General features: G+C 38.9%; 1 protein-coding gene across 1 annotated transcript; it reads right to left on the bottom strand.

The window, feature by feature from the left end:
- Positions 1–337: 337 nt before the first annotated feature.
- LOC120375107 (sodium channel protein type 2 subunit alpha-like) lies at positions 338–103,794 on the bottom strand. The gene is made up of 27 exons (XM_039495799.1): positions 103,610–103,794; positions 88,868–89,184; positions 81,771–81,889; positions 79,791–79,880; positions 78,040–78,168; positions 77,427–77,518; positions 76,092–76,364; positions 75,764–75,827; positions 72,994–73,135; positions 70,948–71,154; positions 67,177–67,476; positions 63,129–63,476; positions 60,674–60,806; positions 57,360–57,598; positions 53,292–53,465; positions 50,290–50,646; positions 47,030–47,515; positions 25,557–25,677; positions 24,411–24,565; positions 22,597–22,770; positions 14,499–14,621; positions 11,224–11,505; positions 9,411–9,464; positions 7,730–7,867; positions 4,799–4,903; positions 2,535–2,805; positions 338–1,542 (listed from the first exon to the last, which is right to left on the bottom strand). Exons 2-27 carry the CDS (start codon positions 89,132–89,134, stop codon positions 353–355), a joined length of 6,033 nt encoding a protein of 2,010 aa, XP_039351733.1. The 5' UTR covers positions 89,135–89,184; positions 103,610–103,794; the 3' UTR covers positions 338–352.
- Positions 103,795–121,896: the final 18,102 nt, after the last annotated feature.

Here is a 121,896-nt window from a genome sequence, read left to right as displayed (position 1 = left end):
AATATTTTGCAGTATGTTAAAACCCACAAAAATTATAGCTTTGCACACCTTTCATGGTCCCTACAGACTGTAGACACTGTATGTCTCCTCTTCAGCAGTGTCAGCTGTAATGAAAACAGTAACCTCTTGTCAAGGTTGTTACCCTGTTTTACAGAGTCACAGGTTGATAACGAGAGATCACTGTCTTGTTATAGGCACTGACCTTAAGTGTGTATATATATATATATATATATATATATATATAAGTAAAAACTGTCAGTTTGGCATAGACCTCCTTCAGGAGTCCTGTTGACACGAATACATCTTTTAAAGGCTGTAAACAATTTGTCACACAAACAGAATTCTTAGTTTTTTATTTTTTACTTTCCCTAACATTTTCACCTTTATAGTCTTTTTCTACTTTATCTTTTTCATATTTCTCTTTGTCTGGTTTTGTAACACTATCATAGGAAGGTGGGGAGGTTGTAGAGGAGCTCTCATATGTTTTCTCTGGAGTGGAATTTTCATTGAGTTTATCAATAATCATATCTTTGACAGGCAGGCCATCCCCTTGGGTTTTATCTTTGTTATACATACAGGAGACTTTTTTAACTTTTTGCTTTAAAATGTAACATCTGTAAGCACGCTGAATAACAGTAGCAGATACCTCCTCTTGTTTTCTTTTTAATGTAGTTGTAATTGGCTCATAGGAGACTTTAGACGGATTGGCTGCCATAAACCGGTCTTCCATCTGTATTCGAAGTGCATCCATCTCATCACTTTCCCCCAAAACACGCTTTGTAAAAGCAAACAAGATGTCAAGACAGTGAATTCTGTCACCACTTACCATGGGCAGATCCATTGCAATAAGCTGAACTTTGTTTGGTTTTGCTATAAGAAGAGGAGGATCCAGTGAAGCTGCAAAATCAGACAGTTTACTGTATTCTATGAACTGGGTTGCATCTGGATCAAACTTTTCCCAAACCTCATAGAACATCTCAAAGTCATCCTCACTCAAGGGCTCAGCACTTTCTTCTGTAGCAACACTGAAGTTCTCCAAAATAACAGCAATATACATGTTTACTACAACTAGAAATGAGATGATAATATAACTGACAAAAAAGAAAATCCCAACTGAAGGGTTACCACAGTCTCCTTTAACCAAGCTTCCGGGGTGATCTTTGTAAGGGTCACAGTCTGGTTCTCCACTGTTAAGAATTGGTGCTAACAAACCATCCCAACCAGCTGATGTGGTAATCTGAAATAGGCAGATCATGCTGTTGCCAAAAGTTTCAAAGTTGAACATGTCATCAATCCCAACTTCCCTCTTAACGTAGGCAAAGTTGGACATTCCAAATATAGCATAGATAAACATGACCAGGAAAAGCAGGAGACCAATGTTAAACAAAGCAGGAAGAGACATCATCAAAGCAAAAAGCAAAGTACGGATCCCTTTAGCACCCTTAATGAGACGTAGGATTCGGCCAATTCTGGCGAGTCGGATAACTCTGAACAAGGTGGGGGACACAAAATATTTTTCAATCACCTTAGCTAGAAACATACCTGTTAAAACAAAAAATTCACATTGTAAAGTAAATAATACAATAGCAGCTTTTAAAGTATATTAACTCATTGTTTGTGGAAATATTTATTGCTGTCTCAGAAAAAATTAGAACAGTAAGTTCTTTACTTTAAATGCTGAAAGTTAATATCAATCTTCACTGAAAAGAAGATAATAGCATTAGCATCACATGGACTGTTTTATTTAATTATGAAAATGTTACATTGGAGGTGTGACACTGTGGTTTCCTTCTGTATAGATTATACCAAGTAAAGATACCCACCAGGAAAAGGGAAATGAGTTAGAGAAAGAGAGTTGCTTACAGCAAAGGTAGCTCATTCCTATCTAAACTTTGCATCAACTCATAAGGAAGCCTAGAAACAGAAATTTCTCTGAGTGCATTAGTTCTTGCAACTCAGTCTCCTACAAGCCTTTTATACCAAATGGTAATAATTAGATGAAAAGTAGGGTGAGCTCATGCAAGTTGTTGGAATTTGTACCTCAGGCTCTGCAGAGCGCTCCACAAAGCCTCTATGGGTATGTCTACACTGCAATTAGACACCACTGCTGGCCCGTGCCAGCTGACTCAGGCTAAGGGGCTGTCTAATTGAGGTGTAGATGTTCGGCTCAGGCTGCAGCCCGGGCTCTAGGATTCTGTGAGATTCACTGCCTTTTAGCTAACTGAACTCTAAATATTTAGCCTACATGATGATTAAAAAAATCCCTCCCTGTTCACATACTCCTCAGTTTTGCTCATGAATACAGATTCTGACATTTCAAATTACAATAAACCAAATCAGATTGGTAAAAATGCTCTTGTATGCATCATTTTATGCACATTGTACTATAAACATGAAAACTGAAGAATTGCTATCTAAATTGAATTGCAGGCCATGACAAATGACAAAGCCATATATAGAGCATCATAAAATCATTAAAAGAAATGTTCACTTTCTGCTCACATAGCCCCTTCATGAAAGTGAACTGTTCTTACCCACAATGGAGAGAATGACAACCACAAAATCAAAAATGTTCCAGCCTATGGTGAAGTAGTAATAACGGAGTGAAATCAATTTCAGGACACATTCTCCAGTGAAAAGGACAATGAATACCAGGTTTATCCTGTGTAAAATAGTTTCCATCTCATCACTCTGGTCATCTGTTTCTATCATCATGGTGACCATGTTAAGGCAGATAAGAATCATGATGCTGATGTCAAATACTTGTTTTGTTACAAAATCAAAGACCATGCCTTGGAATTTGTTCTGCAAAAACAAAAACAAAAACTATTTATAGTTTGAAAATATGTTTTTCTTTACAAATTGCAAATTCAGGGAGAGCAATTCTCTGTAGCTTGACAGGAATTAGCTTTGTAGAACAGGAGTTGGTAAACTGATCCACCTTCACAACCCAGAGGGTAACTTTTATCCTTTTCCCCCCTTCTGACTTGTGGCTGAACAAGTTGTCAGAGGTGAGCAAGTAGGGAATCACTACTGGCTGGAGGGTTGATGACAATGCGGTGAGGAATAAAGATTAGTCAAGTCAAAGGCCACCTTTTTCACCAGTCTGTGCTCCAGGAACAGGAAATGTTATCTCCCAGCCTCTGTTCTGCATAACTGCCCTTCACTGACTGTGCTCACTGACTTAGTTGGATGGTTAAGGTTATATCCCTTACTTACTGGTTCCATCACCCTGTGTTATGCATTACTTAGTTTGACTACATACATCCTTCCAGTTTGACTATTATTTAATTTGCTGTAGTGGTTAGCTTCTGCAAGAAGTATTATTTTCCAAACTTGTAGGGGTTGAGTGGAACAGTTCATCAAACAATACAGTATCTGGTTCACCACATCAGGTAGCTCACACAAAGATTTAGCCTCATGGAAATTGAACCTCTATGAACACAGTTTCATCTCTTCCCACACTTCCTGACAGGCCCTCTTTAGTGGTCTTTGAGGTCGGGGGTAACTAGGGTCTGCTCCCCTCTGTCTTTGTTTTCAAAGCCCACCAAGTTGCCACTATCACTCTCCTTTATTGCAGGTCTTTATGGAACTCCCACTAAGGGCCAGTGCATCCCCATTTCCTGCAAAGGTCTTCTGGAGTGAGAAGACCAGGAAGTCAAGGTTAGGAAAGATTCCCTCTCCCTCCAGGTTAGCAAAAGCGATAAGCAGCCAGACTTGACTGCAGCTGCCCTGGGACTCAGCTAAATTATGTAGTGCATCATAGCACAGGTATCTAGGGAATCCCCCTAGAATCCCCCATTTCATATGTCCAATGTATATGTTCTTAAAGAAAATATGAGAACAGCCCTAATTATTCAAGTAAGCTAACTCTCAAAAAAATAGGGGCAAGGAGAAAATTCTACCCCTTTAATGAAAACAATAGAAAAAACTGGTTCCTTCTACCACATATATTTTGTACTTACAGCTGTAACCCCCATTTGGAGTTTGCCAGCTCCTGAGACATGTCCAGAGAGTAGACTAGCTTTAGTTTCAGTTTTGAGCTTGAGAGCTGCAAGACTCAGAGAGAGAAGCAGAACAGCTCTGAGTGACTGATTAACTCCCTCGCCCCACAAAGGGACTCTTTGAACTGCTGTGGGAAAGTTGCATGGATCAGGCCATTCATGCTCTATGGAAACCAGTGTCCAGAGTGGCAGTGGCACTGGCTACTGAGAGGCTTCCGACACCAGGAAGCCAGTGAGCCTGGTAGCAGCCAGGAGAAGACTCTGCCCCACCCAGGGGTGAAGTTTAAGCTGGCTAACATTCACAGCACTGCAGCACTCATCTGCGGACTCCTCCTCAGCATACCATCTACATGGGAAGTGCTAGGGAGGGAGCTGGAGGATGGGAAGAGTTGTGTGTGTTGCAAGGTAGGAAATTAGTTAATTTGTTAATGTTTAGTACTTACTAGTTAACCCTAATCCTTTCATCCCCCTTTGTTACTCTGTTATTTTTGGGTGCGTCATTCCTTTGCTGAACTTTGAGTTGTTATATATTGTTTCTTGTGCATTGGGTTTTATCCTCCTTGTCTGTTAGTAGCATTATTCATTTTCTCATGGGACTGCACCTCTTGTGTCTGAGACACAATGTGGCATCACTTTGGGTGGAGGCACTAGGTGTCAGAAAAAGAACCCAGGACCCAACCCATGTGAGGAGAAGAGAGAAGCCCTAAAAGAAGTAAGCATCAGGACGGAGGCTTGGTACACTACTTTCAAATGGGTATTTAATGCAGGAGGCATGAAAATAAAGGGACTCTTACCGCTGGCCTAGGTATAGGTTTTTGTGGTTTCTTGGACCCCAGTTTTTTCATTGCATTGTAATATTTCTTCTGTTCTTCTGTCATAAATATGTCTTGACCTCCAAAGTAAGGAAATGAAATCAAAACTGGTTACAACCATGTTTACAGACGTAACCTCTAACTATTGTATGTCACCATATAATTTAGTGATGGACATTTGAGTTTACATTTGATTTATATACTAAAAGGGCAATTTTCAGGTATCATACAAGTATTATTGCACAGCTCTGTCAGCACAAAGTATATCCCACTGATCGCTTCCACTGGTAGTCGGAGGATTTCTCCAGTGTTTGCAAAACCATCTCTCCCTACTCCCCAGTAACATAAGACCACCACAGCAGTTTCTGCTCTTACCTGTTTCCAGTCTCTGACACTGAGCATGTGTCTGCAGGAAAGGGTCATGGCTAGGGCATTTCTGTGCCCTCAGTCTCAGACTGCTGGAATGATTCTTCAGGTGACAGTGAGCCAGGTATAAATTAAGGCATCTCTGAGGTAGTTCTAATTTGTGCCAAGCAATAGCCCAGGGGTTCTGAAACTGGGGGTTACAACCCCTCAGGGGGTCACGAGGTTATTACATGGGGGGTTGTGAGCTGTCAGCCTCCACACCCAAGCCCCACTTCGCCTTCAGCATTTATAATAATGTTAAATATTTTTTAAAAATGTTTTTAATTTATAAAGGGGGTCTCACTCAGAGGCTTGCTGTGTGAAAGGGGTCACAAGTATGAAAGTTTGAGAACCACTGCACTAGCCTCTTCCTGGCTGGCTCCAGGACTGGGGAGCTTAATGGTGGCACAAAACCACCTTTGAACCATCCTCTGCCTCATTCCTGAACTGTTCCAAACATAGCGTGGATGCAGGTCACCACTGAGATCATAGTCTATACAGTTAGTTTAAGAAACAAGCAAAATGGAGTGATACTGAGGGGGATCACGATGGATTCTGTCATAGGAAGACATTAATTTAAAAAAATCCAAACAGACTGGAGCCCCTATCCAGTTTAAGGGTTTGTCTACACTAGGAGTGCTTTACTTGTACAAGAATACTGTAATCTATACCAGCAAAGTGCTTCTAGTGTGATGCACCTATACCAGTAAAGCTGTGCTTTATACTGGTATGGCAAAACTAGTGCCCTGACGTGAAACAAGTTACTCCAGTAAAAGTTCAGTTTTGCTGGTGTAACTGAGTCTGTACAAAGGACTTCTGCCAGCATAGCTTTGTTGGTTAGAGATCACCTTTTCACATCCTCGACTAGGGTGACCAGATATCCCAGTTTTATAGGGACAGTCCCAATATTTGGGGCTTTTTTCATATGGGCTCCTATCTCCCTGTCCCCCTGTCCCAATATTTCACACTTGCTATCTGGTCACCCCATCCGCGACTGACATAGCTACATTTGTAGAAGTCTGTAGTGTAGACAAAGCCTAAGCCTTTCAGGGCCTGTTATTTGTTTTTCACATTAGCCTCCATTTTGCAGGTACAAATGCTACCAGTCAAATATCTGACTATTTGATTTGTGATTGCTTTCAGCATTTGTGTTAGTTGATTATGGACACAATTAAATGGAAGTCCATCCAGTGATAAATTTAGGCTGTTAGTGTCTACTAAACTGGAAACTGAAGCCTCAAGTCATGGCATTTGCCCCTTGAAGCATCTGAAGAAGCTTCAGGTTGGTCTGCAGTTATTCTGAAGAGAAATGCTGACTATTTAAAGATGTTCATTCACAGCTGAGTTTTGCCTTAGACTCAGCTGGGAGTAAAATGGAAATGTTTTATCTCATTAATTGATTAGAGTGGCCACAGCTGAAGCCAAAGGATTTTCACAGCAAACACAGACATTTAAGGTGATACTCAGGCTCCTAGTTCCATCAGACACTTGAAGAATTACCATACTTAGGATCCTAGGGTTTCCAATTATTTTTAATTAAATTATTTTAAAATTACTTGAAAGATCAACAGAGTCAGAGAAAAAAATAAATTTCGCACTGTTTTCTTACCTTTTTTTCACCTTTCCAATGAACTACAAATTAAAGGAGGGTTAGATATGGTTTACAAGTTCCTCCCATTTCCTATAATTGAACAGGTCAGAATCATATGGGTCATTCCTACAGATCCTTAATAAGCTTTACTCCTATGATAAGTCCTGTTGGAATTGATGGGACTTATTCTTATAAAGGCTTGTAGAACTGGATTTGTATTTGCTTCCTTGTTTTTTCTATTTTATTTATGTTATATACACTCAGGGTATGTCTACATTGGAAGGTGTAATTTCCAGCCCAAGGAGACATACTCACGCTAGCTCTGCTAGAGCTATTTTAGCACACTAAAAATAGAAGCATAGCCCCAGTGGTGCAAGCACTGGGGACAGGTGCCAAGTACGTGCCTAGGATCATGTATGGGATTGTACTTGGGGCAGCTAGTCCCTCCCACCACTCGTGGCTATACTTCATTGAATAAGTATTTAAGTAGTATGCGCATCTGATTAATTTTAAAGAGGGACTTTTTCCAAGAGGATAACTTTCCTGCTAATCAGAGTGACAACACACATGTTCCTCTTTTGCTTATTTATTGCTTTGCAAATTTCTGTGAACATATTTATACAAAACAATATTTATATTATTGTTGCCTGCCTTCTCTTGTCTTTTTGCAGTGAAGTCAAAGTGCTGAAATTATGATGTTGCAGTCATATCCATGGCAGCAGATTTTTTCATTACAAAAATAGGACCAAGCAGAAGGTAAATTTATTTAGATAAATTGTGTGTTCATCATCTTTACACAGAATAAGTCATTGGTTCACTGTAAGGAATGTCTACAAAGGAAATCGGCTTGGGGATTCGTAGCTTTTATTATATCTTGTTCACTTTTAAAGCAGTAAATAAATACTTGAAATACTTATCTTCTTTTTTTGTTGATTGAAGTTGTCTATGATGACACCAATGAAAAGGTTCAAGGTGAAGAATGATCCAAAGATGATAAAGATGACAAAGTAAAGATACATGTACAGGTTGTCCTCATACTTAGGCTGATCTAATAGCTATAAAACATTATACATTGATATATTATCTGCATGAACACTGAGAATCAAAAATTTCATTTAATTCATAAAGCAGCAACTCATGGCAAGAGGAGATAAATAGATACAGATACCATAGTATAGGTTGATAGTATACTTTATATTAGCAATATATTTTATTTGCCTTGCAAATTTGCCACTCAAGTAGATGGAATTTCTCTCTGTCTCTTAGTCTCCATTTGTTGGGAGGGGGAATTGGGGACACCCAATTCCCAGCACAGGGGAAGAATGGGGGACCCTGGTACGTGGGGAGGAGGAAGTGGGGGCCGGCACACACATCAGATTTAACTAGAACTGTGATTGATGGCAACCATTAACAACTTCCAGTGTAACAACTGTCAAACGATCAAAAAAAGAATTGCAATTAATCATGAAATTAGAAAAAAAATAGTCTCAATTAATCGCAGTTTTAATTGCCCTGTTACACAATAGTAGAATACCAATTTAAATTTATTATTTAATAAATGTTTTTCTATATTTTCAAATATATTGATTTCAATTACAACATAGAATACAAAGTGCACAGTGCTCACTTTACATTATTTTTTATTACAAATATTTGCACTGTAAAAAAGATAAAATAGTATTTTTCAGTTCACCTCATACAAGTCCACTACTTTTTGTTCAGCCAATGGCTAAGACAAACAAGTCTGGTTACATTTACAAGAGATAATGCTGCCCGCTTCTAATTTACAATGTCACATGAAAGTGAGAACAGGCGTTCACCTGGCTGGTGTTGCAAGTTATTTACATGCCAGATATGCTAAATATTTGTATGCCCCTTCATGCTTCAACTTGTAGGCTCTAAAGTTTTACATTGTTTTGTTTTTGAGTGCAGTTATGTACAAATAAATTTTACATTTGTAAGTTGTACTTTCACAATACAGATTTCTTTACAGTATGTGTATGAGGTGAATTGAAAAATACTATTTCTGTCCCCCCTGGATACCTTCTTAGATGCTCCTCAACCCTGAAAAGTGATTTGCACCAAATAAGTTGGGCAACATACAGTGCCCAGCCTACATGAGCAATGAAGTGTGTGACCCTCTAATTATCAATTTTGAAACAAGATTGCATGTTCCTCTATATTCAATGTATGCATTTCCTGAATATCTTTTTTTTTTAACAACTCACACTGATGATTACCAAAAGCAGTGTTTAATCCATCACCATTTGGCATCTTTAAATTGAGGCTGGATGGTTTTCTAAAAAATAATCTAAACAGACTAATTCAACTACAAATTATCAGATTTAATAGAAATAAGGAAGATTAATTCCCTCGACTGCAAGAATTGCTTTGTGAAATTCTATAGCCTATGTTATGTACGAAATCTCATTAGTTGATTAAAATGGTTGTTTTGCCCTTATAATCAGTGAATCCATGTTGTTAGTGTTCAATATTTTGAATACAATTCAATATAGCTATTAAAATTTCATTACATATGCGGAATGTCAGAATATATTCAACAAATATAAATAGTCTTAAAACTTATATTCTACTTACATCTCGTGAATCAACAGCTGCATACATAATATCCATCCATCCTTTAAATGTAGCCTGGAAATGGAACACAAGTGTTTATTTACCTGTAAAAATCCAGGCCCTACAAACCCTGAAATGACTAGAGCACATCTCTTAATAATCTTTTTTTTAACAACACAAATTCATGCCAGCACAGTTAATACCACAATAAAAACACTCATATAATACAATTATATGTATTTAGTATTAGTTTCCTACACTTTTTCATAAATAGATATCAGCTATACTAAAATGTTCCAATCCTATGTATCCTACCACTCCATCCCTTCACCAGGCACCATATGTGATCCTTGATCTTTGCTAAGAAGCCTCAGTGATATCATTAGGAGTTTTTTTGTATGGAATAAGTGGCAATTATTGCCCATTTTAAGTAACAGTATTGGGTAAAATGAGTATAACCAGGCAGTATCATAAAATGTGATTTCTAATACTTCACTATTCATTTAATATACTGTATAGAGCTGTATTATAAATATTAATCCAATAGGAAAGTTATGAGTCTTTAGTACATTTGTCCTTCTTAAAACATTTTTAGAATGATCCTATTTACCTAATTAATGTTAGTGTGGTTTCCCTTGCATTAATTATTTGTAAATACAGATTTTTAGTGGCAACCACAGTTTGTCCCACCATGTAGGAAGAAAGACAAGGCACAAGGGATGTGGTTTAAGTAGGCCACACATTTATTATTGTAACTCATCTAGGGACTATCTGGCAATAACTTGTCCAGAGCAGGTCATTCTTCCTTCCATGATTTGTTCACCTAGTGGAGGTTAGGTGTCCACAACTGGTTCCTGCCTGGTGCTGGGATCTTACCACCCTCCATGTGTACAAGGATTAAGGGGCTACAGAAAAGTGGGTTCTCTTCTTGTTGAATGAGACATTAGGAGCTCCATCCCTATTCCCCAGCTTCTTTAGGGGAGGCCGTCCCCTAACTCCACTTCCAATTACTCTCTACCAGGGAACTTGACTCCCACCCCCATTGAATGAGTATCTGCACTGGACAACTGCCAAATTATCAGTTTGAACTGTATCTCCTAACCTAACCACAGCAGCTCAGGGATCTGGTGGGGAAGACTAAAACACCCGCCCTGCCCCTGCCAATCTGGCAGTGAGGGGAAAATTCCTTCCCTCTCCCAAACAGGTGACTAGCACGATGCCCACAGCTGACTCAGAAAACCCGTTCCTACTATAATCCCTGGGATGAGAGGGTGGGATTTGTTATTCTGGGCATATAATGGCACCCTGGCCAGGAGAAAGGGCACACGTTCCCTCCCCTTAGGTGCATGGGTGCCAGTGGGTTCTGGGGCACGCCTCCTCAGACCAGCCTGTCAGCTAGGATGCCTGCCCTCTTCTCAGCTCCATTTCCCCCCTCTCAAATCCACAAGGAACTGAACTCCCACAAGGAGTGGGGAGAGGGATGGGGAGGGAGGGGGACTGTTAAAGAAGCCACAGAGCCCTCTTTCTTGTGCCTGCCTAGACTAATTCCCACTCCTCAGGCTGCAGGGGGTGCAATTGTATTTTGCATCATCAAAACACTTAATTTTGCCTTTTTAACATTAGGGACTATCAGTGTAAGAAGGTATTCCCTATATTAGAATGGGGAATCCCTCTTGTACCATTAATATCTTAATTACAAGTAAAGTAATATGAGTCTTTTGAAGGGTGGGTACTGACTGTATATGAAGAAATTAACCTGCTTTTTTATGAAAGTTGCCCATTTTGCTTGTACTTTTTTCAAATACAGAAATATAAAATACAGAAATTCACTTACTACTTGAAGCAGTGCAAGATACCCAGCGCCTACATTATCGAAGTTTACTTTCACATTTTTCCATCGGGCACTTTCATTCTTTTTTATGAGGTCCTCGCACTGAGTATAATTGTCAACATCGCTGATATCAAACATCTCACCAGTTGTTGTGTTAACACAGTGGTAGAACTTGCCAGCAAACAGATTTACTCCCATGATGCTGAAGATTAGCCAAAATATCAGACAAACCAGTAGCACATTCATGATGGATGGAATTGCTCCTATCAGGGCATTAACAACCACCTAGCATACAAATTAAAGACAAAAAAGCCTCAGTGTATCTTTTATAATTAAAGAATCGCACAATGTTCTATTAATATTTCTATAAAACTAACACTTAGATTTTTTTTCTGCCTATGTTTTATAATGAAATATTTTAGCAAATATTGAAAGAAAATAATATCTTTAATGAAACTGAAAAAAGCAAGAACTAAAAACCTACATGGAAAGCCAGACAATGAAAAAGTATGAAAAGAAATTAAAGAAAACCTGGTAGTGGTTAGATGGAGCCTTAGAATTTGTGTGCTCTAGAAAAAAGAGAGAAAGAAATGTTAAATATTAAGAACATAAATCAAAATCTATAAACAGTGCAACAAAATATATTTTTTAAATAAATGTAAAGAATGACTGATGATGGAAGACTGAGCAAAAGAATTTTACACATAAAGTAGGCAGTACTGATGACTTGTTTCTCAGACTGAATTAAAACATTAGGAATTATACACATGATATTCTAATATTCACATAGAAAAGTTAGGCAACTCTGTACTATGCATTTAGTTTTGTCATCACATAATTAATTTTAAACCTTGGTCTAAAATAATTATATTCATTGGACTTTATGAGTGCAAATAAATTCACACTTCTGTTAATTTGTTTTTTCTTGGCTATGTTTAATTTATATACAATTAAGCAATTCTACAGGGAAAAGTGACTGCAAAAGATCAGACCAAGTGCAACTGAGCCAAAGGTTATTTGTAATATGTATAATGATTCTATTTTACTCTGAAAAGAAGATTCAGCAGCTGAGGAAACAGCAAATGATCTGTCTGCAGTGAAGGTTTTAGGTGGTTAATTTTGTATCCAAAAACCACTAAAATCACGAGGAGTCTTTCCATTTACTTCACGAGGCTTTTGTTTGGGGCCTATGGGGTGTGGGAAAAGAGCTAATATTTTATCTAGTTGCCAGGTACAAAGGAACTATTCACTGGCATCAGTTATTAAAAATGCATTCTTATTGTGTTGTATAGTATTGGTGTGATGGGGTGTATGAGCCCCACACTGGTACAGCACGGGTTAACCCATCTCTTTTAGCCGAGGAGGCCACACACCTCCGGCTCTGCTGGACATGCTCCAGCTGGAAGCAGGATATAAAAGCCAGCAGAGCAGCTCAGTCTGGGCTGACTGCGGAAGTGTGTCACCAGCTCCTGAGGGAGGACCGCCTGCACTCCAAGATGCAGAGGCCAGCCCCGTGGAGATGGATCCTGACACAGGACATTGTGGAGAGGGGAGAGACCGGAGAATCCCAGAGATGGAGGACTCCAGAGACTTGGGTAGGAAGTGACCCAGGGAGGTTTTGTGGGGAAATGGTAACAGAACTGGACCAAGGCGCGATGTGTTTCAGTCAGACCCCATCCTTGCCAGTAGTACTGGCTCTGGCTATTGTGCCACATTGCCCCGACAGCAGGGGCTATAGTTTTGCCCCTGGCCATTGGGCTGCGCTGCCCCAACAGAAGGGGCTGTAATATTGATTCTGGCCATTGCGCCGCACTGCTCTGCTATCAAGGGCTGCATTAAGGACTCAGGTCCCTGAGCCACGCAGCTCCAAGACCCCTTCAAACTTGATGTGATGCACCTCTCCCCTGCCCCCACAGGGTGACGGGGTGCATCAGCCCCACGACGATTGGAAAGAAACAATACTATTTGTATGTGAGCTTAAAGTATACAGATAGATTATAAAGGGAGTTTTGTAGAAGCTGAGTTTTCCAAGGTGAAGGTTAACATATGAATGTTATCCATTTTGTTACAAATCAGTTTTTTCAGGCATTAGCATCATCTGTCACTGCAACAGAGATAACTGCTATTATATTTAGGCAGATTGGCAAGATATGGAAATCTGAATAATTTCCTAAGCAGGAAAGAATTGGAAGGCTGTGTGGGAAGAGAGGCAACGTGGTGGAATCACACAGGCTCATCAAAATTGCCTTGATACACAATATAACTCAAGGTTGAGGGGCAGTAGCTAAAAGAACTCTGCTCCCATCTCTGTTTTCCATTTTCACCCCATCCTTCCCTCTACCATTTACTGAGTGAGCCCTCACTTCTTATCCTGTGTAGGTGCCTCTTAGAAATACAGAAATGTGTGTTTTCTCCCAAACCCCATTCCAGCCGGCAGGGAGTCTCATGCTTCTGACATACCTTACGTCCCATTGCTGCCAGCCTCTTCACCACCATGTTGCTTTGTGTCCCATGCCAGTTCTGACACATGAGGCAGGGGATGGAGGCTGGCAGCAGAAGTAGATGGAATAAGCATCCCAGGAAGAATGGAGAAGGAACTGGAGTTTCTCAGTTCTAAGGACAGTTTCTCCCCACTCAGGTCCCTAAATCCAATGGGAATTATAACAGCTCCATGACAGGAATAACTCACCTCTGTAGTCATGAGCAGAGTGGGTACAGTCTAAGTCTGACCTGCAAGAAGTAAACTACATGCGTGTAAATCCTGTGCAGATACCTTTCCCTCACACACTTTCATATACTCGGTCATAGGAGTTCTGTGTAGTAAGCCCCAGTATCATTATTTAAAACCTGATTGCCATACATAGTAGAAAGATAGCAACCACAGTTCTGCAAACAAAGTGGCCACAATTTTTTTAGACTTTTTTTTTCTTAGCAGGAGGGAAATATAGAAACTATGCTTCTTTCGCTCATCATCAGAAAATGTGATAGGAATTAACAATGCATTCATTGCATCCTGATAATTCCTTTACGTTTTACACAAAAACTCTGTAGTTAGCTAGGCAGTAAATAACCTAAAAATATGTGTGATTGCTTGTAAATGCTAATGCTTGCAAATGGATATAAGTTTTAGTTATGTAATAAAGCATCCTACTGTAGATACTGGTATGCAATAGAAAAGAGGATAGTGCAATATTTCTGCATGGATTTGTCATTCCTCATTTTGCAAGTATGGTTTCTGTTTATGCATGGATTATTTCAGGTTCTTTCATTTGTCTCACCCTCATCCCTTCAAATCGTGACAAGGCTCTTAGAGGTCTCAAAGCTCTTAGTGTCCTAAGCGATTTAATGGCACCAAGTTCGGAATAGCCCAAGGCATTGGCTATTAGACTAACCAACGACACCTACAGAAAAACAGAAAAACAATAATTATTAATTTCCGGAACCTGTTGATATTAGGATATAATATGTGTTATGTGGGTTTCTAAAGACTGGTTGGACCTCTTTCTACTGTATTCCTTTTTTAACCATAGGAAATATTTAAAAAAATTATTGAGGAAGGGAAAATACCTATAGGACACCTATTTATGGAACCTTTGTTGACATAAAAAAGTCCTTAAATTTTCACATATTTTGTTGGAGGGGCAAGGAACCATAATGGACCTAAAGAGGGCCTGCTTTTAAAAAAAGAGTATACATTAGTCTGTACTGCTTGCCAATTTGCCTTATCTTTATCTCTTCTTATCTGGTTAGAGTTCAATATCTGGACATAGCTCACTGTTCTCAAAGGATATAGTTTCCAAAAGCACCTATGTATCTTAGGGGCCTGAGTTCTACTGACTTTCAATAGGTTTTAGTCACTTTCAAAAATTATACCCATGATCTTTAATAAGAATACTTTGTACCTTTTTCTGAGGTTTTTAAGTACTTTACAGATGTGGCTAAGTATTATTTATTATCCTCATTTTACAAAGGCACAGAGAGGTTATGTAACTTGCCCAGGGTCAAGCAGCGACGAGTTAATAGAACAGCTAGGACTAGGATGTAGTTCTCCTAACTTCTGGTTCACTGCTCTAACCAGCACATCATGAGCCTTCCCTACAGACTTGATCATTTGGTCAGACTCAAAGGGCACGGATCCAGTCTTAGCTCCATGTCATACATGGAGCAACGCATGATAGCCATATAAAATCATAGTTCCTGTAAGCCACCATATCTACCTTAGAATCCAGGAACTAGTGGATAGAACACCTGGAGTGCAAAAATTTTTGGCAAAAAGTGGGCAGAAACCCCAGTAATTGGTGCAGATTCCACAACACTCTTCTTTATTCTTCCGCTTACCAACAAGTTTGGTAGGTTTCAGTGGCAGCAGTTCACCTGTGAAAGGCTGGTGATTGCTGTGATAACTGAGCATGGACATCTTTCCATGGCCTGTTGTCGGGAAAACTTCATGATCCTTAGATATTAATAATACAGTCGCTGTTCCACACCCAGACATAACAACATAGTGACTAATAGCTGTGAAATTAGTGTTGATGGAGCTGCCACATTCCTACTTTCTTGACTATCTTCTTCCAGAGGGGAGATTTGAGAAGGATGATTAACAACATCGCTAAGGTCCAAAAATGACATATTGAGCAAAAGCTGAACCACAACCCATTTAAAGGCACATTCTTGTACATTATAAGTGTTATGAAAGTAAAGATAGCAGGATTTGGACTATAGTGATTGCCATTTAAAAGGCATTGTTTACCAACAGACAAGCAGTTGAGGTTCCCAACTTATTTTCTGTTCTAAATACAGGAAAGTATGGTGCTACCTAAAATACTTGTGTGACAGCTGTTGGTGAATTTCAGCTTTTTATTGACCACGACTGTATATTTACAAAGACACACGGGCAATGAAATCATATTGGTATTATATCAGAGAAGATTGCTCAATGTAAATTACTCCACCTCGAGAGAGGATTAACTTTTATGTCTGAAATGAAGCTAATTTAAGCAGTCTTTAAGTGGAAGAATTTGCCACAGTTGTGTTTCTTTTGATTAAACTATACCTATACCATTCCACCACCAGAAGTATAGAAGACATGTATACCTGAATATACGCATATTTCTTTCCAGTACTTGAAAGAATCCTTAAGACCTTCACTTAATCCCACAGAATTTATAAAATAAGTAACTTTTCAGATATAAGTATTCACTGATATGACAATAAGGAATACCCCTTATGTGCTAAAATAGCACCCCGGTTTTATTTTATATATAAACAAAAATGACTTGAACCACAAATATGGGAGTATGCATCTAGAAATGACAATCTGAGAGCAGATAGTAATAAAAACAGCTGATTAATTCTATTTTGCTATATAGAGTAATCTGACAGAAAGTAATTTTGTAATTAATTCACTCAACATACCTTTCAACTGGATTATGTCTACGGAAGAATGCATTTTTTACCAAAGGAAAGGCTTATATTATTTTATTATTGCCATAATGGATAAGGTTGTAAAGGAATTAACTGTGCCTTAACACGGTATTAGCAAGAAAATCTTACTAATGACTGTTCAGTAGTAAGATAAAATATTATTTCTTTCCTTACAAGGCAGATTTAAAATAATCTATTTGCTTTCTAAATCTATAATGAAAAAGTACTTTTTTATACTGTGCCATTATTAATATATTCTAGAGGTGACAAAATGTGGAGTGCATTGTATTGTGAACAAAATATTTATAATTCATTCACGTCAACAAAAGATAACCAAGCCCAGATGAGGGAGAATACATAGTATTGAAAACACCACATTCTTTATATGGATTCAAGAATCAACTATAAAGTATAACAATATTAAACACATCCACAGGTAGGAGGACAAAACACCTCCTTTGAAACTGTTTACATACTAATAGCAGATTCATGAGCTACTCCTTTCCCACATTGGCCCCACTTTTAGGATGCTCTCAGCCCCCTGTCTCAATTAAACAGGACTCTTTGGGCAAAATCTTCAGCTTGTGTGAACAGATGCAGCTCCATTGAGTTCAGAAGAATTGTGCCAATTTACAACAGTGAGGTTGTGGCTGTTAAGGTCATTTCTCAACCCACTTTGTCTGCAAGGTACTTTGTGCTACTTGTAGAGTCCTCAGCCTCACTGTAGCACTCTTACTTTCATGCCTTATTAGTTTTTTCATAAAAAAATTGAACTTATTGTAAATTACAACTGTATGACTGAACTAGTCAGGAAAAGATAGACAAAGTGAGAGGACATAATTTGCTTGTAATCATTAGGATTAGTTTTATAGTATATGTAGTGTGAATACTTATTGTAATCCATACATTATACTGCTTCAGTATCCTTAGTTTCAATTTTGGCAGCAACTCCTTTACTGCTTAGGTAAGAAAATAACTTTTAATACTTTAGCAATCAGAAACTGTTGGGCTTTTTTAAAATTAATAAATCTATGTGTATAGATGCAGTAATGATAGTGGATTTTAACAATAAACTTTTAAATTCTTCCTAAAAATGTTAGCAGAAAAGGGAGGGTCAGGGATGTGTGACTGATCTCCCAATACAAGTCTAATATTTTGAAAAAGTTTTAAAAACTTTTTGGAGGGATTTAATGCCCCCAAGTAGCTCTTCTCAAGATGACCTTTTGCCTCCATGACTCCATTGCAGGTGAAGTCTGAGAGGAAACCTAGATCTCCCACACTAGAGCAGCAGGAGGGAAGGTGGAAGAAGGACCGGGAATACAGAGGAGGCATGTTTAACAACTTCCGCAGCCCAAAACTATCAGAGGGAAGAACTGCAGGAAGGGGCAGGCATGTCGGCAATAAGCAGCAGGGGAGAAGTGGTAAGAGGGAAGGGGAGGGAAACCTGCCCTGCTGAAAGGGAAGAGGAAAGAAGAGCTAGAGAGGGGGTAGCAGGCGGGACAGAACTGGTGGGAAGAAAAGGGAGTGTATTCTTCCAGCTCAGGCCAAAGAGAACCTGGGACCACAGCACAATCTGACCAACAGCTGTGATAATAATTCATTACGTTCATTAGTAGACGAATTTCACATCTGTCTATCTGCAAATTGTCCACAAATAGATTGTGATTTTCTCAAGTTTGTTTTTCTAAATAATTCACTCAGTACTTTTTGTGAATAATTACTGGTTTATAGATTGTTCCTTGCATGGATTCAGAATTTAATTTAATTAGACACATAATTCACAAAGTATATTTCTGTTCCCTGACTGGTTGAGCAAAACTCTTAGGATTAGGTTTACTGTGTAAAGAGTCATAATTATGAATCAGAAATTCACTTTCAGCAACTGTTTTGCAATAACTATCTTAAAATGGGCTCTACCATAGATTTCCTATGTGGGCACATCACTTAATCTTTCTCTACCACTAATTCCCAACTATAAATGGAGATAAAACTTCCTTTCTCTGGCCCTTTTTCTGTTTTGTCTATTTAGACTGTAAGCTCTTAAGGGCAGGGATTGTCTACTGCTCTGTGTACATATAGTACTAGACACTATTGTACTACAAATAATGATTAATAATACTTTTAGGGAACATTCCTACTGGGAAATTAAGTTTCATGGAAAGCTAAGAGTCGTATGTACAGTCAAAATAAATTAATTTAAATATTTGAACAAATAAGCATAGAACATTTTTAGGCACATTCACCCAGATATATTAAGTCAGCAATATGACCTATCTTTCTTATGGAGCATCTATTAAGCTTGGGTTTTTTTGCTTAATTTAATTGTTCTTTTGGAATTTCAACCTCTACGAGTCGTTGAGATGCTGCGATACAGGAAGGTCAAATCAGTGATTGTATCCCAATTAGCTATACTAGTGCCCAGTAGTATTCAGCAAATATGTTATTTGTTTAATATGATTATATCTTATTATATTCAGAATCTATATACTACAGTTTAAAAAATGAAGGAGTGTCCATACCCTGTTCTGGGCACACTCAACAAACTTCTAAAGATACATATAATAAAATCAACAGACTCCAGAAATTGCCCAAGATAACACTGCCCCAGCAGCAACTTAGATAAGCACAAATGTAATAGCTAACAAAATCATCCAACTGTTCCCCAATTTCACTCACCTTTTAGCTCACTATGGGCCAAGAAGAAGGTATGGGCCTGGCAGCATGCCCTAAAGGCTACAAATTCAGGCTGTTCTGGACCAAAGTGGGAGAACACATTTTGAAGGTTCGGGACCATCAGAGAGTCCTGCCAGACGTCCCTTTACTTTTATACCCATAAAGCTCTGGTTTGGGCACTTCCACTGATAGCAGTTGTGGCAGTTTTTCCCAGGGAGAGAGGCCATCTCCTACATAGGTTAAAACCTTTGAGGAATGTCCCTGTTCATCCTTAAAACAATTTAGCTGATAGTTGTTTAGGCAATCAAGCAATATTTATTAGGTGCAAACTTCAGTCTTTTACAATGGGAAAAGAGGTTGTAGGGAGAGAAGCATAAACCCCATAAATGGGAGAATGTAAACATAGCTTCTGTGTCACAGTCTGAATCTGTCTCTTAAAGAATCTATTACTTTCCCTCGTACTCTCAAGTGAGTTCATAAATTTCTTCTGGAAGGGCTGATTTGGAGTGCTCAAGAGGGAACTGCTGAATTAGCCGTAGGCACAGTAAAACATTTGTTAACTGCATTCCAGAACATGGAATATATTTTTTCTAGGAAGGTGGGATGTTCAGCTCTTGTCTGGTCATTCTTATTTTTATAAAATTAAGGAAAATGGGGAAATTTTCAATTAGATTGCAAAATATTTATCACTTCTGAGGACCTCATTCTGAGATTCTTTTCTTAGGCAATACTATTGCTGAAAAAGCACCAAAAACTCTACATTAAGTATGCTCTTTAAAAAAAAAATCAATTGGAGCCTTCATTATAAAAATAGAACAATTGAAACATGATCTATGGCTCATCTATAAAGGTGTGAGTAAGTTTCTTCATTAAAATTCCCAGATAGAAGCCCGGGAATTCTGCATTACCATCCTCTTATTGAAACCACACATTGGACTACCATATAATGGCCCTGGCTCTTTGCCATGGTGTAGCATACATTACCTCATCCAAGTAAAAATTATGTTTTTCTCCACTTCCTAGCTGAGTAGTAGACCAACTAAGCCAGTTTGTCCTGTGAAACTCCTGAACTTGACAAATTTCTAGAGCAGGGGTAGTCAATAGGCAGACCATGGGCCAAATCAGGACTTGCAGATGCTTTTGAATGGACCCAAAATCTTTTTATTTACTTATTATCATTATTGGGTTTTTTTGTTTTTTGTTTTTTTATTTTCTCTGAAGTCTGGACCTTGACTATACCTTGACTAAGAAATTTGGACGTTGACAAAAAATAATTGACTACCCCTGTTCTAGAGCATACTAACAGAAACATTACAACAAAGGGACCAGAATTTGGGCTGCCTAGTGAAGCAATACAATAATTTAGTGGCAACAGTCATAAGCACCTTTGCCTCCAAGATACTCATTTGAACACACACATCACTTTGGCTCACTAAAGAACTGAGTCAGATAATATGGGAAGGCAGGAGACCAAAATATTTTGGGAGCACTGATCCCTTAAGACAATTAACGTAAGAACATAAGAACAGCCATACTGGGTCAGACCAATCACCGCCCTGCACTTTAAGCAAGTGTGTGTGGGGGAGGCGGGGGGGGAGTTATCTGTCTGGCCAGGAGAAGAAGCTTTCTGGCTTGGAGGTAGGAGGGGAGACGTAAAACTGCTGGAAAAGCAGTCAGCATGGTGGATGATTCACCACCTATGAAAGAGAGGTTTAAAAAGGTCAGCCTGGGCCTGGACCCTGCCCTGATCACTTGGAGCAGGCCAGGCAGCACCCACCCTCCCTCTCTATTTAGGTCAGAAATATGCTGGGTTATTATATCTGCTGTGAGCATTACACTAGCCAACCCATTAAGGGGGACTGGGTAGGAATTTTTCCCTTACCACCATATTGGCCAGGTGCAGTTGGGGATTTTGGCCTGCCTCACAGCAGGTTCAGGTGGGCTCTGTTCATGCATAGCATGACGGTCAGTAGGCCATATGTCGCAACTCTTTATTTAAGTGTATAGCGGATTTTCAGTGCAGGTACTCCATAAACTAAGGCACAAAAGAACAAAAAAATGGCTTGGAAAAGGAATTAAGGAGAGGTGCTTGGTAATTGAGCAAGCCGGGGGCAGTTGGCGACTGCTATGATTGGTATATCAGGGAGCCAACCCCCCATCATTATAGTCCACCTTAACCCCTCCTACAAGGGGTGGTGGTCAGTAAGGTCCCGGTAAGGGAATTGCTGGAGGGACCTGGGTGAAAAGGGCAGGGAGCTGCTGGCAGGTCCCCCCTCCCTGGAATTGGTTGGAATTGGAGGGTCCCAGCAGTGCGTCTGCTGGAGGGACATGAATGGAAAGGGGGGTGTGTGTGTGTGTGTATCTGGGGGGGGGGGAAGGGGCTGAAAAAAAGCACTTACCCCGCCCCTCAGTGAATTGTGGGGGTTTTCACCTGTACTGCTCATTTTATCCGCCGGGTTAGTCCCAGACATCTAATAATAAAGTTGCGGCCTGATTAAACACATATCTCATGTCTCCTGTCATTCTTTCAGCATAGCCAGACAAAGGTCCATCTAGCCCAGTATCCTGTCTTTCTACAGTGGCCAATGCCAGGTGCCCCATAGGGAATGAACAGAACAGGTAATTATCAACTGATCCATCCCCTGCAAGGACTTTGTACAGATATATGCCAGGGCTGGGAAGGAAGCCAAGAAAGCTTCTCTCCTCTTCCATCATAAACCCTCCCAAATCATAGATGACTTATTTATTACAAATTGTCAAACAGCTAATAAACTCCAGCTACACTAACTACATTTCATACTTTAATGCCACTGCCTTTTTCACTACTTCACTGCAAACACTAGCAAAATAGAGGCTAATCTCTTGGGAATAAAGCTTTGACAGCATTTGGACCAAACATAATATCTTAGATGCAAAGTTTGGATGGCTGTAGAAAAATTCCATGATGATATAATGTATTATTTGACAAACAACATGTGATCATATAATAAGACTGTGTCATAATGTATATGCACAAATTGTGGAGTTTTGCATGGGACCTTAACTTTGGTAGGTCCTGCTTTTGTTTAGTATGTAATCTTCTGTTAGTTATAGTTTTTTCTTCTGAATATAAATGCACTTTTAGTAATACCAACAGATAACAATAGGCTATTAGTAAAATTTTCATAAATTTTTGCTAAAACTACTGTGTTAATTAGAAATCTACTTCACAATAGTGAGTTTTGTAACTTTGTTGATAGGAAAATCAGTCAAAAAAGACTTGAAGAATAAAGAACTTACATCAACAATCAAGAAGTCCAGCCAGCACCAGGCATTAGTGAAATACATTTGAAAACCATAGGCAACCCATTTCAAAAGCATTTCCAGAATGAAGATGTATGTGAAAACCTTGTCAGCATATTCCAGCATGGTCTTGATAGTCTTGCGCTGCTCTATATATATGTCTTCAAAAGCCTGTGAACACAAAGTTTGCAAGTATTCATACCACTTCCTGGTTCAGAAAGATCAATTAGATAAATGAAGAAAGCACAGGGATTTAAGTTTTTGCCTCTTCTTTGTGCACCCTTTTCAACTCTTATGTTACTTAGTTCCCATTTCACTACATCTGCTTCAATGGAATGCAACTTTGAGAGAGGCAGTCTTGTTTTATGCTTTCTCCAATAGAATATGGAGAATATGTTTTTAATATGAATCCTCTTCTTTCTTAAGCAAAAGTCTTGTCTCTATTATTTTGAGAAACAAGAAATATAGGGACTCCACATGTCATTCTGTGTACTTTTTGTGTGATTTTGGCTGTGATTGGCTGAGATTTTTTTTCACAATTGAGGTTTTACAAAATCAAAGTAAATAATTCCAGGCCAAATCCTGAGGCCCTTTCTCAGATATTTACTCAACCTTTAAATAAACCCTCACAGTTAGTGAGAAATTTGCCTGTGTAAGAATTATTGCCTGTAGAGACTTCAGGATTTGCAGTCCTATTTTATTGCTGAATCAAGAAATAAATACAAAGAATGATTTTCTGCCAATATTTTAATATGAGGCTTAACCCCAAAAATCCTCCTGTTCCAGATGCGTATATTCTCCCAGAAAGGAGTAGTGAGGAAGATTTTATTTACTTCCCCCATTTAAATAAAACCTTTTTCCTATCAGCATAAGCAAGAAAAATATATATTTAAGTGTATTTATGGAAATGTTTGTAACTCGTTTTTGGAAAGTGTACTGTGCCCATTGATAGGGTAGCAAGTGCAGAGCTTGTGTAATTTGAAATGGGATAGTGGTGAAGAGTGACGATCTTTTTGGAAACAACTGCCACTTAGTGAAATCTTATACATTCCAAAGATGACAAAAAATTAGAAAATAATAATAGTAAGACAACAATGAGCCAGGGAGGAGCATGAAGGGGATGATTTAAGTAGAATGCAAAGAGTTCCTGAGCTTCACCAGATAGTTCAAATGGCCCCTAAAGTAAAACAATTTGAAGCCATAAATGTGTACGTTTTCATGTCAAAACCATGATTTGCATATGATTTTGATGTGCACCCATACATCGGCTCAGGTCCTCTCAGAAGTAGAGATGGGCTCACAATTTAAAATTTTGGTCCAAATCCAAACAGTAACAAAAGTCAGTAGTATTCAAGTCCAAAACTCTGCAGTGAGTAACCACTATAAATTCTGGGTAACTCCACTGGATTTAATAAAGTTACTCCAGATTTACACCAGTCTAATTAAAAGCAGAGTTTAGCCCAGTGTTTTAGTTTTGGTCCATCTCTAATCAAAACATATGTGAATCTTAGCAAGCCTTCCAACCTTGGTCCACATTTCAAAACTATAATGAAACATGAAATGCAGGAAGTTTGAGTGATTTTGGGTTTCAGCATGAACATTTTGCACAGCTGCAATTAAAATACATCTATCAAGACTTCTTTATTTTGCACATTATAATGCGAGTGTTTGCTTCTGCTGATTCCCAAATATTTCTTAAACTGATTAGATTTTCATACTGATCAAAAGCTATCCTGTATGCAAACATACTTTTAATAAATCACCCTTCTAAAAACTTATTTTTCAGAATATGTCATAATTGTTTCACTCACCAGAGCGCCACTGCTCAGAAGAATCATGAAGACAATGAATGTCTCAAACCAGTTGTGTTCAACTATGCTGTAGCAGGTTTTCCGAAGATTCCACCAGATTTTGCCTTTGCCATCTTCTATACTTACTTGACAACATGTGAACTTCTGCACACAACCTGTGAACATATTAAATAACTAGAAATTGGAATAAAATAGCAACTTATTTTGAAGTAGTTAATCACTCTGGCATCCAAATTATTATAAAATTTCTTAGTTTGATAGCCACTCTCTTTATGAGATACTTTTAAAATCTGAAATTGGAATCCCCAACTTGCTATTACAAGGTTCTGAATATTTGAATAGTGATAGTAAATAGATTTAAACTACATCTAGGAGTGAAACCATGGAGAGAAATTGACAGTGATTTGCATTTACAACTAAGTATGAAATTGACTTAAAAATATCTGTCTATATTACACACAATCTATGAACTACAGTAGAACCTCAGAGTTACAAACACCTCGAATGGAGGTTATTCATAACTCTAAAATATTCATAACTCTGAACAAAACATTATGGTTGTTCTTTCAAAAGTTTACAACTGAACATTGACTTAATACAACTTTGAAACTTTACTATGCAGAAGAAAACTGCTCCTTTCCCTTTTATTTTTTTTAGTAGTTTACATTTAACATAGCACTGTACTGTATTTTTTTTTTCTCTGCAGCTGCCTGATTGCGTACTTCCAGTTCCAAATGAGGTGTATGGTTGACTGGTCAGTTCGTAACTCTGAGGTCCTACTGTATATCCAAAACACAGTAGTGTTTGTGGCTGTTGGCCCATGTCACTTCTTTTTCTCTCAGAAAAACAGAGTTACTCCACATTCTAAGGGCCTTCTCTAGTGACTACAAAACACAATTATAGGATTGGAAAAATTAATACTGCAAGTACCTTAATATTGAGATATGTTAGCGATTGAGTAGGGAGGAGAGTTAGCCACCTTCCAGAGAAATCTTACTTTGACATTTGATTGTTATCACTGAGAAGGGAGTAGCTTCTCTTGGCTAGTGAAACCAAGAAGGCCTATGGTGTTTCAAGAGCCAATTGTTGTAGAAACAAATTGCGTTTGCATTGATTCAATCTTTAGGCAATATTGTGTTTTGTTACCTTCTGTAAAACAGGCTATTGGTTCAAGAGCTTCTTCAGGTTCAATCTCAGCTTGTTCACCCTCTCCAGGAGGGGCAATATCAACTGTGCTGCCTTCAGATGAGCTGGGTGCATTTAGCTTCTGAAAATAAAATCCCACAGGAAAAATTTTTTCTCCTCACTAAGTATATATTATTCATAGAAGACATTGAAATATGCCAGTGCTCCATAACTTTTAAATAAGATTATCAGTAAATACATATTGATAATATGTATTACCATAAGTAAAATCATTGTATTAAAATCTATGTAGTGTGGTTTTGATTTCTAGAATATCTTCTTATAGGAAATTCTAAAAAACAATTTCTCCACTAACCTGATCCATGTGTAAGAATTCTGAAATTAAGGTTCAATAATATTAAAATTGGTCAATTTGCATATGCCATACTGTTAGTTATTTCACTCCCTATTATATTGGATTAAACTGTGAATGTCACTTAATCTTTCCAGCACAATGATCAAACCAATAGAAATCAGCATATCTTCATGTCTGCTACAAATGGTATTTTCTTTAAAATATACAGTGTGTGGATTGAAATATTGAAAATTAGATCTTTTTTCCAGTAGCAATCCTTATGACAGTACACATGACCTGTTGTTTAAGTATCTTTCTATAATGTCAGTTGAGAGGAGCAGCAAGTGAACTTTAGGACAAGCCACTATTTTGCATTATCTTCCATTATGCATGTATTATCTTTATATAAAGTCAAATCATGCAGTCCTTACTCAGGCAAAACTCCTAATGACTTCAATGGAAGTTTTGCTGAGGACTGAAGAGTGCATGATTCAGGGACTGACCCAAAGGCTCCTGAATTCAGTGGAAGCCTCTCCACTGACTTTAGTGGACTTTGAATCAGGCCACTGGTCTATTGGCAGCTGTATTTGCTTTTAAATTTGCAAGTAAAACTATTTTTAAATGCATTTATTTTTTAGCACAACTAAAGTGAAAACAAGTACTCATCAAAGAGTTTGTAACATGTTTTTAGCTGTTAATAGTTTGTTGATTTGTGTCTTGAATTACTTCAATCAGAAATACATTCTTATTCAGTTTTAAATAGGTAATGTAACCAAGTCTTCAGCCTTAAAGAAAGCAGCGTAGTGAAATACATCATTATAGACCATGCAGCCGTAGAAGTAATATGCTACATCACTGTAATTTAGATTATAGTATTGGTAAAAAACTGTTAGTGTTATTGCCATATAATTTATAATGTCAGGAATTGCTACATACTCTACAGTTAATTTTACAGATTTATGTAGGAATTCATGTAAGTACATCAAGTACACTACATACATGAGACATTAATACTAATAATTGGTTGCTGATTAGGAGCATTATTTAAAGATTGATCCTGTATTGTATTAGAATACAGAATAACTTAGAGGCATTACTTATTGAAAATTTGAGACTGATTCCTGATCATGAAATAATAATCCTATTCTAGGCTAAAGTACTTTGAGGCTGATGTGCCATATCCTGAGATGTTGTGTAAATCGGTGTAGCTCCATTGACTTCCAATCAAGGGGAGCATGACCTCTGTTAAGCTACACAAATTTACACCACCCTGAGGATCTAGCCTGACACCTTTATCGGCTCAGGATATGGATACTACTGAATCAATAGGCACTACTCTCAGGTAGTTACCTTGCTGAAATATCTAATGAACAAATATTTAATTGAATAAAATGATAAACAAAATGATTGATTAAATGTAGATATGAGATTCGGGAGTAGTCATGTTTGTGAACATATAGACATCAAATTCTGAGAATATCAATCAGAATGCTGAGACTTGCACGCTGTATGGAAAACTATAATGTGGTTGAAAGGCAGTGACTATACCTGAGCTCTGACTGGCTGCGACAGTCTGTTTCAGTATAAACCTTGATAAGATGTTACTTTATGATTTCTTTTGGCTTTTTTGGAATTTTGTGTAGCTTTTGTAAAGGAGATGAACAGTTCTGAAAACTACATTTTCTATTGATCTTTAGTTAAGGACTGATATTACATCCTTGCCTCAGGAGACAGCTTGCAGGATCAGGCCTTAAATTATTTGGAAACAAAGGACATGATCCATACATAACTGAAATTGATGTGACACTTTCCATTGACTGCACTGGGCTTTGGAGTAGGCCTAAAGAAATAAGGTTACTGTAGATCAGTAATCCATATCTAAATAATAAGTATGATATTCTGTAAATGTTATAATTTCTTCTTTGAGCAGCTCTGCAAATTTCCACTTATGGTATTGTGCTGCCTGGTGGTGCCTGATGTTAGAACCTTCTCCAAGCAGTGTCTGTTGGAGCACTTGCACAGCCCCTTTGCCTCTTCCCTCAGCATCTCCAGATGATGTAAGGGGTGGGGGCAGTGCCTTCTATCACCTCAGTTCCTTCCAACCACTGTGCCAGATGGAAGTGAAGCACTCCAGACCATTCGGATCTGTTTTTTTTTCTTCTAGTTCTTAGGCCTTGGCTACACTGGCGCTTTACAGCGCTGCAACTTTCTCGCTCAGGGGTGTGAAAAACACACCCCTGAGCACAGCAAGTTACAGCGCAGCAAAGCGCCAGTGTAAACACTGCCCCAGCGCCGGGACCGCGGCTCCCAGCGCTGTAAGCTAATCCCCACAGGGAGGTGGAGTACCTGCAGCGCTGGGAGAGCTCTCTCCCAGTGCTGGCGCTGTGACCACACTCGGACTTCAAAGCGCTGCTGTGGGAGCGCTCCCGCGGCAGCGCTGTATGGCTGCAAGTGTAGCCATACCCTCAGTGTCTTGGTAATTGTTTAGTATAGTTATAGTTAGTTAGTTAGGTAAGTCAGTTAGTAGCTTGGTGAAACTGAAGAAAAAGCAGAAGCTAAATGCAGAGAAGCTAAATGAATTCTTTGTCAGTCTTAACTGCAGAGGATGTGTGAGAGATTCCCATTCTTCTTCAATGACAAATCTGAGGAACTGTCCCAGACTGAGATGTCAATATTGGAGGTTTTGGAACAAATTAAGAAATTAAACAGTACTAAGGTGCCAGGACCAGACGGTATTCACCGAAGAGTTCAGAAGGAGCTCAAACGTGAAATTGCAGAACTACTAATTGTAGTATGTAAACTATCACTTAAATGAGCCTCTGTACCAAATGACTAGAGAATAGCTAATGTAATACTGAATTTTTTAAACAAAAGGCTCCAGAGGTGGTCCTGGCAATACCAGGCAAACTGATTGAAACTATAGTAAAGAACAGAATTATCAGACACATAGATACACACGATGCGTTGGTGAAGAGTCAACATGGCTTGTTGTTTCCTAGTGAAAGGAAATCATTCCTCACCAATCTGTTAGAATTCTTTGAAGGTATCAACAAGCATGTGGACAAGAGTGATCCAGTGGATATAGTTACTTAGACTTTCTGAAAGCCCTTGACAAGGTCCCACACCAAAAGCTCCTAAGCAAAGTAGCATGGGGTGAGAGGGTAGATCCTCTCCTGGATCAGTAACTGGTTAACAGATAGGAAACAAAGGGTAGGAATAAATGGTCAGTTTTCATAATGGAGAGAGGTAAGTAGTGGGGACCTCAAGGATCCGTACTGGGACATACTGTCACTTACTCCTGCAAGATGAAACACTTTAAAGGCTGGAGGAAATCAGAACCTTTGTTGGGTCTGTCTCCAGATCCTGTTGCTCAAGCAGCCAGGGCTTCAAAGGCACAGGTGATGACGAAGAGCAGACTGCCTGCTACAGAACCAAGAGCCACATTGTCAGCTCCAGCTGTGTTGGTTCCGAAGAAGCAGTCAAGGTTGAAGACAACCACTGTTAGCAGTGCCAGATCCCTCATTTCAGATTTGTCAGATCTATCTGATTCTGACAGGGCCTCTACAACTATGGCTCCAAAACTCAGGCTGGCTCTGGCTTCAACTTCAAGTACCAAGCGGGCAGATCTGTATATTTCACCAGATTCCATGCCATCTAGGTCTTTAGCTCCAACTTCAACCTCTGTCCAGTTCCAGCTCCATCTTCAGGTCCATAGAATATATTTACTTTGGCTGTTGTACACCATTTGGCTTCTGAGGGCTTCTTGGGTCTGAATGAGAGGAAGAGACAGGCTTCATCATTTCTGAATTCAGTGTTGATTCTCCTGAAAAAAGGAGAAGAGCAGAGGAGATTATTAGTCTTTCTCCTGGTCCGTCTACACTTTCTCCTACTAAGACTCCTATCATGTCCCCAAAAAGAGTTTTCTCTCCATTTATTTCTCTCCAATCTCTGGGTCCATTACTTTCTTCAGTGCAATCCATCACTGATCCAAGGCCAGATCCGTGTTTAGAGCATGACAGAGGAAGAATAAAGAGACTGTTTCTTCCTGCTTCTTCTTTTTGATCCTCCTCCTACAGGTATGTTCTCACATCACAGTTGTGGGGGAGACTGGCAGTCCTGGAGTCCATGGCCTTATTGGGTGCTGCCACAGGAATTTTTCAGTCATCCTCCTTATGGATGGAGAGGTGATATTTTATCTGTAAAGGATCCAGTGGTGGAGAAATCCTCAGATCCAGTTCCACCAGATCTGTCTGCGTCTCAGATAGTGGTACCTGATTGTCTGAAGAAGAAGATACAGAGATAACTTCTCTTTTTGAACAAGAGTAGGATGACATAGACTCCGATCCTGATTTGTCACCAGATGAGCATGTGGGAGCGGCTTCTGCCTCTTTTCCTTTTGAGGATGCTCCGCAGTGCCATGACCTGATGGATCACACAGTGTTCACATTGAAATTAACTTCAGTAGCTGTGGAGAAAACATCCCATCCAGTGTTCGACATTGTTTAAGCTACCTACAAGAGTAGGAAGTTTATCAATTCTTGATGGTCTACCGCAGCGAGCTACATCTGTTTGGTCCACTTTTACTTTTTGCCAGCCTATTTCCAAGAAGGCAGATAAATTATATCAGATACCCTCATAGCAGTTTTCATATTTTTACACACAACCTGTACCTAATTCATTAGGTTTTGGCTGCTACCAGTAGCATGTTGAGGTCTGGACAAGCACTGATAGAGAAGGGAAAATATTGATTCCTTGGGGAGAAAAGTATTCTCCTCTTCCCCTCTTGGTATTAGGGTGGAAAATTATCAAGCAACTATGATCCACTCTCAGTTCCACCTATTGAAAAAGATGGCATTGTTTGTGCAGGATTTGCCAGATAACAAAAGGAAATTATCAAATGTGATCCTAATGGAGCTCAAAATATGGCAAAGCATGCTTTTGGAGCTTCTTTAGACATCTTGAAATCTTCTGCTAGAGCATTGGCATATGCAGTTACCTGGAGTAGACAAACTTGGCTTTGTTACTCTTCTCTGGCTCAGGATATGAGAATTGAGGTAGGGGATGGTCTTTTAAGTGAAAAGGCGGATGAGTTGCTGGAAAAACTGAAGGAGAAAAGATCAAAAGCTGCTGTTTGGGCTTTGATTTCTTTTACCAGGAGGAAACCTTTGATTACTCATTTCCATTATCAGAAACACAGTCTTCCTTGACTTATTTCCCACTGAATCAAAGACATCAGTAACAACACCAACAGGCTATGTCTTTCCAGAGCCAAAACAAGAAGTCTTTCAAATCAAAGCCTAAATCTAAACAATCTGCTTCTTCCCTGTTGTCTTTGGTGAACAACCAAGCCTCAGATTTTCTGACAGGATCAAGAGTCCAGAATCAATCAGTGGGGATCCTTCCCTTCCTGTTTGGAGACAAGCTAGCATATTTTCTCATCAGATGGAGGACAGATAATACATTGGACAAATGGGTGCTAGAAATTATAGAAAAGGACTAGGTCATTCAATTTGAGAAACTGCCCCCTTTCAATTCCTTGTACCCTACCTTTTTCAGGGAACCTTCTCATGAGGCTATTTTACTTTCAGAAGTACAGAAATTACCTCCTCAACAGCTCTTATCAGAGGGATCTAAAACCGGAGAGTCTGGGTTTTATTCAAGAGACTTTTTGGTACAGAAAAAGTACAGTTTCATCTGATTTTTAGATTTAAGGAATCTGAACAAATACATACAAAAGTTTCAGTTATGTATGTTAGCTCTGGCATCCATAATCCCTTCACTTTCAGCTATAGATTGGTTTGTGATGCTTAAGTGAAAGGACACAATATTTTCATATTTCTGCCAATACAGTCATCAAATTATCTTTGTTTCAAGGTGTTGGGAGGCCATTTCCAATACAACATGATCCTATTTGGCCTGTTAACCACACCAATAGTGTTTACAAAGTGCCTTTCTGTAGTAGCGGCTCGTATGAGAAAGCAGGGTATTTTTGTTTACCCATAATTGAGTGATTGGCTGTTGAAGGCTGCTGTTCGCAAGGATCTAGCAAGCCATACTGCTATACAACCACCCTTTTTTCAGACTTGGAGATGCTTCTGAATGTCAAAAAGTTGAATTTCTGCCCAACCCAGAGAATTGTATTCACAGACTCCATATTGGACTTGGTGATAGGAAATATCTTTTTACCAGAGGACAATTTTTTAAAAATAGTGCTGTATGTTTTAAATTCTCAAATATGTCTAACACAGAAAGTAATTTTCTTCCTGGGTCTCATGGCAGCTAAGACTTACATGACTCTGTTTGCACATCTCAGAATGAGGCCAATGCAGCACTGGATGTCTCAGGTTTACAGGCCAAATCTGGAAAAACTTCAATTGTTAGTTAATATCCTTTGAGACATTTTGGACTCGCCTCTCTCTCCTTGGGATTTTATTTGTTTTTTATCTACATTTGTGAAGTCAGCTTTTGAACCCTTAGCTGAGTGTTTATGTATTAAAATGACATTCATTGTTGCCATAACGTCAGCCAGAAATTAAAGGAATTAAAGGCCTTGGGACTGATCCATCATACATCTTTTCATAAAGGAGGTTCTTAGACCTGATCTTAAGCTTATGCCAAAAGTCGTTTCTGAATTTCACATTAATTAGACAATTAATTTGCTGGTATTTGTTCCAAGACCACCTAGTAATAAAGGGGAATCAGTTTGAAATATTTTAGATAGAAGAACTGTTGCATATTATTTAAATAGAACTAAATTTTTTGGAAAATCATCTATATTATTCGTCTCTTCTTCTAAGAATCACATGGATCATACTGTGTCTCCCCAGATTTTTTCTAGATGGATAAAGGAATGTATTGTTGAATGTTACATGTTATCAGAAATTCCTGTACCTACAACAGTACCATCTCATTCCACCAGAGCTGTGGCAATGCCTTTTGCTTGTCCTGCGCAAGTCCCTGTTACTAAAATTTGCACTGCTTCAACCAGAAGTTCTGTGCACACTTTTTCTAAACGTTATGCTCTCAATTTGGCTTCAAGGGCTGAAAGGCAGGCCATTCATCTCATTTTAAGATAGACAGTCCTTGTTTTAAATGGTTTGTCCCGTCTGGTAGGGATGTGCCAGCAGGGGTGGGCCCACCACCATTCTGGGAAGTACCGGAATGCCTGGTATTCTGGGGGTTTGTGAGTAGCCATCCTAAGGGCTGATGCTAGATTTGATAGAGTGGTGACTCTGTTCCTTCATTGAGATTATTTTCAGTACTGCTTATTAAACTATTCCATAAGTGGGAATATGCAAAGCCACTCGAAGAAGAAATGAATGCTACTTGTAACCAGAGTTCTTGGAGGCGGCTCTGCATATATACACTTCCCACCCTCCTCCTCCACTTTCTCAGAGTCCTTTTATTTTTTTCTCTGAGTTGGCAGTGGAAGGAACTGAGGTGTTAAAGGGTTCTGTGCCCCTTTATAGAGCTTTGCCCTCAGAACATTCAGAGATACTGACGGGGTGGGGTGGGGAATAAAAAGGGTCCATCATTAGGCACCACTAGGCAGTGCAATACCCAGAAGCATGAATATACAGAGCCATCTCAAAGAACTCCAGTTGCAAGTAACTTTCATTTTATGCTCACGAGGATTCCCACTGAGTTCCCATTGACTTGAGTTGGATTGGGTCTCACATGCCTAAAATTACTCATGGGGTATGTTTTTACAGGACTGGGGCCTTAATTGGGCTACACATTCTAGGAGCTGACAGATACCATAGTTCTATTTCTTTAGACTTGGTGTTGTATGTTATGGTTATACGAAATGCAATACCACTCATCCTTATTTTGTTTTGATGTGAACGTCATATAAAATAATAATTTTGTTATTATAAAGGACACTCATTTGTTACAAGAAAATGTCACTGGACTCAAATACTGTTGCATGTTGTTAATCTCCTCTTGCTGGATACATGTAGTCACACAGTCAAGTACTTTACAAATAATATACATGAAGGCATTTACAGATAATTGGTTTTCAAAGTAGGAAATCCTGATCCTATTTTAGTAATTGTACTTCTGTTATCTTGAAAGACATCAATTTAAATGTTTCATCTGATAGATGTTGATGCAGCAGAATTTAAAATTTTCACTTGATAGTTGGTGATTGTAGCATTAATGGACATGATTTCTGATTGGAAGATCACATCTCTTTAGTGCTTTGACCTACAAGAGACCAGTTTGTCCACAAGTATTGCTTTTGAAAAGAACACTGGATAATGTATTTATTAGGTCCAACTAGTGGTTGATTTTGATTTTTGTTTTCTGGTACCTAAAAATCAGTCATTGAACAAACTACTTGACTCACACTGGAGTAAAACACAACTTTTAAAAGGGCTGTTTTCTTGTTCTCTCTCTCTCTCTCTTTTCTGATAAAGAATGCTGTAAAATAAAACAACTTATTTTTAATGTACTAAAAAGTGGTTAATAAAGAAAAAGATATTGGAAAATAAGGAAATGATTTGGTTTTATGGTAGATCACATGGACCAGGCAGATCTCTTAATCAGGTTTAGGTGAGCAATTTCTCTCTCCCCAGATAAGATGGATAGTTTTAAGCATTAGAAAATTGCAGGATTATGTTTTGGTATCCAGCCCTGCCCAAAGACACTGTTTCAGTGAATTAAAGTCACCTGTGCTACATAATGATTAGCTTAGCCACCTTTGATGTCACAGTTGTATTGCATAACTATGATTGTAATGAAATAAAAATCAAATTTATATATAGGATTTGTCCTGAAATAGAACAATCCAAAAAATTCCAAAAAGTTCTCTTGTAAAATATTGTGTGAGCCACCATATACATGAAACATACAGGCAAGGTGTGAGGAGGGTAAGATAATTATCTCAGGATTTGGATAACATTGCAAACTATTCTAGCTTTACTTGGCTATCAGGATATCATCACACCTCCCTCCTCATTCCCCCCATCCTGATGTGCATCCTTTTAGTTTACAGGAGGAATAACTAAGTATCAAGCATGTATGTATGTATATATTCTTAATTTGGCATAATTGAGCTCATTGTTTATTTTATATATCTATACTACATATGTATTATAAAACACAAAAAAGTACATGTATGTGGTGTAACATGTATATATAAGCTCTCACACACTTTCTTGTTTAATATTTTGCCATAAATCCAGTTTAACTCAGTTTTCATAATAGGCTTTAATAATAATATTAATTCAATGATTTCCAAAATTAAAATATGTTAAATAATTATGTGAGAATTGCCTCTAAATTGGTAACATTTATGAATAATTTAATTACTAATCTTTAATATCAGAACATGAGGAAGATCATAAGCATCAAAATATTGAAAGTAGATATATTTAAACCAAAGAAAGAATATGTTTTTGTAAATAAGTAGACAAAGACATTTAAAACAAAAACAAAAAAATAATGTGGATTATATTGACATATTTTAGGATTTTGCTTTCATCATTTCATTGTGGATATCATCTATGTAGCAAAGGAAGAAAAAATTGACAGTTACTAGCACATAACCTAAATGGAGGTACAGGGGAAAGAAAAGGGCGGGGTGTCCCTTTTAAAAAGGAAAAGTAAGATTTGGGAACTCATACTCTAATTATACATCTGTTTATTTACTAAGACATAATTATAAGACTGAATTTCTTCCTGACACTGGATTGTGAGCTGTTCCTTCTTTAAATGATGTAAAGCTGTACAGGGTGAGAATAATAATATGATATATTTTAACTAGGTAGAATAGAACTCACTTATGGCCTCATCCTTCACCACTGAAATCAGTAAGAGCTTAGTCACTGACATCAAGGGGCCATAGAATAAAGGCTGGTAACTATCCATCATTAATACTTCCAATGATTGTCAATGAAAAGTAAAGTCAGTTATTTAACTGTTCTTGCCCAACACAGGACTCTGTTGCCACTATTTCAGACATCACAATTGTTACATTTGTTAAACAGCAAATGAGAGTAGAGTAGTTTATTTTCATTAATATAACAAAGGGTGCAATTCCTTCGCATGCTCTTCATTTATTTTTCAGGTAATCTCAAGCAATCACAAGTGTCGAAAATCAAGTGAAGTAAATTATAAACCCCCCTAAAATTAAGAAAGATTGTTTGTAGTTTAGAAAAGGTTTTAATACTGATTTTTCTAATAGTAATACCAATAAAAATACCAAGAAAGTTCTCCTTTCATTTTATGTATAGGATTGTCAGCCCTTAGAATATCCCATTCACTGTAGATACTGATCAGTACCTGCAGAGAGGTGTCTTATTCTATACAGGGATACATTTGAAACTATTTGTTTATGATGCAGCATTCTCAAGGCCTGTATCAGCGAAACAACATGCTTAAATTAGAGCAGAACCTTCTCCCCACCCCCCATAGTATCAAGGAAATACTACTTCTATGAACTTAGTGTTGTTCTGAAAAAATATATACCTTTACACATTATTGTATAGAATCTGACAAATGGACATAAATAGTAATAGTTTAGTAACAACCAGAATATTTGAGTAACTCCATTCATTAGAGTGTATAGTGAGCCTATGTACTCTTCTTTTGAAAGTGGTACATTTTCTGATTTCAACACCTTAAATAATCAAAACAAACCTTGACCAACAGCATGTTGTTGGGCCCATTTCCATCAGAATGCATTCACTTAAGACCCATTCTTGCCCCCCATTTAATTTTGCTCTAGATTTCAATAGGAGCAGGAGCAGGCTGCTAACATTTTAAGCTTTACGAAGTGCTTCATGATTCAAAGTGACAATAATATAAATAAAGGGACTCAGCCATTACAAATTGCCTTTAATAATCCAGCTATTCATTTCAAACTTTGAGTTTTGACTGTTACAAATTGCTGTATGATTTGTTTGATAAAATATAATATAAATAAAGGAATTCCCTATTCAAAATTGCCTGGAACCAAACCATTAATCTCAAATATCATGAAGTTTGCATGTATACTGTGAAAATAACTTTGCTAACTACATCTCGTAGAGCTTTATTCTGGTATTTTGGATTAGCTGGAGCATATCTTGATTTATATCATGATGATATTTGCCCTGAGACTGAAACAGGGTGTATGCTACACAGTACTGTGAATTTGTATGAGCCCATAAGTTCCAGTAAGGGAGATTTTAGCTATTGCCCAGTTAAGATCAATTAAAATATAGATGTAAAATGTCTAAACCATACATAACTTTAACAGTGAAGGCTCAGTTATGTCTCCCATGAGGCAAAATCTTCTTATGAGAGGGTGCATGACCTGAATGGTGGCATTTTTCTTTTGAAAGACATATTGTGCCATAATGCCTCCTGGGTCTGTGGGGAGGACAGCACAGAGTTAATCTTGCTAAACCTTTAACAAGATGGATCAAATGCTCCCCCCAGCACAGCCATCTTGCTACATAGGAGGATGGAAGGCATCCCTGTGACTTCTTTTTTCTGTAGTCCACTCAAATTTTTGGTAGTAACCCTACAGTTGGATTCTTATCTGTGCAGATTCCCTTGGAAGTCAGTGAAGCTCCATGTGGGCACAACATTTTGTCCCTATGGGTCCAGTATCAGGATTGGAGCCTTAGTCCTGACAAGGTCCCTAAACTGCTGCAATCATGTCAAATTCTACTCAGAGCTACACTGATGTAAATCCACAGCAATCCCCTTAAAATCAGTAGAGTTGCTCCAGATTTACACTGGCATTAGAGCAAAAACAGGTGCATAACTTTTCTAAATGTTATAAACTTTTATAAAACTTGTATCAGTTTTTGTATCATATTTGCTTTTATCTGTCAGTGAAAGTTCTGTCAGTTATGCTGCAATGGAGAGTACATTTGGCTTTTATTAAAAACAAACAGTGGATAAATGTAACAGTGTAACTTTTTAAAAAGAAATGTTGATTTCTTAAATTACTCTGATTTACATTGAGTAATATGAGTCCCAGATATGAAACACAGACTCAGGTATCATAACACATGCATTCCAAAATAATTGTATTTGATGGAAGAATTTTATTATGCAAATATTTTTTAGTTTCTTTGGTTTTTGGAAGAGAATGTTTGTAAAGGCTTTTTTTTGCAGTTTTGTTCTCTCTTCTCTTCTATGAAGTGTTTTTTGTTTGTCTATTTGCCTCTGCTGAATATTACTTTTGGCATAAATTATGTGTCCTGTTCATATGCAGTTTATGAAAATTCAAGATATGTGGGTGCCCAAATGAATACAGAATATTGCTCTTAGTACCTAGCAAGTTTGCATTAAACATTTCAAAATATAAATAAATGTAAATATTTTTGTGAATGGGTAGATTCTGAAATGTTCCAATTCTATTCATTAAGGAATTTAAATGCGACAATAAGCAGTACATAAATCATCTAGAACTTCCTTTATTAAAACAATACATTTATAAGGGCTGAATCAAAAAGGGTTGTTTTTATATTTTTTAAAAACTATGCATGCTCCCTTTTTCTTTGTTCTTTTTAAAGTTGAACATTCCTTTAATGTTTTGATCCATATTACCAAACCTGAAGAGCATGCAGTTATTGTTAAAGTACTTCATAAAAAATATCTAGAAGAGTCATTAGCAGAGTCAAATGTATGTTGGGGTTGCCAGTCTTGCCTGATCATGCTGTGATGTGAGTCACATGACTCAGCAGAGAGCAGCTGTGCATATTTCTACTATCTTGCAATGGATGGGGAAGGAACATAGCTGAGTTGCATGCAGGCCAGTCAATATCCATTAAAAAAGTGATTATATACGTATAACTTGCTTAGGTAACCTGTGTAAAAGTGGTGATACGTTGCTCTACCTGGTTAAAAAGCACCAGAGCTGCATTCTTGATTGCTCCAGCTTGGTTTTACCCCTGTGAGAAGTAAGAATGGTAGGCAGTGAAGTTCAAGATTATAGTACCTCTACTTTTCTTCTCCTTGGAAACTCTAATTCAAACATGGCTTCAAAACAGTAAAAATATATTTACTAAATATTTTATCAGTTGGCAAAAAGGAGGATACATATTGGCTGACAAAAGAGTTCAACAAACATTCCTAAGGATCGACTGTAATTTTATATCTAGTATCATCAGATTAATATAAAATATAGGAGCTGAAGCTAATAACTGTTCTGCAAAATTGTGGTTCACAATTAAGAAACAAAAATGAACTAACTACATAATAATATGGCTAGCACAGATTTTAAAAGTATACTATAGCTTTAAAGATAAATCTTAAACATTATTTTAACTTTCGGCAGAATATTCTTCGAATTTTCACGCTTAAATTGTTTATTCTTCATTTAATTGACTGTGTGCATATTTTATCATTCTAAACTGAATGCATATAATGGTTTTCTTGTTGTATAGTTCCTGCTTCCATTCTTTTAACAATGATAGAATTTACATGTAGAAATACCTCACAAAACAGTTAATTCTCCTTGAATTTCAATCCAAATTAGATATTGTGAGGTACTATATTATGTAAAAAACTACTTTAACATTATTATTTTATGAATATTTGGCTTTCTAAAGTTTCTTGATCCACTTGGGAATGAATGGGTCAACTGGATGATTGGACTTGGCCCATCAGTGGCATTTGAGACAGTGGGCTGACACATTACAGATCCAACCTATCAGGCACTCTAAAGAAGCTGATACTTTGGATGGTGTAGTGCCATTTGGGAAGGAACTGGCCCTTTGAATTGGCCAGGTAGTAGGGCAGGAGAATTCAGGCTATTGGTCTGCAAAGCTGTGAACACACTGATCAAGTTATTCACAGCTGTAGGAAGGGGCAACACCTTCTCTTTTCCTACTATTTACTGATCTTGGGTGAAATCCTGGCCCCATCAAAGTCAATGAGAGGCCAGGATTTCAATCCTTGTTCTGAGGATTAGGGGGCATCGATGTTAAAGAATCATTTTTATGTTGCTAACCTGAACTATTTATTGCTGATTTCAGATATTAACTTGAGACTTATTCCTCCAATTTTATGATGATTCATATATGCAGTGAATTCTGCTTAATAGCAATCCATATATTAACAACTTCTGGTTAATAGCAACATTTTGGTGGGAACCAGTCCTGTCCAATTGACTTTAGTGTTAATGGGATTTGGATATTGGCAACAGCATGACGCTTATTAAGAAAGGCCCGAGGTGCAGGTTAGCAAGGCTGCAGCCAGGGCAGGAAGTGTTGGGATATGCTTTCTCTGGCTGCAGTCCCACAAACCTGCCTGCAGTGGGTGCTCAGCACATTCCAGTGCTTCCTTCTGGTGCTGCAGGGGCTGTGGGAAGGACAGTAGCAGGGAAGGAGGGTGCCAGCTGGAGCTGCACTGTCTCTCTCTCTGCACACTCCAGGCTGTGCCCTGCTGAGGCGCTGCACCCAAGGAAGGAAGCACTGGAACAGCTGAGCCCCAATCCCCTGAGAGCGTAAGGAGAGGTACTGTGCAGCTCCATGAGCCCCCAGTGCCTCCACTTCCTGTAGAAAGTCCTGGCATCTGGGCTGCTGCGCCCCTTCCTGCTGCTGCCCTGTGCACAGGCTGGTTTACAAGGCTGAAGCCAGGGAAGGCATGTCCCAGCACTTCCTTCCCTGGCTGCACCCTCACAAATTTGACTTCCACTTATTGGCAACTGCCAGATAATGGTAACTCTTTGCTGGCAATTGGGCAATTAGGGTTGCTAATAAGAAGAATCTTCAAACTAAGCCTCACCTGTGGTCAGGAATCTTGGAATTCTGATTGATTCAGGCCTTTTCTTCATATAGTCATGAATCTGCAGTTGCAAAGTCAGCTTTCCACTAACTGGAAAAATATCTAGAACTCAGTTCTTCTTCTCTGATGTACCAATACTAATTCTGACTTCTAATCTCCCAGATTGTTTACTGTAATAGTCTTCTTGCTGACATTTTAATCCACTTAATATTTGCTAACGGGTACAGACTACAATAGCTAGGATTCTGATGCATGCGAAGGTTAACCCACTCCATACATTGTATTGATCAGCCATATTTTATACTCCACAAAATGGCACTACGATAGTTCCACCTATGTTCAAGGTCTTCTATGTTCACATAGGGATTGGGGGAGGGCATTCCCAGTGTTATTGGAAAGTGATTTGTGATGTCTCAAGGCACTGTAAAAATTGTAGCTGCTTTCATTGTTGTAAACGAAACAATTTCGAACTAGGCAGTTTTATTTTTTAAATGAAGACCCGAAATTCACACGCAAAAATGTGTGTGCAGCTGCCCAGAGTGCATGTATAAGTATATATAGGGGTATTTTAGGGTCCACATGGGAAAGGTATGCCAGGTGCACTAAGTAGATGCTACCAGGGAATCTGTCAGAGATACAGATGGGTAGTGACAAAAGAACTGCTATATTTCCAAGTACATGTAAAAGAGAAACATATAGCTGTCTAAATGTTTCAGAGTAAGTAACGATCATATTCATTTAAAAGTACAAGTATATCTCCAATATGTCAGCTGTTGAGACTTTTCTTAGGAAGACTTGAAGAGCCTGTGGGAGACAGTCATGTACCAGCCAAGCTAGTATTATCTCCTCCTATGCACAATGTTTAATTTAATGTATGAAGAGTTAACCACACAAAAGGCCTCTTTTGAAGGTATCAACTGATAAAGAACTAGCAGACTTCTAAAAAAGTGGTATGTGGTATGACTTGGAGGAACTTAGATACTGTTTTGAAGTCAAATGGGACATGTCTCTGGAAGGTCTATGAGTGCAATATCATGACAGAGGTGAAACAGTTGTAAAATACAGTGACAATACAGAATAGACAACTTCATTTTTCCAAAGTCCATTGCCGATTGTACTGAATATTTAGACTACATCTAGCATAGCACTGAGTACTCTGATACTCCATCAATAAACTGTATTATGAAGAATATGGGACTCAGAAATAATAGGTATTTTTTGAAAGAATGTCAAATGATTTTGCCACATTTTATCTAAAACGCAAATTGTCCTAGAAATTTCTAATGAGATTTATTTGAATGATTTTGGTGAGATCTCTAAAGGACATAACCCTTTTAAGACAGGGAAAGGCACATTTGGGAAGTTCATTTATTCACTGACAAATTAGTCACACCTTTCTGTCTTTCTCTTTCTTTCTTCTTAAAGTAAGTCTCTAGCCTGTTTCCTGTGGAGACAGCCTTCAAAAAGAAAACTGATTGCTAGATGGTTTTTGCACTCTGATTTATTTGGGAGCAAAAACAGGAAAATTGAAGTCCATTCTCTCAACTACCAGCAGCTGTAATTTTCAACTCAATTACTTGCTCCTGGCATCTTTCTCAGCTCCCTCCACCCCACTTCTGTTATGTCTTGTCAATGGAAACAGGTAGTCAAATAAATGTTTCTAGTGCTCTCCCCTAAAGTATTTCTCTTAGAATCAGTGGCTATGCCACCCATGACAATGGAAAAAAATTGTTAATACTTTAGTACCTGAGCCAACATAGCTTCCCACAACTCCTTCCTGGTAAAATGAAGCTCTACTGAAGGAGGTGTCTTCTGAGGGCATTCTGATGTGCTAAGAGTACTCTAAGAACCCTGTGCGATGTTTGGGGGAAGGAAAATGCTGTCTCATCCCTTACCCCTGGTTCTGAGATACCAGACCATCTACCAGCAGGAGTTATGTTTTAATGGAATCCCTTGAGAGTGAAAGTGGAGCAGATGATATTGTGTGTCTCCAGAGGTCTAATTTTTAAACACTGGGACAGGAGGTATGTGTAATCTTCAGCCTCCTGTGTATGGAAGACAGCGAGTAGCAGAATCATCAATATGCATGGGTTAGGCTGGTGGCAACAGAATCTTCACAACTTGCTCATCAAGCATCAGAATTGTTTCTCACATACTCCCAGCAAAGGGCAGGCAGCAGCATTTCTACACATACAAAAGAGGTACAGATAGTGACATCTTCCCCCACAGTGAGAGACGGAGCTAATCCAGTAGGGAAGAATGGAAAGTAATGGGGCTTGAGATAAAAATAAACATGGAATTCCTAGCTACCATGGCATCATTCCTTAACTACCCAACACTCATTTATACACACAGTAAATGTGCATATTTGAATGTTAGGTAGCTAACCGCTGCCAGTAACAGTGCACGAGCAGACACCAGCACAAGCAGCTGGACTCCAATTTCTCTTGCTACTAGTGATTACTACAACCCTATGGAAATCAAATTTCCAGGGCCATCTTGTCCCCGATACAGTGTGCTTGCAGAACTCTTAAGCGCCACATGCTTGTGCTGATGAATTTTGCAGCCTTCACCAGCCAGCTTCCATCCAGCCAAAGTCATCTGACCACTTCTCTCTTAGGTTCTTTGTATTGACTCTTGTTTGCAGTGTCAAGTTTTCCTCCCTGAAGACTTAATGATTCATCTAAAGCCTGCATCAGGACCCTGGCTCATGTTGATATACTAAGGTTTTGGGGACTATAGAATAGCTGAAGGGAGAAAAGGCTTTGATGGAGAGATGGAATGAAGTTATGGAGCCTGAAGAAGCAAACAGAGGCTGGAGTGTATGGAGTAGCTAATGTGTAGAAGTCAACTGGGAAGTCAAAATCCATATAGAACTTCTAGGCAGCTTTACTCTGTCCCATTCCCTGACTCCAAGTGCCCTACAGAACTTATGAGCCTCCCTAGTTCCTAATGCATATCATAAACATTTTAAAAAAATTCTAAGGAATTTCTCAGAAAAATAACTTTGCTAGATTGGAGAAAAGCACATATCATTGTATTTATCAAACAGAACCATTAAAAAGGCAGAAAATTTAGAAGTAAGGTTCAACTTGAAAGTAATCCAAACATTTGAAAGTTTGAAAACATACAGACAATGTCACACAAACAATATTAAATGGTGGGGGGAAAAAGAGCTCTCAGGCGAACTTGTCCATTCATACCAAAAATGTTGACCACAAAAACCACAATGGCTTATTCTTAATCTTCAAATGGGTGTGCTGACAGGCCTTCTTTAAAATTATGTGTAATTCATAAATAAAGGCATACACTTCACATTCCTGATTAGACATATAGGATATTATGACTATGGGAATACCATCTTTCTATAAATCATATCTGATATTGGCTATTAAAATATATGGCATTCTTTGAAAATATGGGAGCTGTATGACTCACTGAGCGAAACTGGTCTATCGTTTAATATATAAGCAAGGGCATTCAGAGATTCTCTGCAGGCAATGGAAAGATTGTAATTTAGCCTGGAATACAGAGGTAGCTACATATTTAAGGACACATATCAGCAGGGGAGAAATTCTGAGTGTGTATATGCAAGTCCAAAGGAGCATTAGAAATAATGTATCTCAGAGACAGAAGTTGGTAAAGAAGGTAACATACAATATAGAATAAAATTGGAGCACAGAATGGACATCGTGCTAGAAGCCAAGTTAGTAACACAGATGCTGGACTTGATCAAACTTATGATCAATATGCTAATGAAAAAGATTACTTCAGGGCTAGAATTCTAATGCAGGTAGCTCACATCTTGACTTCAAAGACTCTCCAGGGTATAAGGAAAATGAAGGAAAGGAGGAGTGAGGTTCTAGAAAGAGAAACAAAGAAGTTCCTCTGAAAGACTCAAGGTCACAGAACCAGTGACTAGAACTTTGGCATGCCAGAGTGAGAAGAAAAAGGGCTTGAGAAACTAATTGACACAGCTTGCTAATGCTGTGAGCATCACAATTTCTTTAAACTGAAATGATTAGGCCTGCCTAGGTGAGCATATGGAAGCCTTAGATCTAAGTGTGTGTTTGATACCATTTAGATTTATTCTTCTCTCAGTTTTTTAGCACATTTTATTGTAGTTGACATTTTTGAATCTCAGACTGTTGAGAGGTCCTTCAGCTCCTGAAGGAAGTTAATGATAGGGGATTGTACCTAAACCCTACTTGGGTTCTTATTCAAAAGTACCAACCAAGGTGTTTTGATACTAAGGGTACGTCTTCACTACCCGCCATATCGGCGGGTAGCAATCGATTTCTCGGAGTTCGATATATCGCGTCTCATCTAGACGCGATATATCGAACTCCGAACGCGCTCCCGTCGACTCCGGAACTCCACCACCGTGAACGGCGGTGGCGGCGTCGACGGGGGAGCCGCGGACGTCGATCCTGCGCCGTGAGGACAGGTAAGTAATTCGAACTAAGGTACTTCGACTTCAGCTACACTATTCGCGTAGCTGAAGTTGCGTACCTTAGATCGAACCCCCCCCCCAGTGTAGACCAGGCCTAAGGCCTGGTCTACACTGTGGGGGGAAGTGGGGGGATCGATCTAAGTTACGTAACTTCAGCTACGTGAATAACATAGCTGACATCGACATACTTAGATCTACTTACTGCAGTGTCAACTGCTGACACTCCCCATTGACTCTGCCTACGCTTCTCACTCCAGTGGAGTACTGGAGTCAACAGGAGAGCTCTCAGTGGTCGATTTATCGCGTCTTCACTAGACACGATAAATCAACCCCCGCTGGATCGATCGCTCCAGAGGTAAGTATAGACATGCCCTAAGTATGCCATAAGGTACCGTTGGTTCTCTAGCTGTGGTGAGCCTGAACCATAGGAAGAGGCTGAATACCACAGACAAGAGACAAGTTTGAGGGGCCAAGGTGGCATAATAAAGAATTATTCCTCACAGGTCAGTACAGTTCCAGGTGCCATCTATTATATATGCATCATTAAACAAAAAATGATAACAGACTACCCCCCTATATGCTGTCATAAACGTGTAGCTCCTAGATAGAAAAAAGAAAACCTACTGTAATGCTGAAGCATCACACATATTGTATACTTTCTGCACTCCACCCACAAGCCATACAAGAACCAGGTCTAGACTAAATTGAGGATGTTTACAGCCATAGATTGTAGACATCTTAAAGCCCAAATTCCTGGATTTCTAATATTTTAAAAAATAATTATGTCCTTGAAAATTTGTTTTGAATTTACTTACCCTTAACTTATAATATGTACTCTGAGCCATAACTCCACTGTACAAAGTTTTCTTTGTCTAAGAATCAAGTATCAGAGGGGTAGCTGTATTAGTCTGTATCCACAAAAACAAGGAGTCTGGTGGCACCTTAAAGACTAACAGATTTATTTGGGCATAAGCTTTCGTGAGTAAAAACCCACTTCAGATGCATGGAAGAAGTGAGTTTTTTACCAATGAAAGCTTATGCCCAAATAAATCTGTTAGTCTTTAAAGTGCAACCAAACTCCTCGTTGTTTTTGTCTGAGAATATTAGCTATACCCATTAATCTCCAGGGCATCAGCCATGTCTATTTTGAGGAAGCTGTTGGTTTTTTGGGTTTTTTTGTTTGGTTAAAAAAAATCTTTTATCTGCTTTTGCACAATAATCAACACTTAGTTACAGTAATAATAGTATCATTTTTTTCATGTAAGCTACTGCTACAGTTCTATACAATATAATGGTTAGTCTGTACTTCTGCACAGTTTTTAAGGTACTTGTCTAAATGACACTTCAGCTGGCTATATTCTCTGAGCTCAAACTCTCCAGTAAGATTATTTACAAAAATTTTCAGCTGGTCTAAAAATCATTCATTGGTCTATTTATACTATGATGTCTTAGTATTCATCTTTAGAAATTGCCCACATATATATTTTTACTTTTCATATAATATAAAAATTAGATTAGATATGTGCAGAGAGATACCCTTGAGTTCTCAATTATAATACTCGTGGGCCTTCAACAATACTCAGATTTCACAAGCTCTGATCGTTGTTATAATTACTACTGAAATGATGTCTTATGAAATTTGCATCATGTCCTAAAACTTCATATAATAAAATCTGAAAGAAATGCTGTATTTATAAATCACACAACTGCCGTAATAAGTAAGCTAATAAGTAGACTATTACTTTTTCTTTTTTCCAGACTGACAGTAAAAATGCAGCATCTAAGGAATCCTGATGCATTAGGTAGATCAGTGCCAAATTATCATACACATTACTCTGAATGTATAGTATTTTTATACAATACAGTAAGAGATTTATTAAACAATATTGAAAATCAATTTAAATAATGAATAAATAAGTGCATAATTAATTATTTTTCATATATAAAAAGTCCTACCTCTTTGCTTTCTTCCATATCCGACTCACTGCTAAACTCTTCTGTGTTTAAATTTTCAAAATCTGATTCTCCAATAGCAATAGGTACTGTCACAGTAAGGCCCGGATTGTTTATGAATGACATATAATCATTTTCATCAATTATGTATTTTTCCACACTGCTGCCTGTTCCTACACCACTGGTAGTTCCATTCCCATCTCTAAGACAATTAAGATCTTTGCTTATTTCAACAACAGTATGGTTGGAAATGCAGCTGTCTTTCTTGTTGTTTAGATCTTCAAGTGCTTTGATTTCCTCTAGTGCTTTTTGCTTTCTAACAAAGGCTTTTTGGACGAATTCCCGTAATTTTTTTTTCACATAATCTATTCCCTTCTGAATCCTTGCAACGGCAATCTGGAGATTGTTCGTTTCATTATCATCATCTGTAGCAGCAAGGTTATCTGAACTAAATGAACTCAGTAGCAAGGCCAGAAACAGATTCAATACCTAAAAGATCAGAAAAAATAGCTGTATAATATATATGTGTATATAAGAAATTAGTATTTTTAAAAGACATTATCTAATTAAAAATTATACACACTATTTGTTTTTAAAAAGAAACTTATTTAATTTATTTTGGATAATCAAATAACAAACAATAATAAATATGAAAGTTTTATAAAAATGTCACTTGTTATTGTGTGCTGTTCATCTTTACCCACATAATGAAAATAAATCAGTTTAGCTTCCAAAATTCTCACATACTAACATACTGCTGCTGTTCTTGGATTCTAAACATCTCAAGATAATGTTTATTCATTTAAAAATAGCTTTAAAAAGTTCTGTGTGGCTGTATCAACCAGAGTGTTGAGAGAACACTGTCCAAGCCCTTTCGAAAGATCTGGTAGAATTTAACAAGGATAGGATAGGATTCTATAGAAATTATTGTAAAAAACTACATAATTTAATGGTAAAATTATGTCCTCCTTAGATTGTCTAACCACTCTTAAGACATTTATAGCAGGAATGTAATTTTCAGTTAAATTCGATAGGATGGTTTAACAACTATATAGAAAGGTTAACAATCTTTATTAAATCCTACAGTACTCCCATAAGGAGTATTTAAAAAAATATCTTTCAGTTTTGCTTATCTTTCCATTTAGCACACAATGATTTCTTCTGTTTTCTTCTGTTTTTTTCCCCAGAAACATTAATGAGGCTAGTATCAATACTGTAAGCTAGCAGACAGTACACAAAAGGACAAAACATTTTTATTTTTTTATTTTACCAAAGTCTTCCATAAGCTCAGGCTATTTTCATTTAAATGTTCATAGCAAAAGACAATTATATATCTATATGTATATATCTAGATAGATATATACAAGATTGATATATATCAAACAATCTGGTGTAAACTTCCTCACTAGAGTACTCTTTTTAAAGTAATCGTCTGGATAATTTAAAGGTCATGGGATATTTACACTTTCACATCTAGGTGTAGAAGCTGTCATCTGATGGCTGACTAGTTGTAATCTCAGTCAGTCTATTTCCCAATGAACAAGGGTCCACAAAAATTTAAGAAAAACACGGGGCTCTCAGTCAGAGTGTAAATCCAGGACAGACGTCAAACAAAAAAACCAAACCTAATCAATGTAATTTTGGTGTGATCAAACTTCCTACATGTGCAAATGTTCTACTAAAGGGCCAATTCTGCAGACCTTGCACATTCAAAACTTCACTGAAGTCACAGAAATATTTGGGCACAAAGAAATGCAGGATCAGGCTCAAATATTATGCCTGAGGAAAAAGAATAATGTTAAAATGCAAAGCAGTTTACTGCTGCATAGCAAGCAACCTAGAACTCTGCACATTTCTACTGACTTCACTGATGGCCTAATGATGAGGTTGCTAAGTCAGAAAAATGAATAGCAATAGCCATGTTGATTGCTGTAGAATCTCTCTCTCTCTAATATATGCAATAAAATACATGTCCAAAAGAGGATGAAAATATCAACAAAAAAGGACATTTTATTTTCAATCAACTCAAAGTATGTTACAAAAATGGACAATAAAAAAAACTTAACTAAAATAAAAAAAAACATTAGACTCTTATTTTAAACACTACTTCCCAGTTAGAAACATATTTTTTCAAAAGTTCTAAATTGGCCAATTTAATTTACATTGGGCACAAACTTGGCACTCTAGCTGTCAGCTTGGATGCAAATTCTGTTCTGAAAATACAGCTAATCATTATGTCATTCTTATTCTTCTAGTTTGTCATGAAAATAGTTTAAAGCAATTTTAGAGGACTCCACAAATGGTGTAATTTTAAAATAGAAGTTTTACAGGCACATGGTGGGTGCAAATGCATATTGCTCTGGAAGTTTGTTTTATAATATATATCTCCAAAAAGTAACAATAGCCAAACTTTGAAAACGTATACACCTACTTAGGTAGATAAAGTTAAGCATCTGGATCCAACATGTGCTACATAATTAAGCACAACTGAATGATTTATGAATCACAGTTGTTGTCCATTAAAGACCTTATACAATCCATGCAAGAGCCTTGTGTTTATAAGGACACTCCAGTGTTCCTTGGAGCATATATTTTCTAGTACAGGGACAAAAAGGGGATAACAGCTGACAGAATCACAGAGGGCTAGATTATGTCTTTATACTCAACTCTGAGCAAGGGGTAGTGCAGCATACACAGCACAAAACCAGATTAATAGATTCCAAGGCCAGAAGGAACCATAGTGATCATCTAGTCTGAACTCCTGTATAACACGGGCCATATAATCTCCCCCAAATTATTCCTAGAGCATATCTCTTAGAAAAACATCAAGTATTGATTTAAAAATGGCCAGTGAGAGAGAATACACCAAGACCCTGGGTAAATTACTCCAGTGGTTAATTACCCCACTGTTAAAAATGTACGCCTTATTACCGGTCTAAATTTGTCTAGCTTCTACTTTGTGGGAGACACTGTGACTCAGACAACATCTCTGAGTTACTTATTTGCTTCTCACTCACTCCATGCCTGGGAATAAGTGGATGTGCAGTACCTGCTTACCCCTGCACACCTGGACCCAAGCTTAGGGTACCCCACACTGCAGTGTAAGGGTCAGGTGCGGGGCTGTTCATCCCTCTCTCTCCTCTGGGTGGGAATGTAGTCCGAGCCATACAGAGGTTTTTACAAAGTAAGCATGGAAAACCTTTATTTGTTAAGTGTTATATATACTTTTTTGCCAGAAAATGAATATCTGAAAAATTACATACCACAAGGTTTCCAATGACCATGACCAGCATGAAAACAATAAGGCACATGGCTTGGCCGGCAACCTCCATACAGTCCCACATAGTCTCTATCCATTCTCCACACAACACTCGGAATACAATCAAGAAAGAGTGGAAAAAGTCATGCATGTGCCAGCGTGGAAGTACGCAGTCTGTAGCAATCTTGCAGACACAGTCTTTGTAACTTTTACCAAACAGCTGCATACCAACCACAGCGAAAATGAAGACAATGATAGCCAGCACCAATGTCAAATTTCCCAAAGCCCCCACTGAGTTACCAATAATCTTTATCAGCATATTCAGTGTTGGCCAAGATTTTGCCAACTTGAAAACTCGGAGCTGAAAAACAAGAGCAAAGGAGCATTTTAGTACTAATTACAATGAAGCTCTGAATGTGTGTCTTGCATCTCTAGCTATAAAAAGTTCTATATTGTAAAATATTTCATTTTATAAATTTAGATGCCATTTTCTGTGGATGCAGTTTAAACTATATTTGTAATGCAGAACCTGTAGGGCCTGTTCCCAATTAAAATTTAGAAAATATAAAAATGTCTTTTAAAATGAACTAAAGAAACTAGGATGTGAGAATATGGCTTGTAATAATACTGGTAAGAGAGCTATAAATGGATATTTTAAATGTGTAAATAACACATCAGCTGATAAATGTTGAGAGAGTTAAAATTTCACAAAGATTTAGGAAAGTCTAATGGATTATCTGGGGATTGAGAAAGACACGGGGCAGTGAATGGGGAGGAAAATTCCATATTTAATGTGAAAAAATTGAATTGGGGTTACATTTGGTTAGTTTACTGCAGTGTATTCTCAATGTGACTACTCATGAGAAGAACCCAGAAGCTTAAACTATTGTGTAACGCATTAGCTCATCTCTAATGGTGTCTGAGTTACTTTGAATTTACAGCACTGTTACTCTATGGACTACACTGGCAACCTTTTCCCCTTTGATGCCCTTCAAGGGATTGGTAAACCCTAAATGGACTTGGATCCACTACAGTACACTAGGTAACATTTCCTGTCTGATCATAGGCTTAAATAATCCAAGCCAAGCACCTAAAAATGTTCTTAGTAGAAGCTTCCCACCTCTGGAATCTGTTCTCCCTAGAGGTATTTGAGAGTGGGTTTTTGGTGAACTTCCATGCTGGGGGTGATCTTGAAACAATCATTCTGAGAGGTGTGACCTATGCTGTTCATTTTACTAAGGTGTCAGTTTAGAAACCCAATTATGCTAATTTAAAGGTTCACATTTAAACTATTCACTGCTCTTGAAAGCATGTGGAAAGATAGAGGAAGGATCATAATATTAAAATCTGTACAGTCTGTTGTGAGGGACAGCTCATTGTGGTACCAAGAGTTGGGAGTGGGGGTATGGCAGATAATCAGCACTTTCTCCTCTTCCTCAATCAACCCAAGGAGCCTAGCAGAGCCTTGCAAGGCATGTGAGCCCCACCAAGAGAAGTCAAATCAGTGAGAGCACACAATCCTATTTTTAATATCTGCACAAACTGCTGTGGGCAGCATCTCATTTTGGCAACTCACACAGGAGGATGGGTGGGACCTTTTGTGAGGGAGTGTGGAGTTGTTTTCCACTTGAATTCCTGAACAGAGGGGAATATGCTACACTCCTTAGAGGTGCATAGTAGTTTGCACTTCCCCACATCAGATGCAGTGCTCAACCTGTAGCAGCTCCACACTGTCCTGCGAGTTGGGTCTTAAAGGAACAATCTAGTCTTAATTAACAGTGGACAAATTTTAAAGCAATATTTTGATAGTGATAAAGTGATCTCCATTTAAAAAACAAAACAAAACATTTTCTGTCAGTAAACATAATAGATATTTGAAGTTGCTAGATGCCACAGCAATGGATGCCATAGAAAAACCTAAGCTAATTAGTTATTTCCTAGTCTTAGTATTGGGAAGTGTTACAGTTTTTCAGAAACTACACGTGGTAACAACTGATAAAAGTTGACTTTTTAATAGTGCCTATTGTGGCTCCAGGAACTATATGTACATTGGCCTGTAAAAACATGACGTTTGGATGTAGGGTGATAAAAAAGCAAACATTTACAATGATACCATATAAATATTTCACTGAAACATACATTCTTAATTTAGGTGATGCCATGGTAAAGTCAATACTTTGATATGGTACTGTGTTACCCCAATGGAAATCACTGTAATTATTGCTACATTTTGTCCTCTCTTGCTCCATCTTTTTCCTATTGAAGCAAATGTATTACAAATGGTGAATGGAGGTGAGGAAATAGAGAAAAGGCAAAATGTTTGGAAGGCCAGGGTCAGGTCAGGACTTAACTGATGATTTTGTGTATTTTTTTTTAATGGTTGTATTAGTAATCATGTGCTTGCACAACCTTAACTAGCTTTTAATAAATGTATTGGATTGGGGGAAGACAGATGGATAAGGTACATTAATAAACATATATGTATATATTGTATATATGTATATAAATATATAAGATATATGATACTGCCTTATAATTTACATGCCTATATCTTACATTCTGATCATCTCTCTAATAATATCTTTTATCACTCCATCATTTGCTCTATTGTTGATAAAAAGACTTGAAAAGTACCATGTTTTGCTCCCTCCCTTGATAAATTATATTGAATTATTGACAAAAATTGAAAGTATGTTAGTATATCTCATGCTTAATTTCATCAGCGTTATCCATCAGTGGATTAAAATGAGATTAAAATAAGGGGTTTGTAGATGTCACCTGAACCCTGTGGTAAAAAAACAGATTTATTACTATTAGACCTGATTTTAAAAATTAAGCATTCACAATCATTCTTCCACTAGTACTATTCCACATCACATTGTTCATGCAGTGACAATAGAAGTTTTCTGAATGTGCCATATAAACATACTGTGTCTGAATTATAAGTATATTTAGGGCTTGTAAATGAAAAAAAACCTGTGAAATGTTATTTATTAATATATTTACCAATCTGAATGATCGGAGAACTGATAATCCTTCAACATTTGCAAGACCAAGTTCCATTAAACTAAGGCTGACAATAATACCGTCAAAAATATTCCAGCCTTCTTGGAAATAATAATAAGGATCCATGGCAATTATCTTTAAAACCATTTCTGCTGTGAAGATCCCAGTAAATACCTAAATGCAAAATTTAATCAATTAGTCTATTTTACTGGAAGTTTGTTTATAAATGTATTTGAGCAAATTTCTACAATCCAGCTGTAGACTCATAGACTTTAAGGCCAGAAGGGACCATCACGATCATCTAGTCTGACCTCCTGCACATTGCAGGCCACAGAACCTCACCCACCCACTCCTGTAATAGACCCATAACCTCTGTCTGAGTTACTGAAGTCCTCAAATCATTATTTAAAAATTCAAGATACAGAGAACCCACCATTTACACTAGTTTAAACCTGCAAGTGACACGTGCCCAGTGCTGCAGAAGAAGGCAAAACCTTCCCAGGATCTCTGTCAGTCTCACTGAGAGTAAAATTCCTTCCAGACCCCAAATATGGCACTCAGGCCCTGAGCATGTGGGCAGGGCCCACCAGCCAGTCACCCATAGGCTATAACTGTTATATGTAACATCTTATTATATATCTACATAGTTCCTTAATATTTTCACACACTGATATTCAGTAATTAAAATCAGTGACTGAAAGACTTTACCTTCTAGCATTTATTTAGTAACTTATGTTTTATGAGTTGGTGCTTTCAGTCCAGTTCCTACAGGATACATCAAATAAAAATAACACAAGAATTGACAATAATTTGCATCCTTGCTGGCAGTCTCAGAAGAGAGAGAGTCTGAGCTAACTTCCCCCTAAAGGTGGTTCCTTCCGGTCAGAACTGAAGTATGGAGGTGGAATAGAAGTTTGCTCTGTCTGGGCTGTACCTGTTCTGTGGATAAAGAGAGAGTTCCATCCTTCTGTGCTGCCAATCTAGCACCTTCCGTGAGCTCCACATTCATATGGAAAAATGTGGTTCAAAATATTTGAAGGGACCAAGGCTTAAATGGCAAAACCCCCGTTGATTTTAGTGGGACCAGGGATTTCACCCCTAGATCTCTTCTGCACTACATACTGATAAGCAGCATGTAAAGCCCTACTGATTCTGAAGCAAATTATGTAGTGCCAGATACATCTGAGTGTTCTGCAATACCACAGAACTGTGTCCAGGATTTTCCTAGTTATCTGCTGAAGCAGGAATTGTGCATTCTGCCACCACACTGTGATTGTTCAGTTCCTTCATCGCACTTGCTCTCAGCCCCACAATAGTTAATTCTATGGCAGCAGGACTGTCTTTTTCAAACCGCTATGCAAATGTGATGCAGTGGGTGACTGGACCTAAATCTGGGAATTTCAGAATTGGGAGTACAGTACCTGAAACACCATTAAAACATTAATCACTGTCAAATGGTACATATCAATATTACTTTTCAGGAATAACAAAACTATACAGTTAGACAAGATTTAAGGGCGATTACACCATAATCAGAGGAAAAGGGAGACAATGCTGCAGAACAGTTACAATTGGGATCAAGGGATTTAGGTAGTAAATGAAAAACAAATTTTAAAAAGTCTTTCTTCCCAAACACACATACCCATCACCCACAAATAATTTTTCTTGAGCTTTTGCTGCACCATCAAAACCAATGGAAATAGAACATCTTAGCTGAAATTAATCTACCTTTTCTGATAATTACTGGTTGTTCTTAATCTGAAATGACTAATACATTGTGTAGAAAGTGAATCATTCAGTTTCATAACTATTTCTTCCTTCTCGTCACAATACTGCAAGAGCACAATCTTCTGTTTGCCATATCATAATCAATCCCCTAACAATAGAATATGATATCAACAAATAATAAAACATTCTTTGGATGCAAACCACCAAATGAGGAACTGAGGATTTAATTGAAACCAGTAGAGAGGACATTCTCTGCATGCACATACCCTTAATTAAAGTTAATGAATTATTAGAATGGATAGTGCAAAGCCTACTACTTGTTAACATGCAGAGAAAGGAAATCAGGAATTCAAAATGGGGGAGGGGAGAGAAGGTGGAAAGCAGGACCTTGAATTGGCAAATGGCTCGAGTGAGAGGGGCCTAAATTAATCTTTTCAGAGACAGACTATAATGTCTTGGGGAAGAATAATCTGGAATGTGTAACGAATACAAGGAACATATGAGTGATTTCAGTTGTTGCATGAGGAAGGAAACCCTATTTTATAGAAAAGCATCTCAGATTGTCATTTTAATTTTCTCTGTTTTTATATTTTATTAATGTACTGTTTTAAAGTGTCATTGCCAAAATGTAAAGGCTACAGAAAATGTATCTGTTCTTTAAAACATCTTCTTACAGAGATATATGTCAGACCTCCTAAATCGGTGTTCAAAATGAACAGAAGCTAGACTTCTCAACATCCAACAATGATAATCAGGGCACTTGGTTGATTTTGGTTCTCAGGCGTGCATATGATGAGTCTGTGTGTCTCATTCCATCCCTCTCCTATCCATACTTCCTGCAATCTTGTGCACTGGCAAGGGATTAAAAATGTATAAAAATCCTGTTCTCAGACAAAGAATTCTTGCAATTAAGCATGAAAATGGCAAATGGAGTGAATGAGAGAGTATATATATAGATATAGATATAGATAGATAGATATACAGAGAGAGAGTGTGTGTACACACACACACACACACACACACACACACACCAAAGTTGCCAGGTCTTACTATCCAGAAAGGCAAGTGTGCATAGCCCCAAGCCTATGGGTGAGGTTTTAACAGTGTGTGTAGGTAAATATGTAAAATTGACACAACACTTCTGCACACACAACTGTCAAATGTACTTAGCTATTCTTTAAAGTGGGATGTTCAATACAGTATTAGTATCAATGCTATAATACCATACCACATTTCATCTGGATTATAAAATGACAGCACTAGAACTCGTAGGAATTTTTTTTGATGGAAAATGCCATTTTTGTCTAAATCAGAACATTTAGGAAAATGTGTTTACTTTTATAAATATTTGCACATAAAGGCAGCTGTTCTTAGCACTGATTGGAGTGACCCTTTGATGTAGAAAAGATAAAATGTTTCATTAGTAGTAAGTAGAAGCTGCCCTAAATGATTTTGAAAATAAAAAAAATAGAATATTTCCATGATTATGTCATGTTATGACATCAGCACACGTTATGAAATAATGTAAAAATAATATAAAAATTGGAGAAGAGAGAATAAAATAACATTCTAAATAAAATTTCAGAATTTCAGAATGAAGATTTTCTGAAACTGATTTTTTTTTCTTGGAAATTCCAGTTCACAAAAAATTTAAAAAATATTTTTTTTTGTTCTGAAATTCCAAGTTTCAAATTCCAGCTTTAAATGGCACCCAGTTTTTCTAGTGATATTGTTGGTAAATTTACAAACACTTGAGCACTTTCTGATAAATATAACCTTCTAGTTTGGTAAGTATTTTTCCAGTTACCTAAAGTGGCACTGGCATGTTAGTAGCAAGAGGAATGCCATTCCAGTATTACTACTTTCATATAAAAGTAACTGAAGACAATTCAAAGAGCTATTCTGTTAGCAGAATATTTTATTAGATTTCTGACATTAAAAATATTTTCTATGCAAAGAGTGTCAGCACCAACGGGAGAGAATTAAATCATCATCTAGCAGCTAAAAAAGACAAAATCTAAGATAGGCTTCAAAGAATCTGTCAAGCAATTTACCTAAACTGCAGATTATGCTGTCAAACAATATTCAATGATTTCATTACAACTCAAGATTATGGGCCTGATCATGCTCCTGTAGAAATCAGGTGCAATGCTGGCCTCAGTGGAAGAGGCCATTCTGATCTGTGACAGTCCAATGTACACTTTCTAACCTGCTTATAAAAGGCTGTCTAGAATGAAGTTAAAACAGGTTTTTATCTATCTAATGAATGCTACCATTCATACACTTCCTTTTAGGAAAATTCATTTTTATCCACTACATGCTACATTAGAATACACTTACCAGGTTTCCCACAGTAAGCACACTGCTGAACTGTTCTGTCATTGGGTAGTGTTCCATGGCCATAAACAATGTGTTTAGAACAATGCAGATAGTAATAGCAAGATCAACAAATGGATCCATCACAACCAAATTGACTATATGTTTTACTTTTAACCATGGGCTCCAGCAGTCCCAGATCAAGAAAGTGTTTGCAAATCTGTACCAGCATGGTGGACATTTTTGTCTGGATTCTTCAAGTTCTGGAAAAAAAATGTTTAACATTAACTTATAAAACCAACAATTTTCCTAACAGAGCCAGTAGCAGTTCTTAGTTTAAAATTAAAAAAATATCCCAGAGGTTTATGTGCAGCTAAAATATACTATATGAAAGAATTAGTCATATGCAATTTGTACACTAAACACACACATTTCCAAATGAGCATTTATATCTTTTTAAGCATAATGATACTGCTGCTTTCACATTAGCTGTGTAGTACACAATTTTCTTGACTAAAAACTTGTTCATTATTACAATAAACAATACTGAACCACTACTTTCACATACTGCAATGTGAGGGATACTCTCATTCTTTACTCAAATCAGTAGCGGATTATGGTTTTGTGGGGCTCTGGACCAGAGCAAGTGGGGGCCTGTCCCCACCCCTTCTGCCTGCAGTCCCCTCCCCGGCAAGCCCCAATACCCCAACCCCAGTCCCTGGCAGGAGCATCAGGCAGGCAGAGTGGGGCAAGCCCCTGTGCCCCAATCCTGCTCCCCAGCAGGAGCACCAGACGGAGCAGGTTGGGGCACAGGGGCACCCTTTTTCTGGGGCCCCTCAATTGGCTGGGGCCCCTGGGCATGGGGCCCATTGGTCCAGTGGCTAATCCACCACTGTCTCAAATCACTGTCATTTTTTAAAAAAACTAAACATGCAGTATGTGGGTTAAGACAAACACAACCCTTCCCCCACTCAGTTTTAATAGGATAAGTTGTCTTCTCATATACTTACAATAAATCTATCAATTAAGAAGCAGATCTATTATGAAAGCCTGTGTACTCTGTTGGGAATATTTGATTCCTATTTTTCCTTACATTTGACATCATCATAAAGCTCAGATTTCCAGAAGCCAAATTGCCTCTAAATAATATTTGATTGCAAGGATGAACATCCAGTGTGAGGAATCAGATCTTAATGGGATGTTTGGGAACGGGGCAGAAGGAAGATGGAGATATTCTAGTTTAACTGAAAAGAAGTTAGCCTAGTGAAAAGTACCTCACTCCCCCTTTTCACTCCTTCCCCTCAAAAATGTCATGGCACTGTTTAGTAGAAGTTGAGTCTAAGTGTGTGCATTGCAAAGGTCATCAGTAGGTGGTGGGCAATTTCCAAAATTCTATATAAATATTAGTAGTGAAGATCTTCCTGCAGTAAGATAGAACAGGTTGGTTGGGTGGAATAACCAAATTTCTGAATGTTTAGCTAGTCAGAATGCTGATGGGGGAGGATTATTCTCACACTCTGCTCTGGTTGCTGACTTTGGCTCTGAACTTTGGTTCCATCTCCTGGCTCCTGACCCTTGGCTGTGGCCTCTTACTGACCCTGGGCTGCAATTCCTGGCTACTGATACCTACTCTAACCATTAGCCCCAAACGACCACATCTCGGTCACTGACAATGATCCTGAACTGGGATAGAAAATGAGTTTTCAGAGAGAATGATTGAGAGGACAAGGAAGACAGGGTTTTCCTAGCCATATTCCAGAGGCTGAAAAACCACAGCCTTTGAGGCTACAAAGGACCTACCAGGATGGCATAAGCTCAAATCTATCTGATGTTTCTGCCTGTTCTTGGTAGTAAAGAAAGAGGGAGAGAAAGGTAAACGGTGAGAATCTTCTTCGGCTGAAAGAAGAGGTGACAGAAGAGCTCCCATAGGTGAGAGCAGAACTTGCCCAGAATTTTGCATAATGGAAAGAAAACGGGCCCATCTACACATAGTGCTTCATTTAGAGACATTGGCAAATTTGTACTAACTTCTTGTATTAATCAGTCAAATTTGTATGGACTCAACTGACATCAAATCTAGTAGAAAGGAAGACTCTATTGTGATCTGAGATTTGTAAAAATGCATTGGAAGTATTTTTACGAGAGGATAGGTAATGTACACCTTCATCTCCGATTATAATTAAGCTTGGATTGATTTGAGTGCAATGAAAAAAAGTGACTTAGGGACTCATTTTAAAAAATGTGTTGAAATTTTGACTTTTCACAAATGAATTTGAAGAGTACTTTGTAAATTTTATTTATACATTTTCTTTAACTTTGAGGTAGAAGACACGTTGCAAAGGAAATTAAATAGGCTTTGTCTGACTTTTTAGAATTGCTGTTAAAAAATTTCCTACACATATTAATTAGTAACACTGTGCCAAAAGGTATCATGATAGATCTTTAGAGCAAGTCAAAATGTTATGTTATTTGAATGAAGTTCCAGTATATTCAGTTTTTATCATGTTTCTTTCTAGTTTTTGTGAATAAATATTTTATAGAAGGAACTTGCAATATATGAGGTTTTTATACTTTTGTATAAAATTTTATTTATATTTTTGTCTGCACCCCTCTAGTGTAAATCAAGAGAAGCAGTGGATGTATAGGGTTGGAGGGAGCCAATCTTATGGGTTTTTTTAATCAAAAGACATTGATTGTTGTTCACTTTCCACACTTGTCTGTCTGTCCTTGGACTTTAAAGTAAGGACTTTGGGTAAGGACCATGCATAGCACATCTCTGGGACTACCATAAACAAATTATTAATATGTAATGATAGTTTCTGTGAAGGTTTGCTTTAATCTCCTATTGACCTGATGTTTTAGAAAGAAATCTCGTTCTGCAGTATCAGCTATCTCTTTGGCCTCTACCAAGTCATCATAAATGCTACTATCATGGAATAGTCTTTCTCCTTTTACAGTTAAAAAAAAAAGACATAATTAGTCATCTGCCCTTGGATGGCTCTTACCCTTCAGACCTGATCTCCCTTTCAGTGGCTGCACTAAGAGAAATTATCTTTCTTTCTCCTAACAGTGTTTATTTTGTTTCTCCTACTCTGTTCTAGACTGGAGCTAATATATAAAAATATATAGATTAGGACTAATATCATAGAAGGTTTAGGGTAAATCAGGGTAAATGATTAAGAACATGTGCTGAAAATGTTCATTATATACTCCAATGCCATACAGACTTCACCTGTCCAATTATACAATTACAAGTGAAACTGTGTACATCTTGTCTTAAGTGCAGCAACTAACACAAATTCAGTGAAATGTGTATAAAAATGAAATTCGTCACATACCTTCCATTGTGTTTGTGAGTATGCTGGCTATACTCATTGCTCTTTGTCTTGCAGCAGAATCTTCCAACATTTCCATGGAAATTTGATAAGAACTCAATCTTCTTTTTCTTATTTCTGTTTCTGTAGTGGTGCCCTGCAAATGAAATGCTGGTGAATTAAACCATTTTCAGCAACTTATTAACAACACAATATACAAATCCTATCAAGACTTTCAAGGAAAGTCTGCTATGAACAGCTTCTTATCCAATATATTAGACTTTCCTTACATACTGCAAGTTTCTGTCTCCACTAGAATTATCTTGGCTGTTTCCTAGATGTCTGGTGGGAATTTCAAACTGCCCAATAAGCAGTGAGCTAATTGGAAGTGGGTATCACACAGTGTGATTAGCTAGAGGAGAAGGAGGATTTTAGGTTCTAGCAGCGATTCTGGTTCTCTCATTGAAGGGGTTGTTTGAGAAAGTACTTGCAAGATGACTCTCAATTTGGAGAGCAAATTGCCAAGCAGTGCTGGGAAGTTGGGGGCCAATGGTTAATTTAAATGAATGCTGTGAGTAAACTAAAATTTGCTGCCAGGAATCTTTTTGCTAAATGCTTATTAATCTCTTAAGAAATTAACCGCAGTTGTAGCCTATTACCCAAAGTTCCTCACAGAAGTGCATATTTGCCAGTCATAAGGTGGCAATGGCAAAGAAACTAGTATTTAAAAGGGTAATATTGGTGCATGAAATACAGTAGTAAGGAATTAATGATAATAGTGCTATTAAATGTTGCATTCCCATCCCGCTAAGAAATCTCACAATTTCTATAAAAGCATTTCTGATGATGGAAAAATCAAGCTATAATAATTGCTTTTTCATCCACCTTAATATCACTGTTTCAAAAGGGTTGCAATAAGTATGGAAGTCACCACATATTTTCCTAGTCCATTCAAGTTTTTAAATGTTTAGGATATATAATATGATGGCCTTCTGTTTTATATGATCTCAAGTTACCTTTATAAAGCAATAAATATTAAACTCTGATTTAAACATTCTTGAGCATGTGTATATTTTTTACAATTTTTTCTTCTCCTCTTGCTTGAGACATGATACAGTGGTCTAAACATAGGAGTGGGAGTCAGGAATTCGTAAATCCCAATTCCTGCTGTATCTCACCAAATCACTGTATGGCTTGGGCAAGTCACATAGTGCAGTGTATCATATGGAGTGTAAATTCTAAAGCACAGCAGCATGTTACACACTCACTAGCCAGTGTAGACCTTCCTGGCGGTTACTAAAAGTTCCCTAGTGTGTGTTAATGTAGTACTGGTTGAAATAGGATGACATTAACGTGCAGTAGGGAACTTTTAACGTGCATCAGCAGAGTCCACATGGGCCAGTTAGTGCACAATACGCTGGTGCACATGAGTATTTACCTCCTGTTCCCAATTGGTGCGGACTAATGTACTGTGTAGACAAGCCCTTACTGTCTCTGCCTTAGTTCTACCACCTGTAAAATGGGGATAACTACTCTTGCTTGCTTCACAAGGGGCTTGCAGTGATTAATTGGTTAATGTTAGTTTAGCATGAAGATAAAAAGCTCTGTACAAATGATGACAATTATCATTCCTGAAAAGGAGACTCGACATAAACAGGCTGAAACTCTTTTAGATGAAAAGATCTATCAAATATGCACAAGCACACATGTACCATCTGACAGTTTCCTAAGTTAATTTTTTGAATTTCTGGTCCAAAGACCTATGTCAAAATAGGAAATAAACATAGAAACAAAACAAGAAATATATGGTAGTAGTGAAATTTAAATACTGCACTGTAATGAAGATGGTTGTGATTAAATTCAGTACTATTAAAAGCTAGCCAGTGTCATTGACAATACATTTTGTATAATATTGTATATATCATCGATTTTTGTAAATATTTAAACATCTCATTTGGGATTCCAGAATTTTACAACATCAGTTGAAATTAATGCAATTGGATGGGTGTATAATAAACACATTTTCTCATTAATATTATGTACCTGGTCTTCCTCCCATTGAAGTTCTTGGCATTTTGCCATTGACTTTAATGGGAATAGGCTATCACCCCTTATCTTGTTAGTTCTATGTATTTGCAAGTACTGTACTTTTACTTAGTTGTGGACTGAAGGAAGTTGTATCTATTTCAATCTGTTTTGTTGGGGCAAAACTTAGATTCAGATGAAAACATTCAATTAAGATATTTTTCTCTCCCTATCCTATATGCAGATCTCCCATTGAAGACAGTGCATGTAGGATCAGCAGAATATTTCAGTTCAGTTCTTCCATATGTATCTGAAATTCCCCTGCCCCTTTATTGTGTTAAAAGAATTACAAGATATAGATGAATTTCCAGCTGTAGAAACACCTGCCTGAACTATTTCAAACTTGATTATATGACAGTGAAGTTACTATGATCAGTGGTTTGTCTATGATCACCTCTGGGAGAAGTTGTCCAGTAGGCGAATTGAGAGCTGAAGGTCCTCCAACCAAAGAAACCACCCCATTGCAATCTACAGTGCTGTGCATCTTCCCATTTGGTGGAAGCGCTGGTACCATCCTGGATGACGTACTGGCTTCACTAATGTTACTGTTGCGTCTTTCACCATGTCTGTTTGGACCAAAGAAAGACTCTCTTCTGCTCTCGTTGTCTTCAAGAGTGCTGTGCTCATCATCAGCGAAGTCATTTTCTGATCCTATATCTTTTGCTCGACCTCTGAAGCTGAAAATGCTCGTTCTGCTGTTGCGCCTTGGGGAAAACAGGGAGCCACGAATACTCAGCAAAGACTGTAGGAAACCCCACCCCCCCACAAAGAACAGCATTAGTAAATGAAACACTTTAAAATACAATATCTTGTTTTCTCGTGGTAAGTAGTTACCATGCTCTAGAGAGAGGCTATGTATTTGTTTTTAAGCACCAACAATGTGCTCACAGGGCCACGTTGTCTACTGGTGGGGGTGGGGGATTGTTTTTGAAGTGTTATGGAGGGTGTAGTCAGAAAGAGGGAGGAGAATGAAGTCCAGCCACTGGCATCAGAGTGTTTAGTTGTGCGGGGAGGGAAACAGGAAAGTTTAGCAGTTAGGAGCACTGGCAAGAAGAAAAGGGACTGAGGTGGTGTCCACCATTTTCTGGGTTCTGGGGAGAGGCATGCTTCCTACCTACACCCTGACTGTTTATGTGCTCTACTTTTTTCTGTCTCCCACAAGATTTTAGGGATGAGGGATCCTTGTACATTTTTCTTTCCATTCCTTGTGGGAAACAGGGACTCTAAATCACAAGGCTCATTACTCACCGCATCTCATGCTACTTTCCTGAGGGATGAGTGTTCTAATGATCAGTGCTAAAGTCACTCTGGATAAACCTAGGCTGTACACCAGTCTGTAGTCTTCACCAGCAGGTCCCATGTTGTGGGGGCCATGTAAGCAGCACTCTCAAACTACCACCCAGTGAAAAGTTTGGAGAAGACATGCTGGAAACTGTATTGGCACATGCCCAAGCTCACTGTGCAGAGCCCTCGTAGAAGTTCCCAGAAGGCTATCACTTATGCATTACAGTTCTAAAGGTGGGTTTTGCATATAGTTGAAATTACTTTTAATAAAATTCTAGGGCCAAGAGTTCTAATTCTGCCCTTAAATGGGAATGTGGGACTTGGAAGGAGCTTGCATGAGTGTCCCAGGCAGGATTTGACTCAAAGCAAGTACACAGAGATCAGCAGGGACCAGTTACCTGAAGATGACCTTTTACCACTGAGAAAAAGAAAATCAATCTTTGTTGGTAATTCTTCTGTTTATTTACAATACAAGAAACTGCTTCATAGAACCTTTGTCTTCCTTTCTGCATATTTCATTAGCAGCATTCATGAAAAAAAAAAACTACTAACAGTCCTAGAGAAAACAAACCCTGCGTTAAGCTTTCTTCAAGCTTCCCTTTTTACCGGTCTTCGTGTCTTGGTATATTAAGTCTCAATTCAGCCACTATTTTTTCAGGAAAAAATGAGTATTTACATGCATAAAATAATAGCATTTACATTCAGATTTTATTGTGAGTGCAAGAAAGAATATGAAAAGCAGAGGCTACTTTTTAAAAATATTTATCCCTACATCTGTACTAAGAACCTGAGCACAAAATACTGTTGGAAATATAAATATCTTATATGTGGGTCTGGTAGCACTGCCTTTTATTAAGGCTACCCAACACTTCCAGTTATAAGACTCAAACTTATAACTTTGCCAGACTTTAACCATTTGGGCTGAAAATTTCCATGCCAGCTATCTGCCTCAGTCTAAATGTTTTTGGAAAATTCCGATTAAAGTTGCAGAGCCATTTCTAAAAATGAGGCTAAGGAAATATGTTGTTTTGCCCATGTTAAAAAATTCTGAAAAGCTATAGTGTCACCCCCCCCCAACCCCTTGCCTCCGCTTTGGGGCATAGACTTAAACTTTGGCATGGGGGTGGTCTTCATTCCAAGGATGTTTCTTTTGCTATCCCCATGAAAATCTGCCCAAATTTGGTTACATTATAAGCCCTTGAAAAATCAGAGACTTTTTAGGTTTTTAGCAGCTAAATTCCCTGAAGATTCTGTCTACCTGGAGTATGTTCCAGCCTGGAGCTGAGCAGGACTTTCCCTGCAATGGAAGCTCTGGAAGCTGTGGGCTATGCTGGGTTCACTTGAACTGGCACTTGAATTGAGAGCAGGGAAGCTCTGTGCTGTGCTCTCAATGCTTTCCCTGCTGTGTTCAGGAGGAGGAAGCTGACATTCAAATGCGATGGAGACAAGAGCCAGACCTGCAGAGAACTTGGGAGAAATTGATTGGGACAAAGAGCCTGGGGTGGAAACTAGGAACAGAGGTTGATGGAGGTGGGATCTGGAAGGTGAGAAGAGGGTAAATGCAAATGGAAGTTGGAGTGGGCAGGAGACTGGGATTGGCTGGGTAAAATGATTGGGATTCAGTGCTGGGGAGGGAATGTTGAAGGCGGGGGAACTGGGAGCCCAGGGGTTGGGGAAATTACTGAGATTGTCTGAGGAGCCAGGTGGGGAGACTGCAACTATCTGGGAAAGAAGACTGGAACTGGGATAAGTAGTCTATAAGGGTGAGACTAGGACTGATCTGAGAAGCCCCTGCTGAATGACCCATGGTGTTTCAATATGGTACCAAATGATGGAATTTCTGTTTTTTCTGTTTGCTTTTTAAAAAAACAAGTAAATGACACACAAACTACATTAGAAGAACAATATTAAGGTTGTAAAGTCAAGCACTCAAAAGGTAGGAAATGTCAGAATTAAAGTTATCTGTATGACCTTCATTCAGCCCCCTTGAGTGTGTGCATTAAGATACAATTGTTACTTACACAATCATATTCTATTTTTTCACAGGACTTTATCATCATTCAGTGAATAGAATGGATGGTGCTCACTTAAGTGAGCAGCTATTTTGTTTTTTCCTCATTCAGAGTGTGGCTCCATGCATATTTACTGAACGCTATTCAAACCCTACCGTGAAGACAGAATTATTAATTTCCTCGTGGATTATTAATTTCCCTTTTCTGCGGCATTCATCACTGTAATATATCCAAGTACTACACAAATGGTTATGAATTTATTTCACAAAACTCCTGTGAGATGAGGGATTGAAATTATTCCCATTTTACAGATGAGGAATTGAAACACAGAGAGACTGAGGTCAAAATTGTCCACAAATTTTGGTGTCCAATTTGAGACTTCTAGGACCTGATTTTCAGAGTACTTATTATGTATAGTGCTTTATATGTTCAACACATATCTCCCATTCACTTCATTTGCAGCTGTGAGTGCTCAGTGCTTCTTCAAATGAGACCTGAAGGTCTCCAGTCAGACACCCAGAAAATTAGGAATGCACAGTTAGTGACAACCCATGAAAAGTTTGCTTTAAGTAACATAATGTATCCTTTATCACATAGCAACTCTGTGGCAAAGGCAGGGATAGAATCCAATTCCCCAGGGCAGCATTCAGCTGCCTACAGCAGGAGATCCTGCCTCATTCACTACACACCTTTCACCTCCTGCAACATATGAAGCACATATCCTACAGACAACAGTCTCCTTCACTACATAACCCTGAATCATGCCCAAAGAAGATCCATCCTGTGCATTGAATGAAGCAGGGGTCCTGTGGAAAAAACAGTATGTGGTCATGTAATTGTATCATAATGTAGTCTGTGTATGCAAGATATTTTATGGAAATACATTTTTAGAAGTGTTTTAACTAAGTTTTGGGTAAGTAAGACCATGTTAGATAATTTAACAGAAACATCCAGCTAACTGTTTAAAACACTGCTGACTATAATAATTACAAAAACTTAGTTTACACAGAAGCTCTTTTCCCCACGTTTTCCTTTTCTTCTCTCTTCATATAGTCATAGTCTTCTACCTGTAACATTGCTGGAATTTCCATGATAAACAGATCATGGTAGTAGAAGAACACAGATTATTTAGTAAGAGGACTTTACCTGGTGGGGGGAAGTGAACCTCTTTTCATATGTCAGTCGATTCGCTTCCATCGAGAATCGGAAACTTTTCCTTCTGATACTGTCCTCTGATTCAGATTTAGGGAACTTTTCAACATCTCCCTTGTCCTCTGCTTCAGACAGTTCCTTCTGTCTTCTTTTCTTCCTTCTGTTTCTCCTTTCTTTAGCACTCTTTGAGCTCAACTTTGATGCTTCTGAGGAACTTTCCAAGAGCTCCCCTAGTCCTCCTACTCCACTCAAATCTCTTGACGCAACAGACGCTGCTGCTACTGCTGCTGTTGCCTGTTGGTTTACAAGGTGTGGTATTTTTAGAATGTAGATAGCTAACAATTTTATATACTTGTACTGATTTTTATTATTTTATCAGTATAATCAGTTGCAATTTGTGAGCAACTTTTCCATCAGGCAAACATTCTCAAAAAAGTAAATTCAAGACAATTTTGTTTAGAGAAATATTTAGTTCTCTATTATATAGAGCATAAGACAACAAAAGAACTAATATAAGTAGTACCATAACAGCACATCTCCCCAAAGACAAAGGTACAGTACATTAGCTTAAAATCAAAGTAGCACAAGAAATCATGAGCATTGCATCCTCCATGCACTTCAGATCTATGTGCTTCTCCATCTCTCATGAGAAAGGCAATACATCCTACTCCAGAACAACTCAGCTGGTCCCCTCTGCCTGTTTACAGTGAGAACTACTGGTTGTTCTTTCTGTACAGAGATATGTAACTTGTACCATGTGACTTGATCCATTAGAATAGGTTGGGGGATTGATTGACTTAACCATCGGGGTAAAGAGACATTTAGGGCAGATCCAGGACCTTTTCCTGGGAGTGACTGTAAACTGTTCTGAAATGCTGCGGTGGAGGATATGTTGGGGAAGCTGCCAGGCCTCCACAGATTGACAAGGTCAGAAGATGTGTGACTCTAGAAATGACTAATTTTGTGTGTGAACAGGGGGATCAGTAATTACCCACCAAAATAACATCATATTTGGTACCACAGTTATTCAGGGAGATGTGGTGTACCTCTCTGACAGGGGAGTGGCTATATTTTTGGCTGGTGTTAGAGAGGGAATTGTTAAGCTATCTGAGAACCTGGCTTCAGGTGGGTGGGAGGCAGCCAAGCTGTTTGCTGGCTTTTCCTTGTGGCATGTCTTCAGTGTAAGTACTCATTTGATAGGGGAGCTGATTCCCTGATAAATTGGAATTAGAAGCAGACTTAAGGGAAGGCATCCCCAGAGAAGCTGGGGAATGGGGTTGTGGCTCCTAATGTACACCTAATGTAGCAAGGAGAAAATCCACTTTCCCAGCCCATTTACCTTCACACAAGAGAAGGGCTTTGGAGTCCTAGCCATGGGCTTGGATCAGATGCCGTGGTGTTGGGGGGACTGATGACATCCCTCAAACCATTGGAAAGGAGTGATGATCCATGCTATATGAGTTGTTGCTGGATAGTTCCCAATAACAATGTTAATAAAGTTGTGGCCTAAATAAACCATATCTGTTGCATCTTGTCTTTCTTCCTGTGTGTTTGGGACAAAAGTTCTACATCCTGCTCTGAAAGAACTCAGCTGGTTCTTTCTGGCTATTCATAGTGAGGATTAATTGTTGTTCTTTCTATATGGGGTTAGGAAACTCACAATATACAACCTGTTCCATTAGAATAGGTTAAAATTAACTAATTTATATCTTCATTAACATTTGCAGAGTATGTAATGTTAAAAATAATCTCAAGCAGATAGTTTATCGAGAAGAACGTAACAGCCAAAATGTTGTCACAAAGGTTTAAGATTATCCCACTCAATTGACTACAATAAGAATGTGGGGCCAGATTCTTGGTTCCCCATCTGGCTGCTTTTTTGCTCTTCAGGAAGTAGAACGTTTCACTAACAAGGCAGATGGGGATTCTCCTGACACAGGGAAATCCCCAGGTGGTATAAAGATGATATAAGGTTCTATGCCACTTGCTCTTATCCTCTTCCTCAACCTCAGAATAAAGAGGGGTCAGAGACAAGAAGGGGATGTGGCCAGAATCCCTTGAGCTTTGGTGATACCCAGGTGGTGCCTACCAGACCATTCTAGTTTTTCCAACATTGAACAAGCTGAGGGCTGCTTTAAGTTTTGTTTGGGGATGAATTAATCACTGAAGGAGTGAAAATGTGACTTTCTACCCTTTTCCACCTCCAGCCCTGCATTAATCACAACTCAGTTGGACCCAGTGACCTGCCCTGTAATGGGTGCAGCCTTCCCACTTTCTCATACACACAAAGAAACATGGCAACATCACTCCTATTCTCAGATTACTCCACTGACTCCTCATTTATTTAAACAATAATTTTGCATAGACTTTATCCAGCTTTTGTTTCTCTCTATTCCCCCCTCTCCTTGCTCATCTAGCATCAGTCTCTGTTGCTTCATGCAAATGCACAAGTACAGTGGCAGCTGTCTGGAATAGCCTCCAGATATCCTTCAATTTAATTAATCTCCGTCAGCTTTCAGATATTGCCTGAAACCTTATCTTATCCCCCTCCTTGCCTATAGAGCTTTGTTTTTAACGTTGTAACTGCATTTTTTAATATAATGTATGAAAAGTACTAGAGAAAGTAAAGTCTATATTAAATGTTAACACACATAATGGCTAAATTTTTGAACAATTCCATATCAATGACAATAAATATCAATACCAAATTTGAAAAAAGGATGTACCATTGCTAATATATATTTTTATTCTCCACAAATCTGCTCCCTTCTGAGTGATTTGAAGTGACAATGTTTAATGGCTAAAATATATATATTCTAATGCAGATAGTGAAGAAATCTTTCTTTTCAAGTTAAAGATAGAGGGGCCTGATTATCCATTGCCTTGCACCTTATAGAGTCATTTATACCTGGTCAAAGTATATGTAAAATAATACGCATGTAAATGACTAGAGGATTCTGATTTGCTAGCATTTTACACCCAATTTGTACTTACATAAATTACTAGACTAGGTGCAAGGCAGTGGAAATGCAAGCCCAGAAATTAGATGTTGGGTTCTCATGTATAAAACCTTCTCAGGCAATTTGTCTTTGGATAATAAACCCTCATACAACAGGTGTATATTAAAATTACATTTTCTTGTAACATTATTTACAATAAGTCTGCTTTTCCCAGTAAACAAGATTGTTATAAGAGATTATCCAAGAAGTAATTCCACCCATCAACCCTTTATTACTTAAAGGATTTATATCCTTTTCTAAGGCCCTAATAGACTTCAGTGTGGTAACAACTAGGTATGTGCTTAAATACTTTGCTGGAACGAAGTCTATGAGACTATCCTAGTACTAATACCTTTCCTTCAGTCTTTTTTTGTTCTGAATGTTTGAGAGGGATTATTAAATAGAGCAGCTCTGAACATTCTCTCGCAGACTGTAAACCAGAAGCAACTTCTTTTAATGCCACCCGACTTTTTCACAACTATTATGAGATCTGTAACCCCAGGATGTCATCAATATCATGCATTGTAATTCTCCATTATTTCTGTAACACTGTAATCACCAATACTTTACCTGTAGAGTCTTATGGTGAACTTAGGGCTTGTCTACATTACCCGCTAGATCGATGGGCAGTGATCGATCCAGCAAGGGTCGATTTATCACGTCTAGACTAGATAAATTGACCGCTGAGTGCTCTCCCGTCGACTTTTAGGCATAAGAATAAGGATGTGCAGAAACAGACAGAGTACATTTTCTTCACAAAAAATACCTGAGCTTCTTCTTGTTGTTTTTTTAGCTGTTCAAGCATCTGCTGAAATTCTGCCTCTTTCTGCTCTGCTTCTTCCAGTGTTGCTTGATTCTGTTCTTCATAGGCCATGGCAACCACAGCCAGGATCAAATTCACCAGATAGAAAGAGCCCAAAAAAATCACCAGAACAAAAAATATCATGTATGTTTTTCCAGCAGCTCGTAGCGTCTGGGGGAAAACAATTCCATATAAATGCGTCGTGTCACTGCTAGTCTGATAGTATGTTAGTGATGCAATTCATGCTCTGATAAGTAGTAGTTTGAAGGGTTTTGTCACAACTAGGGCTGTCAAGCAATTAAAAAAATTAATCACAATTAATTGCGCAATTAATCGTGCTGCTACACAATAATGGAATACCATTTATTTAATATTTTTGGATGTTTTCTACATTTTCAAACATATTGATTTCAATAACAACACAGAATACAAAGTGCACAGTGCTCACTTTATATTTATTTTTATTACAAATATTTGCACTGTAAAACAACAAAGAAATAGTATTTCTTAATTCACCTCATAGTAGTATAGTGCAATCTCTTTATCATAAAAGTTGAACTTACAAATATAGAATTTTATACAAAAAAACTGCATTCAAAAATAAAACAATGTAAAACTTTAGAGCCTACAAGTCCGCTCAGTCCTATTCAGCCAATTACCCAGACAAACAAAGTTTAGTTACAATTTACAGGAGATCATGCCTACTTCTTGTTTACAATGTCAACTGAAAGTGAGAACAGGTGTTCGCATGGCACCGTTGTAGCCGGCGTCACAAGATATTTTCATGCCAGATGTGCTAAAGATTCATATGTCCCTTCATGCGTCAACCACCATTTCAGATGATGTGTCCATGCTGATGACGGGTTCTGCTTGATAACTATCCAAAGCAGAGCAGACCAACGCATGTTCATTTTCATCATCTGAGTCAGATGCCACCAGAAGAAGGTTGAGTTTCTTTTTTGGTGTTTCAGGTTCTGTAGTTTCCACATTGGAGTGTTGCTCTTTTAAGACTTCTGAAAGCATGCTCACCACATCATCCCTTTCAGATTTTGGATGGCACTTCAGATTCTTAAACCTTGGGTCGAGTGCTCTATCTATCTTTAGAAATCTCACACTGGTACCTTCTTTGTGTTTTGTCAAATCTGCTGTGAAAGTGTTCTTAAAACAAATATGTGCTCGGTCATCATCCGAGACTGCTATAACATGAAATATATGGCAGAGTGCAGGTAAAACAGAACAGGAGACATACAATTCTCCCCCCAAGGAGTTCAGTCACAAATTTAATTAATGAATTATTTTTTTAACGAGCGTCATCAAGCATGTCCTCTGGTATGGTGGCCGAAGCATGAAGAGGCATATGAATATTTAGCATATCTAGCACGCAAATACTTTGCAACACTGGCTACAAAAGTGCCATGTGAATGCCTGTTCTCACTTTCAGGTGACATTGTAAATAAGAAGCTGGCAGCATCTCCTGTAAATGTAAACAAATTTGTTTGTCTTAGCTATTGGCTGAACAAGAAGTAGGACTGAGTGGACTTGTAGGCTCTAAAGTTTTACACTGTTTTGTTTTTGAGTGAAGTTATGTAAGAAAAAAAATCTGCATTTGTAAGTTACACTTTCATGATAAAGAGATTGCACTTCAGTACTTGTAGGAGGTGAATTGAAAAATACTATTTCTTTTGTTTATAATTTTTACAGTGCATATATTTGTAATCAAAATAATAATATAAAGTGAGCACTGTACACTTTGTATTCTGGGTTGTAGTAGAAATCAATATATTTGAAAATGTAGAAAAGCATCCAAAAATATTGAATACATTGCAATTGGTATTCTATTGTTTAACAGTGCAATTAATTGCAATTAAAAAATTAATCACAATTAATTTTTTTTAATCGCGTGAGTTAACTGCAATAAATCGACAGCCCTAGTCACAACTGAATACGTTCATTCATACAATTTTACCATATCAAATAATACTTAGCATTTGATTCACACAAGGTTCTTACCAACTGATAAAGATTTTCCCAGAAGTCCTGAGTCATCAGCCGAAAGAGTGACAAGAATGCCCAGCTGAATGTGTCAAAGCTCGTGTAGCCATAGTTGGGATTTCTACCAGCTTTCACACACATATATCCTTCTGGACATTGACTGTGTGAAGACAGAAAATTAGGTGTTATAATTAACTTTTAGTCCACTCTGACTCTGTGTTATGTTTCAGAACAAAATGCATTGTTTTCATTTGCCATATCATGTATTATTTTTGGACAGTTGTTCTTTAGGAAACTCTTGTCAATTAAAATGTTGTGTTTTAAGACCATTCCAGAAGGCTCCCAAAAACCTAGCTCAGATAAAAATAAATGAAAAATGCCCCTTTAGTTTGTATTTTGTTGCTAAGTAGCACTTGCTTGTTTTCCTTAATGAAAACCTGTCAAACTATTTAGTTCAGAATTTCAACAGCCACATTTTTCAACAATAATCTCCAATCCAAATTAGTAATTCCCAGACAAAAAATACTTGCTCAAATGGAGGTTGTAAATGAAGCCGGGTGAATAACTGATTTTTTGGTTCACTGGCAGATCTGGAAAAAAAACCTGGTTTGGGTCAAACCAAATCTAAAAACTGTAAATTAAAAAAAAACTGTTTCTGGTTGAATGAAACATGGGATTGGACACAGACATTTAGGCCGGTGGCACTCATGTGGGTTGTGAGAGACCCAAGTTGAATTCCCTGACCTGCCTGTTATGAAAAAGTAATTTGAACTTCAGTCTCCCACATCACAGGGAGAGTGCCTTAGCCCCTGTGCTATAGGTTGGTCTAAGGCAGGGCACTCTAAGTCTCTCTTGTTGGAGCTGTTCCATTTTTTATAAAGAATTAGGGATGTCAACTTTGTTTGGATGAATTCTTGGAGGTTTCATCACATGACATTACCTTTAATTAAAGATTAAATCTTTAATTCCTGGAGACTCCAGGACAATCCTGGAGGGCTGGTAACCCTATGAAGAATTCATTGGAGCAGCAGCTTGAACTTGGATCTCCCACATCATACGTGAATGTTCTAACCATCAGGCTATAGAGTCATTCTCATGGTCTTTCCAAGGCCTAATTATGAATGACTGAATTGCCACGATGAATGATAGTGTGTCAAGAAAAGAGAATAAGGATGCAATATGGGGGATGCAAATTCAAGTTCCTTTTTGCATCCCGGGCAAGTGCACTAACCACTGGGTAAAAGTTATAATGGCGGTCATAGCCTCAGCTTCCAGGCATAGGCCTTTATTATTTATTTATTTTGTTACTGTTATTATTGGCCAAAAATATTTGGCAAATTCACAAATAGTTTCAGGTTGACCAAAATGGCAATTTCCAGTGAATAAATTATTTGTCTGAAAATTTTCACTCAGCTCTAGTTGTAAATATCCAGTAATTTAGAACATTAGACAAATGTGGCTTTAAGTCAGGAAGTCCACAGCTAAGATTAAGAAACAAATGTTTTCTATAAATTGTTTCACTCTACACATTTAGTTTCTGGAGCTTACCTGGCAAAACGTCTGTTAGTCTATAAGGTGCCACAGGATTCTTTGCTGCTTCTACAGAACCAGACTAACACGGCTACCCCTCTGATACTGGCAAGTAAATCCCTTCAACTCTGCCAATTTGATTGGCAAAGTTGGCCACTCTGCAAGACCTATTTAGAAGCCTGTAAATTGCTGAGACCTTGTGGAGTTTTCAAAGGTTCAAATACTTGTATAAAACAAGTGTTGAATTAACCAGCCAGACTTCCAAAAAAGTATTAAACTGTTCTAGCTCATGGTCAGGAAAAAAATTACAACTTCTAGGCCAATCTGGACCAACCTAGTTTGACTCTTAAGATTCAGCTGGAGAGTGGAGTGCAATATATCTGTTCTCCCTGAGGCAAATGCACCAGGAAGAAACTGTGAGACACAGAGGGTGGAATAATTTACTACACCTTTTTTATGATGTAGCTATTACACCTGTGTGTTCAGCCCAATCTGCTGGCTGGTGCATGCAGGCACTTCTTTGTGAATGGTGAATAACAGGCAATCAACCTCTGCTGTCCCCTCAGTGCCTTGCTCCATAATCCAAAAAGGTCCTAGGTGACTGCTTAAGAGATAAGTTCTCCCCCTTATCTCCTTGTGCAGTCAAGCAGGATCAAGATGCAGCAGACCCCTAGATGATGAATCACAAACTTTGTACAGAACTTGTTTTTTGGTAGAAGTTCACACACAAAACCATTGCAGCAAAAATAATTTTGGGGAAAGTTAAGCAGGAGACAGAATCAGGGTTGAAATGGAAGTAAGGTACATCCTTGAACTATGCAGTCACCACTGTGCCTTAATTATATTAATAATTTTGTATTTTATCTTAATCATATTTTGTATTTTCTCCTTCTTGACTTTATTCTTCTCAGTTCACACCTTTCATTCAGTGTTACTTGTCTCTAAAAGGACTATACCAAAGTGAATATTTTTATTATGAATATAACATCGCTTTTCAAGCAGGCAGGAACAAACGTTGATAGTGAGTATTTCATATGACCAGAGATTAGACTACCTTGACCAGAGCCAGTTCCTCTGGTAACTTAAGTCCAAAATTAATCATCTAATGTTAAATTACTACAAAAACTTTTCCAATGTCACAAAATACGGAATAGTAAATGTTCTAATTAAGGTAGACACCTGATTTTATTTTGGGTTTCATCTCCAGTTACTGTATCCTGTTTAAAAGCACAACAGAGTATTTTTGAAAGTGTCTTACCCTGCATCAGAGCTATTACCACAAAGTAGGGCATCTCTTTGTCCTTCCAAAACGTAAAAATGAGCTGTTGAGAAATAATTTTTAAAAGTATCTGAATAAATAAAAAAGTATTAAGTCAAAGTACAAATAAATATAATGTATAATTAAGTCAAAACTGTTCAGATGCTGAGTGCTCCCCAGTTTATTTAGGAACTTTTTTATTTATCATATCTGAATTACTTTTGACCACTGTATGTCATACCATATCAGTATACATGAAAATATATCCCTTTCTGTATTTGCATCTGTTTTGTTGATCTTTTAGTCACAGTTTAATAGTAGTTCTTACTTTCATCCTCAATGTATTCCTTCCAGTTAAACGTGCTCACAGTTGTATTAACAAAGGTACCATTTACGTCCATTGTGCTATTCAAGTAGGAAGTAATGTTTACTTCAAAAGTGGAATTGTCTGGAGGCCACTGCAAGCATTTATGCCTCAAGTTGCCCATGAACAGCTGCAGCCCTATTAGTGCAAATACACTCAGACAAAACACAGTCAGGATCATTACATCTGAGAGCTTCTTCACAGACTGAATTAGGGCTCCTACAATAGTCTTCAAGCCTGCAAATGCAAAGGAATTCAAAGATGTATTAAAAAGTATCACATGTGCTACCTATACATTTAAGATTTCATGCAGATGCCCAAAATAATAATTTTCTTATTTGTAAAAAAGTAAAGCTTCATGAACAGCCTCATAGCTTGTGAAGATGAATGAACAGCAAAAAATTCTTGTTTATGTATATGCAGTGTACATATGTTCCAAATACACCTAATGCATTATTTTATTCACAAACAGGAAAGTTTATCAGTCGTGGGTTACCCAAATACATGAACAACATGTAAAGAAAAATCTTCCTTTTTTAAAAATTTTATTTTATTTATTTTTAATGTTCTACCATTGCCTCCATTCCAAACCATTATTAAATAGGAATCCATAGCAATATGTAAAACTAGAGTTGAGAGAATTCAAATTTCCAAAGGTAATTACTGTAATTCCCATATGCAGTGCCCATGCTAATTTTTTTACAAATCAAGCTCCCTTTTTCTCTGTTTGGCTATCAGTTTTTAAAACTGATTTCTTTTTTCAGTGATTGCAATAAATGGTAACATTCAAATCAATAAGAAAGCCACAGCACTAAACCTTTGACAATGTGAAAGAGAAAACTTGTCATAATAAAATGCAAAAGAAAAAAGTGTCCCAACAATCCACAGACTATATATTTTGTAGTTGTTTCATGCAAGAATTTGTTAAACTCAAAGGCTGATTTTGCAAAGAAAAAAGCTAATGTTAAAAAGGCAAAGAATCATATTGCTGTCTGATGATTCCTGACTTTTTAAATAATATGAGTGGTGAGTACAGAGGCTTATACTAAAAAGAAGTGAATTCAACTTCAATGGAACTAAAGTCAGCCTCAGTGTTTAACCTAGCTCTCACCTGGAATGACTGATATTGTTTTCAATGCTCGGAGAACTCTGAACGTTCTCAACGCTGAGACATTACCCAGGTCCACAAACTCTGTCACATATCTGTAATAGGGGAGTTCACACACAAACACAATGACAGCACACAGATAACAGTTGGTGATACAAGGGGCCTAACACCTTACACCAATTACTTCTTACCTGGGATTACAGAAATAGTTTTCAAAGCTCTCAATACTCTGAAAGTTCGAAGAGCTGAAACATTGCCTAGGTTTACAAATTCTGTTACATACCTGTAGGATTAAATCACAGTTATTCAGAATTTAGGCAGCGTTTTTGCTACTTACTTGGGTCTTTCATCAAGACCTCTTTGGTGATTTTAGCAAATAAATTAAGTCAGCAATTTACCTTTCTCTGTAGTTCATCTCGCTTTATTACACGCTTATTGTCATCAAGTACATTTAAATTTCATTGAAGTGAAACTCACTAATTTTATATTTGAAAAGCTAATAAAGCTAAATCAGTTTAGTGATAGTAGTACGATGGCATGAAGTCAAAGGGATGGCTTCCATTCTGGTGAGCAGAAAGAATGTAGGACATGAAATTAGTGTCCCTTAGTGACTGACATGCCATGCTGGCTCCTGCATTATTTTACATCAAACTATGAATGCTAAAATGAGTGATACATACAATAACTAAACATCACTAGCTGGAGGAATTCTATACATTTAAATCAGAGCATGCCTGATAATATGCTACTTGCTGCCACTAATTTCATGCCCTCATAAGCTTAAAAAATGGTTAAACCACTTACGCCATCAAAATGACACTGAAGTCAAGCCAATTCCATGGGTCACGAAGGAAAGTAAAACCTTCTAAACAGAAGCCCCTTGCAAGAATTTTTATAAGCGATTCAAAGGTATAAATTCCAGTGAATGTGTACCTGAGGAAAAGTATCGAAGCAAGAATTACAGACACATGGTCTTTGTATGTCTGTTGCTATATACAGTATCATTTTTGCAATAGGTTTATATTTTCTATAATGAAAAAAACAAGAACACTCTTTTGAACTGAATGGAGAAACCTATAAATTTCATGTGTCTACAAAGTTATATGAAGGCAATAATTGTAAAGTAAATGACATTAGACTTCAAAGTGTATATCTTGTGCTGATTTTCTACAGGCTTGATTCAGCCTCCAGTTTGTGCCCACATTTTTACACCTGCAAATAATTACAGGCACAAATATTTATAGGTACATTTCCTAGCACTTACATGGCTGGTTACCTGTTTGCCTTCACAAATCATGTAGGTAAATGTCTATGTGCTATAAAAAGTGCACAGAATTGTTTGTGGTTTCAAAATCAGAGCCCTCTTCTGAAAAACTGGTCCTGTAACTTACTATATTAATCACTATAGTATATATACATTTCATAAATAAGTAGAATTTTATCATAATAAAGAATGCCTAGATCTTTTATTGTTCAAGAACAGTCTGAGACCATGTTACCATAAAAGGGATGTGATTTAGTTCATGGATCTCCTGAGATATGCCAAGATCTTGAAGGAGACACAAGATCATGTATTGTGTGGAGGCCCTTCTGCTCTGTAGTCAGGCTCCAAACAGCCACAAAGACCATGGCTTCTGATGGATTTGTCCTTCTAGGGATCCCCTACTACATCTGTCTCTGGAAGTCCCCAAATGGGGATTCCACAGTGTGGTGAGGCCAGCCAACATGAGTCAATACAAAGATTAATGGGGAGTGAGGAAGGAACTGAAAGTGGTTAAAAACTTATTTAGAGTGTAATAATATATTTTAAAAGAATAATTCATAGCTGTATTTTTGTTAGCATAATTGGACTAAATTCTGTCTACACAACCATGAGCCTGTGCAGCACAGAGAAGCAGAGATGCTTCCTGGTATCTTCACTTCACTAGGAGTCCTGCTAGCACAGGGCAGCATTCCAGATGTCAGGTCAGAACAAAGTACTGAGTTGCTGCTCTTTGAAATCAGGAGCTCATTGCTTATTGTTTTGTGTCTGGTTTCTGGTTTTCCGCTTCTTATTGTTTTGGGGGAGAGAGGGAGTTCGCCTATTTTAATGGCAGTTTGTGTATTCATGAGGGTGAGAGTCAACCCATACACTTTTTGCCTGACAGCCATACCCTCTCAAGCCAGGGTGAATGTCCACATGCACTAAGATGCACTCTGGAGACATAATGACTGGCCTCTCAAATTAAGCACACAGGTGTTTCCATGCATGTTTGCGGCTATCTAGGCTTCCTTTCCTTCTTGCAAATCAGTGCCACTGAGGACAAGATTTAGTCTGTAATATCTCACAGGAAAGCTTCAGCTATTCATCAGACAGAAGGTTGAAGAACAAGGTACTATTTTTAAATCACTTACATAATTTAAGAGAAAAGGCCAGAAAGATATTGATGATCTCATGGAATCTAATCTCTTATGAGTGTAGATAAGCAAGTTTTCAAGTAAACCTTCTATTAGTGCTCCTTGAATGGATCTACATCAAACTAAAATTGTTGTTCCAATAAGTATGTTTAACTTACTCTACATTCTTTGTCCACTCCGGAGGGTTACTCATGGTCATAAATACACAGTTGGTCAAAATAGTGCACATAATAAGCATGCTGAACAATGTAGACTGAAGTCAAGGAATGTAAGCCATTCATATATTATATCATCCAAAAGACACAACAGTATTCTAATACCTGGATTAGGAAAATATGTAGTGTGTAAATATATATACAAGTAATATAACTTATACTAAATAAAACTTTAAAAGTTTGCATGTAATTTCATCTATCTTAATTAACACACCATCCAGCACAATGGTTCTGCATTGTGAAACAATGTATTTATCTTTCAATTCTATTAGGCTGTGGATTTAAATGAAATCTACAACATCCTTAGGTATGAAAAAATATGAAACAAGTATAGGTTTTTTTCTTGATCTGAACACAATACAGACTGGGACAGGATGTTATCTTTATCTTTCCATATGTTTGTATAGCACCTAAAACAATGTGGACTAATCCTGATTTAGACTTCAAATGCTAATGTAATATAAAATAACAACAACAAAAAATAACAGCCTACAATTTACTCACATGTGTAGTCCCGTCTAAAACCAGTAGGATTACTGATGAGGTCTACTCACATGAGTTAGGACTCACATGAAATTAGCTACTTGCATGTGCATTGGTTGTGTTTTCTTCAACATTTGCACTGTTGCTCAGTTGAAGTCACAGGTATCAATAGGGCTGCATGGAAGCCCATTGCAGGAGCATGAACTTTAATTGCATAAATATACTTAATATAATATTTCAGTGAATTGCACTTTCTTAACTGGATTAAAGTGAATTTGCAGTCATAAAAAAGAATTGATAATACTCTATGGACTATGGTTATTTTACACTCCCCTAATATTACAAGGCTCTGAGTAATCTGAGACATTTGTAAAATTGGGTTGTAAGTGTGCATGCTTTACTTGTATTTTACCATTCAATTTTCTGATGCTGACTATTTTCTTACAGTGTAAATGACCAATGACTGATGTCAGGTACTATAAACATACTGTAGCTGCAAACATGAACTTTGCATTTAGTTTATTGTTTAAAGCTGCAGTTCTGCATTAAGATACATTAATGTTGAGCCTTATGTGTGTGTGTGGAGCCAATGGGACTCTGCACAGGCCCAGGGGTCAAAGCTAGCAGATCATGATGCAGGAGGATGTGTAGGGCCTAAGTTGTTACTGTAATAATTGACAGATTTCAGAGTGGTAGCCATGTTAGTCTGTATCAGCAAAAACAACGAGGATTCCTTGTGGCACCTTAGAGACTAACAAATTTATTTGGGCATAAGCTTTCGTGGGCTAGAACCCACTTCATCCGATGCATGGAGTGGAAAATACAGGAGCAGGTATAAATACATTAAAAGATGTGAGTTGCCTTACCAAGTGTGAGGTCACCTGTATTTTCCACTCCATGCATCTGATGAAGTGGTCTAATAACTGAAAATATCTTCCTTTTCTCTGATTCTGATCACTTATGGAGCACCTTCTCACCTAATGAAAAAAACAATACCAATGTGCCCATACAAATAGCTCTTTACTTATGTAAGTAGTCCTCTAAAGTGAATTAGTGTCATCAGACTTAATGGGAGTATTTGCATGAGTAACAGGATCAGACTCAGCTATTTCTTATTAATGAAGTCACTGGGGCTCTGCATGGATGCAGGAGTCTTCCCACATAAAGCTCATTGAAGGAGAAAGGCCTAAATTTGTATCTAAAAACTAAATATTTAAAATCTGACAGTAGTGGGTGATTCAGTGAGGAATTCTGTGGTTTGGGATGAGCTGCATACTGCAGTTGTGACACTGATGCTTTTTAAGAGTGATTGGAGTATGTTCAGTGAATGTATGTACAGACACAAGGGCATTTATTTGTATATTTAAATGAAAAGTGTTATTTCAGTAATGATACTTTTTAAAACAGTCACATTTAAAATTAACCACTTGAAAAGGATATGAATGTACCAAAATCTTAATAGCAATTTTTCTAACGGGGTTGACAGGAGTTAAAATGTACAAGGCAGATGTGGCACTGAATCGGAAAATTGTCTTTCCTTTATTCAGTACTATGAATGTCTGGAAAAAAAGAATACACAATGAAAGTACAATGTACATAGCATTTTCAACTCTGGCACTTTGTCCCCCGCCCCCCCCCCTTTGGATTTCAATGACAGACAAGGGAACTGTCCACCTTGTAGGACTGAGTCTTTAGAAATGAAAGTCCTATTCTGTTCATCACCTGTGGCAAGTAAAGGTCGGATTTCTAAGGAAACAGCTGATTTAAGTTATCCACTGTTAATTTTCTAATGTTCTAAAATTTGTGTTATAGAAATTTTAATGGGATCGGTATTCAACGCATATAGTATCAATGGGAATTTTTGTCATCAGTGTTAATGGCAGCAAAATATGGCCTTTCATCACTAAAATAAACATGTATTTTTATTTCATTTATATTACACATTTTCAGACATATAAAGACAACTTATAACAATAAAATCAAGTATTTAAGTAAAATCAAGGTTACAAATGAAATCAAATACATTATATTGCACTCAGACATGAACAACATCTAAATCAGGGGTAGGTAACCTGTGGCATGCGTGCTGAAGGCGGCACGCGAGCTGATTTTCAGTGGCACTCACACTGCCTAGGTCCTGGCCACCAGTCCAGGGAGCTCTGCATTTTCATTTAATTTTAAATGAAGCTTCTTAAACATTTAAAAAACCTTATTTACTTTACATACAACAATAGTTTAGTTATATATAATAGACTTATAGAAAGAGACCTTCTAAAAATGTTAAAATGTATTGCTGCCATGTGAAACCTTACATTAGAGTGAATTAATAAAGACTCGGCACACCACTTCTGAAAGGTTGCCGACCCCTGATCTAAATGCTAAGGGCGAATTCTAATATACTAACTGTAGCTTAGCAGTATCATCCTCCACAAATGGGGCTACTTGTAAAGTACTGTATTCATTGTGACTAAAGGCATGAGACTCTGACCCTAAAGAATTTAAATATAATTAGAAAATCACCGTATTTTGAGTTTAGATAACAGTAGTATCAATTATATGAATTTCCTGAATTGGTATGTCCATAGGCAAATGAAGGGAAAAACAAAAATGCCAGCTGACATCAGTCCCATCAGCCTGAGACCATGAAAGAGATCCAAAAGCAGGGCCGGCTCAGGCTTTTTTGCTGCCCCAAGCAAAAAAAAAAAAAAAAAAAAGCGTGTCTGGAGTGGAAAAGCAGGGGAAAAAACAAAACAAAAAACCTGTGGCATGGCCAAAGCGGCAAAGCAGGGAAAAAAAACAAACAATAACACCGCATGGCTGGAGCAGCAAAGCAGGGGAAAAAAACAAAACAAAAAAACCCTACAGGGCGGCTGGAGCCAGGGTGCAGGGGGACTCCCTGTGCTGCAGAGTGCGCGCCCGGTCTAATGTGGGGGAGAGAGAGGGAGCGGGGGAAGGGGAGAGAGAAGGGGGGTGGCCAGGGCTTCAGCAGGGCACTCGCCCCGCAGCCCCAACCGCTGCGCCGCCTGCCGGGAGGGCTCTGCGCCACTCTAGCCGGCTGGGAGGGAAGGACGCGGGCTGCCCTGCTGAGTTTGCTGCAGGGTGCTCCCCTCCTCCGCCCCCTACAGGGCAGCCGGATCGGGGAACCAAAAAAAAAAAACAAAAAACCTTCCGTGCCGCCCTAGGATAGGGCGGAATGCTGCCCCGTAGAATCTGCCGCCCCAAGCACGAGCTTGCTTGGCTGGTACCTGGAGCCGGCCCTGTCCAAAAGGACAAACTCTGTTCTCAGTTATAGCAGTTATACTGACTTTGTCTGTGAACATTCAGTTTTGTGTATTTATTGTCATTTACATGTTGACTTAAAGGACACACAGTCAGTGTTTTCCAAATGGTGCCTTTCCTGTAGGTGATCCTCTTCTAGATTTTTGTCATTTCTATTCCAAATGTGTATGTGTTTGGGATTCACTTTGTTCTTTGGTCCTTCCTGAAACTTCTTCAGGGCATTACTACAGTTCCTTTCAGTCTTTGTCAAATCCCTTGACTCTGCTTTGTAATATCAGAATAGTCTTTGTTATGCTCTCTGCAGAGCTATCTAATATTACTGCTTTCTAAGTTGCTTTGCACTCTGTAAAAACTAGTATGTGATTAGAGATGCTGCCTTCTCCCTAACTTCCTCACTCCCACAAGGCCTCCTCTCTGGTGGGAGGTAAAATGGACCCCACTTTGGTGGGGGAGATACCAAGCTAAGGAAGCTGCCCTTTCCCCAAGGTCATTGGTCTGGTACATATCGTGGGGAAATCAGGCTGTGAAAGACCACCCACATGATGTGTCTGTTGTTAGGAGGGAGTCATGCTGACACAGACTGCCTCCCACTCCCAGGACTGACTTTCTGTCAGTGGTGGTGGGAAAATACTGCCCATCTTAAGGTCAGTGCTGCAGCAAAGTCAGTTGCCAGAGTCCAATTCATACACAATTTTCTCCTGATTGTAACAACCTCTATGATTAAAATTACTTTCTGCTAATTAGATAACTGATAGCAACAGGAAAAGGGATGAGTAATTCTCATTAATTCTCATTAGTCATTTGATGTCCATTCTTCTTTTGTTCAAAGAATAAAGTTGCTAGACATTTAAGAACAGATGCCATTTGCAGTAAACAGAATCTGAAGTTTACTCATTACTGCTAATGGGTTAGCTAGTCCCTGACTAGTTTGTCTTTTTTAACCTTTGTATCCTACATCCTTGTCCCCACATGATGTTTTGAGTTTACCGATGATCAAAAATTAGCTTTAAGTTTGTTGAGGATGTCCACTACTAGCTTTTAGCAGAAGATTGGGTGGGTTTTTTTTAAACACTTTGGCTGTAGAATAATACAGGAAATCAGACAACGGGTAAAATGCACGTAATGCAAAAACCTTTTAATTAAAAATACTGCACAAAACCAAGCTACTGCTGTGGTATCCAAAAATGAAAAAAAAAAAAAAAGCTCTTCTCTACCCTACACTTGTTGAGTTGCCTAAATGACCCTAATATATTAGCTATGTACTCTCTTTCCACATTAATTAACTACAGAAGAGCAATTTATTTAATCTTCATTAGTAAGTGATGGGGTTTGTAATCACATATTGGAATCTACTTTACTTTCCACTCAAGTTAATTTTTAATATTGAACTTGGAGCGGTAATTTAAAAAACAATACCAATGCTTCTAAGGAAAGCAACTCTAACTACAGGAGACCAGCAATGTTAGTATCATGTGATTATTCCAATGAACAAAATAAGGGGCTGTTTACCTTTTCATTTCCTTCTTCTGTTACAGGTCTGTGAAGTTCAGACCTCCCACAATCACCAAACACCAATTTAGTATGATGCCCCTGCTGAACGAGTCACATATAGTCCAAAGCCTCCTCTAGAGGTTCTCTACCAACAATTTTTCTTCTATACTTATATTTTTGTACATTTTTGCTATTCAAATTATAATATGGTACAATATAGGGAAAAGGGGACTTATCTTACCTCTGTGAGCTATCTACAGTTTTGCCAACTTCAAGCATTTAAAAATCATAATTCAGATTGCCATAAAAACATATTGGCTTAAAATTCATAAGTATTTATTAGACATTTAGATCATTTGTAGTGTCTTCTTTATCAGCCTTCTGATTTTTTTTAGTGGGAAGCTGCTCACTGCTCCCCAGCCTATCATCTGGCTGTGCCGAAAGAATGACAAGAGACATTAGATATGGGTTTAATCAGTCCACAACTTTATTATTAGATAGATGTCTGGGACTAACCCAGCGGATAAAATGTGTGCAGTGCAGGCGCAAAATTTATGTCCCTCCAGTAGAATCACTGCCGGGACCTTACCAATTCCAGCCAATTTTGAGGGGGAGGGGCTTCCACAGCTCCCTTCCTATTTATCCAGCTCCCTCCAGCAATTCCCTTGCCGGGACCTTACCACTTCCAGCCAATTCCAGGGGGCACTTTCACCAGTTCCTCCCCCCCCACCCCGTTTTCATCCAGGTCCCTCCAGCAATTCCCTTACCGGGACCTTACTGACCACCACCCCTTGTAGGAGGGGTTAAGGTGGACTATAATGATGGCGGGTTGGCTCCCTGCTGTACCAATCATAGGAGTCGCCAACTGCCCCCGGCTTGCTCAATTACCAAGCACCTCTCCTTAATTCCTTTTCCAAGCCATTTTTTTGTTCTTTTGTGCCTTAGTTTATGGAGTACCTGCACTGAACATCCGCTATACACTTAAATAAAGAGTTGCGACATATGGCCTACTGACCGTCATGCTATGCATGAACAGAGCCCACCTGAACCTGCTGCAAGGAAGGCAAAAAAAACCCTACTCCACTTGGACAATATGGTGGTAAGGGAAAAATTCCTTCCCAGCCCCCCTTGGTGGGGCAGCTAGAGTAATGCCCACAGCAGATATAGCTAAACACCCAGCATATTTGTGACCTAATTAGGGAGGGCGGGTGGGTGCTGCCCAGCCTGTTCTGAGTAAAGAAGGGTGGGGAGGGCCAGGCCCAGCTGACTTTTTTAAACCCCTCATTCCTAGGTGGTGAGTCATCCACCATGCTGACTGCTCTTCCAGCAGCTTTATGTCTTCCCTCCTCCCTCAAGCCAGAAAGCATTGCCCTCTTCTCCCGGTCAGCCAGCCAAACTCCTCCCTGCTCAAGTGCAGGGTGGCGATTAGTCAGTCACCTTCCTGTATCCATTGCTGCCAACTCTTGCAAGTTTATCTTACAGGTCTTACAGTATTGTTTGTTTGTGGGTTTTTAAAATTTCAAATAATTTCACAGTACTTGGCTTCAGACTCAGCAAATTTCCTGTATAAAAAGCGGCCACCACTCAAGTTCGGCAAAAATTTCTGGACGATTCATTTTTTTCACTTCAGCAGGTTACGTAGGCTGCTTGAACACTATTTCATTTAATTCAAATGATTTTAATAGATTATAGTAGATGTTAGCCTTAACATAGTCATACATTCAAATTTAGTTTTAAAAAGATTTATTTTAGAAAGAAAAATGTATTTAATTAAAAATCAGATTTAAATAAAAAAAATCAGATTTTTTAAATCATCAGTTTTTATCTAACCTGAAAGCAGCTGATGCTGCATTGTGCCCTTCTCCTTACTCGCAGGTATGCGGTCAGAAAGGAAACATTGGATGGAGCACTAGTGGGGCAGGGAGGAGTCAGGCATAGAAAAGCCAATGTGTAGGATGATAAGAGAACAGAGTACCAGCCTGTGGAGAAAAGTTGGTTAGGGCAGCAGCAAGGCTTGTTTGTGAAGGAGAAGTTCAGTCATACCATGGAAGGACAGAGTTGTGGGGGAAGTGGAAAAACAGGGAAGAGGGTTTATGGAAAGGAAGTGCAAAAAAAAAAAGTCTAAGCAGGAGGGACAGCAGAAAAGAAAGAGACAACTTGGGTCAGAGGGAGAAATGAAGAGGACAGAGACAATAGTGAAAAGAGACAGAATGAGGAGGGAATGGGAAAGAGAAAAGAAAGGAGAGCAGAGAAAGAAAACAAAGAAAATGCTGAAGATAAAAACAGACTGGCTGGATCAAAACATGTCTTTTAGAAAGAGAGAGCTTAAGAGAAAAAAAATGAAAACCCTGAAAATAAATTTAAGAGAAAAAAAGAACACTGAAAAAAGTTGATGTTTCATGGCTTGAGAATATAATAAGACAAAGGAAAGGTGAAAAAACATAGTCACACCAAAGGAAAGGTGAAAAAACATAGTCACACCAAATGGACAAGTTTGCTTACTTGTCCATTTCTCCCACATACATCTTTGTACCTGTTGCACATGGTCCCTTATGCATGGAACACCCTTACTAAACTAGTCTTCGAAGCCACAAAACTCTTCTTCAAATTCTTCCTCAAGACTCAGCTTCACTGTGATGCCTATAGGAGGTTTCCTCCAGTCAGTATTTTGATTCTGTTCTTTAATGGTTGTTGGATATTTACAATCAAAATTCAGATGTTTTCCCAGACTTTTAGCCAGCTGAATCAGTCCCCTCTTTTACTGAATGGTGTTTGTTATCAAAAGCAGAGTCAAAGTGGAGCTATCAGGCTCCTTTGGAGATAGTCAGGATATTCATTTACCAGATCCTAGGATGTATGGTGCTACATAAGGTAAAGTGTATAGTAAGTTTAAGGGATGGCTTGCATGAGTAAGGGGTTGCAGAATCAGATCTTAGATGAAGATGGAGAAAATAATAGGAGATGACAACACAGGAAGGAGTCAGAGAAGGGTACTGTCAGGGTGAGGACAATATGATTATTCAGTTGGTTAGGGGCTGGAGTGTGCTTCTTGTGGGTTACAAAGTCTTTTTCAAATATAAATATATTATGTGCTTTGGAACTGCTACTTTATATCCACAGCTTTATCCGCTTATTTGTCCACTTCTCCCACAAGCATCTTTGAACCCTTTGCATACTGCCTCTTATGCATAGAACACCTGTCCTGAACTAGCCTTCAAAGCCATAAAACTCTTCTGCATATCCCAAATTTACTATGATGCCTACCACAAACTGCCAGTTGAAGATTGGCTGGCACTACCCTGTTACCTACAACCTTCTCCATCCCAGAATCTGTTTTCAACAATCTTCAGGCCAATTTTGTGCCACTTACCTGGTGTCAATCAGGCATAACTCAGTTATAGCCTGTGGGATTACAGCAGTATAGACATGGCATAAATCAGATTGGAGTCAGGCCAATAGGCTTTCAGTATAGTGTTGTGGTTTGATTGCTCTAAAAATACAGTGATTAAACTCTTAACCTCTATCATTAATAGTTGATAGAATAATGCTACTCTGTGTAGAAGATTACTCTCCAGTAATTTCTCCAAGTATTAAATACTGAAAGGTACAATTAGATTAAAGGATCAGATATATTATAATGAAAACAACATAATGCATTAACTTTCACAGAGGGAGAGAGAGAATAGGAAAAAATATTCAATTGCTCTAGAGAATTTTACCCGACTGTCAACAGAGGCATCCAAACAGCAGTCTTAATAAACACTTACTTTTTTATTGATATAATATGGGTCCAGGTCCTCCAAGGGCTCGGACACCATTCCCGGAGGTATGTCCCCATAAATAAATGGCAGTGTCTTTCCTGCCTCCAAGTCACTATTTGGCTTTGGGCCATCTTCATCATCATTGTCTGTATGATCTTGTTTGGGTTTTTTAGCTTTTTCTTCTGCGGCACGCTTTTCAATAGCTGCGAGAGATTCTCTAGTAAAATAGCAGAAGCTGTCAGGTCCTGGTGGTACCAGCAATGCCTGTGCCATCTTTTCATCCTGCAAATTTAATTACGTTTAGCCTCTTGCATAAGAATGTCCTACAAAAGAAAATGCAAACAAGTTAGGAAAAACAGTGAAGGAAAAAACCCACCACACCTGGTTATTTAACACCACACCTAGCAAATACAAATTTATGCTTACTATAATAATACATGCTGATAATTTAAATGCCCAAGTAGTTACATCTCATATATTTTACCAAACTGATACCATCCTGTGAACCAAACCTCTAAGCCTTTTAGATGAGAGAAAATAGGAATTTTGATCAGGGCCAGCCAGGAGCAGAATGGTGCTCCTAACTTCTGGTCTGGGAGTTGCCGCAGCATTAACTAATTTTAAAAAGACCTTGAAGATCTTATTTGCTAAAGATTGGGGAATTTTTTAATAGTTATTTTTAACAGAGGAAAAAGAGAATGATTATAAATATTTAGTTTTTACTGTTTGGTATATTTTAATAGACATCATATAAATGTGAAATATTATTTAAAAAATGGAGTGAATTTTAGTGCTAGAAAAGAGGACAAAAGACTCAATTATCTGTCCATCCACAAAAGGCGTGCATCTAACAAGGTGGGAAAAGCTCCTGTCATGCCACACAAGTACTCCTCACATAGCAAAACAAAGCAAGAGATACCATCAATATTACATCGGGTATAATGCAAAAAACAGAATGGGGACTCCTGTTGATAAGCTGCAGCAGATGGTAGAGTAATATAAAAATGGAGAGAACTTTTCTCAAGGAAAAGGCTGGAGAACCATGAAAGGTAAAGTAACAGCAGAGTCACAGAGATTCTGGAGAGGGCAGAAGACATTGATTCTGGGGGGGAATGGTTAAGGCAGACTGTGAATTCAGCAAGCAACCCAGTAACATGCAGCTATGCTGAAACTTTTATTCTTTTAAGATTTTTTCATGCTGGGATACAAGGATGTGGCCTTCGCTGATATCTGCTAGAAACAGCCTGACCAAGACACCTGCTTCATATTAATATACTCAGCAATAATAAGGATCCTGTAGTCAAATCCACACCTTATTTCCATTCAAAAGGGGAAGCTGAAAATTACTTTAACAGGCTTTCTCTGGAGACTGAGAATTGAGCTGCCACATTTGCCCAGATAGCTGTTTGAGACTCCCCTGGGCCTTGCTGGCTGAGCAACACTTTTCTGCCACACCTTACAGGTTTGAGCACTTGTCACTTGAGTCTGTTGACCTAGGAACCTTTTCCTTACAACTGGTCTTAAAAAAACATGGTTCTTCTTAGGAGAGTTATTGGAACAATAAACGATTGTTTATTTGATTAAGTTGTTTTCATTTTAAAACACTGTCATTGTTAATATTATGCCTTGTCTACATTGGGGAAAATGTGTACCCCATATTATAGTAACTACCACCCAGGGCAAAGCTAAACCAGTGGTAGCAACAGTGTGAGGTTAGCATAGACAGGGCTCAAGCATTTTCACCACCATCGCATAAAAACATGCTCTGAAAAAGTTTTTATGACAAAGTGGCAAAAATTCCTGAGCCCTCTCTCCACTAGTGACATAGAAGCAATGCAGTTGCATTGTCGATAACTAGTGCTGTAATGTAGGTACCATAGGTGTTTTGTAATCAATATTACACTATGTTCTTTAATTATTTTGTGAAACACTCTAAGACCAAGGCATCATTTGCCCTACATCAGTCCAGCTGGTAGAAAGAGGCTGTTGGACAAGTATAATCTCCTCCATCTCTGGAAATACTCCAGCTGCAGAAACCTCTATTCCAGGGACAGACCTAGCTCCACCATCTCTGCATAGAGTTTGCAGGAGTCCTGGCACATGCAGCATTTCAGGGTAAGGAGAGGGAAGACTGGGGACAGGAAGAGGCATGATCAAGGCAGTCCTGCACCCCAGCAATTACTGGGAGCTAAACCAGTCCTCAGCTGCCCCTGAATAAGGGAGGTTCAAACTGCTTCCTCTCCATTCCTAGTGCCAGCACAAGTATGAATCTAGCCTTCCCTGTTTACTGGATGAATATGGACATTTTTTGCTGTAAATCTCACTGCACTTAAGCTTAGTTACTACCGTTCAGCTAAGATGCAATTTAGTTGCTGGAATGTGAACAGTACCTGTCAGAATTCAAAGAGAGATGGAGAATTCTAGACATTTAGAAAATTAAAATAAGTTCAAATGTCCTTCATGCAAAAAGTGCATTTAAAGAGGGATATTTAAAAAAAAAACCTGTAGGATTTGGACCAACTAATAAAAAGGTGGCACCACACTTCTCTGCAAATCTGTTCTTTCACAGATAACAGGCACCATGTTGCAGCAGCTTCAGGGTAAGAGGGGTGTTAAATGTTTATAACATACTGTAAGGAGCAGGGCATGGGCAGTCATGGTTCAAGTCAAGTGCCAGGAACCAAAGCCAGGTGTCAGAGCTGGAGGCAGAGTCAGGAGTCAAGTCAAGGGTTAAAGCCAGATCGGAGTCAGAGTCAGGGGATGAGCCAGTGGTCAGGCCATGGGTTGGAGCCGGTAGGGTGTAGGAGCAGGGACCTGGAGCAAAGCAGGAAAGAAGGAACCAGGAGCAGATGGGGATCTGGGATAAGGAGGCAGGAAGAAGTTGGGAGGGAAAAAACAGGAGTCGGGTCAGTAGACAGGGTGCATAGGGGCAGCCAGTCAGGGATTCACCTAGTTGTTCAAATACCTTCCTGTTCCTCGTTCTGGCTTTAGAACATCTGGGCCAGCCAGCAGGGCCGGATGTCTCCCCCGACCAGGAACTTTGTCAGAGGAGCTCTGCTCTAACGCTCTGCTAGCCCCTTTCTCCCAAGGTTCCAGTGAACTGCCAGGTGTCAGCCATGGGCTGAGCACTGCCTGGAGGCCCAGGTTCAAGATATGCGATTCCTCATGTATACATCCCAATCCATGGAGTTAGAAAACTTAATTTCTGGGTGACTACTATATCATAAGATCCCATATTACAAAAAAATGCCATAGAATACATTGGAGTATATTTCAGCATGACATTTTGTGATATACCCTATTGCACTTTTCTCTCAGTCACTTTCCTCCATTAACTGGTGGCTGGAAGAGTTGAGCAGAACATTTAGCCACACATTTGTGTCCAGGTATATTCTGTTTTACATATGTTTAAATTAATTTTCACTAATTTATAACAGTGGGTTTATATTAAATTATTTCTGCTGCTGAGTGGATGCATTATATTTCTCTTATATGTGATTCCTTTTTCCATTACTTATATTTGAAACCTCTCAGAAGTGAAGTAAAATGTCTTTGAGCTGAAGATATGCCATCAGTGGGTTTTTTTTATATCTGAATAAGCTAAACTAAATTGCCTGAAGGCATCTACAAAGACTTTAATGACATCTAAAGACAAGTTACTGGTGAAAGTGAAAGTTTCAGTGCAGAACCCTGTAGAATCTATAATTAATTATTTAAAATAATATGTCATCTACCTAGAATGTAGATAAGAAAACAGTGCTAATTATTGCTATATTCTGTCTACACCATTCATATTTACGCAAAGAAATACACAAGTGACAAAAATACTCAACTTTGTGACATTTGTCATGGCTCTGTTTTTGCCCTTAGAGCACTGGGACTTGAGTTATGTCTTCATCTGGAACCTAAGAAAAAAGCTGACTACTGAGCTTTTTCAGTCCATTAAAACACTGTCACACAGATATGTCTTTGATTATTGTTGGCATAAGTGCAAGACTAGCAAAGGGATTTTGTAAAATGACCTTATGTCCCCATTGTTTCTATTCTATTCCTTTATTTTCAAGGGCTTATAATTAGGCAACTTGCTCTGGGCTAAACAGTACACTAGGCTCACAAACGCAGAGATCCTGGTTTTAAATTTCTCTTCTAAATGACAAGTGATAATGAGTTTAGCTATCTCATCATGTCCATAATAGACATCTGTTCACCTTACAAAACCAGAGTTGCTACTATGAGGTGTTGTGGGGGGAGGGAGGGTTGAGGAACAGGACTGACTGCAGCAGTCACCCTCACTAACAGCAGCAGCGCGCCTAGCAAGGGTTGTCTTTTTCTGCTGCTTTGGAGAACCAGTACATAGAAAGTTCTGGTAAAGGTGACAGAGTCATCACACAGCACCTTCAACACAAACTAACAGCATGCAGAACCCTGAACTAATGGCCATCCTCACGTATGTGGATCAGCTATGGGGTGGGACTAGGAAAACAAGAAGCAAAGCACCCAGAGAGAAGGAGGAAGCAGAAGAAAAGCGTCCAGAGGAATGAGTAGGAGAGGAGGTCTGCATGGGGGGATAAGCCTAGAAAGAAGAGGGAAAGATTAAAAATGAAGGTGAAGAAAAACATCAAGGTGGCAGACACAACACCTTGTGAGTGTGAGGGGGTTGAGTGCACGGGGGTGCAGGAATGGGAGCAAATGAATTGGTGTAAGGCTGCTGTTTTAGAGGACAGAAGATATTCTTGCTTCTATTTTTTGTCCTGGGCTCTGTGGCCTCTAGCTGTAGCCCCACACAAAGCAAAAACCACCTTTGGCAGAATTCAGAATAACTGTCAGTCTCTGGTAATAGCAAGAGTGTTGCAAGTCAGGAACGAGATACATTTATTTGCAGAGATATGTGGAAATACGAACAGCACTTACTAGTCTATTCCCCCAGGCCTTGAGCTAGCCAGTGCTATTAACGAGTTAGATTCACTGGCATCACCATTAAACAAAAATAATTACAAAAATATAATTTGGATTTAAATTTGTTTATAGATTTTTCACCAGGGATACATTTTTACTTGAATAGTTAAAACTAAAATAAAATATCCACAAAACTATGTGGTTTGCAGAAACATAAAAATAGAAATTTGTCATCATAGGATTCTTTATAACTCAACATTCAAGTGATTAAAACAATTAACATTTCACAGGTTATATTGCACAGCACAGGCTTTAGATTTTGGAAGCAAGATAAGTTCTCTCTAAACCAGGGATCTCAAACTCAAATCACCACAAGCTGGCCACATTTCAATGGTGGATGAAGTTTTTATGAGTTTGTTGCAGACTCTTATTTTATTAAACATGTATTAACTGTTTTTCACAAGAATTTTTAACTGAATATGTGTGTGTGTGTGTATGGGAACATATATATACACCTATATATATATAGCCTATATATGGGAACAGTTTTGCATAGAGCAAAACTATATAGTTACTTGCTCCAGCAAAAGCCACGGCACATCTTTGTTACAATAATCAACAAGTAGCCTCTTTATGATTGCCATTCTTGTCTTTACACTTACTTTTAAAATTATTTTTTTACCTTTTTTAAAAATAGGCAAAATAAAAAATAAAACTCCAAAAAGAAAAAGATTAATGAAATGTGACTACTGTAACCCAAACTGGCGCACATATGGTCATTCGAAGTTAAGACAGATACTTGAAGACAGATCCAGCTGAAAATATCCATGGGCTTTTGAGCCATGTGAGCTCCAGAAGGCCATGGATGTTGGCTCCAAAGCAGCAGGTGTATTCAAAGGAAAGATCGACCTGTCATGGAAGCTAAAAACACCCTGCAGCATTGCAACCAAGATTTGCTGCAAAGCAGCACAGAGAGGGATGCTTCTGTATTCCAGTAGTCAAGATTAATGGCACAGTCATTGGCCCACACTTGCAGTAGTGCAACTCATTGGAGTTAAGTCTGAGGACTGGGAACACTGACTGGTTATGAAGTAGAGAGATTAACTGAAATGTAGTGTTGAGTATAGGTCAGGTGTGGCCAAACGGTGGCTTGTGAGCCGCATGCAGCTCTTTTACAGTTAAAGTGCAGCTCCTGGAGCCCCCCGCCCTCCCAAGATTGGGAAGCGGGGAGCTCGGGGCTTCTGCCCTGTGGCGGGGTGGTGGGACCCAGGGGCTTCTGCCCTGCATGGTGGGGGTTCTAAGGGCTTTGGCCCAGTGGGGGGGCATCGGGGCAGAAGTCCTGCACCCCAGCAGGCGCTGCCCCACGGATCAGGTTGTGCATGTCTTGTGGCTCTCAAACTTCTGAAAATTATTGTATGAAGCTCAGGTCAGGGAGTTTGGCCACTCCTGGTATAGGTATTTGGCTGCATACAAAGTAAATCCTGATGTTTGGCCTTTGACAAATATTTTTTCAAAATCCTATCAAAAGCCAAATAGAAGGATGTTCAGCTTCCTTCTTATTGTACCTGCAGCATGCTCAGCTGGACCATTGCTTCTCCACTTTTCCCTACAGCCATTTCTGATGGGGCTGCAGCCCAGGCTGATGAAAGGTTTTGAGGAAGTTCCATTTCCTTCATCTTTCCCTACCATCTCCATCCACTTCTCTTTTGCCCTGTTCAGGTTATCCTCTGACTGTCATTCCTATCCCACCTACCACCCCAATATTAGACACCTTCACCCACTCCCTCTCACTCCACCCTCTTCCACTGTATCAGACAGTCCTAATCAGGAGTGAATTCAGAAACCCTGAAAGAATACAGGTTTAAGTGGTTTCAGTAGCTTTGGGGCAGGGCTATTTGTATCATTCTCCACTCCTGCAATTTGTATTAAAACAGTAAAATGAGAAAAATATGGTTTTAAATATAGGGGTCCAGTAAAGAAAGTTTGTGTAATTAACAATGATGGCCCGATTCTGATCTCACTTCAGTTTTACACTATTACAATGCCATTTACTTCACAAAAGGTATCCAGGTTTTATACTAGTGTGACTGAAATCTGAATCAGGCCTATTTTATTATAGTCACAATAGCGAGGTATTAACAAAACGTAATACATTCTGGTTAATAAGACTGTGAGGTTGACTAAATACTGTTTTTATGACTAGCATTCTGCTGCAATAAATGGTCAAGTAAATACATGAAAATATATTATTTAATGTTTAAGCCACAATTCAGCTTCTAATTCAGCCTTGGCTGAATAGCATTTTTCCAGCTGTTTGGTATTGGCCCAAATGCTACAGTCAGACAACTGGGAGCCAGACTTTAGTTTGCTGATGTAAGAAAGCTTTCCACACTTCCCATTACTTTTCTCACCAGCTTCCTTGTTGCACTGTTTTGCATGAGAGATTGTGGTCCTTGACCCAGTCTTCAAGCCTTTAACCACTTAGCTCACTCTGAGATTACTGTTCAGCAGCCAAGGACACCAACCCTGATGTCTCATTTGTCTACTTCCGTTCCAATGTTCATGCTTTTTTCAAAGCCAGCTGCTGTACATGTAATTCCTTCCCCCATATGCCACCCCATCACCTTCTCCTTATTCAAATCCCTTCTGAAGACACACACCTGCTACAATACCCCAAAAAGGGAGTTAAAAAGCAAAACCAAACAATACTCCCCTAGTGGGGACACAATGCTATTCCTTTCCCTGATTTTCTAAGTGCATTTCTCTTAGACTTATCTTTCTACTAGACTGGAAGCTCTTCGGGTAAGGGAGAATTTCCTTTTTGTGGTGAACAGAACCACAAACATTTTTTAGAGTTTAACATAACAAAAAAAAAATCTGTCTGCTATGTGCATTAGTGATTATCCCTCATTTAGTGGTCTCCACATCCAATTATCTTCAATAAAACACAGATTTTATTGGCAAGTACAGAAAATAGAGAGAAACATGCAATATAAATTGACTAAATTATATATATGGCTAGAGTAATTAAGAAAAGATTTATTAGTTAGGCTTAGGGCTTACAGTATAAAATGTTATCTAATATAGCTGAAATCTTCCTTTCACAGTGTAAAAAGGACCAGTGTTAGGTGCTGTGCTGGGCAGGGGGTCATACTCAGGCAGCTTCAAAGCTCTTTCTCCCTTTGAAAGATGTTTTAGTAAGCCTTTGGGCAGTGGAGTCTTGTTAGCTTTTCCCCCCTCAGTTACTCTGTAACAAGAGTCCACTCCTTCTGAGGCACAGCAGTTTTCCTCCTAGGTAGGGCCCTTTCCTGCCACCAGCTCTCCTTTTAAAGTTTGCTTCCTCCAACTGGAGCAGGCTGTGCAGGTGAGTCTATTTGGTAGGGATTGCACCCAGAGGTGCTCATTAGCCTTCTCCTGATTGGGATGGGGGCGTGCCCCATTTCATTTGCCTTTAAGAAAGCTGAGCTACTCACCAAGGGAACAGAAACTTCAGCAAGCAGTTTTTTCACTTGATTTCTGCTTATACTTTAGTTTCCTTTTATACACATTAACCAATGTGTAAAAGTCCTTGCTGACTTACATGGCTCCTGTCATCATAATATTTAAGCAGCTCATTATTTGGATTCTATGCACCCAAACTCAGTTTGTTTGTAAATATCTGGAGGGGTTGGTGCTATATCAGTCATCTGTTTGCTATAAAGGGCTTTGTCCTGGCCATGCAGGAATAAAGACAAGATAGGCTTCTGTCTGGAAGGAAGGGGGTGTAAATACCCTTCCTCTCCTGGGTGTACTTAGTGGGTCAGAGTCCCACCTGAACCAGCCTCTTCTGGTTCACCTGGTTTCTTCCTGCTAGCCTGGTAAATTCAATTGTGATGAGCGCATTTTCTTCAGTGATAGTCTTTTCCAAGTATATGCCAAGCTGCACCAAATGTGCTCAGATGTGTTTACAGGACTAAAAAGATTAATGTACAATGCACTACTAATTTCTAGTAAGCTGTGCCAACGTTTTCAGAAGTAGGACAAAAGAAATCAAGGTTTCTGTTCCAGTCTATGAGCACAAAAATTGATGTCCATAAGATGTGGTGAAAAGATTTTCACTCTGGTTTTAATGCCTGATTTTATGCTAGACATTATGGGTGCATCATCTGACATGACACAGCCACTCAAGCATTTAAAAATGCTTCAATTATAATGTTAGGTATACTGTATCAGAAGGGCATGCAGCTTCTTAAACTAGGAACATAACAAGAGAGAAAACATTGTCAAGTAGCCTTTTTTCATTCCTGGTTGTAATTGCAAAAACTAACAAGTTCCAAGAAATCCCTCTTCTACAATAGTGTGATACAAAATAGTAAATTTCTTCCAGGGGGCAGAAGAAATTGCTTGAATACACAGCACTGCTTATTATCACCAGCATATGATTCCTCCCTCAGATTGCACATCATCACTGCAGTTTGTTTTCTGTGCAACTCTATTAAACCAAGAAGCTCTCTAAAAGGATCTAATACATAGGGACGCATTATATACTGTGCAGTTTAAACAGTTCTCATATGACTTCATTGTTTTGCTTTGTGTGATGAAATTTTGTGTTGGTCTGAGGTTGCATTTAAATATGGATTACCGATGAGTGACTTTGCTTGCTAATCTGATCCATGCCCCCAATCATTTAACAAACCACTCATCAACAGTTAATATCTAAATGCAAAGTGGTTTCACTAATTCATATAAAGTATTTGTATGAATTCATTCAAATTAGCCCACCCATTTTGGTTTGCAAAACTGCTTTAGAAATCACAGAATAGGCATTACTTTTAGGCATTACCACAATATAAATATTAATAATAAAAATAATGGAATAGTAATCAATAACAGTAATATATAATTAAAAGTGCTATATGTGAACTAGAAGTTTATTATTATTTGTCACACCAGACAACCATTTGCTTTTTTGACAGGATTTACAAAATTAATTGATGTAGGGAATGTAACAAGTATAAGACATTTTTATTTTAGTGAAATATTTGACAAGTTTCATGAAATCTTAGTTGAAAAATTAATTAAAATGGGTTTGTATATGACCAGTGTCACAAAGTTTGAAAACTGGCTGAAGAGCAGTAAACAAAGGAAAATACCAAATGGAAATGTATATAATCTGAAAAGGTGGTATTAAGAGGGGTGCTACGGGGACTGATGTTAGGTCAAATCTTATTTAACTTCCTCATTAATGATCTGCAAGAAGGTGTGAAAGCAGGTTAATTAAATTTTATGAACCCCAGTCACGACAAAGAAAGGAACTTTAAGAGTTTGGAAGTGTGGGCAGGAAATCATAAATGAAATTCACTCTGGGAATAAATGAAAGATCATACAGACAGGGAAATATTCTCAAACACAGATTATCACTAGGGTTGGGACTATCATAATAGAAAAACAAATACTTCATGTTTCTTCAGTTTTCAGTTGCATTACAGACAAATGGTTCTATATTGTCAAGGTGCCACCTCTACAATATCCGCCTCCATAATACCATGTCTGAGTCCCTACTATACTGAAAGGATGTCTATGGCTCAGCTATCATCCTGAATGTTCAGGGTCCCCAGCAAATACACTGCCTGGATTAATAACCATTGGGCATCTGCTCATAACAGAATCCATGTTGAGAAAACAGGAGTAAGATGATTCACAGTCAGGACTTCCTCAGCCCCAAACCTACTTTGGACCCAGAACTGTGCAGAGGAGACACACAACCCCAGGGACAGTCACATCCCTTCCCCCATCATGTAGGCTTGAAGAAGGGAGGAACTCCTTAGGCTGAGCACCAGCGGGGCCAAAGACTGAAGCCAGCCAGCAGACTAGCTACAGAAGCAGTTTCTGCAAGTACCTTTGGACAGTGGCAATATCATCAGACTATGTTTTCTACAGTTTTCACTGTTTTACTTTGGACATTCTTTTCTGTTTGCTGCCCGGTGCTTTGTTTGTGTCCTCTCCAGCCCTCTCCCTCCCAGCTACTTCTCTTCAGTCTCATTCTTCTCTTCCCCCTAACCCACTTACCTCCCTTCTCTCAATGTTCCCTTCCTTTGTTCTTTTTAGTGTATCCCCTCTTGCCTTCCCTCCTTACCAACATTTGCTTTATAAAACATTAAATATATATTAAATAAATATAAAACAAAAACTCATAATACTAATATAAACTAAAATACTAATATAAACAAAAACTAATAATACCAAAACTAACAATATTTGCAGAGTTCTGTTCACTCTGCTTGTATGCTACAGTTGTTTCCCCCACACTTTATCTGTCTTATCTATTTAGATTGTAAGCTCTTTGGAGCAGGGCCCATCTCTTAGCCTTGTCTATGTGAACACTTAGTTCATGGCAAGCTGGGGTGAAAACCTACCCCTCACTAGTCTGCTGTGCATAATGTGTCTATATGGACCCTGCTGCTGCACACTAAAAGTCACATAGTGCGCTTTGATCTACCCCACTTTGAAATGGGAGTAGACTAAAGAGCACTTGGGAACTTTTAGTGCATGGCAGCAGGATCCACACAGATGCTTAGTGTGCGGAATGCTAGTGTGATTGAGATTTACACCCCACTTTGCCACAAACTAAGCGTGCATGTAGACAGGCCCTTAGGGCATAGAGTTCCTTGTAAAATGGGGCCCCCTGATGCTACTGAAACATAAACAGTAAATACTAGTAAAAATTCACACAGAGCCTCCGACTTGAGATGTTAATTCCTGATCTCTAGTTAGCACTGTATCGTCATTGGCTGTTCCATAGCAATGGTTGCTGATGATGCCTAAAGAGGGACCAGTTTATGTTCTGACAATCTTGCTGTGACAAGCAGAGCACTTGGGCTATGTGAGCAATCATATGAGTTCCCCATTCCTGCAGACATGTATCTGTAATTCCTTTGATTCAGTCAGGCTCTGTTAGAGTCTGTCTGCTCATAATCCTTGCTTGGACAAAAACCCTTGGAAGAGTAGCTGATTAGATCGGGATAGGTCTCTAAGAAAATCTTCTCATCGTGGTCCCAGACACTAAGAGATGATGATTGAATAAATGAGTCACAATTTTTACTCTTCTTTAAAAAAAAAGAAATAACTCTCTATTTGAAAATCAATCAGCTCCTTTACAGGTTGGTCTAAGGGAAGCATTAAAAACTGATCTGACAGGAAAAATTATTGCTTATGTTTCTTACAAAAATAATAATCTAAACTCAAAATTATCTGAAACATTAAGAACCAGAGATTTGGAATACTTCTGTTTTCCTATCCCAACTAAACTATAGCAACTACTCAGTATAAGACATGCAGAGAGCAAACTCCACATAGCACAAGATGTATGGACTTTATTTAGACTTCAACAGTCCTATTGGAAGTCAAGAAAAATTTTTAAAAAATGGAAAACTTCTAGCAGATATTCTGCTGAATACCATAACTAACATTTGAGGGGGAAAACCCAAAGCTTTGTTTACCTCACAAATAGATATAAATATTCAATTTCAAGACTTCTATATGGTGCTCTGTACCTACAAACCATCCATTCCAAGGTCTGAATTCACTACCTTTTCCAACTCGATCAGAAGATCAAGTTGATTTCTTGGAGGCATTCAGGCAGAGTAGATTAGAGAGTCTATTAAAAGTATTTAAAAAAAGCCAGAGGGTTGGACAGATTTCTAATTGAAAGGTATCAGTCCAATCTTGACCTGGTCACTCCTTTACTACTGTATGTTTGACCAGGCAAAATCTAAGGGAGAGCTGCAATTCCTCTCCAAAATGTCCTTGTCGGTACTATATAGAAACTGAAGCAGCCCAGACCCCACCGCGCTGGTCAACCGGGAACCTGGATTCCACTTCTCAGGCTGGCCTTTAGCACACAGCTGAGCTGTGTGCTAATTGGGCCCCAGGTTGAGAACCGCTGATCTAGATAATGCTTAGTCCTGCCTGGAGTGCAGGGGATGGGACTAGAAGACCTCTTGAGGTCCCTTCCAGTTCTATGATTCTCTGTTTCACCCTAAGAGAAAGGGTAAGTCACACAGTGCCATCAGATGGGCCAGAAGAAATAGAAATATAGAGCAGAATGTCATTAGCATACTGATGAAAATGCAGCCCACACTTCGTCACTAATCCCCCAAAGGAATGTTAAACAGTAATAGTGACTGAACAGGACTCTTTGAAAAGCCAGAAGAGGGAGCCCTGAGGACAGGTGACTTATTGCTCAATATTTCCCACAGCAAAAAAAAAAAAAAAAAAAAAAAAAGGAATGAAATGAAATGAACTAAGTCATTTTGGTGACTCTATCTTCTCCTGCTAGTGACCACTAGAATGTCAACAGTATTTCATGGACAGCAATATTGAATCCAGTTGTTAGATCTAAGAGAATCAATATGGACATATAATTTTGACCATCAAAAGGAAGAAATCATGAACTAACAATATAAGCACATTTTCTATAACATACCCAAACCTGAAAACCAAAGTGCCTGGGAACAGAGAGAGCAGAGAACTCCAAATATTGTCACTGTTGCTCTACAACTTTCTTGACAATCTTCCCTCAGAAATGGAGATTTTGAGACAGGGCAACAGTTAACTAGATTGTCAGTGTCAAAAAGTGATTTCTTAAATCATCTCCTTGCCAAATCCAAACGAGAAACCACAAACGTTAAATTCTTAAAATCATGTATTTGTTTATTTAAATTGTGTTAACACTGAGCTAGGCACTGTGGAAACAAACACTTAGTTCTTCCATACCCTCACTTGCTTTGAGCACAGGCCTCAGAAACTGCTCTGTCCAATATCTGGGATCCAGTCGTACTTTACATACCAACCTAAAAGTGCTATTGTATACAAGGTGAGACCCTGCTTTGTAAGCAGTGTTTCTTATAATTCTGTGTTTTATTGATTTCTACAGCTTGTCTTTGAAAATAATCTCCAAATGAAAGAACATCATAATATTGTTATACACAGATATTTGTGGAACTGCTATTTAAAAATAATCCCATTTATCAAAGTGATAGCTAAGAGATATTTTTCTCAATTTACCCTTAGTGGCTCACTCCTAGAATTATTAATAATAATATTGAATTTAAGCGGCTTAATGGGAAGTTGTAACACAGAAGGGACATGAAAACTCTTCTGATTGCTTTCTTAATAGTCGTTTTAAGAAATATATACTAAGAAAAGGAATTAATGTTATACACTGTACAATGTCTGCTATATCATAAATAATGTGGCCTCTGCTTTATTAACTGTTAGTAAACTCCTCCTCCCATATAAAGACTAACATAACCTGTATTCCAAGAAACAAATAATTGTACAGAACAACATTTCCTTAAATATCTTTTTAAAACCTAGGCAATTACATTAGGCTTCTTAAAACATCACCTGTCTGAGCTAAGTATAAATTAGTTGCATACTGTCTATATCCCTGGATCTCTAGAATTTGACAACCTTATTAAACCTGCTGTTTTTAATTGCTGGGCACCAATATATTTATTCTTCTTCCTAAAGATCAATATCACTTCCACTGGGGACATAAAACACTCCAGATGAGTCAATGAAATATATACCTTGATTATAAGAAAATATACATTTAACAAAAATCAGTTTTTGTAAAGAAGACATTGCAACACAATGTCATATTTATAGTAAGAGGCCAGATATCAGGCTTCACTCTGTTTAAAAAAAAATCACACCACAGATAGTCAATTCAAAATGGCTTTAAATTCCCCATTCTTTCTTTTGCTTTACATTAGCAACAAACAGAGGCTGCAATACGAATTTGAAATGTGAAAATGGTTACACTGCTCTGATTTCTAAGGTATATAATGAAATGTTTTGTCAGCTTACCTGATGAAAAGAGAACAACAAATCACAGCAAAGCCCAGCATCCAAAAATGATATGATAATATAATATGCCTCCTCCTAAAATTATCCAGATTTCTGCCCACAAAGGTTTGCAAATTAATTACAATTTCTGCATTCTCAGTGGAAAAGAAAACACAGAGACCTTTCCAGAATCCTCTTTGCTTCTGCCTCCGCTTCCTGTTCTCAGTCTCACTCTATGGTACCCAACATATATTAGAAAACAGCTTATTAGGAGGGGCGGTAGGGGAGAGAAAAGAAAAAGGTGGGGAGGGGGGGAGACAAGCACCTAACATGGCAGCTCCACCTACTGGCAAAGAGAGTGAATAAATGTAAAGCATCAATTTGTGAAGCTCTTTCTTCCAACCCACACTTGACTCGACTCCTATATATCTATGCTCCTCCATGCAAGAAATAAACAAACAAAGCAACAAGATAGATGATTGAATACAAGGACAATACTGCCTAATCATGTATTTAAAAAATTAATTAAAGTTTAATTTTATTTGAAATAAATGCAATTATCTAATTTCTTTTCTGAAAATACTTCATTATAAAAGTTATTGCTTCCATAAAATATAAAAATACAGAAATGAGAAAAATGTAAATAATACAGTGCAGACACTTGGATATTCAAACAGACGTGTGTCACCCTTCTTGTTTTCATATTGTCCTTCTATTTCAGTTGCCTATCCTTTATTTTATGTATCATTTTTATTCTATTTGTATATGTATTGTTATTACTAATATTATATACAAGCACAGACACAGAATGATGTGCAAGAGAGTGATTGGTCTCTGTCCTAAGTTAGAGGAGCCTCAAGGAAGCTGTAACTTACACCCAACTATCTATTCTTCCCATGGGCCATACAGGGAGCTTGAGAATTACCAGGGCACAGAGATGCCTGAGCCACATCCCCTTTCTGCTGGTCACATTCCTTAAGCTGGAAGCTAGTAATGATGAGGTAGGAGCTGCGATGACATCTATAATTCACGCAGAAATTCCCTCATCCTGGAGGTATCCTCTAGCAGGTCAAGCTAGCATTACAACTGCATCACACCACCAGAACAGCACAAAGCAGCAATTGCAGAGGCAAGGAACTGGTCCATAATGTTGTATCCATTATCTATAAGCTACTTATACCATCCATATAGACCCCAGTTTAGCATCGCCCTTTAAAATGTCTGTAACTTTACGTATATGAGTAATCCTATTGATTTCTGTTAGACTATGAACATATTCAAAGGGTGTAAGTGCTTACAGGTTTTCTTGAATCAGGATCATAAAGGCAGACAAATAAATATTTATTTCTGACAGTGATCCCAAAATAAAGACATTACCAGTTTCTGTCCCCTTCTCTCTAGAGAGGAGGATGCCCACATAACTTTTATATCTAAAGCCTACAGTTGTGTAGTTTCACAATTAATACTGATTGCCATCTTTCTTGGTATTTGCTTTGCTGTATCAAAAGGCCTGATGCAACAAAGAAATACATGCAGGCAGATCAACTCACCCATGTGGATATCTGTTGACTTCACAGAGCTCTGCACTGGCACAAGGGTTTGCCTGCATGCATCTTGCTGCGTAGGTGCTAAGGAAGCAATTCCTGATGTCCTTATCTAAGCAAGTCTCTCATTAATTCCAGTGTGACTCCTAGGGTCTGAGTATGCACTGCACAACTGAGTCCAAAGAAAAATTGAATTGCTTCTAAATTATATTTTTAACATACAACTTTCCCAATTTCTGTAGAAATTAACAAAGGATATATTGAAAAAAAAACATTCTTGGTCCCTGTGGGTTCTTGTAATTTGTTTGGTAGGATTCTGTTTGCTCAGCAAACCACATGACTATGTAAAAAGCAACAAAGAGTCCTGTGGCACCTTATAGACTAACAGATGTATTGGAGCATAAGCTTATCTGTTAGTCTATAAGGTGCCACAGGACTTTTTGTTGCTTTTTACAGATCCAGACTAACACGGCTACCCCTCTGATACTTGACACATGACTATGGTTTTTAAAACTTGCAGGAACCATTGTTTTGTGGTGATAGTGTGGTTCAGAGGCAAGCTGGTCAGTCCCCAGATAGGACTTGCATTCATTTATATGCTGTATTCCTTTTATTGATTTATTTTAAAAGAAATAAAAGCTATCTGGGGCTGGTCTTTAAAAGACTTTTTTTTAGAAAGGCTCTGAGTCCCAGTATAAAGTACTATCCTTGAGTAACATCATAGCTATAAAATATAGCTCTTTTAGTCACTAGATGATAGTGGGGATTTTTGCAATATTTGTTAAATATATATCATCTGAAAAACATTTTCAAGGTCCAGGAAAGCTAAATCAGAAAATAAATCATTTTCAGCCATATAAAGATAAGGGACCCAATCCTTGGTTAGGGTGAGGAACTCACAGTGCAATTCAAGACAGGGAGGGTGTATATGCAAAGGTAACTGTAAGCCATTTTGTACACCCTCAGTTCTGGATTGACTAGGTTATACATGCTGCTCTAACTTTGGCTGCATGCCACTGGCCCCCAGGGACTGATACTGTTACAGCACTTGGGTATTGTGAAGGCACAGGGAATCCCTGCTTCTCCTTCCTTCTGTTTATGTCCTTTATACTGACCGTCAGATGCAAGGTGATATAAGAGTTGTTCAATTGTCTGTATATCATGGATCCCTCTGTGCTGAGGTGATCCTCTCATGAATGGATTTGCTGACTTTAGAGTGGCACAAAGTTGCTCTAAAGAATATAAGGAAGAATCTGGTACATTATCTCTATAAAACCCATCATAGCCATGTTAGAAAAGGTTTAGCTAAGTAAATAGTCATGTTAAGCCACAGAATTGATATTGCCTGCCCTTGTTATATGGGATCTCTCATTTAAGTCCTCAAAATGCTGAATTATTATTACTTAAGAATTGCCCAAGAATCAAGGCTGTTTAGAAAGGATAGGTCAGAAGGTTGAGAGAAAATAAATCAAGGTCTAATGGCAAGATTTCTTCAGACTGTCTGAGGAAACCGTGTCTGCAGCCTTTCGTAAGAATGTGCTGTGGGTGTTGCTGAAGAAGCTTTCCTTTTTTCCCCTGTCTGTGAATTAATTAATTAATTTAAAAATTGATATCAAACATTAAAATATTATATTATGTGCCAGATACAGTAGTGAATAATAGGGAACATGATGCAATCTAATATTATGATCAAATGAAGTTATATATATAAAAGGGAAGTCGACTTTAAGTAATGCAGCTTTTGGCAAAATATTGTAAACTTTAATAGTTTACCTCATGGGCAATCCTGTTATGGAAAGAAAGGGGTTGCATTCATATTAATTTCCTTTAGTTTAGTGACATAGTGAAAAAGTAAGGCTAATTTTTGCAATTAAGCATGCTTATGCTATCAAATTAGTGAAATGCACCTGGCTGAAAGAGGCAGTAAATAAGAGGAACTGAAACCAAATAATGTGTTTATAAAAACACTTGATCACAGAGTGGAATACTCAGAAAGTAACTATTTGATTAATATTGCATGCACACAGCTCAGTCAGACATACCAATTGACCTGCCATTGTTTTTAAAACAGGGAGAACAGAAATAGAAGATTTGTACAGCTGTTCTGACCTGCTGGAGAACGACAGTTCCTGATGTGACTATGTATTTTTAACAGTCCATTATACAAGTTTAAAGAGCATCAGAATATATGGGAGGACTTCATAACTATAAACTGGACATTTTAGCAGCTAGCAGAGTGTTGATGGAGAAACTGCAACTTGAGCAGGCATAACTGTGAAGTTGGCCAAGGAATGCACCATAGTAGCCCATGCAGTGGTAAGATGCTGACTGGAGCAAACCAGCTGGTTTTCAAGGTATGTCCCAATGGAAGTATGGGTCACCATCTGAGTGGTCCATGCCAACACCTCCAAGAAGTGGAACCAAGCTGGACTAATCAGCAGAAATGGAATAAAACAGCCTGTCTCCTTCAGCATAAGCCAAAAACATCTGGAAGAAAGAAGACAGGTCCTGGGCTGCCACCTACAGCAGTTCCTATTTCAGATAGACACCTTTATCTGTCTCTTTTTATTTTCCAGCAACTTGGCTTGATCACTAGCGCACCTTGAAAAGACTATAGATGTGTCCATCCTTTGCTCCATTTGTGTTTTCAGTGTCAGCTCCTGCTGTGAACAATATCTGAACTGGTGATAAGTAACACATTTGGGTGACAATCCACATCTGTCAGTTGACAACTTTCTGAAACTGGGTATCTACATTAGTAAGGCAGTGTACATGCTTGTGAATTGCTGTAAAGATTGTCACAAAGTTACAGTGTGTACCCTTGTTTTGTAACTGCACTCAGTCTATACAGTCTGTCAAAAATGTACAAGTTTATGTTAGATAGTTAGGAGTGCTAGTCAGATCCTGGGGCTAATATAATTTGTGGGATTTTTGTTTTCTTCCTCTGTTACATTAACAACACCAGAATTGATAAATCTAAACATAGTCACCTTCCCAAGATAGAGACTAAGTATTATTTTCTGTTCTGATTGTGACTTGATTCTGAAAACCTGAATGGTTATATCGACCAGTTTTCGAGTTCGTTAGCCAAATCATAGTCTAATACTATTTTTGTCTTCTTATAGTCGATACGAATAGACTTTAAGGGCTTGTCTACACTACAGGACTATTTCGAATCTACTTAAGTCGAATTTGTGGATTCGACCTTAATAAGTCGAATTTGTGTATCCATACTAAATACACAAATTCGAACTTCTGAGTCCACATTCACAGGGCCAGCTTCGACTTTGGAAGCGGTGCACTGTGGGAAGCTATCCCACAGTTCCCGCACTCCCCGCTGCCCATTGGAATTGTGGGATTTCCCCCCAATGCATGCTGGGGGGAAAAATGTGTCGTCATTGAACCGTCAATCCCGCCCTCCCTCTCTTCCTTGAAAGCGCCGGCGGGAAATCTGTTCGCGCCCTTCTCTGGTCGGTTACAGCGCGGACGCCACAGCACTGCGAGCATGGAGCCCGCTGCGATCATCGCTGCACTTATGGCCGTTGTCAACTCCTCGCACGTTATCGTCCACCTCTTCCACAGTCAGATGCTGAGAAACCGGGCGAGGAGGCTCCGGCAGCACGGTGAGGAGAGTGGCGCAGACCTCTCACAAAGCAGGGTACGCCGGGCAGTGGAGATCATGGTGGCAATGGGTCAAGTTCATGGTGTGGAACGGCGATTCTGGGCCCGGGAAACAAGCACAGACTGGTGGGACCGCATAGTGCTGCAGGTCTGGGATGACACAGAGTGGCTGCGAAACTTCAGGATGCGTAAGGACACTTTCCTTGAACTGTGTGACTTGCTGTCCCCTGCCCTGAGGCGCCAGGACACAAGGATGCGAGCAGCCCTGACTGTGCAGAAGCGAGTGGCCATAGCCCTCTGGAAACTTGCCACGCCAGACAGCTACCGGTCAGTAGCGAACCACTTTGGCGTGGGCAAATCTACCGTGGGGATTGCTGTCATTCAAGTAGCCCACGCAATCGTTGAGCAACTGCTCTCAAAGGTAGTGACTGTCGGAAATGTCCAGGTCATCATAGATGGCTTCGCGCGATGGGATTCCCAAACTGCGGTGGGGCTATAGATGGGACTCACATCCCTATCCTGGCACCAGCCCACCAGGCCAGCGAGTACATTAACCGAAAGGGCTACTTTTCAATGGTGCTGCAAGCTGTGGTGGACCATAGGGGACGTTTACCAACATCAACGTCGGGTGGGCGGGCAAGGTTCATGACGCGTGTGTTCAGGAACTCTGGTCTGTTTAGACGCCTCCAGGCAGGCACTTTCTTCCCGGACCACAAAATAACGGTTGGGGATGTGCAGATGCCTACAGTGATCCTCGGGGACCCGGCCTACCCGCTAATGCCCTGGCTCATGAAGCCCTATACAGGCGCCTTGGACACTGAAAAGGAACTCTTCAACTACCGGCTGAGCAAGTGCAGAATGGTGGTGGAGTGTGCTTTCGGACGTCTCAAGGGAGATGGCGGACCTTACTGACTCGCTCGGACATCAGCGAAGAATATCCCGTAGTTATTGCTGCTTGCTGTGCTCCACAATCTCTGTGAGAGCAAGGGCGAGACCTTTTGGCCGCTTGGGAGGTTGAGGCAAATCGCCTGGCTGCTGTTTATGATCAGCCAGACACCCGTGCTGAGAGAATATCCCAGCGGGAAGCGATATGCATCAGGAGGCTTTGAAAGCGAGTTTCCTCGCAGAGCAGGGTAACCTGTGACTGTCCACTTGATTTTAAGAGAGCCTGATCATAAACCAAGTTTTCCCCACTTCCCAAGGACGTTTTAAAACTAAGGACATGTTTTAGTAATTAATAATAAATCTTTCGTTGACTTTGCATTTCTGTTTCTTCGTTGAAACATGGAAGCATTCTGTGCTGGTTAAGGTGTGCACTGATGGGTGGGTTTGCAGGAAGGCGAGGTGCCGTCCTTGGATAGGGGTTACCATGACGGCTGTGGGTTTGGGCGTTGGAAGGGGTGAGGGTGTGGGGAAGGGTGAGTATCTGCCCCTGGATGAGGTCTCTTTGGGGCTCGGGCACCGGGAGGATCGTGACTACGGTCCAAATGCATGTGAAGGAAGCCTGCCTTTACATTCGGGGATGTCAGGCACCAGGACCCTACACATCAAGGAAAGACCCGGGGCAGCATACACCACCCACACTGTCCCTGGTGCCTAGTGACTGCAGTCTGTGTGTGCCCTGCAGTTGACCCTGCCCCCAAGTCTGTACCCTGGTAATGTGGGCTATGCACTGTAATTAAACCCCCCCCCCCACAAAGTCTTCTGACACGAGAAACGTGGACGGAAACAGAGAGTAACAGCAAACCGCTTTTAATAATGTTATACACAGTGGGGTTGAAACTTGGATTTGGGACTGGGTGATCCTGTAAGGGAAGAACTTCTACAAATTTACAGCGAGAGGTGTCTTGTACATTAGCGCTCTGCTGCGGTGCAGTGACAGTTCTCACGGCCCCTACCGCCCCTCCTTCTTGTCACTTTGGGTGAGGGGACAGGACTTCTTGGCGTTGGAGGCGGTTGCAGATGCACTGCAGGGGCTCTCTCCTCCTGCCTGTGGTCTTGCAGAACATCTACAAGGCGCCGGAGCGTGTCCGTTTGCTCCCTCATGAGACCAAGCAGCGTTTGAGTCGCCTGCTGGTCTTCCTGCCGCCACCTATCCTCCCGTTCCATGTGTGTGCGATGCTGCTGACACAGGCTCTCCCTCGACTGTCTCTGCACTGCCGCCTCCGGACGGGAGCTGTCCATCTGTTCCTTGAACATTTCGTCCCGTTTCTTTTCTTTCGGCGTCTAATCTGAGCCAGCCTCTGCGAGGGGGATGGCGGGGCAGTCCGTGAAGGAGCCGAAGCTGTGTGATGCGAAAAAGTAGGTGATTTCCTTGAACAAATACATGTTTGCCAACAGTAAACACAGTCTAGTCATTCTCAGTTAAGAAGACCAAACAGGGAACCAAGTCTCAGGAGATCTCGGAACTAGTCCGAGATTTCGGAATACGCTCTCATTGGCGGCGCGATTGCACTGGATAGCGCACAAGCGAGGAGAGACAGCTGCATCCCTCTTGCACAAAGTCCTGGTAAGCCTTACAGTACAGACTGCTTATCAGATAGTGCTTAGCTGTGCTCTCCTGCTGGAGGCAATGTGCAAAGCAGAAAAGATGAGCGTTATGCGGCATCTCCCGCCAGTGAGCGCGAAAGACCCCTGTATGGTTTTCCTCTGAGGCCTGCAACACGTGGCTGTTAAGCGAGGTTAATTCTTATGCAAAGTAAAACTCTGTTAAGCGAGGGTCATTCTTATGCAAAGTAAAACTCTGTTAAGCGAGGGTCTTTCTTATGCAAAGTAAAAGTCTACCATGCACAATAGTAACAGTACACTAATTCCACTAATTAGATGCAGCACTTCCACAACGACATCACCCTGAGGCGTGTCAGGCGCACACAGAGAGCGGATGTTAATAGAAGCCCTGCACAGACCAGGACCCTACGCTGCCATGCTCGTAGAGGCGATGGTCCCCCTCTACCTGAGGATGGCATGGCGCGGAAGAGTGTGCTTCAACGGAGCACCCAATAAAGCACCTCTCCCAAGAAACCTCTTGCTGAGGCTTTTCCAGCTGCTCTCTGAGAGCTTTTTTGAAATATCCCCAGAGGACTATTGCTCCATTGCTGTTTGTGTAGACCTGCTGTTTGTTTAGTTTCATATTTAAAAATGTTTATATAGTATTTCTATTTTTTATATAAATCCCTGTTTCTTAAAATAATAAATGTTTCCCTGTTTGTAGCACTTACCGCCTGATCCTTCCCTGATTCCGAGTCCTGGTTACGGGCGGGGACGGTTGGTAGGGGATCTCTGTGAGGGTGATGAAGAGATCCTGGCTGTCAGGGAAAGCGGGAGTGGGTTCGATGTCGCCTGCGCCGTCCTCTAAAGACCCTTCCTCATCTTCCCCATTGGCGAACAGGGAGGGGGAACTGTCCCGGTACACTATTCCGTCCTCGGAGTCCACCGTCACTGGTGGGGCACTGGTGGCAGACCCACCTAGAATGGCATGCAGTGCCTCGTAGAAGCGGCATGTCTGGGGCTGGGCTCCGGAGCGTCCGTTTGCCGCTCTGACTTTTTGATACCCTTGTCTTAGGTCCTTCACTTTCACGCGGCACTGCATCGCATCCCGGCTGTATCCTTTGTCTTTCATGGCTTTAGAGACCTTCTCGAAGGTCTTCGCGTTCCGCTTGTTGGAGCGCAGCTCCGAGAGCACAGACTCCTCGCCCCACACAGCGATCAGATCCTGGACTTCCCGGTCAGTCCATGCTGGGGACCTCTTTCTATTCTGGGATTGCCCGGACTCCTCTGCTGGAGAGCTCTGCATCGTTGCAGGTGCTGCGGAGCTCGCCCCGATGTGCAACCAGAACGTCAGATTCAAACCGCCCAGACAGGAAAATGAATTCAAATTTTCGCGGGTCATTTCCTGTGTGGCTGGCCAGAGAATCCAAGCTCGGACTGCTGTCCAGAGCGTCAACAGAGTGGTGCACTGTGGGATAGCTCCCGGAGCTGCTAAGTTCGATTAGCATCCACACCAAGCCTAATTCGAGCTAGCAAGTGCGAATTTAGCGTTACTCCACCTGCCGGGGTGGAGTACCAAATTCGAACTAAAGAGCCCTCTAGTTCGAATTAAATGGCTTCCTGGTGTGGACGGTTGAGCGGTTAGTTCGAATTAACGCTGATAAATTCGAATTAAAGTCCTAGTGTAGACCAGGCCAAAGGCCAGAAGGGACCATGATCATTTAGGCTGATCTCCTGCATGTTGCAGGCCACAGAACCTCACTCACTCATTCCTGTAGTAGGCTCATAACCTCTCTCTCTGTATTACTGAAATCCTCAAATCATGGTTCAAAGACTTCAAGTTATGGAAATCCACTGTTCACTCTAGTTCAAACCAGCAAGTGACCTGGTCCCCAAGCTGCAGAAGAAAGTGAAAATCCCCAGGGTCTCTACCGATCTGACCGTGGGGAAAAAATCCTTCCCAATCCCAAATATGGCAATCAGTTAAACCCTGAGCATGTGGGCAAGACTCAGACACCTGGGAAGTAATTCAGAGCCCTTCCCCTCTAGTGTCCCATCTCCAGCCATTTTGTAAAACCCTGTTGTATTTTATCCCAATTACTGTTTATCTCTATGTCCTTATATACTCTTTATTTCCAGATTTTCATACAGTCAATGTCAAACTAATGGGTCTGTAGTTACCCAAATCACGTTTTTTTCTTAAATACAGATAAAATATTTGCTATTCCCCAGTGACAGGGCACAACCCCCGAGTTTACAGATTCATTAAAAATCCTTCTGGGCTTGCAATTTCATGTCCCAGTTCCTTTAATATTCTTGGATGGAGATTATCTGGGCCCTCAAATTTGGTTCCATTAAGCTAGTTGAGTTTGGCTTTCACCCTGAATGTGGTAGTTGCTACTTCCATATCCTTGTTCCCATTAGCCATCCTGCCACTACCCCTAAGCTCCTCATTACGCTTATTAGAAACTGAGGCAAAATATTTGTTTGGATGTTGGGCCATTCCTAGATTATCTTTAACCTCCACCCCATCTTCAGTGCTTAGTGGTCCAACTTCTTTCCTTGTTTTCTTTTTATTTCTATGGCTATAGAACCTTTTACAATTCATTTTAATTTCCCTTGCAAGGTCCAACTCTGCTTGGCATTTGGCAGTTCTCACTTTTTTCCTGACACTTTCTGACCTCCAAGAGATAGCTTGCATTACTGATCCATCCTTCTTCTATTCTTTGTGGGCTTTTTGCTTTCTCTTAATAACCCATTTAAGATGCATGTACATCCAGGTTGCTGTGCAACCCTTCCCTGTGAAGTTTTTTCCCTTGCTTGGGATGCAGGCTTCAGATACTTTAAGTCAAAGTTGCAGAAACTAATTCCAAACCTCCTCCACATTCAGAGCATTGAGTTCTTCAGTCCAGTCCACTTCCCTAACTAATTCCCTTAATTTTTTGAGAATCTTGTTTTTTTATTCTTAGCCCAGTCATTAAGGTTGGTAAAACCACAGTGTTGTGAAGGCAACACACTCAGTGAAGTAACCCCTTTGACATATTAAGAAAGGTCAATGACTGTCTTGAAAAAGAAATTCAACCACTCTTCCTCAGTCAGAAAATTGGAGGCTGGGCATGCAGAACCTTCAAGTTCTGGGGAGAAGGTAAATCAGAAATTTAGCAGACTGCTAAGGGCTATAACATGATTGCAACAGACCAGTTGGGGGAAAAAAAAGGCAATAAAATATATCCCCTTCTCATACCATTCTGTAATAGTAATCCAAACATCAGTAAATATTACAATAATTTAAAAGTGTAAGGATTTAATAGGAACCTCAAACCCCAGCCTGCTAATATAACTTAATTGGTCACTGAACATGGTGTCTGAAAGGTTACATCCTTCAAGGCATATACTGTATAAATATCACAATATTGTTGTGTATTTAGGCTAGCAGTACTCTTTACTTTTACTAATGGTCAACTTTTAAAATAATCCAAAATTATTTCAGCAATTGTGTTATTAAATACCAGCTATAACCTTACTGTCCTTATATAGAAATGCTATCGAGAGATGAGTGGCCTAATTCTGATATCAGTCACAGTGTAATTCTATGGACTAAAGTGGGGTTACCCTGGGTTTTCCCTAGGAAAGAGTAAGAATCAGGCTCAGACTTTAATTAAACTAAAAACAGCATGCTTAAGTGCTGAACTCTAGATTCAGACTGTACACTTATTCAGGTAGCCTAGAATAACAGCAATAAAACTATAGAAATTTGAACTGTATGTTCTAATTGCCTCATTCTCCCTCAGAATACTGTGGATGCCTAGTGATATTTCCCTATGTTCATTTAGTTATCAGAAAGACGACAACAGTGGAAAACTTAAATAAGAGCCACCCATAAGCCCTAGGTCATGTCAGCCTAGTCTTCAGCTTTTACTTTAATTGGCCTATTCTGTGCACCCAGTAATACTGATCCTTTTTACGATCCAATCGTTCCCATGTTAACCACATTACATGAGAATTTAATGAGACTTTGTAGTAGGAGAAATCTGTCTCTTCTTTGTCCTATTTCACTAAATAAAATGTAAATGTATCAGATTCCTTTGAACCCCTTCTGGAACCATAAGCTAAAGTAATCATTATCCATCACGACATCTGAGAATGCTGAGTTATTCAAAACAATCACTGCTTATAGTGGAGATACAAAATTCACTATATATATGTAAATAGTTTGAATAAATAAAATAAGTTAGAAATTGTTATACCAGGTCAGACCAATGGTCTGTCTAGTCCAGTATTCTATTTCTAGCAGTCTTGTGATGGGGCAGCTGCCACTCACTGGCATAAAAGGAGTTAAAAGCATCCCTAGGGAGGCTGCTCTGGAGGCAGCCAATCAGAAAAGGGCTGAAAGGAGCAGCCAATCAGGGCCAAGCAGGCCCATATAAAAAGGGAGCTGCAGAGGAATACAGCTCTCTGCTGGGAGCCCAGGGAAGAAAGGCTGTGTCTCTGGAGGGCTGAGAGAACTGCCAGCACCCTGAACAGACTAGTGCTATGAGCAGGAATCAGGGGAGTGAGAGACAGCTCCTGGCCGGCTCCTGAGATTTGAAGGCTGAGGCCCTGAGGCAAGGGCAAAGAGGATGCTAGGGCCATGAGGAAATGGCCAGACAATTTGCTGCAGTAGCCACTAAGGGAAGTGGCTGAACAGCGGACTGTAGGGGAGCACAGTGTGTGGCACGGCTGGAGGGCTGTGTCACTGAAGAGGATGCAGTGGTCCTTTGAGATGTGGGTCCTAGACCCAGGCACCACCTGAAGAGGGCGCATTAACATGCAGAGCTAATTCCCAGAACAGCCAGCGTGAGGTGCCACAGTGGTGAGTGCACCCCATTATAAGTGACCAGTATCAGATGCTTCAGTACTGGAAGAAATGCAGTGATAGACAATTATGGAATAACCTGTCCACAGAAGAAGGTTCTTTCTAACCCCTTTCAGTTAATGGTTAGCTTATGGCCTGAAGCATAAGATTTATATCCCTTTTAATTTTTTTCCTGCTTAATCCAACTAGATATTCTCATTATCCAACATGAAGTCTATTTAGGAATACCATAATAGCGTTTCAAAAGGTGACAAATTTAAAATTGATCAAAGGAAACACTTTTTTGTGCAACCTATAATTTACTTGTAGAACTCATTGCTAGATCTCACTAAGGCCAAGAGTTTATAATAGGAGTCCAAAAAATGGATTAGACATTTTATCTGGTTAATAAGAAAACTGGGAGGAGGGATGGTCTTATGGTTCAGGCACTGGACCATGACTCAGAAAAGCTGAGTTCAATTCATTGCTCTCCTACAGACTTCTTGTGTGACTTAGGGCAAATCATGTGCTTCCATTCTTCATGTGTGAAATGGGAATGATAATACTTTCAGGGTATACTGTGAGGGTACATTAATTAGTGTTAGTGACTGGTACTGTGGAGATGGGAGTCATAGATGTATCATTGTTCTTTATATTTTCATAGCATGCACCCTACTGTGCTAGGCACTGTACAAATGTTGAATAGAAGACAGTCCATGTCCCAAAGAATTTACCATCTAAAAGACAAGACAGACAAATAGACACAAACAACAAGCAAACCATTTGCAACATACTATATCATTTAAGACAGATAAAGATTTTAAGAAATGAACAAATGAGGCAAACAATGCAATAGCAACAATTGCAGTAGTGCTTTCAGAGTTAGTCAGAATCTAATCATCCTCTCCCAGGACACTTATAAATAAATAGGTTCCATTCATATGCTTCCATTCCATTTATTACCACTGAATCATGCAGTTTAATTGATCAGATTAACAGTAATCATCACTTGGATGGAGATGTTTTGTTAAGCAGACCTCAAGTTACAATTTATTTGTAAAGTATCTTAAAGTTGGGATGGCTAAAAAAAGAACTGCTCTGCTTACTCAAGCATGCTTGCAGAGCTCGTTTCTATTAGCCATGCTGCGAGATGCATAGAAATTTCTAACAGTTATCTTAATAGAAAATAGTATCTTTACCATTAAATCTTGCATAAGTGCTTGTCCAAAAGAGATGGAATGAATAGTCAAACACTACTAATCACCTCTTGTCTCATAAAAGAAAAATGACCTTTCCCTGGCTTGCCTTTATTCATGAATAATATGGATATAGAAAATGTTAATTGTCTTGAGTAGCTTTTTCATGAGAAACATTAATGCATACTTAATGGTCCTGCATTGTAGGAAGGAAAGGTATAGAAGCAGATGAGTAGCTAGAAGTGTTAAAACCCCAGAACACAAAGATGCATCTTTAAAATAGCATCTTAAAAATAAAGGGCATTTTTAGCTCTGGCACTGAAATACATGTGTGATATATGGGCTTGATTGTCTAGCCCACCTTGATCTGTAAGGACAGAATCAAACTATTTGTACAGTGCATATGAGACGAGACTGGCACTAGTATGTACTGTTGATTCATCATGGAAGTCTAAGTAGAAGCAAATACAATCCACTGTTGCTGGGCAAGGTAGGTGTTTCCATTCTGAAGAGGGAAGCAACAAGGGGATTTTTCAGCAAATTGACACCATCTTTTTTTGCTTCTGTATTCACTGCATCAGCATGACAAGGAAACTAAAAGTGACATCAACAATTCAAGCATTGGATAGCCAAGAATGGAGTGACTGACTTTTGTATTTTGAAAATACCATGTATCTGATTAGAAAATATTCCACGCAGTAGCTTTTCTTTAATCAACACAGAAGGTTTTTTCCCTCCCATTTTGTCTTAAGGTTGAAGTGAAATACTGGCCACTCTGTTGTAAACTTGGACATAGGCTAATACACTCCAGAAACAACTATTTTTGGTACCAGGGAAGAGTAATTTTTTTTAAAAGTTGTGATAGCTGACCTGTAGCAGAGACCACCAGCATAATTTCCACGGCTGGGGTGGGATATAGGGACTTTGCCATGATCATCCATTTGGCATGCTACCCTTCTGGCTTTGCTCCCTGCATGGAGATGAGGGAGGGTAGATTGCCAGATCTTCCCCAATCCTGCTTACCTCTTTCCTGCCAGAGGGAGTGGGGTGGGGGTGAACCCCATCTAGCCTAGGCTGCATATTGCTTAAGAGAACCAGTCTCTTAAATCCTTTCCTGGCTCCTTTCCTGCCCAGGAAAGACAGCTGAGGTGACCCCAACCCAGACAGGACTGTCAGGGCACTGTGTAGCCTGCAGAGCCAGATAGTCTCCCCAGTGAGACACTCAGTAAGAGGAAGGAGCAGAAAACGGAGACCTTTCCTTTTGCCTCTGGCTTTTCTCAGCCTCCCACCCACCTCTTTAGACCAGAGGGCAGCAGCCACCACAGATGCCTCAGAAGGGGAAGAGGAGCTTGGGATAATCCCCCCCAAAATCAAGCTCTGCTCTGGGATGCAGCTGGGAATCAGACACATTGTTGAACTGAATTATTAGTCAAAATATTTTAAATAAAATCTGGCATTTCCCTCAGAAAAGCTCTGCAACAGGCAGATCCACTTGAGCCACCAGCCACTGTGGAGGGAAAAAAATTGGTGGGAACTTTGAGAGCATTCCCCTGCTGCCAGTGACTGACTGGTCTGGTTCTGCCTCCACACTGCAGACGGGCTGGAGTACCATTGCAGCAGATCTGTGAACCTTATTGCATGAAGAAAGGAGATTTTCAGGTAAGTATAGATACATTTTCCTTTGGTAAATTGTACCAATGGTTAACTACCTCACTGTTAATTTTCACTATTTCCAGTTTGAATTTGTCTAGCTTCAACTATTTAAGATTCATTTGTCTGTTTGGAAAACAGAGCAAGGAGAATACCTTTGGGAAGATAGAGCTGCACATGCAGAATCATAGGACTAGGGCAGATCCCAAACTAGGGAATTTTTGGTTTACTCTTGTGTTAATATGTTAGCTGTGTTAGTTTGTTATAAACACCATGCCTTCAGGAGAAGACCTTGCTAAGTGGAACCATGGTTTTGTTTTGGGGTTTTTTTTCTTATGAGTTATTCCATTAAATTACACTCCTCTTTCATCAGCTGATGTTTTGTCTCTGCTCAATTCATATGGACACCCTCCCATAAATCCCAGTATATTGCATTCGGTAACATTTACATTCTTTTCTCTTTCTTAAAGATACCACATTTTACATTTGCAAAAAAGCACATTCACTGGCTTGCTGCTAATAGCTCCATCCTGTCCATGAGCTGGGCACATTGATTTTTTGGTTGTTGTTGCCCACGACAGCTGTCAGCTCAGGATTGAAGAGCTCTAGCTCTTGAAACACTCATATGACAGTGCCTTGCACACCAACTAGTCCACTTAACCAACATAAGTGAAATGTTTCAACCCCAAAATGAAAGAGGCACTATGGCTAGATTCCCCACACACACTGATCTGTTCATCACATATGGGGAGATGGGGGCAGGTGGTTAAAAGTGACTTTAAACTGCTGAGCAACAGTTCATTCCAACATGTAAGTGAGAGCAGTCTGACAGGTGCTGGATGCCAACAGGGGACCAGATCAGCCCCCCACACATGTGCCCTGATCACATCTATTTAACACCATTATAAATGCTGGAGGCAAAGCAGGGTTTGGGGTGGAGGCTGACAGCTCGCAATCCCCCCTGTAATAACCTCGTGACTCCCTGAGGGGTCCCGACCCCTAGTTTGAGAACTCCTGGTGTAGGACCTACTATGGCAGCTATGTAATCCAAGGATTCTCCTAGGCAGGAGGAATTTCCCAAGTGGCTGAATACTCTAGCTTTGGGATTACTTTGGACCAGTGGAGAGGCACAAAGCAGCCCTAGCACTCCAGAGAATCAGGTCTAGGGTTTCAGTATTTGTTATGGGCTTGTACCAGTGCACAGTTAAAAAATAAGATAAAGGTTCTGAATGCTGCAAGATATTTCGTTGAGGCATGTAAAAGGCACATGAAGACAAATCTACTTACTATAGAAGCTAGATGCATACTTCTCCTTATACTTGATGTTCTGTGTATAGGCTTGACAAAATATATTTGGATAACATTGATATTTGTTTTTAAATTTTTGATTTATCAATTTGAATTTTCAGAGTTGTAGGAAACAGAAGGTCTCAGACAATTATTTAACAGTTGACACTGAGATTCAAAACTTAAATCTGTTAAATTGTCAACATTACATGTCAAAATATACAAAGTAAATATTCTTAAATCAACAAACCATACCTCTTTTTCCATGGAAGCTGGAGTCTGACCTTTTGCTCCATCTCTTTTGGGTAAATGTTTTTGCATGATTTAATAGGTTATTTTCTATGTAGATGACTGTTAGCCATGCTCTGAGATGCAAAGAGATATTTCTAGTGTAAACTAGTTCTACCAGCATGCTTGAATGAGCAGAAAGATTCTTCTAGCTATCCCAAATTCAAGACACTTAACCAAGAGGAATCAGAAAATAATTTGTTCAAAGGACATTTATTTTCATCCAAACAGTGATTACTATTAGTTTGGTAAATTAAATCATGAATGAAACCCAGTTGCTTGCAGGTGTTCTGGGGAGAGCATTATTAGATTTGTATTAGCTAAGAAATTTTAGTAAATTTCTCAAAGCTATCACAATGCCTTTTGCCTCTATCCTTCTAGCAGCACTGTGTTGGTTTTATTTTCTCACATTATCTGGTTGTCGTAACTTGGAAAGTATGTAGCCATTATGAAATTAAGTTTGTTGCACAGATGTAAAGTTTAAAAGAGACTCCATATTTGTGGAAGTTACCTGTGTTTTTATTATGTCATTTTGTAGTTTCCAAAATTGTATCATGCTCTTCACAGAACACAAACATGATTCTCTCCTGAAAGAGATTCCACTGTAAAGTTCATCTGTGACATGAATGCAAGTGACAAAAAGCAGGAAAGTGCGCAGAAGGATGAGGCTTACAGAATTTCAATAATGCAGTTACTCAGCTTAGGCTTGTGTGTGGTGGTCCAGTTTTGTTTTTAAATATGTGAAACAATTATTGACTCACTTATTGTGGGCTTTGGGGAAGAGTTAAGTTTTCAGGATGGGTTTAAATGAGGTATGGTGGACCAAGTAAGGAGGGCATTCCACATGTAGACAAACACTTCAACATGACTTCAGCACTTAAAGGCTTTGTTGAATAGGGATGGAGTAAAGCAAATACTGGCATAATTTTTGCATTATTTTTTAGAAGAAAGTGGTATATATTTTACTTACTCCCATCACACTCACAAAACAGCTAAAATAGTTTTGTTCAAACTTTGCAAAAATATTTGTGCCAAAGTCACTGATACATTCTGTCAGCGTTGGATCACTCCATTGACACAAATCAGCCATAAACCCAACTTAAAGATTTGCATTATTTGAGTGGTACAAAGCAGTCAGAACATGCCACCAGATCTGTGGTTTGCATTTAGGCAGAGACCAATGCTGGAAAACTTCAACTAAAGTGAAAATTTCAGAAATGGGCAAGAGAAAAAGACTATAATAGAAATTATACTACTGTTCCCATTTCAATAAATGCATTAATTTATAAATACATATCTTCAGTGAGTCTCTTCCATCTCTAATTTCTGTTAAGTTTTTAAGAATTGATTAAACTTGTCATCTTATTGCTGGGTTCAAAGAAAGCTAGTAGATTTTCACTC

Source organism: Mauremys reevesii, linkage group 11, assembly GCF_016161935.1.
Source record: "Mauremys reevesii isolate NIE-2019 linkage group 11, ASM1616193v1, whole genome shotgun sequence".
Lineage (NCBI taxonomy): Eukaryota > Metazoa > Chordata > Testudines > Geoemydidae > Mauremys > Mauremys reevesii.
This window is presented reverse-complemented; position numbering and strand designations above follow the sequence as displayed.

Excerpts from the sequence above, each read along its gene's own strand:
- LOC120375107 (XM_039495799.1), bottom strand. The coding sequence starts at position 89,134 with ATGGCACAGGCATTGCTGGTACCACCAGGACCTGACAGCTTCTGCTAT. Across the intron at positions 76,365-77,426 it reads AACTATTTCTGTAATCCCAG|GCTTGAAGACTATTGTAGGA; the intron begins GTAAGAAGTAAT and ends TTGCATTTGCAG. Across the intron at positions 14,622-22,596 it reads TGGACTTCTTGATTGTTGAT|GTGTCGTTGGTTAGTCTAAT; the intron begins GTAAGTTCTTTA and ends GTTTTTCTGTAG.